General features: G+C 37.1%; 4 protein-coding genes and 1 non-coding gene across 6 annotated transcripts; 3 read left to right on the top strand and 2 right to left on the bottom strand.

Annotated features, from left to right (window-relative positions):
- The first annotated feature begins 17,352 nt into the window (after positions 1-17,352).
- Positions 17,353-66,770, top strand: LOC121732783 (lethal(2) giant larvae protein homolog 1). 2 transcript variants are annotated; one of them, XM_042122758.1, is made up of 26 exons: positions 17,356-17,622; positions 17,688-17,780; positions 42,730-42,907; positions 44,108-44,354; positions 45,505-45,692; positions 46,165-46,344; positions 47,905-47,993; positions 48,323-48,442; positions 49,916-50,078; positions 50,343-50,532; positions 51,940-52,057; positions 52,217-52,318; positions 52,627-52,731; positions 53,136-53,295; positions 53,562-53,701; positions 53,956-54,112; positions 56,126-56,226; positions 56,438-56,542; positions 57,063-57,203; positions 57,949-58,115; positions 58,325-58,418; positions 61,123-61,218; positions 61,633-61,752; positions 62,222-62,351; positions 63,408-63,451; positions 65,510-66,770. In XM_042122758.1, the coding sequence occupies exons 1-26, from the start codon at positions 17,620-17,622 to the stop codon at positions 65,621-65,623; spliced, it is 3,345 nt and encodes a 1,114-aa protein (XP_041978692.1). In that variant the 5' UTR covers positions 17,356-17,619; the 3' UTR covers positions 65,624-66,770. The 2 variants fall into 2 exon arrangements, 1 of the variants encoding a protein (XP_041978692.1); XR_006036431.1 differs by lacking the exons at positions 63,408-63,451; positions 65,510-66,770 and having other exon boundaries at positions 17,353-17,622; positions 61,123-61,207.
- A 2,845-nt stretch (positions 66,771-69,615) lies between these two features.
- Positions 69,616-74,205, bottom strand: LOC121732732. The gene is made up of 4 exons (XM_042122686.1): positions 73,881-74,205; positions 73,591-73,610; positions 72,875-73,220; positions 69,616-69,707 (listed from the first exon to the last, which is right to left on the bottom strand). Exons 1-4 carry the CDS (start codon positions 74,104-74,106, stop codon positions 69,616-69,618), a joined length of 684 nt encoding a protein of 227 aa, XP_041978620.1. The 5' UTR covers positions 74,107-74,205.
- Positions 74,206-76,844: 2,639 nt separating this feature from the next.
- On the top strand, positions 76,845-84,261 carry LOC121732791 (zinc finger protein 431-like). The gene is made up of 7 exons (XM_042122769.1): positions 76,845-77,052; positions 77,317-77,647; positions 77,846-78,100; positions 78,849-79,053; positions 79,283-79,372; positions 80,242-80,388; positions 84,077-84,261. Exons 1-7 carry the CDS (start codon positions 76,900-76,902, stop codon positions 84,210-84,212), a joined length of 1,317 nt encoding a protein of 438 aa, XP_041978703.1. The 5' UTR covers positions 76,845-76,899; the 3' UTR covers positions 84,213-84,261.
- A 3,267-nt stretch (positions 84,262-87,528) lies between these two features.
- Positions 87,529-103,001, bottom strand: LOC121732784 (structural maintenance of chromosomes protein 6). Its single transcript, XM_042122760.1, has 18 exons — positions 102,726-103,001; positions 102,493-102,651; positions 101,957-102,198; positions 101,590-101,840; positions 101,213-101,410; positions 100,729-100,922; positions 100,182-100,328; positions 99,429-99,556; positions 98,892-99,087; positions 98,223-98,388; positions 96,099-96,318; positions 93,354-93,524; positions 92,805-92,992; positions 92,136-92,304; positions 91,207-91,317; positions 90,310-90,504; positions 87,924-88,057; positions 87,529-87,622 (listed from the first exon to the last, which is right to left on the bottom strand). The coding sequence occupies exons 1-18, from the start codon at positions 102,940-102,942 to the stop codon at positions 87,601-87,603; spliced, it is 3,108 nt and encodes a 1,035-aa protein (XP_041978694.1). The 5' UTR covers positions 102,943-103,001; the 3' UTR covers positions 87,529-87,600.
- Positions 94,395-94,467, top strand: Trnaf-gaa. Its single transcript has one exon. It is a non-coding gene; the product is annotated as a tRNA-Phe (tRNA).
- Positions 103,002-105,022: the final 2,021 nt, after the last annotated feature.

Here is a 105,022-nt window from a genome sequence, read left to right as displayed (position 1 = left end):
CCGGAAGAAATGTACGATTCATATTATGCGAATAATGACCTTATAAAATGAAATCTTGAAATCACTACTGAATAAGACTAATCAATTCTTAAAATGAATGCAATACTTTAGATACTATAGCTGTTGATATTTTTCATTTAAAACATACTAATGTTATGAAGGCGACAGTGCGTCTGTCTGTCTGTCCATTACCTATTCACGCTCAAAGCGCTGAACCGATTTTGATGAAATTTGCCATGTAGATACTTGGTGTCCCGGGGAAGGTCATAACTCATAGGATAGTTTTTGATGAGTAAAATAAAGGGTCCCGTGCGATAAATGAATTTTGTTGCAACGAAGTTGCAAAAATCAACTAAGTAAGTAGTATTTTTATCCTACTAATCCTACTAATATTATAAAGGCGAAAGTTTGTTTGGATGTATGGATGTATGGATGTATGGATGTTTGTTAGTCTTTCACGCAAAAACTACTGAACGGATTTTAATGAAACTTTACAATAATATATCTTATACATCAGAATAACACATAGGCTACAATTATAACCGACTTTCAAAATGGGGGAGGTGTTATGTTCGTTTTCTTATATTCAACGATTTCTCCACCGTTTCTTAACCGATTTTCAAAATTTTTCTTTTGGTATCATCCCAATTTGGTATTATATTCACAAAAGTTGTGATCTGATAAGAGATCCATAAGTAATCGAGGGAACTCCTTAAAATTTATAGGGAAATATGTGGTGAGTTCGGTTTCGTGAGAAGTATTCTAAGCATATGCTACCAAGACCATAGGCTATATTATATTATCACGTTAAGGCTAATACGACTGAAGAAACTCAGGAAAATGTGGGAAAACGGAGGAAATATTAGAAATAACGAACTACTGGAGCAATTTTTATGAAAATATTTGGCACAGATATAGAGTAGACCAAGTGAAGGGACTAGGGACATTAGCTATTTTTTATGGGAAAATGTACGGTTTCCGTAAAATTCCTAATTTACGCGGGCGAAGCCGCGCGGGACATCTAGTATTTTATAAACGTTAAAACGCAACCATTCAATGTAGAATTTCTTAGAGATTATATTATGACTGGCTAAAATAAAATTTAAAGACTTCATTTTCGGACATAAAGACATAAAAAATAAGCAAAAAAAGAAAATTAAAATACATATTTTAACATTAAGTATTTTCTGATAACCAATTTAAAAAAGTTCGGCTACGAAATATTTAGAAAGTAACTCGAACTTTATTGAAAGAGAGCTATAAAAAAGTGGTTAAACGAAATCCATGGCCGCCGGAATTGCCCACACACATATGGGGTTATGTAGCTTGAAAATGGTTTTCACAATGTCGGAAAAACGTTTTTTACACCCATATTCGTCCGATGGGTTTTCAGGATAAATCTTTCTATGAAAATATCAAAGTTTTGAATGGTTGGATTTTATCCACAGAAAAAAACACTGTCGAACATCATAATTGGAAAGAAGAACTTTGGAGAGAAAGAGTATTGCATGTACCAGTATCAAATATCCAATATCTTTTCCCGGAACTCAAAGTATCTTCATACAAAATTTGAATTAAATCGGTTGAGCGGTTAGGGCGTGAAGAGGAAATAGACAGACAGACACACTTTCGCATTTATACTATTATTATAATATGGATACAATTTTATAAAGAATATAAAATATTTTAACAAAGTTAATAGATAGATGAATAGCAAATTGTGAATGAAGAAACATCGTGAATAGCAATCTATCACGGGTGTCCTGCGGGCATAGTCTATCGATTGCGCCGAGAAAAGACGCTTCAAAGTTATCTTTGTCATTATCAGACTTTGCAATTTTCTAATATTATGCATCACTTTATCAAGGTAGTGTTTTCATTTTTTATAATTAAAAGTAGGGTGTAGGTTTGACATAACGCGACCAAACTATGGGCCAGGCCACAACTGCACTGCGTTGCGGCGTCGCATCCTATAAATCTACGACATCGCAGAACGCATCGTGGAAATTTGCGATGACACATCGACATTTCCGATGAAAACAACGCATTGCATTTCTGTGCTATGTTGTTTTTGCGATACGACGCCGCAAGGCAGTATTGTGGCCTGGGCCCCCTATCATGAGCTCTTAAATCCATTCTCTTTACGTCCTTATACTGACTGTATAAAGACGTAAAGTGAATGGATTTAAGAGCTCATGATAGAGGCCCTGGCCCTACGTAGGTGCGCCATCTGCCTAGGAATCAACTTCTCTGATAGTCCGTTTTATTGACATATAATTTTTATAACAGCTTTAAAAATAACTTAGCATATTCGTCAATGCCTTTTTTTTTTACTAATTAAGTATACGTAATTTTATAGTGAGCTTGCTTTATTCCAATCCAGTTACCGAATCCAACGTTGGATTACTACTGGAATAATGTAAATGGAATGCAATGGAATGCACTAAATTGCATAATTGAACGCCTCCGTGGTCTAGTAGTATAGAGCGCGGCTCTTGACTCGGAGGTCATGGGTTCGATTCCCGCGTTGGAAACATGTTTTTTCCAAGTTTGGTTAGGACATGCATTGTCCTAATCTGAAGGCTGATCACCTGATTGTCTGACAAGTAAGATGATCCATGCGTCGACAGGACCGACTTTTTACATGCCCATCGCATGTAAAAAGTCGGTCCTGCGCCTGATCTCTCGCCAGTCGTGTCGGTCTTCCGTCCCACTGGGTTATGAGAGTAAAGGAATAGAGAGTGCTCTTGTGTACTGCGCACACACTTGGGCACTATAAAATTACTCCTGCGTAGCTGGTCTGGTTTCAATGAAATCGGCCACCGTCACCGAAACCGGTGTGGGAGCTATTATTATTATTGGAGCAATGTAAACCGGTCATTATTTAACACAGAAAAATCTTTTACAACAATATAGTTCACTTAAATTTTCTAGTACCTAATATAGAAATTTAAAACGAGATTCTACAATCTCGACCGTACATTTTAAACGAAGACAGCTTCCGCAATAACTTTCACTTTAGATAGCTTTAATATCGCCACAATTTCTGAGACATTGCGCCGTTGCAGGTGCATAAAACGCGAAATATAGCTCCGGCCACGAATAATGACACTTGGCTTTGCTTTCCCCTGCGTAGCTAGCACGGGGTTTCCCAGTCGATTCTTCGGAAGAAAGTAATGGCAGTTTCTTTCCCATGTCTACATATCTTATTCCCGAGCATGGCACCACCCATCGACTTGAGTTTCAGTGGACAAAGACAAGAAACTCTTTCCATAGCAACCATTAAAGCAACGGCAATTATTTTTTTTTTGACATTTAGTTTCTTGGTTCTTTTTTTTAATTATGGCACCTCGGCTATAAAACCATGGCCAGTGTCGAGTAAATGGCGGCAAATTCAAAAAATCGACGTGTAGCATCCTTGTCTATAGCCAGAATTATAGTTTTGATCTACGAAATACGAATAATAAAAACTAAGTAACTTTATTATTCGTAGTTTGTAGATCAAAACTATAATTCCGGCTATAGACAGGGTTGCTATACATTGATTTTTTTAATTTGCCGCCATTTACTCGACACTAGCCATGGTTTTATAGCCAAGTGCCATAATAAAAATAAAAAAAGAATCAAGAAACTAAATGTCAAAAGCGGTTCGTCATGCTTGACTTATAGATTTTCAAAAGCGGAAGATATCGAGATACGAAAGAAACTTTTTCTCCAATGTTTTTCCGGTAAAACTGTCAAAATTTAGTTTCTTTCGTTTGTCTACGTGCTTGTGCTAGCTATGCAGGTGTCGTAATCTGTCAGACTCTACTTGCAGCGTAAAATAAGCTTGACATTCTAAAATAATAAGCTGAATTTCGTGAAGACATTTGAGAGGAACTGCACGCTCACGTAGATTGGTACATGTTACTGAAAACTTATTTTAAATTCGAAATACATATTTTTAAAATTGTATCTGTCTACCTGCATATCTGTTACCCCTTTTTTATGAAATAAGGGGGCAAACGAGCAGACGGTTCACCTGATGGAAAGCAACTTCCGTCGCCCATGGACACTCGCAGCATCTGAAGAGCTGCAGGTGCGTTGCCGGCCTTTTAAGAGGGAATAGGGTAATATAGGAGGGTAGGGAAGGAAATAGGGGAGGGTAGGGAAGGAAAAAGGTTAGGGGGTTGGGCCTTTACGCTAAAACCGATACACAAAAAGGTATGGAGGTGCTTTAAGTCCCAGAAAAAAAGAGGACCATTTTTATCCCAAAAAAATTACGGTTCCAGTGCGATAAACTATTTTCATCGAAGTTTCAAACGTCTATTTGTAAAAAAATAACATTACAAATTACAATTTAAGTGGTATACTTGAGTCTAAAAATTTGGTACATTAAAACTTTAATAACAATATCTTCGATTTTTTTTTCAATACAAAAAAAGCTAGTACGCTCAGCAAACTTGGCTCACAAGTCACAGATGAAGTTTGGCAACTTGTAAGCTTCCGAAAAACTTTCATGCAGAACTTCCACGGACTTTATAAGAGTTCGCTATTATTTAGCTATGTAAAGTAAGCTTGGAAGTGATGTGAAGAAGTTTTAATCAACTAATAACAAGCTCATTTGGACTTTGGAGGGCCAGTTACTGTAACAAAACTTTGATGTAACAGTAAATCTAAAGGTAAGTAGATGCTCTTCTAGAAATTATCAAAGAAATTACCGGACCTTTTTAGCTGTGTAAGTTTTCAAAGTTACGCTTGGCTTAAGGACACTATCACATTTTTTCACAAATATCAGCGATTTTCAGGTACCATTTTAAAGAATTAGGAGTCACACTGCGAGGATATTTTGGTTTCAAATGAAAGATAATATATTCGTCTCCACGTCTATACTATAAAAAAATTATAGCCGCATACAAAATTTTCACATAAATTACGTTTTAACCATCACAATAATCGCAAAATATTAAAAAAATGGGGTTTGATTAGGTACCATTATAGCCAAATACACTGAACTAAGGAAAATAAATATACAAAAAAATTTTTGCTTATTTAGTCCCCTATACGAATAGCTAAATGTTTTATATAAAAATAAATAACATTTCCATTTATAAGAAAAATAAGAAACGCTCTCAAATTTCTTCATACATTTTCGCCCTATCAAGAAAGCGGCGAGCGTCGTAACCGCCACTGTACAAGGCGTGCTGATATTGAACGTTATTTTAATATCATTAAGGTCGATATTCGTACTGACCTGCTAATCGAGAATCGAATCAGCTCGATCTCTAAGGTACCTAATAGGTATACACCTACTAGCGCACGATCGTGCTGCGGCTCAATTTGAAACTAATCATACTCGTAATTCGTAAATCAAAATCGTATTAGTTTCGGGGGTAAACTGCTGTACTAATGTTGGATGAAAATATCAGAATAGGGGTACTGATCTCAGTAGCCTTGGCTTTCTATTGAAATTCTCTGTCCCTTTACTTCGCGGGGGCTATCAATCTATTCGAATGATCTCTTTTATCAGGATCCACGCCGAAGGTTTCTACTTAGATTCATTTGTGGAATTGAATTCTTTAAAACACTGTATTTTTTTAAAGTCGAAACCGGTCGAAACTTATTTAGGACTTTTTTGGGATGGGTAAAAAAAACTGCGTCACACGTGGAAACGTCGTAAAAGGAAGGAAGAGTAGAGAAAGATAATATCCACTTTTCTTTCTACCGCACAGCAAAAATACGTATGCCTACTGCTGCTGATTTGTTTCCATTTTGCCGGTATCTTTACAAACACAACAATTTTCTGTCTTAGTTTAATTTTCCGGCTGAGAATCAAATCAAGATTCGAGGTCCGGGAATCGGACCCCTTTTAAAAATGTATGGACTTAGGGACCCATTAAACAAGCTTGTCCGTTTATCCGTCGATGCTAACGGACCCAACCTATTTCAGTTCTCGCTTTGAATAATTAATTTTACTTACAAATTAATAATATCTATGGACGCTTCACACCACCTCAGTCTGGCCCCGTGCTAAGTACCTGAAGGACTTGTGTTACAGGTACCAGACAACGGAAATATATTTAATACTATTATACCATACATATATTTAAGATTTTTATTATATCATTCACAATATTTTTAATACACATCCATGACCCAGGAACATTGAACATTTTTTGTTCCGTCGTTGGGATTCGAACCCACGACGACCGGCTTGAGCTGCCACACACTCTTAACCATTGAACCACAGAGGTCGCCTATTCACACTAGATGTTGCCCGCGAATCGTTGCGTTCATTTGAATGTGTTAAAAACCATCCTATGTCCTTACCCGGAACTCAAAACTTATCTCAGTGAACATTCAAATCGGTTTAAAGGGTTATCGTTCCAAACACACTGATCGCAGACCGACCTGACCGCCGACCGAACTCGTGCATACACATACACATAGTCCACAGAGCCCGATCTACCCATTTACCCGCTCCGAGCAAAGATCTATTTATACGTGGGAGAGCCTTGCTTCGGCACGAATGGGCCGGCTCGACCGGAGAAATACCACGTTCTCACAGAAAACCGGCGTGAAACAGCGCTTGCGCTGTGTTTCGCCGAGTGAGTGAGTTTACCGGAGGCCCGATCCCCTACCCTATTACCTTTCCTACCCTCCCCTATTCCCTTCCCTTCCCATCCCTACCCTCCCCTATTACCCTATTCCCTCTTCAAAGGCCGGCAACGCACCTGCAGCTCTTCTGATGCTGCGAGTGTCCATGGGCGACGGAAGTTGCTTTCCATCAGGTGACCCGTTTGCTCGTTTGCCCCCTTATTTCATAAAAAAAAAAGATCATTTTCGCCGCTCTTCACATACAGAAAACCACCACTCATATTATGAGCTAGTTTTAAATTAGGAATGGGGGAATATTTAAAATACTTATTGAAATATTTCCACTATCCACCCTAACGTAGGTTGTAAGGTAAAGTTCTCCAATTAAAAGGTGGTGGATGGCTAATAAGTAATAACTAGGTTATAGGAATAAGTAAATTTTGCCGCCTCTCAATTTTTGCCGATCTAGGCAAATGCCCGGCTCCCCCCTTAGATGGGGTCCAGCATACACAAGGTATTCGCACAAAACGAGTCCAGTCCGATCAGTTCGGCCTGCGATCAGTCGGATCGATCAGCCTCTCCGACTAACCCTAAAATGTCGATTTTATAATTCATTTTTATACTTGAAAATAAGCCCAGAATTGTTTCTTTTTATAAAATTAGATACGACATTATATTTCCGAGAATTCGATCTGAGCAAAAACACGATATCTTAAAATTTTCTCGATAGAAAAAAATCACAAAGATGCATCTAATTTTCATTTATTGTCGTAACTGTGCATTGAACTCAAGTTAATATTTTAACACATTGTATAAAATTCTATCATTAAGAGATCGACCTAGCGGATTTTTAAAATGTTGCATATTTATCGAGTTATTGAGAAAAAACTAATTTGGCGATGAATCCGCGTCGTTCTTTTTCACCTGGCATATGAAAGACGGGCGTGAGTGTGAAGAGAGAAGTACGATGTTTGATTTTTGGGGTTAGTCGCCCTCTTAAATGGGGCCATAGCGTAGCCCTTTTTAAGGGGAGGTAGCATGCAGGTTTGTGAGGACGAATATTATCTTTCCCTTTCTACGTGCTATTAACCGAGGAAACGCACTTGAGCTCCTCCGGTGTTGCAAATATCCGTGGCCAACGGTAATCGCTCCTCATCACGCGATGGGGATGATCTTCACTTATTTCCGATCCCTGTAGTCATACACCAATGAGACGGAAATTCTACTAACTATACTGAGTTTCTTACATTTTGGATTTAGGGTCAATTCAGACCGCTACCGTATGTAATGGATGTAGACTTTAATTGCGTGAAACGTCTTGCAAATCTGTCAATTCAATACAAATTTAGGAATGCATAGTCTACGCGTCGCGTTGCGGCTTGAATTGACCCTTAAATGTAAACTTACAATTCTCTCTTAAAAGGCCCGGCAACGCACCTGCAGATGTTCCAATGATGCGAGTGTCCATGGGCGAAGGTAGTTGTTTTCCATCAGTTTGCTCGTTTGCCCTCTTATTTTATACTAGATGTTCCGTGCGGCTTCGCCCGCGTTATTTAGGATTTTCACGGAAACCGTACATTTTTCCGCAAAAAATATCCTATGTCCCTTCACGTCATCTATTCTTCATGTGTGCCAAATAACATAAAAATTGCTCCAGTAGTTCTGAAGATAATAAGCAATTTCAAATAATTTCCCCCGTTTTTTTCCGCGTTTTCCTCTATTTCTTTGCTCCTATTAGTCTTAGCGTGATAAAATATAACCTATAGCCTTTCTCGATAAATGGGCTATCTAACACTGTAAGAATTTTTCAAATCAGACCAGTCGTTCCTGAGATTAGCGCGTTCAAATAAACAAACAAACACATCCGCTTTATAATATTATAACTAGTGTAGATAAAAAGATAAAAAGTAAGCCATAGTTGGATTTATGTTTATATTTAGGACTAAATTAATTGAAATGGAGTTTAACTACTAATGTACCTAATAAGCTAGACCGTACGCAAACACAAACAGGCTAACTATATTTATTAGTGTATGGAGTGTTTGTACAGAGGTTTAATAAAGTGCCACGGTGCAGGATGCGTCCGCCGCGAATCGATGTTACCATGGCAACCGGCCAGCCTCTACGAGCGTTTTACACCAACACGACACGACTACGACTTCAATTCATAGAATTATAACGTCATCGTTGCTTCAATGCATATATATTATATACCTATGGGCTATGGCCCGTTTTCAGCTGAATTTAGCGCTGGGTAATCGCCACATGCATTCCACTGCCCGTTTACATTAATCCAGTATCCAGCGCTCACGCGCGGATCACTGGATTGAATAATATAAACCTGCTATTGACCTAACGCCCTCCCCACCAAATATTTTTTTTACAAATATAAAATAATACTTGCTCGTATTGCTAACAATAATATTATTTCACTTTAACTGCCAAATTTCGTTTATCGTACATCTTTCTGATACAAGAACTATCCTAAATGTCTTTCTATTTAACTCAACATTTTTGAATTTAGTTTGTTATTATTTTTAGCAATATTCCGCGAAAACAACTTCCACCTTTAAGTAAATGAGTGAGTGTACGCATAGGCATGCGTACAGCACCTCCCTCCTCCCACACTGCCTATGCGTACACTCGCATGCAAGAACTTGCAAACACCACCACCACACAAGCAATAATGTTGGCAAATCCGTGCAAGGCCCCTCACCACCATGCAGGTTGAAAACCTCGACGCGCGTTTCGCCCCAACACCGGAGCATCCTCAGGATGTGGACTCTACGAACAACGTTCGTAGAGTCCACATCCTATAGAGGCCTTGCACGGATTTGCCAACATTATTGCTTGTGTGGTGGTGGTGTTTGCAAGTTCTTGCATGCGAGTGTACGCATAGGCAGTGTGGGAGGAGGGAGGTGCTGTACGCATGCCTATGCGTACACTCACTCATTTACTTAAAGGTGGAAGTTGTTTTCGCGGAATATTGCTAAAAATAATAACAAACTAAATTTAAACTATGGATTTCCGCAAAGTAACGCCTGATTCCATTAACTATTCAACATTTTTGATTTCACCAAAGCCATCTAAATCAGTTCAACGGTTAAAGTGTGAAAGGGTGCAGACACACAGGTAAGCAAACTTTTAGCTTTTATTGAACACGAGCTTTTGCCCGCGGCTTCACTCGCGTTATTAAGTCTTATTATATACAAACTTTCATACCCCATTTTAACCCCCAAGGGGTTGGAATTTATCAAAATCCTTTCTTAGCGGATGCCTACTTCATATCATCTACCTGCATGAAAAATTTCAGCCCGATCCGTCCAGTGGTTTGGGCTGTGCGTTGATATATCACCATGTCAATCAGTCACCTTTTGAATTTTATATATATAGACTATAATATTATCACAGCATATTAGTTTAGATCACTGACCTCAGAGGTTAGTGGTTTAGATTAATATCGTATCGGAGTCGTCACGCCGGGTCTAACGAATTCAAATGAACCGCCCGCAGATGTGACGAAGCCTTCGATTTCTCCAGGCTAATGGAGTTTGTGGCAGCCATTCAACAGACTACAAACTGCTGTGATGTATCCTACATTGTCTTATCTAGTCATAAGTAATAGTACCTGGATGACCGAGCTTTGCTCGGTATAGCAAACACTCACTGACTACGTGTTACTTAATAACGCCATCTGCTGGTCGTTAAAACAATTAGTTGCTCACATAATAGTATTATTATTCGCCAATAGATGTCAGGAAGAGTCATATTTTTCAGTTTATCGATTATCGATAAAACACGAATAAAATTACATTTTCTGAGAATGATTCCTAGCTAGATCGATTTATCGCCCCCGAAACCCCCTATATACTAAATTTCATGAAAATCGTTAGAGCCGAGCCTAGCTGTTGCCCGCGACTTCGTCCGCGTCAGCAAAATGTGATGACAAACATAATTAAAAAGAGAAAAAATCCCCTTTTTAGGGTTCATTTATAAAAAAAGTGAAATAATATATCCTTCTCCTTATCGGAAGTCGGTTAAAAAGTAGACTAAGTTACTCCTTACTACATCAGCTATGTGCCAAAAAAAGTCCCGTCAAAATCGCTCCAGCCATTTCAGAGATTAGCCGGAACAAACAGACAGACAGACAGACAGACAGACATACAGACAAAAATTGTAAAAAATGTTGTTTTTGTGTCTGTACCCTACAAACATTCATAGATCAAGATTTTTTTTATAAAAAAATAGTTATTGTGCCTCACTCAATAATTCATATTTAAAAGATCTATAATTACTTAGAACATTTTATGGTTCTATCTTTTATAGTTTAGGCAGCGTACGCGAAAAAAGTAACATTTCTGGTTGATTTTTTACACTTTGCGTCCGAAAATCCCAAATATCTTACGGAACCCTATTTTTTTTTTCCAAAATAAAATTTAGCCTATGTTCAGCAGAATTAATGTAGGATTCCAATGGTAAAAGAATCTTTCAAATCGGTCCAGTAGTTTCGGAGCCTATTCAAGACAAACAAACAATCAAATCTTTCCTCTTTATAATAGTAGTGTAATATATATACAAGGTGTAACAAAAATAAGTGATAATACTTAAGAGGAGTCCACACCGCCCTTTTTTCCATACAAACGTTGTCCCCTGTTTCCTCCCTGGATAATGCTAGTAGAGTTATAATTTTTTTCTTGAATATCTACTGCCACTAATACAATGTCCCTATGTTTTCTTTTTTTTTCATAATTTAATTATTAAATAAGATATGAACGTTCAAAAACCCAAAAAAATGGCCAGATTTTCCGCTGTGTTCAAACGTCCAGAAAACTGATTTGGCTAGATTATACAAAAAAAGCAAAACATTGGAACACAGCTCAATCCTTTTTTTAATCTTTAATGAAAAAACTACTTAAATCGGTTAAGTTTTGGAGAAGGAATCAGGGGACAACGAATCGTTGATTTTCTGGATTTTCTGCAGTTGTCTCTATCGCGTTCTGCGGTATAGGCTTGAGGTAAGGGAGACAGCTATAGATATTACACGTACTTTAAGAATTGCTCGTTTAAAGATATAAGATAAAGTGGAATTTAATATTGATATTTTGCAATAAAACCCGGCCCACTGCGAGTAAAACACGGGTTCCCCTAAATGTTTATTTCAGGCATGAACCTTTTCCGACTTCAAACAATATTAATTCCTTAACATGACACCACCTAAAATGTCCTCTTACCACCAGAAAAACAAACATTAAAATCGGTTTACAAAAACTGTAAGTATTGGAGTAATGTGGAGTATTTCCAGACAAATATGGAGTATTTCCAGACAAATTAAGTCAGACATACATGGGAGAGCCATGCTTCGGCACGAATGGGCCGGCTCGACCGGAGCAATACCACGTTCTCACAGAAAACCGGCGTGAAACAGCGCTTGCGCTGTGTTTCGCCGAGTGAGTGAGTTTACCGGAAGCCCAGTCCCCTACCGTATTCCCTACCCTCCCCTATTCCCTTCCCTTCCCTACCCTCCACTATTACTCTATTCCCTCTTAAAAGGCCAGCAACGCCCTTGCAGCTCTTCTGATGCTGCGAGTGTCCATGGGCAACGGAAGTTGCTTTCCATCAGGTGACCCGTTTGCTCGTTTGCCCCCTTATTTCATAAAAAAAAGAATCCAGACATGATCCAGACAAATTCCGTAACAAAACTTAATAATATTCGAATACCTACCCTTCTCTGTTTACGTACCTATTCGAATTTCGAACATTAATAATATATTTTGTAACATATTTGTAACATGCATAAACTTATAATATGCATTATAAGTTTATGGTAACATGAATAGTAGCGCCATCTAATACACATTATAGCAAATTTTAACCAAGTTTGACACTTCTAATATCTATGGATAGTGATGTCTTTAATCTTTAAGCCTCCCACAGACAGGCGCAAGGCGCGATAATATTATCGGTCGATAATAACGCAGGCGATATTGCGATAATGCGACTCGATTCCTTACACACAGCTGCGATTTTATCATGCGTTAGCTACGAATAATAAAAACTATTTATTATTTGTGCACTACAAATAATAAATAGTTTTTATTATTTAGCATTCTAATATAGTTTGTGATTTTATCATCCGATATTTCTTACGAGAGAGCGCCACGCTGCGACCAACTCTTCAAAAAATTTCCTCCTAAAGCTAAAACCCACTAAATTTCAAAGAAAGCTCCCCAAAAATATAAATATTTATCATTCGGGGTACGTTCCACAAATTTGTGAATGACGTCATTATTTTTGCTCAATTTGCAACTCTCAAAATGACCCGATCTTAAAAGGTGGATCGAAGTGGAGTTTTTACATATTATGCTGTTATTCAAAATAATTAGTTAATATTTTGAATTTGAACAGTAATAATAATAATAATAAAACTTTATTTTCTCTAATAAATAGAATAAAATATGATAATATAACAATAAAAATGATAAAAATAGTACTAAAAACGAAATATATACGGTATAAATTATAATCTGTCAAGAAAGTGTAGAAATTAAAAAGTGGCAACATCGTAGTGTCATCCCTTTCAAATCAATCTAAGAAAAGAGGAATGACACTACGATGTTGCCACTTTTTACTTTCTTCATTTTCGTGACGGACTATATATATTATTTAAGCTGCAAAAATTTGACTCCCAAAAATTTTTACCCCCTAAAAACCCACAATATTTATTTTTCCCACTAAATTAAAAAGAAGTACGCTTTTAACATATTTTTTTTTTCAATTAAAGAAAATATAACAATTTAAATTTTAAACACACACTTAAAAAAATTTGCCTTACAACTATTCATGTTATTTAATTATCGTACATCTGGAAACACTGCGTTAATATTATTTATTGTGATTTAAACTCCATTGCGGTGTTATAAGCGGGCGCCAGACATGTGATCAAATACGCAAATTCACCAAGTGTGGCACTGACATTTGCCTATTTGTGCAAATTAATTGCTGGCATTTTCCTATTTGCGCAAAGTTTGCTCAAACTTTGAAGCCCGGCTTTATCGCAGCAGTGTGTTACAAAGTTACATGACCGCGCCGACCGTTCTAAGGCGGGCGCCAGACATGTGATCAAATACGCAAATTCGCCAAGTGTGGCACTGACATTTGCCTATTTGTGCAAATTAATTGCTGGCATTTTCCTATTTGTGCAAAGTTTGTTCAAACTTTGAAGCCCATGTCTGGCGCCGGCTTAATACAAAATGTAGGTACTGAAAACAGATATCGCAATATCGCTCCCCAGCGACCTGTCTGCGGGACCATTGACTTTTATAAGTGGACTCGGCATAATGGTCTCTACCAAATCAAAATACTGTGGCCGGTCCGCCATTTTATGTTCCGGTTCTCCAAGGTACATAAAGTGTCAAAGTGTCGTATTATAGGGATGTCGAAATTGAAACAGAATATCGACAAATCGATACATCGATATTTGATAAAATATCAATATCGGTCTCGATATATCGCGAAAAAAATAGGCACTTGAAATGTTCACAAAATACTCAGTTGTATATATACTTTAATAATAATAATAATTTAAGGTAAAATTAAAATAAACTGTAAACACTTCGTGCGCGAGTACAACGAGTATTTGTCCGATTTTTTGGTAATTTTTGCCCGATATCAATAATGGCAACTTAAATAATAATTAATAAACTTAAAATAAATTAAATAGTTTTATCAAAATTAAGGAGGCTCCAATATAAAAATGTATGTAATACAAAATGTAATACATAGAGACAAAATAGGCAAAAATGTTTTTTTTTATATAATATAAAAAAAAAACATTTTTGATATCAATATATCGACGGGTGCAAAGTAAAAAGAGTCATCTACAAAACAGCAACTTTTCAGGAGAGCGCATAATAGGAAAAAATGCTCCCATTTTGTCAATTTCCGATCAAATTTATTGAAATTTTCATCATTGTTTCATTATTTATTAATGAATCCACATGTATATTTAATTTCTTCTAATTATGTTTAATTTACGAGATATTGTAGTTGTCTGCATCTACATTGCGCTTGAAAATATGACAACTGAGTTAACTACCACTTGGTCGTTTCTACGTGGGAATTAAAAATTATATTTATTAAAGTATTTTTACCGATTACTAGTACGATTATCAGTAACTACGTAAAGTGTAACACTTTATATTATTAAAATTATTATTAAAAGTAAGTTATATTATTAAAATATGAAGTTAAACGTTTTACATCTTAAACACACCAAGTTCAGAACATAATTGCGTAGATATCTTTTTCTACGTTGTTGATTCGGTGCAAGGTACACGATTTAGAAGGAAGTTAAAATATGAAATACTAGCTTTTGCTCGCGGCTTCGCTCGCGTGGAATTTGAAATCGCGTAAATTGCAAATATTCCCGTAAGCTCCCTTAGAAACATGATGTTTTTCCAAGACCAAAAGTAGCCTATGTTACTTTTCATCCTTTCAATTAAGTTTATGCCAAAAAACAATACGATTTGTTTCTTCGTTAGAGCGTGAAGGAAGGACAAACAAACAAATAAATAAATAAACATATTTTCCCATTTATAATATTAGTATGGATATACTTAGGAATCATTCATTTACTTTCGTAAAAATCGTATTTTCTCACAACAAAAATGAAATTCTGTGTCAATACTTTAATTATTTTAAACTAATTTAAAAATTATTCAGTATCATTATCAGTACAGGAACTATGTTGTAAATTATTAGGCAGAGGCTTATTAAGTCTTTGTACTTGGCACTTGTAAGCATGATGGGTTCATTATAACATCATAAGCATCGCCGGACGTTTTACACCATCGGAGGGGTGCATACGATTTTTCAGAACACAAAATGAAATTTTATTTCAACGATTTCTCAATTGCTTCTCGTGATCACAGAGATCCCAAAACCGGTCAAAGATAAGTTAATAGAAAAACTTCGCGAGAACTTGCAAATGCCGGGATATGATGTTACGCAGGTTGCAATTTACCATTTCTGGACTGATGTAATTGTTTACCTAAATTTTGTCGTAATTTACGTCTCGTATCAATACACGTGTCTTTATTTCTCAATCGCCTTTTCTTTAGATCAATATTTAACTGACGTCTTTTTCTACCGTTTAACGAGGAAGGCGTAGAACATTCACTTGATGCCTCCACTGCCGAAGAAGCATCAATGGTGTTGTCTATAGAAGATTTAAAGTTTGAGAGGGACAATATACTCGATGGCCTGCTTGAGTTAATAAACACAAGCAGGTCATAGATTATATGAGATCAAAGTATCTGTTTAATAAAAAAGAATATATAATATTTTGATCTAATACTGATAATGGACGCGGCGGACTTGAAGTGATGAACTGTATTCTGAGGGTGTTGGCGTATTTGTTAATTTGCTGAGATCGACAAATTTTCAAAATCATTTTATATTTCAGACTGAGAGTGAACTGGTGTGACTGGCCTAGAGTATTCAGATCATGGGGACTTATCTTACAAAGTTAACTTATATTCATTTGTCTTCATCGGTGACACATCAAGGTTTTCTATAAGATGTTCAATAATTTCATCGGGCAACACAGTATTTTGCTCGATAAATCTATCACTTATGTTCTGGAAACTTTCAACTTCTTTAAAAAGTCGTTTTGGACTTTCTGAACATGAAAAAACAGTAAAAAATAACAGTAACAAATTAGAAGTCAATTAATATAGCTAACAATAAGAATTAACATAAATAGGTACTCATAAACATAATAAAAAATACTAATTTGCAAAAGTAAATTGAGACATCTAAATCACAATCGCAACGTAGAAAAAGCTATATGGCAGATAGCCGCTTATGCCGCATAACATGACCCCCGCGCGTCCCGCGTATAGACGACCAGCGGTAGTTATCCGCATCTACATCGTGCAATTTCACAAAACAAGAGTAGATGTCTTCTTTTACGTGACAAAAGTACCAAAAATAAGGTGATATTTGAATTTTTGTTTTTGGTATGTTGTAGAACATGATATTTTAAGCTAGTTTCTACAAAAAAACGAAAAACTCAAAATTGCAGATGACTTTTTTTACTTTGCACCCGTCGATATAGTATTAGTATGTAATAGGTAAGTACGGTATAAGTAGGTTTATTATAATAAAATGTATTAAAATAAAAGTTATCAGACATAATTAATGTTTATAAAACTATTTATCACATCATATTTTAACTAAGTAATATTGTTTTAGAATGCGCCTATTCAACATTCTCATCATCACCCTAAGGTTGGCTGGTAGAGAATGCCACTAGGCATTAAGCCCGCCTATGTAAATATTTTCATGAAGAGTTTAAATAAATAAATAAATAAATAATATATAATATAACAGGACGCTCACTTATAACATCTTAGTTTATCGATATCCTCGACAAATATCAACCGAGTGACCCATCGCTATAGACCGCCGTGTTTAGTTCTTGGCAATATGGCGCCGGCCACACTTTTTTGTGGTTATGTCGCTTCCATCTGTTTCCTTATTCATTGTGCGGGACTTAAGTGTTTTTGACTTTTGTATCTGTACAAAAACATAGATTTTAGTTTATAGTCTATGATTTTAATGTGTATTTGACGCCGTTCGAAGTTGCTGTCATTCTTCTAATTTTGGATTTTATCACACAAACTTTTCAAACTGTCGTGTTTAGGTATGTAAGGAGTGAAATTTAGAATATTTTATTGTTCCTCGTGTGAAAACATCCATCAACGGAGTGCAGTTGCCGTCGTAACCTGTCCAGCAGGCGCTGTCTCTTTCGGGATAGTATCAGTGATTTTCGGAGCGTTTAGTGTAAAGTCACAGATTTGCTCATGTTTAGCTGCTTTATCACGCATCGTAAGCTATAATCAATTGCATTCACGAGCGAAAACCGACCTAATATTATCAGGGTGCGGGCATCGTGACAACGCCGCGGTGAACATCCGACATCGTAGTGTGAAGTCAGTTCGCTTTTCGATACCGGTCGGGTGACTTGTGTAGTATGCTAACATGGTAGGCTGAAGTTTTATATGTCGCATAGTGTTTGTGAAGTGAGCTAAGGAGTTCTCTTGTTGCAGGCCGGCAGAATGCTAAAGTTTATACGTGGGAAGGGGCAGCAGCCCTCGGCTGAGCGGCAAAAACTTCAAAATGAGCTGTTCGCGTTTAGAAAGGTAAGTCTAAGTTATAAGATTTCGTTCATGTTATCATTTAAGTAGTTATTTATTAGTGAACGAGAGAAGTTCTGAGAGCAGGGTACCTAGTATTAGCTGTACTTTAGGCTTTGCTAGTAAACAATAAAAAACAACTAAACTATAAAATATTTGTGTTGCAAAAAAATCATATGAGTATAGCATGAGATTCCTTTATTCTTTTTTGTAAGAAATTAAGGAAATAAGATTTTGTTATTAACACATTTAAACTTTATACCAACTTAATTAACAGCATTCATTAACTCTATTAAATAACATTACTAAATAGCTCAACCAATCAAGAGCATAATGATTTCTTATGTTTATATCTAAGTATCTGAAATACAAACAATAAAGAGCATTTCACTATACTATATTTATCAAAATGAATATAAATATAGTAAAAGAAACAATCACCCTTTACTTGATAGTACAATAAAGATATCATCAGGGTACCTGTACATTTGATTGTGTCTTATCAGCCAAGCCCTGCAACATATTTGCTTTCAGATTAGATTTTATGGTTTCTTTTAGTCATAATCATAATAAAAATTTAGTTCATGGACATGCATAACATGCCTAATTGATTGTGATAAGAAAAGGTACTTGGAACATAATCAGCCCAAGGCTTATGAATGTTGACGGAGGCCTAGTGTTGAAAATTTCGGAAATTTTCCGAAACTTTGGAAAGTTTCAGGAAGTTTAACGGAAAATTTCCGTGAAAACTTCCAAAGTTTCCGAAATTTTGGAAACTTTCAGGAACATTTCCGAATTTTTTTTAATGGTTTTTCTTCTATAAAATAGTCATTTTTACCGACGAAAGAGGTACTCAATTCAATACGTAATTTTTTTTTTATGTAAGTATGAGTAAGATCAAATCAGCTGATTGACTTTAGAATGAAGTTTAGCCGTTAATTCGACCCTTAAAGTAGACAAATCTGCTTTCATATCACATATTTTATACCTATATTATGTTCAATTTAATCAAAACTATAAAAAGTACCTAATTTTAATGTTATTTGCATTTAAAAATAAACGTCACAACTGTCTTTATAAGATAAATGACAGTTTTCAAAACTTCCAAATTTGGAAGTTTTCAGAAAATATTCCTTAGAAATGGGAACTTTCCGGGGAATATTCATCTCTAAGACGGACCCTACTTACAAATGTACATTTCCATTTTATTTTGAAAGTGACAATGTGAAAACATCATGTACAGCCCGGATATATTTTTGTTCAAGTAGATATAATATGAAATGGGTAATAATTATAATAATTTATAATTATAGCGTGCTGTCAAAATAACTATTACAGTTTTGGCCAGTGGAATTAGGCAATAAGATTCTATAGACCCCTATGGAATCTTATTGTCTAATTCCTCCAGACTCCAGATCTGTTTCAAACTGTAAATAGGTTTGTTTTGTTTTAATTTATATTACAAAATAATGCTAGTATGTATTTCTATCCTTTTAAAACATTATAATGTTAATAGTCCAGAAAAAGTCTTAATAGTTGTGTACTGATTATCCAAATATGTTTGGACTTCACATGTCACCATATAATTGCTATCAAGGATACATGATTGTGACAAATATACCACAATTACTGAATCTAAGCACCTCCGAATGAGATCATTCATAATTTGTGGTGTATTATGTGTTATTTCTGTATTCAGTTACAGTGTATGATTACAAACAATGCTTAAAGCATTTGTATGAAATTAGCACTAAATACAAAACCTAACTTTAAGATTTATATAATAGACCATAATATTATGATGTCTTGAAGTCCATCCTCCTTTATGATGCTAAATTTATAATATTATCCTAAATAATAAATGTCCTTAGCTCAGCAGTAGTCTATAAGCAAGTTGGTATAAGTACATGAAATTAACTGTAATTTTGCCAAACAATATTTGTGCTATCGGACGGTGGGTGATAAGGTGTGATAGCGATAACATTAAATCGATATTTTCCTGAAATTTACCATGAATCATTACGAGCATAGTACATAATACACATATTTAACAATTTCTGATATTTGTATTATTAATGTATTTTTATGCTTACAATTTATGTATTGCTGCAATTACTATTATTATTAACATATCTCAACCTTGAATGCCCGTTTATTACTATTGGCCTGATAAAGTGATTACTGATTAGAATAGTTTTATAGGAAACTAGCTGTTCCGGCAAACATTGTTTTGCCATAAAATTATTTTCCCAGTTTTGCTGCTTTTCTCTTGAAGTTTTTTCTGAATTTTTTTCTATATAATGCAAAACCGTGGAAATCGGTTTGTGCGTTCTGGAGTTATAGCGTCAGGAAGAAAACCCGGCTTATTTTTATATATTAGATAGTAGGTAGAAAATGAATGAAAAGTGAAAATTCACCATTTTAACACTTTAGGTAATAAATACTTAATAATAGCTCACTACAAATACTTAGTTATTTAGTTAGAAACCTAGAAGTAAAGAAAACTAACCCAAAGCATCTTTATAGTTATCGAATAAAATCAGAGAAGATTGTACCTTATCTGAACCTAAAAAATCTACAATATAACTGATACTGGCTGTCCCGGCAAACATTGTTTTGCCGTATAAAGTACTATAAAGTATTTCGATTTTCGCCCATATTACTTTATTGTAATATGTATAACTAAAATTGTGTTTTTTGTATGGGAGCCCCCTTGATTATTACAGTTATTTAAATATTATTATATATTAAAGTATACATATAAAACTGAGTATTTTGTGAAAATTTCAAGTGCCTATGACTGTATTGCCGTTATGATATCGAGCAAAAAAATCACGTTTGTTGTATGGGAGCCCCCCTTAAGGGGGCGACTAACACTAAATTGTCGATTTCATAATTCATTTTTAGACTTAAAAATAAGCCCCAAATTGTTTCATTTCATAAAATTAGATACTACATTACATTTCCGAGAATTCGATCTGAGCAAAAACACGATATCTTAAAATATTCTCGATAGAAAAAAATCACAAAGATGCATCTAATTTTCACGAATCTTTCATTTATTGCCATAGCCACTAAGTTAATATTTTAACACATTGTATAAAATTCTATCATTAAGAGATCGACCTACCGAATTTTTAAAATGTTGAATATTTATCGAGTTATTGAGAAAAAACTAATTTGGCGATAGATCCGCGTCGTTCTTTTTCACCTGGCAAATGAAAGACGGGCGTGAGTGTGAAGAAAGAAGGACGATGTTTGATTTTTGGGGTTAGTCGCCCTCTTAAATAAAAGTAGCAACAGATATACACAATCTGTGAAAATTTCAGAAGTCTAGCTATAGCGGTTCTTGAGTTACAGCCTGGAGACACACAGACAGACGGACAGACATCGAAGTCTTAAGTAATAGGGTCCCGTTTTTACCCTTTGGGTACAAAACTATAAAGCATATTGGCACATAAGAAAATTGAAAACTGCGCCGCCGGCCTCGTCTAATAGAAACCTATTAGACATGGCTAGTTTTATTATCTTTTCAATTTGTTCAATTTATGAAACATTGGTGTTTCTTGGGAACCGACTAAAACTTCTCAGACGTTAATTAATGATGGCCATAAGATCCTAAAATAAACATTTTATTTCAGGATATTTTGGCTAAAATGTGAGCTACTAAGCAAAGACGTTTAGGCTTAAAATATCATGCATTGTATGGGCAAGCCGTAAGTTTGTGTTTAGCATAGACTAGACTATAGAGGTTGTTTGCATCGAAATTCGAATAGGCTCCGAAAGTACTGGGCCGACTTTGATGAAATTTGAAATGTACATGGAGTAAACCACGAAGAAGGATACAAGATACTTTTTATCATAGGAAAACATACAATAGGGATGACGACAAGGTCAAAGATTAGCTGATTTTTTAAATAAAATAAAGACATAGCGATAAAATATATAATAAGTATTTCCAAAATTTCAGCTTCATAACTTATGTATTTTTTTTGTTATGAGCCTTCAAAGTTGGATAGTCAAGTCGATTTTTTTATAAAATGCCTTAATTTTTGTATACCATTCGATAAGTTATGCAATTTATAATTTTTTTTCTTATCAAACTACTTTCATATAAGCGCAATATTTAACATCTAAGCTATCGAACAAACTACCTAAGCGTAACGTCACAGTTAGGTAACATTTTGCATGGATATCTTGGAGAGTTTTTAAGCTATCAAAGTCATTTTTTCACTGATATTCCTATTTTTGAATGGTCCTTCACTTACCAACAAGAAAAAAAATTTTCGTCATGCCTGTTACCGCGGGATACTGTTTTTACGCGGGTGGAGCTGCGTTTTTTTTAGTGGTCAATAAACGCAAATGGTATTATCAAATTCATGCAACCCACACACACAGCAATAACTAAAAGTTAAAACTCAATAGCCTCAACAATAACAAGTCTTCCTGTCTATTCCTGGCATGATATCATTGCTAAAAGTTGGGCTATAACTGTACAGTCTAAGACTGTACAGTTATAGCCCAACTTTTAGCAACCTTATGCCTATGTTAATAAGAGCGAATGGTAGAGCTGGTATGTCGGCGACCGTACGAGGAAGACGTGGGCTGACGATAGTTGATGAAACAGACCGCGTTGTTTCAATCTACACTTTCGAGAGCATACAAAACAGACTGACGACGATGTAATACTCTAGATACAGAAGGTTTTATTAATATTTCAATTACACATTAATGTACAAAAAACTTACAGAATGCTAAAAAAATATATATTATCTAACTTTCAGAAGAATATATTCAAAGAAAAGTAAGCTAAATTATTAATAGATACTTTTGGCGGGCTGTGCCTTTGAGTTGGCCCACCTGACAAACTAGTAGACATGCACACGTTTACTGTATTACAATAGGCTTCATGACTATTTTTTTTTCTTATTGGTAATTGAAAGACCCTTAAAAAATAGATACATCGCTGAAAGAATGACTCTGATAGCTTAAAAATTCGCCAAGATATGACAATTCAAACATCTCATAAAATAGACCTGCCCGAAACGCTCCATACAAAGTGCTACGAAAGACTGACGTCACTCTTTCGTAGTTTGTACGCATCGGGAGAGAACTTTGTTCGACAGGTATATTAAATATTGCGTTTATAAAAGTGGTTTCATAACAAAAGTTGCTTTTAATTGCATAAGTTATCGAATGGTATACATATATTAAGAAATTTAATTGAAAAAAAAATCGACTTGATTATCCAAGTTTGAAGGCGCATAACACAAAAAATAAAAATGCTATCGAGCTGAAATTTTGGGAACACTTATTTTTCACCGTGATTTCTTTATTTCATTAAAAAAATTAGCTAATCTTTGACCTTGTCATCATCCCTATTTAAACGCTGGAGACATGTTTCGAATTAAAGCAAATTATATTTTATCTTCTTGTATATATGAAAATGGATTTTCAATTGTGTTAGTAACGCTAAAACTCGAAAACGGCTGAACGGATTGGGCTAATTTTAGTCTTAAAATATTCGTAGAAGTCCAGGGAAGGTTTTAAAGTGACACGAAGTTCACCGGGACAGCTATCTAGTATAATATAATAACTAATCAGTTTATTTGATTCATCACTGAAACGGGCGTTTGTCTCGTATAAGATCTCTACTGCCGCTCAAATCGATTAAATAGGCGGCCATATTGATAACTCTATCGACGCGAACGTGATTTATCTAGATTTAACTATCGACGATGTGAAATGTTTCATGAATTGGTGGCAATAAAGCGTGGTTACGCTAGCGCTGGTTTAATTCACCGACGCACTTGAAATTAATATCGACTTTTACCATTAGACGATGGTATGTAATATGATGTGGAAATAAAAATAGAAAAGTTTTTATGATAGAGCGCTTTCCAACAAAAAGTATAGGAACTAGGAATGTTCCGATATAATAGAGTAACTCAGCGACGTCGATCAAACTCGGGGAGTCGGGCAACACAGTGAGAAGTTTTACGAAAGTGCGACGTGATCGTGCGTGGTCGTGCGCATTGCTTTTAGTATTACTAGTTATCTGAAATCACGCTGTAGTTTAACCGACTATAAAAAATATGGTTAACATTGAAACGCCTTTCTATCATAAGAGGTCGCACAATCATCAACTAGCACGTTCGTTGTGTCACACAATAGTCACAAGTCATCCAATCAGACGGCGCGAGGCGGGCCAAACTTCTTAACCCCTATTACCAAAGCTTCCTACTCTGTTTGTCACAATAAAGACATTTTGGACTGTGTTTTTATAGGTGTTGTTGATAATTTTGACGCTTCAATGGTGTGGGGTTTCTATATCTCCTATCTCTCTCCTATATCCTACTGGCATCACTTACCCCTTACGTTTTGGAGATTTAAATTTACATTATTAGATTAGGGCTTCCTTCTGAACCTGTCACTGATAGAAAGCCGATTGGTCCTAAATCCTAATCACCACAAAGTTTTAAAACCGTCTTTATTTATCACTTGCGTAATGTTTCCTTTAAGAGGGCGACTAACCCTAAAAAATCAAACATCGTCCTTCTCTCTTCACACTCACGCCCGTCTTTCATATGCCAGGTGAAAAAGGACGACGCGGATTCATCGCCAAATTAGTTTTTTCTCAACAACTCGATAAATATACAACATTTTGAAAATCCGCTAGGTCGGTTTCTATATTATATTATATAAATATTATATATTATATGTGTTAAAATATTAACTTAGTTCAATGCACGGTTATGTTAATAAATGAAAAATTCGTGAAAATTAGATGCATCCTACGAGTAATAAAAACCAGATGCATCTTTGTGATTTTTTTCTACCGAGAAAATTTTAAGATATCGTGTTTTTGCTCAGATCGAATTCTTGGAAATATAATGTTGTATCTAATTGTAGAAAATGAAACAATTCGGGGCTTTTTTTCAAGTATAAAAATGAATTGTAAAATCGAAAATGTTGGGTTAGTCGCATCAAATATCCGAGAAAAGTTGAGCGTATTAAAAACTAATATTAATGATGATGAAGACATTTCGATCCGGTCGGTTCCCTAATGTGTGCACGAGTCCGGTGTCGGCCTGCAAATCAGTCCAAACTCCCCCTATGGGAGGGACTCTACCAAACTTTACGTAAGATAATCCTGTCTGGTGAACGGCTGATTGTCCAATGTCCTGGGGTCAACGCCCGATAAGAGTGTATCAGCTAGTCTATAATCGAGTTTACTTATATTAAATCTATTTTATGCAAATATGATCTCATTTTAGGTCAACATTATTTTGTCGACGGATGTAATGATAATTAAGAAACCGTTATTTTTACGTAGCTGTACTCACTAAAATTGTTGTTGTTGGATTGCTTCTTGTAATACTCCTTTCTTAATGTCGGTTAAAAATGAATATAAAGTTGGTCATACACGGGATAATTATCGTAGCGATTTATCTCCTCGATGTTAAAATCGAACGACAAATTGTACGTGTGTAGCAATATCGCAAACGATTTTACGTTCAAAAGATCGATTGGACGATTTTCTTGACGATCGATCGAAACGATAAATTGTCCCGTGTATGGGCACCTTAGTGTAGCGGTAAACTAAGAAACTAACTTACAAAGCACATCTATCTATTTTTGCAGATTACGATTTGTTAGATCGATTTTCGATACATGATCGTAACTCCGTTGCGCCAAAATTCGTTTATCGCGCGGGAACCGTACATTCTTCGAGGATATAAAGTATCCTATGTCCATTACCGGGACTCGAAGTATCTTCATAGCTAGTTACACCAAAATCGGCTAAGCGGTTTGGGCGTGAAGAGGTAAAAGTCACACTTTCGCATTTATAATATTAGCATAGAGGATAGCTTTCCAGGCTAAATATAACATATTGTAACAATCCTAAAATCGATCGAGTTTTCTTTTGAACTACTTATAACGTAATTAGGTTTGAAACGTGTAGCTTTTTACGCGGCTTTTTGTCGTATGATTAATATGTATCGTATATTCGATAGATAGCCTCCTTTGTGCTCGGCCAGTCACCTGCGAAGGTTATTCGATGTGAGTAGAATATTTGTGGGCATATCGAACCTCCTCACTGATTTTTTTGCCTTTGGCGTTGGACAATTTATTGGCTATAAGTAGTTTGCACGAAGCTATCTATTTCGTTTCGTAAATAGATGTTGCGATTTTTACAGATAGTCACATTGTTACCTAGTATTGTTATCGTTTCTTAAAATATCATAGCTTCTCTTTCGTTAATGTAAACAATAAAGTTTATTAAGTGGTTTAACTGTCAATTCAGCTTCGAGGAAGCCATGCAGAGCGCCCCATATCCAGAACTTTTAGAAGCCCTACCTGTGATCCTAATTATAATATCGTATACAGGTGATGGATAAAACGATTAACTAAAGGAGTAAACATACGACAAACAGGTTAAGAAATGCTGACGGATTATCTACTTAACTCATGAAGATTTTGACAAAGTATTGATTAAAGTTAAGTAATAAACAATTTAATGTATCTGAGTGCGGGCGTTAGATGTGTTGATAATCTTTGTATTTCTATAAAACTCTACCTGTTTGTGTTGCTTTAGAGATTTCTTGAGTATTTTCAAATAACATAATTTATTATGCGCTCTAACTTATTTTGCGATTATTAACGTTTTCTTGACGCCAAGAGACCGTACCCGCTATACCGCTAAACCTCTATTTAAATATAGGGTGTACCGTGTAACAAAACTAATTGATAATCCTTTCAAGTGTGTCATGTGTCCCATAAATAGAGTTCACTGTGAAAGTAGCAGCCCTGTAAGATCAAAATTTTGTTTGTGATTTGTATGGGCAAGCGCTCCAGTGTCATGAGTTTGCCCATACAACAATGAAAGAGCAACTTTTTTGTTTGTAGTTTGTATGGGCAAGCGCCCCTTAGTCGGGGATTTTCCCATACAAAAAGTTAAAAAAATTGTCACTTTTTTAGTCCCGCTACTTTCACAGTAAACTCCATGCAGAGGACTCATACACACCCTAAAGTATTATCGCTCAGTTTCGCTACAACCTGTAGAAGGTCCTGCAATTCTAGACTCTAGCTTTTTTATTCTGCACAGTCAGAGCTTCGAAATTTTTGCAACATTTGGTCATTTTTGACCCAACGAAAGCGGAACAACAAACTGGTTCTGTGTGGGAGATTGACAGGGTGCATAAATACAATACTTAAAATATAATGACTGTACAGTTAACAGTAACTAAACAATTGTCACGCAAATATTGTTATATTGCTATCCCGTTTATGTTTCCGGTTCCTATTTGCTTTTTTTAAATTTTATTTAACAATGAATTAATTTTGTGTTCGGTAGCTTAGATACGCGTGGGGTAACTTGAAATAACATTGTCTCTACAAACAAATCGTTGCAATTTATACATTATACAGCATTATACAATGGTTTAGTAAACCTTTTTTGCGCAGACGTGTAAATATTAAATGTTGTTAGTTGTTACTCTAAAAAATCCATACTTACTAATATGTATTATAAATGCGAAATTATGTATGTCTATTGTCTGTATGTTATCTCTTCACGCCCAAATCGCTGTACCGATTTTGATGAAATTTGCTATGGAGATACTTTGAGTTCTGGTTGTTAAACTATTATGTATTATGTGGTTCTGGTAAAGGACATAGGATATATTTTATCCCGGAAAAATGTACTGTTGTATTCATTTATGAATTTCTACGCAACGGAGTTGCGGGCGTCATCTATTTTTTTTTAATGAAATTGGGCAAACGAGCAAACGGGTCACCTGATGGAAAGCAGCTTCCGTCGCCCATGGACACTCGCAGCATCAGAAGAGCTGCAGGTGCGTTGCCGGCCTTTTAAGAGGGAATAGGGGAGGGTAGGAAAGGAAATATGGGAGGGTAGGGAAGAGAAGCGCAAGTGCTGTTTCACGCCGGTTTTCTGTTTTCTTTTTTTATTGTACGGCTCTTAATAAGAGATCCAGTTAGTGTACTAGTAACATATTTATGTATGTTTGTATGTTATGAAACAAGACCTGCGTTACAGTCAGCAGCTGTGTAATCATTGGAGCAATATTTGTTTCCTTTGATGATGACAGAATATACATAGACCTCTATGTACCTGATGAAATAAGAATATTAATATAACTATATATATATAATATTAATATATCTGGCTTTGACTCGTTTGTGGGTTCGATTACCGCATTGGAATAACAAAAATGTTACTAAGTTTAGCTACGACAACGTTTAGTAACGACAGAATATGTAATATGAAATATCTTGATACAACTTGTAACATCAATGCTACGTGACAGACAGATCAACTTGCTATGGAATGCTCTAAGTCGAATCTATGTTATGTTACATTACACGTGAATGCTCGTCAGTCAGGGAGGTAGTATTGTAATGTAATGCTCTAAGTCGAATGACGAATCTATAATGTTACATTACACGCGAATGCTCCCGGTGAGGGAGCACCTATACTGTATACCTACATCTTTGAAATTTCCAAAGTGACTTGCACCGACTAGGATTAAAAAAAGTCTCAAAATCCTATACTCTACCTACTTCTGATTCCTGAATGACATCGAGTACTAATCTATGTAAGTATCAATAACATTTCCTAGAGATATACGCTTTATTTATTTTCCGTATATTTTACGATTTACCAACATAAACCAATGAAATATCGCCAATATTGAACGAATTTTGAACCTTATTAGCTTAGTAATAAAGCTGTAATGTAGATTTATGCTAAAGTGTACCATATAACCTCCGGCTATCTATATTCTGTACTTTATCAGCTGATAGCGTTATCGCTAGCGGCCCTCGAAATGTTTACCCAATACCTTTCAAAATTCGTTTTGCTTATCAACAAGTACTAGGAATTCATAAATGAAATGAACCAGGTAGCGGAACCAGGGAGTAACCGTGTTGAGATAAGTTCAGGTTGGCCCATTCTTGCCGATGCACGTCTCCTACATTTGAACAAGGTTTAAAATAAACATAAATATTCATATTTGTTATTTATTTGTTGAATAAAACCTGACCGTGTTAAGTGTCCAATGCCGCTAAGTTAGGCCTTACGACGAATCTAGTGATACCCCTCAAGGTATGTCGAAAACTCAAGACAAAACATATCTACAGTACAAAACATAAACCTCCTTTTGGCGGTCGGATAAAAACATTTCTGTAACTATGCGGTTGCCTGTATAAATAGAATCTGATGTTGGTCGTAACTCCCGTAAACCCACGTAATTTTAACTATCCCGTAAACAAACGCCGCACGTAAACCCGACGTGAACGTACATATTTATACGGGCCGTGACGTAAATCATACACCGTAATTGCCCTGACAGTTATATGAGGCCGTAAATTATATTTACAGTAGAAACGCGATTATCCGGCCCTCAGTTATTCGCGATTTTCCAGACCACAATCTCTGAACAATTTCTTAAGATAAACATTGATTTCAATGTCGTTTTGAACAAACGCATAATTTTATGTATTGTGCATATGTATCGAACCCGCTTTTTTCATGAATTCGATTATCCGAATGCCTAATTTTAACAACAATTAGTTCAGTCAATCGAGTTGCTAGTTGCTACTGTATATTCGTCCATGTTGGACGAATGAACGCATGTTTAGGATGGATTCATAAACTATATTTTGTGTTTAACATGTAAACAAAGCTTTAGTTTTATGGTGTTTGGAGTGTTTAAGAGATTTTTATGAATATATTTATTAATATGCTGATGTTCTGGCCCCGTAGATGGGAATCGTTCGATCAATAATATTTAAAAACAATAGGTTACTCAGTCACAAGTTTGTATTATATTTTCTTTAGGCTCTATGTTACAAATATTCAAATAAAACGTCATCACAATTCTTAAATTGTTGCCAAACTAACTGTAGTCTATATTATAGTCTATTTACCATAAAACTATCATTAGGACGATGACAATCATAGTATTTATAGTGCATACACAATAGGTTGGCGTTGAGTTGTGACCGGAAAATGCCATGCCATCAGGAAGTCGTCCGTCACTGCGCGTGTAGGCTCTAGCTAGAGTAGTTAGAAGCGTCCATTTTGTTGCTGCTTTAGTTGCCGATGCTGCGCTAAAGAGCTAGTAAGAGATAACAGTTTTGTTGCTCCTATAGTCCTCATTGCTGCGTAATGCTAAGTACTCACATACGGTTTTGCTCGATAGTTTTACTCCAAATTTAATAATAATTACCTACTGCGTGGACCGCAACACTCACAGCTCGACGGCTCGCATCGAGCCGGCTCGATGGAATCAAATATGAGCAATGCTGAATGTGTTGCCTGTGGACGAAATCCCGAGCCGCGGGTCTTGCTCGACGTTATTGCTCGATCGAGCAAAACCGTATGTGAGTTCTTAGCATAAGATTTAGTTACAAATGTCAGCTTTGTTGCTTTTTTAGCTGTCAATACCTGCGCAAGCGCAGGTTAAGCCGATCGAGTTGAACTTTATAAAATTGCTGTCACTTTAATAATATGGCTGTGGTATTGGTTTCTTCTTTTGTATCATAAAATTATTAGGGCGTTCATAAAGATATATTTTGTTTTAGTAAAATGGTTGGTTTTTAATCTTACAATCAGGCACGCAGCATTTCTAACCTTTTTGAGGCTTGCGTGGTCTATATTGCTATGCTCCAAATAGCTATGTCCACAGCTAATAGTGTGGACTCCACACTATGCACTTTCATTTTTCGTCATCTTCTTTCATTCAACTTTCATTTTGGCGCATTCAATAATTGAATGCTTCAACGAACGCAACGCCAACTGTCATTTTTAATAACAAAGCGAAAGTTTGGATACGGTCAGAGGGCATGCCTCACGTTCGCTGTTGACTGCGCTATAACGCATGCCCTTGACGAACAGAAAAAGGCACAGTGTGGACAAAGCTAATCGTCGATATCAAATTTTCTTCATATCATACGTATGTAAGAGACCTTTATACGACGCCGGCGCTAATTAGCATTTACCATGGCCGCTAATAGATGTAATAGAATGATTCAACGCCACAGCTCTATGCCTTATATGTGATAATTGTATAACTCGCACTGTTGCCATACAAAGCTGAGGACTCAATCAAACCTGGTATGAACTGGGTATGATTGGCAAATAACATGTATAGTCCGGTCGCAGGACAGGAAGAAATTTGGTCATCGACCTCAAAATAAATAAAATAAAAATGTTTTATTTCTGAGTAAATTTGAATAATTTTTTTTCATAATGTCTACCTGATGCCTATCACCGGTTCGGGAACTACCCCGGCGAGAAGAACCGGCGTAAGAAACTCGCACGGGTCCCACTTTTTACCAAAAGAGTGAGATAAAAATTGTTCTTTTAAAATAAAGTTTACAATTAAACTGTCTCAAGATTACTGTCTCTACATATATAATATGTATACGTGTGTTTGAAAGAGAGCTATGAATGGCTGAATCTTTCTATATTGCAGTAGGTAAATAGCGACTTTACTTGAGAATTCTTCTTTGCAAAGGATGTCATTCATCTTTGAAAATGTAAGAAGCAGTCACTTAAAAAAGTATAGAGTCCAAAGTAGAGCCAAATATTATGAAACCGTTTCCTTAATGAGGATTAATCGAGAATTTTGCAAAAAAAGTCAGAGGTAATTAAATTATCTAATTTGGGCTCTAATTTTTTAAAAGATCTTAAGTTTATTATTACACTTAGATAATGTGCCATTGACTTATCTAATTTCGCCTCTACATCTTTGTAAAATATCTTTATTTTCTCAAAATAGAAATTACATCATAACGTGAGACCTCCCCATTAAGTTAGTAACTTGTGGTGGGGTTGTCTCGCTCATTCCTCCAATGAATACATATATTTGAGAAACTTAATGCTAACAAAAAATGCAGTTGCAAAATAAAAAGAAAAGAAATAAATAATTATATTATAAAGCTACAACTACAAATCATTTTTAAAATTTTAAGTCTTAAGTATCATTAAATTTGATGGGGTGATATTGATATTATTTTATTAGCTTTAATAGGTATGTTGTTGTAACATGTTGTTAAATAATATAAAATATTCTAAGAAAATATTTGGATGTATCATTCAGAAAACTGCGTATCGTTTAGTATCGCGGTTTGTCACAGTACCATAGAAACGATGATTCTGTTGATAAGCGTGACTGATAAGTGATAACAGGCTACAAGTATGAGGCTCTATACGTGTTTATGTACATCCTTATTAATATAAACGTGAAAGTTTGTCTGTCTGTTACCTCTTGAACGGCTGAGCCCATTTTAATAAGTTTGGTACGGATATATTTCGAGATTCGGGATTATGGACATAGTTGTTGTTGCGGGAATTTCGATTTTCGGCGCAACACAACAGGCGTCATCGAGAAAAAATCATATTAAATAGCAAAAAATATTATATAAGATATGAATCATCTATCAAAAATAAATATTAATCATACGCAATTACTATTTTAATTGCTAGTTTGAAACCGGTTTGAGGTTATACAATGTTTTGCTATGACAAATCCGTGTCTCGGTGTTTATGAATGAAGCTGTGAGTCGTCCGTACGAGATCGTCAATGTAGCACGTATCGATATCGCGTCACAACTACGAGGTGACTCACGCGGCACGCCTCAAGGTTGGCTCCTATTGTGTCTAACATCAGGAATATCTGATTTGAAAAAGGAATTCGCTAGAGGTACCAAAGAATAGGATAGATACATCTTATTTTCTCGCTCGCACAACGCTATCATACTTGAAGGTTGTCTGTGATTAGGAATATTTGATTTGAAAAAGGAATTTGCTAGAGGTTCCAAAGAATAGGATAGATACATTTCATTGTCTCATTCACACAATACGCTTTCATAAGTTTTGAAGGTTTTCTGTGATTTGGAATATGTATTTGATTCGAAAAAAGCATTTGGTAGAGCTACCAAAGAATAGGATATTATATCCTATTCTTTGGTACCTCTCTATAAACATCAAATATTTTTCTCACCCACATAAGACGTTTATAACACGTGTCAAATTTTGAAGGTTGTACATTTAAAAAAGGAATTCGCTAACCAGAAGGTTCCAAAGAATAGGACAGGTTCATCTCACTTTCTCCCTCACACTCGCCATCAATTTGTAGGCTGTGTTGGTAACTGGCGCCGAACAAACGACTTTCTAATGGGCAAAGTAATTACTAATAACAATAAGCGTGCACGGAAAATTCTTTCGATAGTAACAAATAGAGTGAATTTATCTGCCAAACCAGAGGTGTCAAGGGACACCCGAATGGAACGAAGTTATTTCTTATGTTCAAAAAACCTGTATACATATATACTCAAAAAAATATTAAAAAAATGCCATCTATTAACGCCCAGGAATACGAATGACGCGTCGCTGTTTATTCTCAAAAAATGCCATCTAGTTGACGCATAGGAACACTATCAACGCCCTTTGCTCCTACCATGCAGGTACTATTAAAAAGTGTCGAGGTCAAATATCGTTCTGTCTAGCCTCCTTGACGCCGAACTCGCGATAAGGAACTTCGTTCCAAAAACTAATCCTATGTCTGGTTTCTAAGGAAGTACACCAACAATCTATACTAATATTATAATTCTGCAGAGTTTGTTTGTTTGTTTGAACGCGCTAATCTCAGGAACTACTGGTCCGATTTGAAAAATTCTTTCAGTGTTAGATAGCCTATTTATCGAGAAAGGCTATATTTTACTACGCTAAGATAGAAGCTAAGAATAGAGGAAAATGTGGAAAAAACGGGGGAAATTATATGAAATTGCTTATTATCTTAAGAACTATTGGAGCAATTTTTATGTTATTTGGCAAACATGAAGAATAGACCACGTGAAGGGACATAGGCTATTTTTTGCGGAAAATGTACATTGCGTGAAATGCCTAAATAACGCAAACGAAGCCGCGCGGAACAACTTTTTTTTTTAAAAAGCCTATGCAGTCCCACTGCTGGGCAAAGGCCTCCCCCAAGTCCTTCCATTCATCCCGATCCATCGCCACCGTCGGCCAACCTGGCTTGTATGTGTCAAGTTCATCGCGCCATCTTTTGCGAGGTCGACCGCGGCGGCGTCGTCCAGGTACCCAGTCTGTGGCGATCTTTGCCCAGCGGTCAGGATGTATACGGCTAATATGACCCGCCCAACCCCATTTCAGTTTGGCAGCCTTTATGCCTATGTCTGTTATACCAGTTTTGGAGCGCAGCGTGGTATTTCTTATTCTATCTGTTAATCTTACTCCCAATATGCTGCGCTCCATCGCTCTTTGGCACGCCCCGAGATGGAACCGTTGCGACTCAGTCAATGACCAGGCCTGTGCGCCGTAGGTTAGGACGGGTAGAATACACATGTCGACGAGTCTGCGTTTCAGGGAGATTGGTAGATCTCCCTTCATCAGCGTCTTCATGGACCAGTAGCTCTTCCAGGCGTTTTCTATTCGTCGATCGACTTCCTTACCCTGTTTATTATCAAAAGAGACTAGCTGGCCCAAGTAGATATACTCGTCGACATATTGTATTTCTTTACCGTCTACCTCAACCCTACGTTTTTTGCAATTGGTCATTATTTTCATCTTGGACTGATTCATCGCTAATCCCACCTCGAACATCTATATAATAATAAAATCGTAGGAAAGTCAATACTGTACATTGAATATGTTTGTACAATAAATAATACTTGGGATGTGATCCACTTGCTAACGCGGACGACGTCGCGGGCAACAGCTAGTTATTAATATACGTTATTATAATAGCTATATGCCTAGTGATACTTACTAGGAGTAAGGCCGGATCAAGTTACAAAGGTTGCTCCTAGAGTTTCCACTTCCTAGGATATTGATCGCCTGCATACTCCAGATTCTAGAATTTTAATTCTATAGGATGCGTCTATGTTACGAGATCTTGCCAATATTACGGCAACTGTACTTTTTACCCACTGCTATTTAGCTAACAGTAAATTTGTAGTAAAATAGAATGCTCTGAAGAATTGTTCGGAATCATACCACCTGCAACTTTTCGCCATCAAGGCCGGCAACGCACCTGCAGCTCTTCTGATGTTGCGAGTGTCCATGGGCGACGGTAGTTGCTTACCATCAGGTGACCCGTTTGCTCGTTTGTCCCCTTACTTTATTTTAAAAAATGCAGTAAAATAGATTGCTGGTAGCAAAAAGAAATATACTTACCACGAGCATTTCATAAGTTCTTAATTAAACCAGCGTCACATTTGAGTCACCTTTAGCAAGCGTTCCATAGCATAGTCTAATCCTTTCGATCCTGGCGACACACGAGATACAGTGGTGGGAATGTGTGGTGCACCAAAGCCCTTTAAAAAAAATAGCATGGTCAGATTCTAGTTTCTACGCTTAAAAGAGCAATATATAACGAAATTTTGCCAAACTTCGCCATCTTTAAATTGACCTCTTAAAAGTTCAAAATAGCATCCTGTTCTTGTTTCCTTGTTCGACATTATGCGGTGAAAGTGTAAATCGATCCGCGATTACGTGGCCACAAGAAGCTCTCGTGTGGCGGAACCGTTGTGATAAAAAGATTATGTATTATCTGTCATGTGTCATTTTAGTTATTACGCCGGATGTATGAGCTACTATTGGCTAAACATGGCACAATAATACAGAGCTGCAAGGATCGTAAAATGCATTGTCGGTGCAAGGTGCAAGGGTCGTGGATGCGAAGCGGCTGACACTCAAAATGACACCAGCAGCCATAACTGCCATTACACTATAGCATTGAGGAAAGTAGTATGAAACAGAAGGAGAGGAGAGAAGGAAAGTAACTGTTTATTAACTGACTGTAATGCGGCAATAGTTCTGCTAAAAGAGCCTTGTAGATCTGAATCAATATGCCCTTACTAAAACACGGTATATGAGAACCCTATCATAACTCCGTGCCCTTGAAACAGCTCATAGATTAAAACTACATTTACGGCATAATTGCATGGTTCTCATTCACAAACAAAGAATTGGCTCTTAAGCCTCTATGCTTGGGAATCTAATGTTTTCAAGATTTCAAGACAAAATATTTAACTTTGGCGAATGAAATCTTCAATGTAAGGGAGTCGTTCCTCCTTAGTAATGACGAGTGTTCTGGTTCGAGGTTTCCATAGTTTTGGAACATATTCCACGTTTAACTCCAGGCTTTCTGCGTCCTTCTCAGTTCAACCCTTAATGCTGTCCAGGTTTAACCTCCAGCACCCTTAACATGGCTTATTAGAAAGGGTTTCCTTTCTACGAAATAGACAAAGTAGCAGGTTGAACGAATCTGTAATTTTGTCCCTATAACATTCCAGTACTTCTACTCCTTTGCATCAAAGCTGTATAAAAATTCGTATTGCAATAGCTAAATAGAGGTACAGGTAACACAGTGTTACAGTTTTCGCTACCACTACCAGGTATACAGCGAAATGATGTCAGCCGCGACGGCCGAGCGACCAGCTGGCATAATAGCAGTGACATCATACTCGTAGGTGTGGGTGTGTGCACTCAGATGCGATTGACCCTTCCCATACATTATACTGTTATGAGGCTATCATTACACCTTTAGCTCACTATTAATATTATCATACCAACTCGATAGAGTCTATGAATTCTCTTTTTTTTTTTAATTGAACTAATTGACAGCACATGAAAGAGTTGTATGCTACGTGGTATAGAATTGTTTTGGTACTTCAAGCTATTAGAAATCACATAAATTGTGCACCCAATTCAGACGTTCTAATGGTAATTGTAATGTCTGTTGATAAACAGATTGTCTACTGTTGTTCATTGTAGGCAATGCTTTAAGCATTATACTCTAGCAGATAGCAATACTAGCATACTCTCCGATTCATATGCGCCAATCCAAGTTAAACATAAAACTATCATGCATTATCCTTTTTAAATACGGGTAATATCTTTATTTACCCCTATACCCAAACTTATATATAATAAAAACATATTCCTATCACTATAATATATAAATTGGGTATGTCATAACATTAAGCTGACGCTTGAGGTTGAAATTCCATCGCGTTCATGAATAATTAATTCGGTATATCCCTATAATTATGTTATTATATTGACGACAAACTAAGCACATGACACACATAAAGGGTAAATAGGAGAGATAAGAGAAGAAATACGTCTATGTTAGGACTCAGGAGTATCTGAAGTCTGAACTGAGTATCGGTACGGAGTACTATTATAATATAAGATAGATTCTGTGGTATCGGGATTCGAGAATCCAACAATATTATGTAACAAGCTCATAATCCCACTAGCAAGTAATGTAAAGGGCGTCGCATGTATTGGTTTCATTATTAACTTGTACAATGGATTCTATCGTGAACTTTCTAATAACTAATAAGCTTTCACTGCACCAAGGTATTGCAGCTAGCTCTACCTTTAGTACCTTAAACTTGACTTCAGTTATTATTACACATAGTTTTAGATATCCATAATAATCAATCCACTAATGCGCCGTTTCTAAATTTTCTTTTTGTCTATTCACTAGTTCGAGTTAACCAACGACCGAAAACCTCCAGGGACCGAGCATAAGAGAGGGGTTTTCAAAATTATATCCCATAAATTTGGAATTTGATCCCCTATTCTACCCCCAAAGGGGTGGAATTTTGAAAAACCCTCACTTATGCCTTTGATTATCCCTCTTTTATGTTTGTATAACGCTTAACGCTTGCTTAGTCTCAGTATAAAAATGTACAAATGCAAAAACGCGGCAGGAATGTGGTGGCCATGTTTTTCGAAGGTCAGTCACTCGTGGGTGGAATGTGACCATTAAGAGCTTATCTTTAAAAACCTGCATGTCTAGAAATCTAGAGTTGTAGACTAACGATTTTCCTAACGTGTATTTTTGGTAGTTTGAAATGTTTATTATTTATTGTTATTTGCATCGCAATAGCGAATGCAAGACATTTATGTGCGTCTTTCAATTTTGGGTTTTCCAACAATGACGCTCCTAGTTTAGAGTTTTATACAGATTTTAAGGAGTAAATTTTTATTTATGCAAATCTTATATCTTTAAACGAGCAATGGGGATTGTCCATTTTTTTTTAATTTTGCTCATTACAAAAACATTTCGAGGAATAAGGTCAGTGATCGTTTTTCTGTATATAAACGAAAAAAATACCCATTAGTTACTTATATTTTTGAACAAATACGTTTAACCTTTGTTTGACCTTCAATGGCGTTAAATTAGCAATAAATTCGACCAACATTACGTTTCGAACTTTTAGTAAGCTTCTCGTATCAGCTTTCACATAATGAGAACTTGCATTTGACAAACTAGCCATTATAAATAAGATTGAAAGGAAATTTAAAACATATGCAGAGGTCAATTGGCGGCCGATGATGACGTCAGAGCGAAACTTTAAAAATTTATTCAGAAAAAACTAGCCAATGAATTTCAAAATTATTTAATTTATATTCTTAAAATACCCTATTTTAACGAAAAAAAATATAAAAAGTACATGTGATTTTTTTTGGACAATGCCCATTCTTGTATATTATACATAATTGGAATTTTGGAATCGGCTCCAACGATTTTCATGAAATTTAGTATATAGGGGGTTTCGGGGGCGATAAATCGATCTAGCTACCATTTTTAGAAAATGACATTTTATTCGTGTTTTATCAAATACCGAGCAAAGCTTGGTCAAATAGCTAGTGTCTCACAGTTAACACCAATCTAACGACACGTCTCTCACGCTGTTCAGATAATACATGCGTCATGCTCTCTAAAAACATAACCCTCCTGGCGCAATGGGGTAAAAATAACCTTAATTGTTAGTAATGTTACCGGTTGAAAACCTATTAGAGGAAGTGGATCGCGACCAGTTTGCGCAATATTCTAAATACCACGACTCCGCGCCTAACGGTACAACCGGTACGAGGTTTCGGCTGTGATCCCCCGCCTCCTAATCCCGAGTATGCAGAGAGAGGTCAAAGTTGTGTGGTTCATCCGATGTTGCTCGCGGGCTCGTGGCTGATCCCCCGCATCCTAATACCGCCTATGCAAAGGGAGGTCAAAGTTATGTGGTTCATCCGATGTTGCTCGCGGGCTTGTGACTGATCCCCGTCCTCCTAATGCCGCCTATGCAGTGAGAGGTCAAAGTTATCTGGTTTATCCACACCAAGAATACCAAACGCAAAATTTAGTTTGTCTCGCAAGGTATGGTGGAACCAAAAACTTTATGGTAGTCAAGTTGCGTTTGATATCGACAGCGAAGTTAGAAAATGTGTGACCAAATGGGAAGTTTTTTAAAACTCAAGCGCCATGACCTTAGCGTCTACACGTCTAGCAATGCTTTACTTGAAAATTTCAACCGACTTTCATAAAGGAGGAGGTTATAATATGTTCGTCTTCTATCTTCGCTGTCGAAACTGTCCAACGCAACTTGACTGAGTCTCTGACTAATCAGTTAATTTTAAAAAAATGCAAGCGACAAGACTAGTAGAGTACCCACTATACAAACTTTGATATATATATGATGAGATGATAAATTATATCACTTAAAACTATCCTTAAAACGTATATTTCATGTATATTTATAGACAGGTATTAATAAATATTGATTTGTAATAAAATATTTACTTTATAAACCCGTTATAGTGTGCATAAATAGTAAATGAAATTAACTGAGCTAAAAGAGTTGCGAGTGGTCGTGTACTAAAATAACTGATAGGGCTGCCAGATAACGTTGAAATACTTTGATGTGATTTATTACACATAAAAACTTTAATGTAAAGGGCATTATAAAATGCTAATTTAATTTTAAGTAATTAAATTACGTGGAGTCAAAAATCATTATGTTAATAAAGTATATTGTATTAAAAAAAAAACAGATTTATTGAAATTTCTTGCAAATTGCAATGTTTTGTGATTCGAAATGTTTTTATCTTACATCAATTTATTTTTCAGCATTAACAATATTTTTCCTCTATCATGACAACTTTCTGAATAACTACATAATGTACGTAATCAGAAGCTTTCATTTTTTATATCAGTTTTCTAGTTTTTTCGATAGAGAGGCAGCCCTACCGCTGACAGCATAGATTATGTTAACTCCTCTGGATGTTTAAAATAAGCCCGGCCTTAGTTGATAAAATATTTACCGAGATCTTGGGCTAAAGATAAAAACATATACGTTACAGATCAAAACGTAAACATACAAACTTTCGCAACCAAATCACAGAATACATATTATTAGTACAAACCAAATGCAAAACAAATGACATTGATGATTTGATCGTAGGTCACCTAAAGGAAGTGCTAACGGATAGACTGTCCACAACTTATTTGACAAATGACAGATTGTCCATACTTTATCTGTCAAGTTAAGTGGTGGATTAGACAGCCTATCCACCACTTAACTTGACAGAATAAATAGAGTATGGAGAATCTGTCAAAAAAGTTGTGGATAGCCTATCTGGCTCTTTATCAGGAAGTGGTAAAACAGACCCTTAGGGCCTGTTTCACCACTTCCTGATAAGTGACGAATAGGCTATCCAACAATTAACTTGACAGATCAAGTATGGAGAGTCTGTCAAAAAAGTTATGAATAGTCTATTCGGCACTTTATCAGAAAGTGGTGAAACAGGCCCTTAGTGTTTTGTTGAGTCTAGTGTCTATCTATTTAGCTCGATACCATTATTACTTACTTAGAGATTAATTTATTCAAGATTGTAACAGAAAATGTCCGTTGTTGTGTGAAAATGCGCAAAATTAAGTCAACAGTACATTTTGCCTCAATAAAGCTTTTATTCTTTCCCGTCGACTACCGGACCTGTGCTTTCATAAAAATCGGTCCAGTACTTTCGGAGCCAGTTAATACAAAAAACTTTACCACATACACAATTGTACCTGTAGTGTCTATAGACGGGTTATAGCTCATATCTTCGAAATGTGACACTTTACGTGGTTTTGTCCAAGATTATTTTTTGTTTGTATTGATGTTAGCTATCCATTTTTGAAAAAAATATTAGTGAACGCGGAAAAACACAATGGCGGACAGTAGGTCGGCCAGGCTCCATATAAAAATCTTCATACCCCTTTATATGGATTTGACATTCGCAAGACGTCTCACGCAATTGAAATCTGTCAATCCATACAAATTTATGCCTCGCCTCGCCTCGTCTCGTTGCGGTCTGAATTAACCCAAAGTAGGTTTCGCAGCACGCATGTCTCGCACTCTCGACCCGAGAGTCTCGGGTGATACATAATACTGTTTTACGCAATACGTTATTGTATGTTGCCTGTACGCGTTCACACGGTTCGCCTTACGATGAATCACACAAACAAGAGAGTGACAGTTCACTCTCTTGTTTGTGTGATTCATCGTCACACGTCGTCATCTACAGCTGTAATCAGCTGTTGCTAAATAAATATTATGCAGTAATCCATATTAATATACTTATATAATTATACTTATAATAAAATAAATGCGAAAGTGTGTCTGTTACTTCTTCACGGCCAAACCACTGAAGCGATTCTGCTTAAATTTGGTTTGGAGATACTTTGAGTCCCGGGAAAGGACATAGGATACTTTTTTTCCGGAAAATGTACGGTTCCCGTGCGATCATCGAATTTTGGCGCAACAGAGTTGCAGGCGTTATCTAGTAAAAACTAAAGTAGATCCATCATTAGACAACGTTTCAAAACACGGTAACATTATCTACGAATTCTATGATAGTATCACTGTGTTTGAAGGCAGTTGGCCTGGCTTAATAGTCGCTGTGTATTAACCCACAAAAAAGTTTTTGTTGATTTATGAATGCAGTCTTGTTCTAAATGATCTTCATATATTCATAACTTTATACGTAATTTTTTTGTGCTTGATTTTAAGCTTGGCCTAACATAACCCTACCTATTTACGTGTCGATCAGCCAATCAGCATAATAATTTATCTAACAGTATAATATAGGATATTCGTAGTACGTATACTGTCAACTGTGTAGTATAGACAGAATCTCATGTTTCATGAAAATTGAAAATATATTATTGGCCCCAATCCAACGTGACGATAAAAAGTTTTTCTTTGATTTATACAATTTATTTTTGCGAATCACACATATAAGTGTAAAAATAACTTTAATTGAGATGCATATCGCATGTTGATATTAAAGTATACATAGGGAAGATACGTAATACAGTATCTCTCATATATGTTAACACTGAACAGTGAGGACTTCAAACTGTTACTAATGTTATAAATGCGAAAATGTGTCTATTTTGCCTAAGCCGCCTATCCGATTTAAATGAAATTTGGTATGGAAATACTTTGAACCCCGGCCCCCCGCAGAAGGGCCTAGGGTGGTTTTTATAGCAGAAAAATGTACAGTTCTAGCAGGATAAAGGAATTTCTGCGCGTAGGAAGTAACGGAAAACTGTTTATAATTGTTATTCTAGTGTCGTAGGAGGATGGCGCACTGAGTCACTTGTACTTTCGCTCTGCATGAGGAAGCCGTATTGTTTCGTATATTGCCAGTGTGGGTTTTTCTTATCATAAAATATTTAGTATTTTGTGACGTAGTCGTAAAAAACCATTTAAAATTTAGACATGTTGCGGAAAGTTCACGAAACTGTTAGTAACTGACTCTCAGATAAAAAAAGAGCAAATAAATAAGTGGGCTACTACTAACATACTACTAAAGTTTGTAAATAATATAAAATTATGAGTCGCCCAATTCTGACAGGTTTATTTGATAAATACGATTGATCTTATGTAGATAAATTTGTACCGTCTCTCTCAGTACCCCACTTATTTCTCATGTCCAAAAGACTTCGAGTACACCCGGAATCGACGCCTCTGTTTGGGCTTTTGTCCCGTGCTAAGTTCTCGAGAAACCTAAGTTTTTAACTTCAGTCATTATTAATTTGGAGTATTTCCCTCTTGTTCACAGACAGTCCAACACGGGTTCCCGCACCGCGCGTCCGCTCTCGCCTGGGACCCGCTGCTGCGGCTGGCGGCGGTGGGCACCGCGACGGGCGCGCTCAAGGTGTACGGCCGCCCCGGCGTCGAGCTGTACGGCCAGCACACCACGATAGAGGCCGCCGTCACACAGATACACTTCATACCCGGTGAGTGTACACAGTACACAAACAGACTCATAGATGTGTGAGTTCGATCGTACGAGTAGATAATATATTATCAGAAAGATCTTGCGCATCGAACCATAGACAAAAACTCATAGATGCGTATTGAGTATGTTTGGTCAATGGTCATGTACATATCAGAAAGATCTTGCACATCTGACCATAGACATACATGCATATAAGTGGATGAACCTTTAGTTGTTAGGTAAAGGGCAATTCTCACTTACCTGAAAACTGAGTAGTCGGAGGTTGAGGACTAATAAAATATGACCAATGTAGAAAGGCCGTGTTCTATACCCTTGGTTGAGCCTGCAAACTATTTGTTATACTAAAGCAGGGGTAATATGCAGTCCAAAAACGGGCCTATAATGATAAATTGCGCCAACCTTATCCGTCCTTATCGACAAAGAACTTTCTTTGATTCCAAAGCTAAAATGCCAAAATGTTTAGACATCTCATTTTGCCATTTAATTATATTGACGTTAATTAATTAAGATGTAGTTTTGAGTAAAACAAGTTGGATATAATATGAATGAATCATGCTATATAAATATAATATAAATAGCGTTCTTTTAAGTTTCCCTGTATATTTCTCGGTAGAATATTTAAATCACTGTTAATGTACTACGCGACCTTGTAAACGAATCGATTTCTATGAATTTCTATGGCCTTGTGTGGTCCATTTGTGATAAAAAAAACTATTTTATTAATTTTTATTAAATGTGTTAATTAAAACTAATAATGTTTATAATGTTTTATGTGGCACTTTGTCATGATTAGAATAAAATATAATGAAAATAAAAATACTTATATTTAACTATTTTTAATCAACATTCAATACATTCATTTATAATATCTATGGACGCTTCACACCATGTCAGTCTGGTCCCGTGCTAAGCACCTCATTAACACTAATGTTAATAAACAAATGCATAAAATCTAAAAATAATAAAATGCACTTATCAAGAATCCAATTATATGTTAGTAATATTATTTACGATTGTTGATTGATAAGCTTACTAAATAATAATAGTTTAGTAGTCTTTCTTTTCACTTAATATAATATAAAAAGAAATGACTGGCTCAATTTTGATAAAGAGCTTCAAAAAATAGAGTCGACTTAATTATAATAGAGGTCTTAAAGGGCTCAAAGAAAACACCTATAATGTATGTATTTCATTCCAGGTACTGGCCGATTGATATCGCTATGCGACGACAACTGTCTACATCTATGGGAGTTGAACGAGAAGTCCCTCATAGAGCTCAAGTCACACGCGTTCGAGGGCAAGAACAAGAGGATATCGTCGATATGCGTGGAGGCTTCGGGCAAGAACATCCTGCTGGGTACTGAAGGAGGGAATATATACACCATAGACGCCAATACGCTCACCGTCAGCGAGGACGTCATATACCAGGATGTGGTTATGCAGAAGTGAGTTAAGATTAATTAGACTTTTTTATATAAAATAAGGGAGCAAACGAACGGGTCACCTGATGGAAAGCAACTACCGGCGCCCATGGACACTCGCAACATTAGAAGAGCTGGGGGTGCATTGCCGGCCTTTTAAGAGGGAATACGCTCTCTTCTTGAAGCTAGGCTGCGTTATTGTTTACTCTCTTTCAGAAAGCTGAATTTAAGAGACAGCATGATTATTGACTAAATAATCGTTTGTCAAACTATCGTCTCTTATAAATACGAAATACGAATACGAAATTTCATCTGATGATTATCTTTTTATGACTGTGCTAGGCTAGGTTATTGCTTACTCTCTTTCATAAACCTGAAGATTGAAAGATACAGCATGATTATTGACTAAATAATCGTTTGTCAAACTATCGTCTCTTATGAATTAATAATATACTTTCATGTCACTCGACGACGAAGCTATAATCAATGTTACAACATACTAAATATTTGTGTAATACGAAAGATCATTGACGTTCAGACAGCGCAATGCAACTAAGCACCCACTTTGCTTCCGTTGGCGTTTGCCGTTTGCCTACTATATTGAATTGCCAACTAAGGTTGGGTTGCACCAACTAACTTTAACTATAACTGTAACATTAACTACAATGCAAAATGTCAAATCTTTGGTTAAAGTTAAAAATGGACGCCATCAAGACGCCATATTTAACCATAACCATAGAGCTCGACAAGGTTCTAAATGCACGTGGCGAAAAAAGGAACTAACGCTGTCATCATACAAAAACGCCATTTTTGATAGTTCTCTTTTATCAGTAGCGCCCCCGCCCACGTTCATTTATAACCTTGTTGGACCAGCTGTCATCTGTCAATTTCTCCAGTCAAAGTAAAAGTTAAAACTAAATTTAGCCTTAACTATAACCATAAATTTAACCTTAACTTTAACTTTAACCACGGCTCTGGTGCAACCCAACCTAAGTAATTTACTCATAGATGGCTTCAATTGAATTTTTAGTTTTGCAGATGTGGTCCAAATGTAACACATTTTGTTATTTGATAGTTGGTTACTCAGCTGTCAATCAGTAAAAAAAGTTTTTTGATCGGTTGCGCTATTATCATTTGGGCATACTTTTACTAACAAAATAATATGTCATTCCAGCTGTCCAGAAGACTTCAAGGTGAACCCTGGCGCGGTGGAAGCGGTGTGCGAGCACCCCAAAGCCCCGCACCGTCTGTTAGTCGGATACAACCGCGGTTTGGTAGTGTTGTGGGACAGAACGGCTGCAGCGCCCACACACACCTTCGTCTCCAACCAGCAGTTGGAGAGTTTGTGCTGGAATGATGATGGTATGTCAATTATTATCAGTATTGATTATGCTTACAAGCAAATTAGTAAGTGCATGCATACATAGGTGGTCAAAATTATCATGTTAGAATTTTTGTGGAAGCATTGTACAAGGTTTCTCACCGCCATGTTTTAACGCGCGTTCCGCCCCAACACCGGAACATCCTTGGTTTATAATTACTCGGCTTGACCATAGAGATTTCACTTTTATTAATTTTCGTTCAGCTCGGATTTTAATATCCTGCTATTAGCTTTGGGTATCATTTTCGTACACTGTCTCATTTTCATGGAAAAAAATTAATTAAGGCCCAATTTCACCAACGTCTGTTAGTGTTAACAGCTTGTTAAAACATCATGTCTTCTCTTTCATTCATATGAAAAAGGAAAGGGGTAACGTGGTACTAATTCGAGCATTAACTTTAACAGTCGTTGGTGAAATTGGCCCTAAACACTTCGATCTTAATTATGTTTCAGGGGAGCACTTCACGTCGTCCCACAACGACGGGTCGTACGTAACGTGGGAGGTGGCGGGCGCGGCGAGCGAGCGGCCCCTCAAGGAGCCCATCACGCCGTACGGTCCCTACCCGTGCAAGGCCATCACCAAGCTCCTCACACGGACCAGCGTGGACGGGGAGGAGATCACGATATATGCTGGTGAGTTGTTGGACATACTACAAGGTGTAACAAAACTTAGTGATAACACTTTAAGGTGAGTATGTTTCCCCTGTGGTCTGCATTCAGTTCACTTTCAAAGTAGCAGCGCTGGAAAGGGCAATTTTTTTAACGTGGGAGAGCCATGCGTCGGCGCGAATGGGCCAGCTTGACCGGAGAAATACCACGTTCTCACAGAAAACCGGCGTGAAACAGCGCTTGCGCTGTGTTTCGCCGAGTGAGTGAGTTTACCGGAGGCCCAATTCCCTTCCCTTCCCTCCCCTATTTCCTTCCCTTCCCTTCCCTACCTTCCCCTATTACCCTATTCCCTCTTAAAAGGCCGCAACGCACCTGCAGCTCTTCTGATGCTGCGAGTGTCCATGGGCGACGGAAGTTGGTTTCCATCAGGTGACCCGTTTGCTCGTTTGCCCCCTTATTTCATAAAAAAATGGGCAAGGGCCCCAGCGTCTTGAATTTGCTCATACAAAACTTTTAAAAAAGTTACTTTTTCAGCGTTGCTACTTTCACGGCGAACTCTATGTAAGGGACACATACACATCCTAAAGTTTCATCACTTAGTTTTGTGACATCCTGTATATCACACACATATAGAAACGTGATAGAAATTTGTGCGCGACTTAAGGCGAGGTGAAACCCCATTTTGTTATTTCTTGACACCCGATTTACCTAGTTCCAATATAATAACGAAATGTAAAAAAATATGGGATTAAGGCTGCGTCCCCATCAGACACAGCGCGGCGCCGGCAACGTGTTACGGCACGACGCCGTACCGTATCACAGTGCCGGCGCCGCGCCGTGTCTGATGGGGACGCAGCCCAACTGCCGCACTCGGAGTGAAACATTAATTAGTTAAATGTAATTAATTCAAAATTTTGACATAAGCCCCATACATTATCTGTCAAACTCTCCATTAAATTGAAGGTTAATCGTAATTAAATGTCTGAGTACGGCGGATAGAGCACAATATTTAAAAGGATTTAAGCCATAAACATTTTAATAAAAAATACTTTCGCTGTAATTAATTTACAAACTCACCTCCTATACAACTCTTTCTCATCGAAATATAAGTATTAACAAGAATAACTTACATTTTATTTTAATAAATTATTAATGAAATCTATTTTACAAAGGTCTGAACCGAATAATCTTTTTTCTTAATATTTATTTCGAAAGATATTTAAAAAACACATGAAAAATAGAGAAGATCGAAACTACAATTTTATGCTAAGCAGCCTAAGCTAAAATAAAATCTTATTGCGATGCGTACACGCTTGGTCTTTGGTTGTATGCAAGGTTATCGTTTTGGATTGAGATAAGACCTCGCCTTAAGGTGTTAATACAAATGCGTAGCATAATTACCTAAAGTTAACGATAGTTTACATTTTTAACATATTATTACGTGCAGTGTAATGTGTGCGTGAGATTATTTTAATGTGTAACGCACATGTACGCGTTGTTTTGTGTTGTATGTAATGTCCACAAACTTAGAATACATAAATGTCTGAAAGCATGTCTGTTCATATTTATATTTTTTTATTACAGGTGGTATGCCAAGAGCCTCATATTCGGACAAATACACAGTGACAGTGCAGCAGGGCGACAGACATGTGGCTTTCGATTTCACCAGCCGGGTACGAATTATAACCTAATAGTAATCCTAGCTGGTAGTTACAACTTGTAGCAAAACACTGCAGATGGGATACTAATGAATACATTTTAATTTAATGGACATTTTGACCCATTCTCTATATTTTCTGTGAAACTCTTTGTAAATTAAATGCTTCAAAACTAATCTTGCTTCATAAAGGAGCAGAAGATATGCTTTTTTTGTTTGTTTGCTTACGATTCGTCGCTTATGAACCTATTTTGATGGTTCTTTTTTTCGTTGGAAAGAGGATATTTCAGAGGTGGTCCCATGAAAAGGAAAAACTGTTTCAAGTCTCATTTTTATCGTACACAGGTGATAGACATGTTCACGACGACGCCGGTGCCGCCGGACGGCACGCCGCTGCAGGAGGAGCGGCCCGTCACGCCGGCGCAGATACAGCTGCAGACCGTCAACCAGGTCGCCGCCGCACTGGTGAGTAACCAGAGTCCAGACAGACTGCCATTTAAGGCGACGCCTTGATAATTTGGCTGTAGCGATATCGATTTTACTCAGCAATGACTAAAGCTAGAAATTAAAGTTCATTGTCAGTATTCATCATGTCTTTGTCTTTGAATTACCCTTAGCATAACACGATTGGTCAACTTTTATAACACAGAATAATCAATCAAAAATATCTCTGTAAAAAAAGGGATTCCTATTTTGCCAACACAGAAGAGTGATTTAAGCTTCCAAAATTTGCACTATCAGAGAAGTTGATTCCTATGCAAATCGGGGACCTAAGTAAGCTGACAGATCACAATTAAGCGGGGAATTGACTACCGGGCCGCCCGTCACGGGCAGGTCTGTCGCATGTCTGCTCGTCAATTCCTAGGTACGGGCACAGACATGCCCGCCGGCCTGTGCCCGCAGCCTGCCCGCGAGATCGAATTTTTCCCGCGCGGGCACGGGCAAGTCTGTACATGAATGGTCGCGACGGGCGGCCCGTCGTCATTTGCGCCTTGGAGTGCGACTAGAGTGCACTTAAAATATTATTTTAAAACATATTATTGTAAACAATACAAACACTTTACTTAAGAAAAACCAACAAAAACAATTTTGACATTCGTTTATTTCCATTTACCGGTCGCATCCTTGTTTGTGGAAAGTTGAAAGCAAGGATTACATGAACACCGATCTACGTACAGCGAATTTATTGAAAAATCCAAAGAAATCAATGCCGATGCTGATCTATCATCTGTTAAAAAATGTCGAGTCCATGAGTCCACGACCGAGCTGCAGCTCTCTATCTATTCGACTGACTTGCCTGTTCTGTGTGTGTTCAATAGGGGCAAGCGGCAGACTTGTGCCAGATCGGGCAGCCCGGTAGTCAATTCTCCGCTTTAACATTGAATTGACATATTCGACCAAATGACGTTGGTCTTTCAATTGCATAGGAATCAACTTCCTCGATGGTGCATAGATTGGTTCAAGCATACACTTTAATTTGCCTATAGCTTATATGAAATGTATTTATGGTTTTTAAATAACGCGACAAAAAGCATTTTGTCGTTTACGCTCTTTCCATTTTTCGCTGTTCCATTGCTTGTTTTTTATGAGAGGCCATGCCGGCAAAGCAATCTAAAACATACTCAACACGGTTTTTTACTTTAACGTGGCGTCACCTTAATACCAACAATTGCAGTTTGCATTTGCAGTGTTTAGTAACAAATACATTTTATGTGATCTTAGAGGGCGACACCCCGTAACACAGCAGAGTGTGTAGCTCTAAATATAATCGCTTCGTTGCAAATATTGGTCAAAGTTATACTTAGACTACACATATACCTTCATATTTCTTGTTCTTTGTATTTATGAAAGAGATAACATTGCGCCTCTGGGTGTAACTTTAACTCTGATATGCGTAAGCTGTCCTAACTCCTAAGTAAGTCACGTTAATGTTTTCAGGTGGTGCTCGCTGAGGAGGAGCTAGTCGCGATCGATCTCTGCGACGCCAACTGGCGGCCGCTGCGGCTACCGTACTTACTGCCCGTACACGCGTCCGCCGTCACTACCGCCCACCTCGCCGGCCCCGTCGCCGACAGCGTGCTGGACTCCATAGTAGCGGCCGGTAAGAGCGAGACAGCGATATCTCTTGTTTCAACTAATGTGGGCCAATCAGAAACCTTCAAGAAGATAACATATTCCCTCTTAAATTTGATGTTGCGAGTGTCCATGGGCGACTACAGTTGCTTTCCATCAGGTGACCCGTTTGCTCTTTTGCCCTTTTATTTTATATATAAAAAAGAAGGGCCTGACACAGCTGTTAATAAGCATTATAAATGGTTTCCGTAAGAAACATCAACTGCTAAGAGTCTCATCTTTTCGTTTTCAGGCAAGCAACAGACAGAAAACATTTACTCGGAGGGCCAGTGGCCAATCTCTGGTGGTATTGTGGAGTCCACCGAGGCCGAGCCTAAACAGATTCTACTGACGGGCCACGAAGATGGCTCCGTACGATTCTGGGATGTAACGGGCGTTGTCATGACACCGCTATACAAATATACAACAGCACATCTCTTTAGGTATGTATCTGTTGTTATATAGTGTCCGCTTGGTCTATATTTCTATAATGTATAATGTATAGCTTCATATACATCTCCTTTCTTCATGGGTCGGTTGAAAATATGTTCTTCGGGTTCTGTAGAGTTCTATTTTGATAAATAATGTATGCACAGCTGGCAACAAAGTGGATTTTTTATTGGCACAAAAATATAAATTTGTCTTTTATACTAAATCTCGATTGGTGTTCTCAAATACTAAACTTACTAGTACTTACAAATTATATTTACGTAGCGGATAACTTTTTTTATTTTACCTTTTTTTTATTTATTTTCGAAAACGTAACTATGACAACGTAATAAACACAACATATAACAACAATGTATATAAATTAAACTATGCCGTGTGAGATCGTTTTTTCGCGGTTGTCGGTGTTCAAAGAGCGGCCACTCAATTGTGATGGATCGTTTCGATCTGTGGCGGTACCCACAATTATTAGCCTCACAATCCTGCATCGCGCTAAGTTTCGGAGAAAGTGCTCCTAAAGTGATAATGCGCATAGAAATTTTTCGGCAACGGTCGTATTTCTGTCTGTCTGTCATGTATCACACGTCTCTTTTTACCACGCTGTGTTACTGATAGTGACATCTCTCTTGCTTAGGCCTTTGTTTCTCTATTCCGCTAGGTATATTAACTTTACGGTTATAGCACTTATTGACGGACCGGACTTATTGAGCCAAAGGCTATATGATATTTACTTCTATTTCCTATGAACAAGGTGCAAAATGCAAGTGCATGGTTTAGGGCTCTTACGTTTCACAGATTCGGGTGTTTTCGTGATTACGACAATTAGCGAAGATTTGCATGCGCAATAAATTTGGGAGTACTGTGCAACGTCTAAAACGACGTCAGTGGGCTTCGGACTGACCGAGCTTGCTATCTCGCTCGGTCGGAAGATCTTCCTTTTCGGCCGCCATTCACGTCGTTAAAGATCCATCCATCAATGAGTGACCGCTCAAAATCGTCAATGTATTGCTGCTATCGTGTTGCATGTATTATGTTGCTACTAGCTATATAATGTAGTACCTAACCCTACGCACTAGCTAATCGATATCATCTTTTGCTTATTGCTCCCTATGTTGCGCAGTGGCCTGAAACGATCGACGCCGAGGTAACCATTACACATACTATAGACTCCATTACATTCTAGATACATACGCTAGGACCATAAGTTGATGATAGATTAGTTTAGTTAAGATAACATAGTATAAAAGAAATTATTGTTGCTTAAACACTTGTATCTAACGACGTAAAAAACTAAAGGCGAAATTTTATCCATTACTAAGAATGTGGATCGTTGCATCAAAAAGTAGTTTCCCTAAAAAATTAATGTTTCTAATAATGTATTTAAACTGTTTTTCGATTTACAGTGGAGAAGAAATAGGAGAAAACAACGACAGTCAGAACGAAGAAGAAGAATGGCCTCCTTTCAGACGAGTGGGATCATTTGATCCATATAGCGATGATCCAAGACTGGCTGTCAAAAGAGTTAGTAAACTTTTCTAACCAGTAATATTTTGTGTTCATTTTAGCGTGAGGTTTTTTTTTTAATTGTGAACAGGCAAATTAGAATTTCAAAAAATACTTTCTGATAATTATTTAGATTCATGGTATTGATAAACAGTCTAAAAAGCGCTGCATTTTCAGGTATTGCTGTGTCCTCTCTCTGGTATGCTGACTATCGGTGGCGCAGCCGGACACATTGTGGTAGCAAGTCTCAAGAATTCGCCGAGCACTGCTGAAGTCAAGGTATGCAGAAAAGTTTCTGTACAATGTACACAATTAAAGCAAACAGTAATTGCAGATATAATTCAGTTATAGTCAAGAAGCAGGTAAAAATTCGGCCATTGACCCGCTTGATCGAATGATCGCTATTTGTCTCTCATTCGCGCATGTAAATTTTTCGTACCTTTAAAAACGAGATAGCAATAGTATTTACACGAATAATATTCCTAAGTAGTGATGGGTAAATGTTTTAATTATTCTTACCTGCTCGCGCTACTACTTTCTTTTGCAATCATTTTAATGTTATTCTAATAGTAATTGTTTCCTTACAGTCGATATCGGTGAACATCGTGTCGGACCGCGACGGGTTCGTGTGGAAGGGCCACGACCAACTCACGCTGCGCTCCGGTCCGCTCACCTTCCCTGCTGGTTTCCAGGTACTTACTATTTTTATTATTGTTGTGTATGACGTATGTGAGACGATTCAGTTTGAGCGCCGCGCATGTCTTATAAAAAGAATATTTGTACGTGACTTATAACTTCTGACGTGTACGGCGCGGCGTAAGGCTAATGTGGTCTAGTCTTTATGCAATAGAACAAAAGGCATTGAATTTTGCTTTAACTGGCGCAGTAGCGAGGCAGTTATATTCACATAGGCAGAGCCATTTTAATCACAATAATTATGGCATTGCCTGCGTGCGACTTCACTGCTGTTACCTCGAAATTCGAACGGCATGATAGTTTACATATAGACACGATAATGTGTATTGTATAGTTCGTTACATTTTTATTGGTTATAAACGAGAACTTTCGGCAATAAAATCATGTATCAAATTTTCAGGCGAGCACAGTGGCGCAGCTGTCGCCCCCAGCTGCGGTGACGGCGCTGGCGGCGCACTGGGAGTGGGGCGTGCTGTGCGCCGGCACCGCCCACGGCCTGGCGCTGCTGGACGCCGTGCGCAGCGCGCCGCTTCTGCACAAGTGCACGCTCAACCCGCACGGTGAGTGACGGCGGTGACGACGAAGATGACATCAGCAAGAAAAAGAAATATAAAGTACAGCGAAAACTATGTGGTGTCAGATTACTATTCGATTATTAAAAATAACGTTAGTCGAGGGTTCAAAAAATGTTTTATTTGTGTTTGTTATAATGCCAGCCTAGTGTCATTAATGTAACGTAATGAGTAATGACACTACGCTCACGGTAGATCGCTTGCAAAAAGATTTACATAGACACTTTTTTTATTTATTGTTACTTGTTTTTTAGATCATTCTGGTGCTGGCGACACGCCGATCTCAAGGAGAAAATCATTCAAGAAATCACTGCGAGAATCGTTCAGGCGGTTACGGAAGGGGCGATCACAGCGGAGACAGACTACCGCAGCCAGCCCCACTTCACCCACACAGGTAATTCACTGCCAAAGCCTCCAATTACACTTGTTTATATGACACTTTCATGCATATCAAACGTTAAGTAACTTCGTATAGTATAAGTCATTGTTAAACGCTCAATCTTTTCTTGACACACTCTACAACTTTATTTTGCAAAATTTCCACATTAGAAGTTGGCAATTGTTTAACAACGCTATTGAACCCGTGATACTTAAAATTATCTTTCAAGTGAATTATATCGTAAAAGTAAATTATATTTTATCTATCAGCCAGCCAAGAAGACCCCGGCGCCGGCGGCGGATAAGCTGAACGAGACGGACCCGGACGTGAAGCCGGTGGAGCGTGCGGTGGAGGCGCGATCCACAGACGACGCGTTCGGCTCCATGGTGCGCTGTCTGTACTTCGCGAGGACATTCCTTATTAACTGTAAGTTTTGTACTTACATGCTTGTATGTCACTGTGTTTGTGTTATTACTCTAAACTTGTGGACTGTATTAGAAGTTAGATGTAAAATATAAGATAAATAAAAAATATTACGTTGAAGAAAAGAAATTGTTGCGTCCTAGGCCTAAGACGAGGAGCCGAGAAAAGCAGGAAGTCCGGTGTTGCTAGTGTTCCTGTGTTGCCAGATGACACGACCGGAAGACGTCTTTACATAGGCTGGATTGCTTGTGTTTTTTTTCAAGAGTAATTCAAATTCAAATCATTTATTTCGGGCATCAGTGGCCCATATAACAAATACCTTAAAACTAACATACATATCAATTATATGATAAATACCTTAAAAATAACAAACATATTTTATATATATTCTTAAAAACTAACACTGTCACGTTTTGCCGGCGATGTGATTCGCTTCGTTCCGGAGTCTCCCCCGGAACCTCCGATAGACTACATCCATCGGCCAGAACTCCGGCGCCTCGAAAGACGACAGAAGATGCGTCGGTACTCTCACCACAAAGGAGCTAAAGTTAACCTTGTGGCGAGACTGCAGACGCTCGAAACTCAGGCGCAGTGTCGTCTTCTTCTGGATGTAGTCCACGACGTCTTCGACCTCCATGGACCAGTGCAGGCGGGATATGTACAGTGGCGTCGCGGGGTCCTCGCTCCGCAGACGCAGCTCAGGTATATATGGTTTGGTGCCGCGATGGTTGCGGGCGGCGGGCTTCTTCTTCCTCCTCTCCACCAGTATGAAGCCCTCCTCATCGCACCTCCTGCTCTCGTCCTTGCCAGGCCGAGAAGACTCCACCTCGCGGCTCTTCGTAGCCTTGCGGCTCTCCTTAGTCTCGCGACTCTTCGGAGCCTTGCGGCTCTCATTATCCCCATTAGTTTTCGCCCGCGGAGGAGTTGCGGGGCAGTCAGCAATAGTCGCAAAGTTTTGCTGAGTCGCCTGTGGACTCGGCGTCGGCGCAACCGGGAGGGGAACGCGGGCGGGGGCGGCAGCATCGGTGTTCGTTGACCCGTCCGATGATAATGCTGACGGGCTAAACGTGCTCGCTTGCGCGCCTCGACGTATAGTGACGTAAGCGGCATCAGGTGACCTACATATTGAATTACCACTTTTTAATTGCGATAATTCAATACATAAGTCACTGATCGTAGACTCTGATGCCTGCAATCTATATCGAACTCCGGCCAGCTCCTCCTTCAAGAACTTGATGTCCTTCAATAGGCTGACGACGTCGACGTGGTCCAGCGTGACGGGCGGCAGCTTGTGCAGCTCCTTTGCCACAAAAGCCGGCACCTTGTAAGGATCCGTCTGCTTCAGCAGGGAGATGATGTCCTGCACGCTCCTTTCCGTACCGTCTCTTCGGCGCGATGGCATGTTCGCGCTCTATCCGAGCGTCTCGTACAGCAGCTGCTTGCCCTTGCAAATCTCCTCGCTGGAGAAGGACTTGCAGATCTGCATGATGCTGACCTCGTCCATAGTGTCGATGGCGTGCTGGATAAACGCCAGCAACTCGTTGGCCACGAGCTCCATGGTCACGTGCAGCGGCAATGTGCCGCGCGATTCGCAAAAATATTACTTTTGCTGCGTGTGTAACGCGGAGCACGACCGGTCGCTAGCTCGACACATTACACTCTCGACCGTAACTCGTAATAACCGTGCATGGTTATTCTAAATCGCGGAATCGCGTACACACTGATTAACAGGTTGCGTTTCTACCGGAGCTGAGCTTAGTTGCGTTTCGAAGAATGCGTTATTGGGAACCAGTAGAATCATCCCATCTGGCTGACCTTGGCAAACGCAGCAATTCTATTGGATCTTAAAACACATTCCTCGCAACGCAGTTTTTGACAGGAGTTTTATCTATTTAACTGTATTGTTGGTTGGTTGATGTTTTGCTGTTAGCTAAGAAAGAGCTAGTAAATAAATAAACTCATGTCAATTATATATCTTTAGCCGTATTTTAAAAATGATTACTCGATAATTTCCAGCACAAAACTCGACGCCAACGCTGTGGGCGGGGACGAACAACGGCACCGTGTACGCGTTCACGCTCAACGTACCCAACACTAACAAACGGAAAGAGGACCCCGTATGTATTACAATATATTTTTTATACTCACGAAACAACAACAATAAGCAAACATATTGCTTATTGTTCATTATAGAGAATCCTCAATGAAATAACATTCCTTTTTACACACATTTTTTATACGGATACCACTTAAGACATCGTATTTACGCTATTGTATACAAACTTTAGATGGAATATCCTTGTATAAATTTAAGGTATTTGTTTGCAGGTAACATGTCAGTTAGCGAAGGAAATCCAACTGAAGCACAGAGCGCCCGTCATCGGCATCACGGTGCTGGACGGCGCGTCCGTGCCGCTACCCGATCCCCTAGAGGTCAGTTGTTTTGTTATCACGTCCTACAGTTCATAAATAATTGTTAAAGAAGTCCAAACTGCCAATACAAGGGACAATCTACACTAGCACACGATCGTGCTGTGGCTCAATGTGTTAGCTGGGAAAACGAAGTTTTGACGTCGACACTTTGATGTCGATCTTAATTATAGTTTATTCAAGATACTGATGATTATCGAAACCGAATCAAAATCGACTTTGGTTTAAATTTAAATCGAATTAGTTACTGGGGTAAAGAATTAAAGATCTTGTTAGTCAATCGTGGAAAAACGAGACACAATATCTATTGTTATCGCGGCCGGATGTGGTCGCTTGGGGCTTCATGAATTAAGGGCTCCCACACATAACTGTAAATTTGCATCGCATCGCAAATATCTGCGACAAAATTCATAATAAAAATGACATTACGATGCGATGCGAATTCGTAGTTAGTTAGCAAGGTGTAGGAAAACGCTCAAATAACGCTCTAGTAGTGTATCTGTAACTTGTATCGTATTCCCAGGTGGAGAGGGGCGTGTCCCCGCTGCCGGAGGGCGGGGCGCACCGCGTGCTGATCGCGTCGGAGGAGCAGTTCAAGGTGTTCACGCTGCCCGCGCTCAAGCCCCACCACAAATACAAGCTCACCGCGCACGAGGGCGCACGTGTAACTAAAACTTTGATTATTAATATACGAAAGGCTAAAACAAACAGGGGCAAATCAATACCAATTTTGTAAAGCGTATATTGAATTTACTTTATCCCGCAAAAGTGCACGGCTCCCGTGATATTTTGCGAGAAACATCTCGTTATTAAACTTCAGACATGTAGTGTAAATTTTACATTCATAGAACTATATTTATTTATTTATTTAGGCACATCAACAATATAAACACATACATTTTAAACAACATTAAATAAATAACAGCTAGTGTTTACATCACTTATAGATATGCACAACATTTTAGATAAATTCAATTAAGCAGTAAAAATTAAGTTAATAACAAATAATTTTGGTACATAAAATTAAAAATTAAAAGGGACATGCAATTATTTTAAAAGTACTTAATTATAATAATTTTATTTGGAAAATGTAAAAATGATTATAAATTTTAATAAAATATAATTGTTTAAAAAATTAAATTGATGAATAATATTGAATATAATAATATGTATATATATTATATTGATAAATATATTTGATTATGCTCCGAAACTATCGAACCAATAGGATTTTTCAAAAACATAGAATAACTTATAGTGACAAAAAGTGTTACCGTGGGTGTAACGGAACACTCAACTATGCACTGCGTACAAATCAAATGTACACATTGCGTATGACGATACGTGCGTATACGCAAAATGCGTGTGTGCAAATAACTTTAATGTGTAACTGTGTGATCAACTATCAGGTGCGCAGAACATCGTTCGCATGGTTTGAGACGGCCGGTGCAAATGCGGGAGAGAGACACCGCGAGTGGTGCCTTCTCTGTCTGACCAACCTCGGTGACTGCCTCGTGCTGTCGCCCGACCTGCGCCGACAGCTCAACGCGGCTGCTGTTCGCAAGGAGGACATCAAGTGAGTAAATATCCGCTATAGTTTATTCGTGTTGATAAGAGAGTGAACCGTCAACGTCGAATGACCAACGAATACTAAATAAATTGGTATGCAATGTGTAGTACAATATTATAGAAAATCTACTTAACTAAAGGCGCTGGTCGCGGCTAGAAACTAAAATTATAGATGAGCAAGCAGCATGATATTCAATATATAATTTCTGTTCACAGTGGCATTGCCAGCTTATGTTTCTCGAAACGTGGCGAAGCTCTCTACTTGCACTCGTCGTCGGAACTGCAAAGGATCACACTTTCAGCGACAAAGGTAAATTAAATTAAGACAGTTTTAACACTTATCTTAAAGCTGTAGTTTTATTACTACTCTGTAGACTGCGATGACATTCAGATTTCCAATGTTTCAAAATCCACAAATCAATGGCAACAAATTGAAGAACATTTTGTGAAGCTATATGAAATAAACAAATCTAATAGATATAAATTGAAAATGTTAGTGGATAAAGCACGTAACAGTAAAATAATGAAGTAGGTAAGATACAAAGGTAAGAAGGTTTGTTCAATTTATAAAGAAAAAAATGAGTTATTGTCCTGATGTTATAAAATGTTACTTCTCTGGTTCATCCAATCACGTATTTATTTATTACAAAGCCTTTCTTATTAGTAAATCTTGATTCTATGTATTGTGTCGTGTTTCTCTTTTTATGTTAAATGTAGTCTAGCTAGGTAATGTTCAAATTTTTGTTGAATAAACGTTTTTTTTTCTTTTTTTAAGATTTAAATAACAGCGTTTTACCAAAACGCTGTTATTAACTCACTGTACCGTAATTCAAAGCCAAATAATGAGAGCTGTTTGATATCGCCTGGTGGAATAAAGATAAGATTCACAAAAAAAAATATATCGATTCAATAAAACTTACATGGATGATGGGATAGAAAAGATTTTGTAGTATGAAAAGAAATACCAATTAACTTATGGTAAACGAAAATACATTTATTTTCACATTATAAGATTTAGTAAAAATTACTGTCAATATGTATTTTATGCTTCATTTATCAAGCATAATCAAACGAGACGAGACGAGAGAAAAGATATTTTTACAACAGAATAAAACATAATTTAGGCTACCAATTTATACATTTTTTTTAATTTTTATTTTTTATTTGGTAGTTAACTATTACTTAAGTTTTTAATTATTATAGCATATAAGCGCATTAATGGAATTAAAATTAAATAACCATAATATATTGCGATGTAACCAAAAAATCCGAAATTACTTTGACTTAAATTGTTATATTATATTATGTTATATTTGTTGTGATATGAATCAATTGTGATTTCTTTAAATGTTTTATCTACTTAATACAAAAGAAATTCTTTAAATAAAGATTATTAAATAAATCTCGTTAAATTAAGTAAACAATCAACTTGCTATGAAAGAAAACATAGCAGATACCACATTTGTTTGGTTTTGTTTTGTCTTAATTTCACGACAATAATACTTTTTGAATGTTCCTTATGACATTTAATTGCCTCTAGCTAGTATTTCATCTAAAGGACAGTTTGGCACTTTGATGCGACTGCGGGTCTGACATTGCCATCACTTGCCTCGATTCCGGCCTCATGCAGCAGTCGTCGCACCCATCCACCGATCACAGCGCGTGACCCCGGTTTCGGTTCGCCACGGGCAGTGATGAATAAGCTATTCGCTATTGCACTGGGCTCTCCTTTCAGCCGATAATTTAATAACTTGTCTTACCCAATAGACTGGATCGATGTTTCTATGTTGAATATTTTTACTCGGAGTCGGATTGTCTTACGTCGGACTTGTCAGTTTATAGTCATCTGAAATATTACAATAACTATTAGCTACTGTTAGTATTTTTTAAGTCTTGAACTTGACGTCCAGAACATAGTAGCACAAGAGTTGCTGGGATCGTAGAAGACTGGTAAATTATTATGGTTCGTATCATTACCAAATGTCGCTTTCAAGAAATTGCTCAATAGCAATAAAGCCGCCTTTGCGTTCTTGTATCTTTGCTGAATGTAATTTATTTATGTTTGTACAATATCTTGAACGCAATAATGTATATTCTATTCTACCGAGAAGCCAAGCACTCATCCCTAATGGGTGGTTTACTGGTCTGTTTCGTTTATTAAAGGTAGATAAAAAACTTTACGAGAATAATATGACAACTTAATCTTTCAAAAAGAACCCGATTACTAAGCGTAGATGCTGCTGTTGATAATATACTAAAATTGCGTTGTAAGACATGTTTTTGTAATAATTTTCACAAAAAATGAGCTAATTGATAGCAAGTGGGACTACTAGGCGTACTTTGATTTGTTAGTTTTACACACATTTTCATAAGTTTTAATAGAGGAAGGTCGCCAACCTGATTTTAATCAATGCTTTTGTCCTCCCGTCCAATATTTTACTCTTTATCTCAATATCGGATGTCCGGCGACGCTTACGTTGGGCTCTGCTCCTCGACGTTTCGGCCTTTCTTTTGTTTCGCGCAGGAGAATCTGATTCGGAACTCGAGGAAGAACTCGAACTAATATTTTTATCCGAACCCATTATTTCTAATTTCTAATTATAATATTATAAAAATTAAGAAGTCGTTCGGTAAACCGAAAAGGAAAATTAATGTGCCACGTGCACAAATTTAAACAAAAGATATGAATTACGCGTAATCTAATATACGTCCGCACAGCACGAAAAATAACCGCCAATGGTTCCAAATCCGTTACGCTGTTAAAAGCTCAACTCTGCCACCTGGTGGAAAAACTTAGAACTAAACGTCACCAATAGGGATGCAAAAAGCGGGTGACGTAGGAGGATATAGAAGTCGTTTAGGTACTGTTTCCGCCACACATACGAAAAATAGTGTTGCCACTCTCATTATTTGGCTTTGAATTACGGTACAGTGAGTTAATATACAATTCTGAAATAAACAATTTGAATTAAATCTATCACCACAGAATTTTGAAGAGTAATGTATTGTAACAGGTGACGGTTGCGGCGTGCCACATCCTGCTCTCGCCGTGGGCGGCGGCGCTGCGCTCGCAGCCCGAGGAGCAACCACTAACTAATGGTGAACACAAAGTATGACTTGTTTCATTTTCGTTGTTTGATCGCACAGACAACGTGAGTTTGAACCGCTTCTGTTTGTTGTAAATGTTTCATAGCGAAAATATTAGTTTTCGTCATCTAATGTAATGATTTTCTTCGTCTATTTCACTGTTTAAATTAGTTACTTTTTAGATTTCATAGGGTTTTTAGATACTTTTTTTTTACTATAACTTTTTATTATTTTACTTTTTATTACCTATAAAAAGTGTACATGGTTAAGTATTTGATTATTATTGTAGTATAACATTACTTTGCCCTAAGTCATTTTCTAGACCGACGACGACGAAATTATATTACATGCAAAATCCAAGAAAATAATTCTTAACAGTGACAACGCTAGATTAATAAACATATTGTCACGGATTGTTAACTAATGACGTGACATAGGAGGAGACGGCGGAGACGGTGCATGACGTGACGGCGGCGTCCGGGGACATCACTGTGGACTCCGTGCGGGACCACTCCGCCCCGCCCCCATCAGAACCCGAACTCAACATCAACCTACAGGTAAATGAAGCTACCGGATCTATACCTTCTGGAATATTTATTTTTACTTGTATGTGTGCATACGCTCAATTCAACAGCGCTGTTATGCGTCCAGTGGCTAATTCACCATGAGAAGAAAAGAAAAAATAATATTGTGAATACATATTGACATAGTAATTCAAATGCTTCTAGTAAAGTAACTACACAAATATTCATTATGTTTCCTTGAGATTCGATTACACTCTTTTATCGATTTTGGATTATTGTCGAAGAGATATTATAACAAATCCGGGGGTTCAAGTATTAATACGTGTACGCGAAATGCGTAAAACGTTACATACGCACGATACGTACAACTCGGGCGTACATACATATACGCACGATGCGTACAACTCGGAAGTACGTTAACGCACGTGTCGTATAACTTACGTATACATCCACTCAATGCGTACAAGTCACACATATGAGCTAACAATGTCCGTGGGCACAGAACACGCAGGTGAACACCAGCTCGATGGTGGTGAAAACGACCACGAGGACGATGGTCAACGAGAATAACGTCGACGGTGCGACCACCGCCACCACAACCACCACTACCACCACCAACGCCTCCGAAAACAGTGAGTACTTGCAATCTAGTTAGGGCCAGTGCCAGTTAATAGACTAAAAAATGTCATCTCTTTCCTCACAAGTACTAGTGGTATTTATGTAACATAAGACATGATGTTACATATCATAACAAACTATTAGCAATAGCCTAGACTTGCCCAAGTCTTCCTAAAGTATTGACTAACACTGTGCCGTGAAGCATAGTTCTACAAAATATCGTAACTAGATAAAAGAAGTAAATAGTAAACTTGATTCAATTTTTTTTTGGTGAAACAAAAGTTTACCAAAGACTTTAATAAAACATTAAAATGCGTACCAACCAGCAATCAAGTAATTATATAGCACTAATTACGATTATACAGCAGGCATGAAACGCGTAGTGTATAGAAATTATATTCACTTATCTCAAAATGCATATTATTGAGCATAATATTTATTTAGAAACATGTTAACAAAATACTGTGCCAACAACAAAAAACTCGTTAGGCCAGTATTTTTGTTATTGTATGTAATGTTTGAATTTGCCACATAATATAGTGCATACAAGCTATCATAAGGCCATACGCATGAAGCTAGGCTATTATTATTTGTTCATAACATCTTATTAGGTTATATTTTACATGTAAGGTTGCTATTAGTTTTTGCTATTTTTACATTTTACATGAAATATTCGATAATATTTTATTCCATTAGAGAATATAATTTAAAATGTGACTAATTTGTATTTTATAATTTTATATATTATATTTAATGTTCTAAAATGTTTGAAATTTGTTCGAAATTAAGCAGGGGTTCCCAACCTTTTCTCACAAACTTTCGTGTCCATTTTGATGCTAAAATGTCGGGAGCTCCTTTATGCTTTATTTATGTTTCATTTGACTATACTCCAATTCAATGCATTTTGATCTGAATGTAAACATAAAAAAAACCCGGCCAAATTAAGATGGCATTGTATTTCACTGATATTGGTAACGTTATAGCCGGCCATATAATGGTTTACATTTAGATGTAAATGAGTAGAATCGGAGTGTATGTCTGTATGTTGACGGGCGCTTGTGTTGTTGTAGTCCTAGAGCACAGTCGCGAGGAGGGCGTCATCACGCGCATCGAGGTATCCCCACTTGCTTATTATATTACCTGACCAGAAATATAAGTAAACACATTACCCTCTTTTGTTTCGCGTTGTCGAGTAAAAAAATTGTCAAGTTACGGAAAATAACCACTCGAACCCTCTTACTAAATCATCCACACTTTGTAATGTGTATATACAGAACACATTACAAATAATACGTGGGAGAGTCATGCTTCGGCACGAATGGGCCGGCTCGACCGGAGAAATACCACGTTCTCACAGAAAACCGGCGTGAAACAGCGCTTGCACTGTGTTTCGCCGAGTGAATGAGTTTACCAGAGGCCCAATCCCCTACCCTATTCCCTTCCCTTCCCTCCCCTATTACCCTATTCCCTCTTAAAAGGCCGGCAACGCACTTGCAGCTCTTCTGACGCTGCGAGTGTCCACGGGCGACGGAAGTTGCTTTCCATCAGGGCACCCGTTTGCTCGTTTGCCCCCTTATTTCATAAAAAATAATAAAAAGGTTGCGTTTTGTCCTTGTCTGATACAGAAGCAAATCTCTTGACAGACAAGAACAAAACACATAATTCTTTAACCCTCTATATAACGGTGTGATTTTTTGATAGTAAATAGATAACTTGAACAGAAGAATAATTCTGATGTTTGATAATAATTTTAATAGTCTACAAATACAAAACCTTCATAATGTGGGTTTTTATATTGCTGGTCAGACTCCAAGGCATGATAATGCTATGTAGCTTATAGTGACTTTATTATAATAACTTTATAATTAAATAGTATTTTTATTGATTTTACTTCAAAATATAATATTTATTTCTTAGCTTTATTATATTATGTGCTTTCTTCAATATATGTTATGTATTGATTTGGTCGCTTTTAACATTATTTTTTTATTTACTTTTAATATTTCTTTATTTAATTTATTGAACCTTACTTCTATTTGACTCTTACATACCTTCTTTACATTATTCAACTCTTAGAACGTAATAAAAATTTTACAAACGAAAGTTATTATAGTAAAGTTGAATATCTACTCCTTTAAAAACTAATAAATATTCACGCTGTGTATACAGACATTGTAACAAAATGTTTTATCCTCGTCGAAACTTTACAGAAAAGTTGTTTGACACAGAAGGAGAAAACATTGTACGAGTATTACCACAATAGACATAACGAACCAGTAGGCCGACTTCAAACGTATAATATGAGATCACTTCTAAGTCGGCCTGCTGGTTCGTTCCGTCTATTGTGGAATTACTGTGGTCTGTATACACATTTTGTGAATTTTTAATTAGTAAGGGGCTATTGAAAATAACACATATACTTGTAACTAACAATATGTATTCTCCGACAATATTGTGGCGTCCGCTAGTGTCCCTGTGATCCATACTCCGGTACAAATGTAGCTAACCTCATCACACATGCTCGTAGTACAAGCCGATACACATAGTAAATGCTGGGTGTTCTTTCTTATCAAGAATATTTTATATTATGTTTATCAAACCTTGACCTTGAAACCAAAAGGCCTTGGTGAATGCTATAAAAGATTATCTGTAAAATGTTGTTTGCTTGACTGAGATAAAAAAAATTGGAAATGTTAAAAAACAAAAATATTCTTGTATAGAAAATACACAAACCTGGCGAAACGAGACAGAACATATTGTTGTTAGCTTGTTACGTTTTCTATCGATCTAAAATCTCTATTTTTTATGTTTAATCTTTTTACTATTTTGCATAAAATATGATCTGTCCCTTGACCCTTCGTAAATAAATGTATCAGCTTGTACGACCTTGTAAGCGTTCGAATCATTATGATAAGACCGAAAATTATCACTTACTTAAAGAGAGCTACATATTAACCTCAAAATAAATTTGACCTTGAAACTTTGAGGTTACATTTGACATTTAAAACTTGAGGGTAGTAATAAAGTATGAAGCTTTGAGGTTACATTTGACATTCAAAACTTGAGGGTAGTCAGTAATAAAGTATGGTCACCAGAGCCCAAACGCTTGCGGACGCCACGCGTATCGGAGAAGAACGTGCGATGGTACTGATGAGGCCCCACCCCCTAACAGACGGGCACGGTGACGGTGCCGGCCGGGACAGACCCCAAGCTCATCCTGGAGATGTTTGACCGCCAGCGATCGCCCCTAGCCGTCCCCACGCCCGCCGCAGCCGCCGACTCGTAAATAAAAAAAACAACACGTCAAACGTCATGTGTAAAGGTGAGGTTATACGGGCGTTTTTAAAGTGGTGGATCGATTGCAAATTTTTATTGCCCTTGCAAGATCACCTTTATATTCTAAAGGTGAGAGTGCCTCTTAGGCAATATTTTAAACACAGTATCAATCTGGAGTAAAGTTGTTTGACCAAAAGTAAGTAAGTAAGTTTTTTTTGTCCATATAAGCCCACCTTTACCTGTAAAAATGTGTCAATATAATTTGTATGTAAAACAACGCAAAGCGCGGTGGATACTTAGTATCCATGCAGTGCTTTGTGACGACACCAATCGCGCATAACCCACCTTAAAATGAGTTTACATCCAAATTATAGAAGCACTGACGTTAGGGCATGAAATAACTTATTTAAAAATGGAATATGACGATGTACGCACGTAGTCACAAAATTTAAACAAACTTTTGGAATTTTACGGCAGTTAAAAGTAGCTCAAATGAACTATGTATTTAATGTTATAATCATAGACACGATGGTTAGGATTTAGGATTGTACTTAGTGTGAAAACGGACATACTTGAAAGTATAGTTTTAAACTTTTGTTTATGTTCTTACGGTACGAGGTAAAATATATCTGAACGGTACGTGCGTACATTGTTAATGCCTATGCATAATAATCGTCCCGTAGATGAAGAGTGGTTATCATCGACATAGTTTGACCAGAAAATAAAGCCATGATGCTGAAAAAAAACTAAATTGGAATGGCAATTCAAATCTTAGAGATTTGACCAATAACCCTGCTTTTTATAGTGCTGCTGCATTAAAAAATGATTCAGCTATTTTTTTTCCGGTCATGCTATATCCGTATACTGTAGTATCTCGTCGGTGCTAACCACGGTACTAAAATATTTCGATGTATCTTTTTAAATATGACTGCATTTTTATGGCTAAGATGTTTTATACATGCCGCCTCCTACGAGGTCAGAATAGAATAACGAATCACTTTTTTAAAGGTTTTATACTACACGTTACACATTCATTATAAGTGATAAGGTTTTTAATGTTATTGCTATTTCATTTAACTTATTGTAATGGGTCAATTCACTTCCTTTTTAATACCTCGATCGTGGGAATCGCAGACACAATAGATATTCAATTTTTATGCGGCACCCGAGTACCGCTTGGGAGTTGATAGGTTAATTTTTTATAAGACGTATAATATTGCGCTAAAAATGCACAATTTTAATAATGTGAAAGTCCAAATTATTGTATTTTCTGCTATCAATTCGCTATTTTATTGCAGTTTAATATACTTGACCCAAATATTGCATTTTATAAGTAAAATTGTTATTTGCAGTGGCAATATTTATTGTAGTGTTATTTGTGAAATATATTTTACAAACCGTAGTAATTTGGAACAATATAGTGGAGTACTACAACTGTGTATGCAATACAAAAGTACTTAATCGTACATAGAGATTATGTAGCTTTTTGTCAATAACAAAGTTAGTACAAAAACGGCCATAAGTTTTTTTTTTTATATACTGGCAATTTTGCAATATGTAGGTTGATAAAGAAAATTACCAATAAATTAATCGAAGTATTCTAAGTTGTGTTTCTAAACATTCAGAACGAATGTTATGTGCCTATTTATTTTTTTAATGAAGAAGTTTATTTAATTAGTATTGACAATTATTGACTAAGTTATATTTAATATAGCTAATAATTTCGCACGTTGATTTTGTTTTGCAGTGTGGTTACAGCATGGTATATTCCCAGAATAAATTATAATACAAAATATTTTTTTGTCACTTTCGGTTACAGTTTTAGTTTGACCACTTAGCACCATAATTTTGTAGATGGCAGCTTTGAACTGTGCGAAATTTCGTTGACAGATGTATATAATATAATATTTTAAACAGTATTCGATTGTAACATCACATTTACACGGTGATACGAGGGATTTTAGATATATTTTATTTTAGCTTTAAGTTGAATGTGCCTGCCAATTTTAAAGAGCATCCTAGGCTCCTTATTCTGCGAATTATGTAGTTCATGATGCTTCAGTTATTATTGTACAATTTTCATTAATTAAATTTGTTACGAAGAAATATCGTTTGTATCCATTATTCTTACATAAAATAAATTTTAAGATTTTATATTGTAGTGTTTTCTTTACTTCTTAAAAGATTAATAATTCCTCATTAATTCATATTGTACAATTCATCATAATCCTATGATGAATTGGAAGTAGCTATCAAGCAATCTGATGGAAGCAAAACTCATCGTAATATTATTTTATGGCTTTAACTTTTAAAGGGTCAATTTATACTGGCGCAGAGTCGAAGCGTATCGAAGCGAATTATCAAATTCAACCTTAACTCCAAAGATATTACTAGTAGGGTTATAATTTTTTTCCTGAATATCTACGGCCACTAAAAGGACCCATTCACGGCAGGACTGCACGGCAGTCCTGCATTGAATGGGCCTCACTGATTGATTTACACTCGGTGTTGTCGGCCGGAAACACCGAGTGTGAACCAATCAGTGAGGCCCATTCACTGCAGGACTGCCGTGCAGTCCTGCCGTGAATGGACCCTTTTATACAATGTCCCTATGTTTTATAAATTGCGGGCGTATGGATGCGCGCATTCTCGCGCATCCATACGCCCCCAAAAGAGACCTACGCGTCATCACTGTAGGCATTCTGTCGAGTTCGCGCGCATTAGAACGAATGCGCGACTTGTTGCGATTTTGACGCTTCAATACGCTTCGACTCTATCTGCCGATCCACACTCGCGCGCGAAGCGCGCCGCGGACCGCGGCGCGGATCGCGCATACTGCCAAATCCTCGCAAAGTTCGCGACATGTCCGCAGTGTAGTTCGCGCTCTTGAGCCGTATCTATCTTACTTTATATTTAAATTAAGTTTTCTTGTTGGAGATAATATGGAAAGTGAAACCACCACAGTAGCTGCTTTATTATATTGCGCTTCAGCCATTTACTACTACGCCATCAAGAAAAAACGAATAATTGAAAAGAAGCACAGAAAACGGAGATGGTGGATTACCACCATTCACAGAAATAGAACCAAGTGAGTACCATCCCAACTTAGGTACGCTCTTTTAGAGGTCAGAATAATATTATAATAATACTAAGTAGGTATACCTTTTATTACAGTTTTATTAACATTTCAAATGAAATAATTGGCCAAGTGCGAGTCGGACGAAGGGTTCCGTACCGGTATAGAGCGAAATTAGACAACAAATTGTGTTTTTTGTATGAGAGCCCCCTTAAATATTTACTTTTATTTAATTTTATTATTAATTATTAAAGTAACAATACAATTAAGTTTTTTGTGAAAATTTCAAGTGCCTAGCTGTTACCATTATTGATTACAAGCTAAAAAGGCCAAAAAACACGTTTCTTGTATGGAAGCCCCCCTTAAATATTAACTTTATTTTATTTTTAGTATTTATTGTTATAGCGGCAGCAGATATACATAATCTGTGAAAATTTTAGAAGTCTAGCTATAGCCGTTCTTGAGTTACAGACGGACAGACAACGAAGTCTTAGTAATAGGGTTCCGTTTTTACCCTTTGGGTACGGAACCCTAAAAACTAAAACGAGATAACTTTTGTTTCAGTGCTACTATGGAAAATCTGTTGAATGATCTAGTTTCGGAACCTTCAGATGAATTTAAAAAGTTCTCTCGGATGTCATTACGTGATTTTGAATACTTGCTTAGCCAAATTTCAACACGAATCTCAAAACAAGACACCCAATTACTGCCCGGATACGTCTTGTTATAACACTGAGATACTTAGCAAGAGGAGACGACTATGAAAGCCTTCATTTTTTGCTCAAAGTTTCACCACAAGTAATAGCAAAAATTATACCAGAAGTTTGCCAGGCCCTATGTAAAGTGATGAAGGATGAAATTAAAGTAAGGACATAAATCAAATCAATTTAATATTAATTATAATTTTGAACAATGTAATTAATGTTTCACTCTTGTTGTTCTGTATCATCTTGGGTTTGATCATGATAATCATGAGAAGTGTTTGAACTTTGGTTCTCCAGATAATGGACAGGATAATCTGATAAACGAAAAAGCTGGTTGGCTTTAATTACAATTTTGGAAGGCAGGGGCGGATCTACTATATGGCTTTTTGGGCTGCAGCCCAGGGCCCCGCGAATACAGAGGGCCCCCAACCGAACTGAAACCAATAGACGATATTGTCAATAATAAAAATTATATAGAAGAAATAGAGGAAAATGTGAAAAAAACGAGGAGAAATTATTTGACAGGGCTTATTTAAACGCGCTAATCTCAGGAAGAACTGGTCCGATTTGAAATATCCTTTCAGTGTTGGATAGACCATTTATCTAGGGAGGCTATGAGCTATATTTTATTACGCTAAGACTAACAGGAGCTAAGAAATAGAGGAAATTATGGAAAAACGGGGGAAAATATTTGAGATAACTCACTAACTACTGCCTGCCTAGCATACGCCAACGAGATATCTCACTCTCGAGATAATTAAAAACAACTCGTCTCATAATGTCAAAATCTCGACATTATCTCGACAAAACTCTATAAAAATGGGTTATTTCGATGATAGATCTACGCGAGAAAAAATGTTTGTCATGCTAGGATCAATAGAGATGAAGAGACAAACCATCAAATATCGAGAAAACATGTAGAGTAAGATATCTCGTTGGCGTATGCTAGGCAGACTGGAGCATCGATTTTTCTGTTATTTGGCACAGATAAGAAAAAGACCACGTAAAGGATCATAGGCTATTTTTTGTGGACTAATTTGTCTGTAAAATATCTAATTTACGTGGGCGAAGCCGCGCGGAACGTTTTTTTCAACATTTTCCTCTCTTTCTTCGCTTCTATTAGTTTTAGCGCAATAAAATATAGCCTATAGCCTTCCTCGATAAATGGGCTATCTAACACTGAAAGAATTTTTCAAATCGGACCAGTAGTTCCTGAGATTAGCGCGTTCAAAAAAACTAACAAACTCTTCCCAATTATAATATTACTAGCTGTCCCGGTGAACTTCGTGTCACTTTAAAACCTTCCCTGGATTTCTACGAATATTTTAAGACTAAAATTAGCTCAATCCGTTCAGCCGTTTTCGAGTTTTAGCGTTACTAACACAATTGAAAATCCATCCATGAGCTTTGAATCGATAATTTTATATGAAAATCTACTATTTTTAGAAGGTTTTACACCTAATAAAATGTAAAATTGTATGTAAAATTGTTTTTAATAAAACAGAATCGTTTCGAGGGCACATCTTTAACCATCTCCCCTAGCATTGAGATACTTGGCGTCAACATATCGAGCGAAGTCCAGTTCCGATATCATCTTGAGGGTAAGGCCAAATTAGCCTCGAAGAAGCTTGGCGTTCTTAACAGAGCGATACAGTACTTCAGTCCGGACCAACGCCTACAACTCTACAAGGCGCAGGTTCGGCCTCATATGGAATATTGTTCTCATCTCTGGGCAGGGGCGCCAAAATACCAACTGCTCCCTCTGGATCGTATCCAACGAAGGGCTGCTCGAATTGTTGACTGCCATAGTGTTTCAAACAGCTTGGACCCCCTGGAATTACGCCGAGATGTAGCTTCACTCTGCATCCTCTATCGGTTGTATCACGGGGAGTGCTCTGAGGAATTGTTCGGAATCATACCACCTGCAACTTTTCGCTATCGTCCCACGCGAAAAACATACCATCCTCATCACCTTGATGAGTGGCAGTCTTCCACATTGCGTTTTTCGCGTAACTTTCTGCCGCGCACTGTAAAACTCTGGAATGGGCTGTCACCAGCAGTATTTCCGGACCGATACGACCTGCAAACCTTCAAGAAAAGAGCGTATACCTTCTTAAAAGGCCGGCAACGCACCTGCAGCTCTTCTGATGTTGCGAGTGTCCATGGGCGACGGTAGTTGCTTACCATCAGGTGACCCGTTTGCTCGTTTGCCCCCTTATTTAATAAAAAAAAAAAAAAAGAAGATTACGAACGTATTCCTACACTGATTTCAATGATTCTAAGTACTCGATAGCAGGACTTTTTTGTACAAATGTCCGGCCAAGCTGGCTCCTTTGTCCGGCTTTTTGGCTAAGCGACCTGGCAGCGTATTGCCAAACTGTATACTGACCCAGACGCCCATAGTCTGTACTGAACTACGTCGCGCTCATTGAAAATTGGAGCAAAGTATATACGAGCTCGGACCAATCTGAGTAGGTATGCACTTTGCTCGCTTGTATGTAAAGCAAACTGTGACATGCGAATATCTGTAACTACCTATACAATGTGTTTAATAATTTCCCGTATATTTTTGTTATGTTGTTGTGTGTGGTTGTTATACCTATCCGTGAAACTGAACAACTTTCCCTTAAACATACCTATTGTGAATTATTTTGGGTTATACTTAACGAAAGAAAACCCGTTGTACGAGTAAGTATTTTGAAAAATTTGAACTGTAAAAATTTGAACTGTAACAATTATAGGTACAGGCTGTTAAAAAAAATGTAAGTGTTTCCAATAACAGTATTTATTAATTTTTCATAAGAAAGATGTACTGACTGACACAATAAATTGTACCTATTTGTAATCGATGTTCACTGAAAATAATAAAGGGTTCCTTCAATCAACAACAAATAAATTAATGAATCAAGAACAGAAAAATGTCATAATTACTATTTTTGTTTTTTGCCTGTATTGTAACATCGAATTTAGGCTTTTACTACATTTCTTACTAAAGGGGTCACAGAAAGGGGTCGATATTGAAAAATAAAGTGTATTTAATACATAAATTTGTGTAATCATGTATAATCATAATTAAAGTAAATGTAAATCAATCGCCGAAAAGTATGGACGTCTGGACTCGTATGTATTTTGCTCAAGTATTTTAAAGCAAAATGTATTTCGATTCAGACACGCTCTGAATAGGTATACAGTTTGCTCTTCAACTATAAAGGCAAACTGCGATCGAACTCAGAGCAACCCCGGTCTGGGTCAGTATACAGTTTGGCAATACGCGACCTGGCAACCCTAATATAGTATAGATCATTACAATATTATTAGTATAGATTAGTATAGAATATAGATATACCTACATCACTATAGAAAACAGTTTCTTGTCAAAATGACAATTAGTTGAGCAATTAGGTAGGGCCCCTAAGCAGTATTAGCCCAGGGCCCCACAAATTCAAGATCCGCCCCTGTTGGAAGGTGGGGCTGATAATACTTGTTTTTTCTTTAACTGGGTATTTTGATTCTGAATGATAATGCAATGGAGACTTTGAAGGTGATGAAGTGCCTGGTCTTGGTTCATGAAATTGAGGCGGTGAATGAGTCGTCCTATCTTCGAATTTATACCGTAAATACACTCCATCAATGTCATGCATCAACTGCAATTTTTTATTTTCGGATAATTTTCGCAGTTTCTTCGCCAGTAATTTTCCGTATAAATCGCAATCATCTTCTTGAACAGGCTGTTGGGTCTTTTGTAAAGTTGATTTAAAGGTGGCGAGAGCATCTATTTTACAATATCTCCTGCTTCTGCAACTTCTGATGGGGTTTTGCGTCGGCGGCTGCTATCTTCTATGGTCTCAATATTTGCTTCTGGACTTTCCTACAAAAACACGCACAATTAGTATTATTAGGCTAACCACATACTTTTTTATCGTAAAGGTTCTATAATATAATATATACTTTAATAATATTAGATGATGTCCACAACTCGGTTGCGCCAAAATTCGTTTATCGCGCGGGAACCGTACATTTTGCCGGAATAAAAAGTATCTTATGTTCATTCCCGGAACTCAAGATATTTCCATACAAAATTTTAGCAAAATCGGTTTAGCGGTTTGGGTGTGACGAGGTATCAAACAGACAGATAGACACGCTTTTGCATTTACAATGCAAAAGTAAATAAATCGACGTTATTTTTGTTGCAGATACCATCTTGTCCAGAGGAGTGGCTGCGTATTGCAAGAGGATTTGCGAAAAATTTTCCTCGAGCCGTTGGATCTATTGATGGCAAACATATTGTTCTTAACTGTCCATTCAATTCCGGTTCTCAATACTCAATACTTTTATAATATAATTATAAAAGGACCTATAGTATAGTATCACTGGCATTAGTTGATAGTGAATACAATTTTATATTTGCTGACATTGGTTGCCAAGGTAGAATAAGTGATGGTGGAGTTTTCACAAACAGTATTTTATGGAATAAGATATGCTCAAACTATATATAGTATTGATAGTTTTTTTAGCTGTCAGGCTATCTCCCAAAAAATCATTCATTGCATCGTATGCAAACCAAATAGGCTGATAAATATCATCGACACCAGCTCCCGACTGAGCAGATTTCTTAACTTTCCCCTTGTAGCTTCTATAACTAGACATCAGTGAATCTTTTTTCTTTTTTAATTCATTTATTGGAATTTCCATAATAGTGCTAATTCGTATCATATCGTGCTGTTCAGTTTTATTTTTATAATCTTTCGAACTTATGTCCCACAACACGGGCTCAGCACGAAAATATTCAATGAATAAAAGTTCTAAGTTATTATTCCAATCAACATTCATTTTTATAGTAAAACTGTGGCACCAAAAACATATAATACAACCATCCGTGGCTACTGCTAATAATAATTCGAGATGAAAAATATGTGCAAGCTGATAATATTTAAAATATAATAAGCGTTCTTTTTGAAAAATTTCCCGCGCGTCTCCTTTTTTTTCATAATATGGCGCTCGGCTTTTTAACCATGGCCAGTGTCAAGTAAAATATGGCGGTAAAAATATTTTTTCGTGAAAAGTTTACAAAATTTAAAGTTGTTTTTCCAGATGATCGTCAAGTCAAAAGTCTAAAAAGTAGTCAGTAAAGTCAACGAGTCAAGTCAATTGTTTTAGTAAAGTAGTAGGTACCCCTTACTAAAACTTTCGATGGAGTTTTGGAGGGCAGGGGCGGATCTTGAATTTGTGGGGCCCTGGGCTAATACTGCTTAGGGGCCCTAAACGTCGTTCAAGATGGACGTGTTAGCATTAACTATTGCGTCAATGTAAAACGTCAATTTTTAATAATTTATGACTTCACCAGATGACCCGGTGAACTTCGTATCACCTCCCTCCTAATATGAACCTTCTTTTGAATTCTAGGAATAATTATTTCGAGACTGAAATTAAAATAATGGTTTATGGTAGTGATATATATATGAGTATAATGTAAAAGCTATAATTATTATTGTAAAGTTTCATTAATATCCGTTCAGTAGTTTTTGAGTAAAAGAGTAACAAACATCCATACATCCATACAAACTTTCCAGGGGCGGATCTACCTAATGGCTTTTTGGACTGCAGCCCAGAGCCCCGTGATTACAGAGGGCCCCCCAACCGAACTGAAACCAATTTCAATTTAGTAACTAGATGGCGTATGGCCTATGGGTAGACAACTATCGGTAATACCATCATTAATTGCTAAAAAACTGGGCAAAATAATGTTATTGCGGCTCTACACGATGGGCCAGCGTAGTGGGCCATCACGATGGGCCAGCGTGAGGAGGACGTAGTGGTGTAAAATGGCCGATGGCGCCAGCGATTGCCGTGGAATGGCGGCGGTGTCGGTTTTTCGGCCGCACGTCAAAGGATGATGGCCCAGCGATGGCGGTACGCCTCTACACGTTGGCGATACGACAGTCGACGCCCCACCGCGGTCGAGTGAGGACGTCGTAATTCGTATTACAATTTACGAATTTCATTCAAAATGACGAGTACGTGATCTCATAATGAATGAAGCTATAATAATATGATAAAGGCGAAAGTAATGGAGGGAACTCAAAATGGCACGTTTCTTGAAGTTGTATCACTTTCCCACACTTGTGCACGACATCGAATTTTTAATGGTTAATATTTTACCAACATTACACATTAAAAACCGAAATAACACAATTTTAGGAAAATAATACAAAAACACAACGTCACTCTTTCGTATTCCCAGCAAAACTCCGCGCGTCTACTCTTTCTTGACAGACTGTATATATTGTATTAAGAGGAGTCCACACCGCCCTTTTTTCCATACAAACGTTGTCCCCTGTTTCCTCCCTGGATAATGCAAGTAGAGTTATAATTTTTTTCCTGAATATCTACGGCCACTAATACAATGTCCCTATGTTTTCTTTTTTTTCATAATTTAATTATTAAATAAGATATGAACGTTCAAAAACCCAAAAAAAATGGCCAGATTTTCCGCTGTGTTCAAACGTCCAGAAAACAGATTTGGCTAGATTATACAAAAAAAGCAAAACATAGGAACACAGCTCAATCCTTTTTTTAATCTTTAATGAAAAAACTACTTAAATCGGTTAAGTTTTGGAGAAGGAATCAGGGGACAACGAATCGTTGATTTTCTGGATTTTCTGCAGTTGTCTCTATCGCGTTCTGCGGTATAGGCTTGAGGTAAGGGAGACAGCTATAGATATTACACGTACTTTTTTTTCATTTCTCTAGCCCCTGGTGTATCCTCTTAACTGTTCACTAAACAATGCTGGCATGTCTTGTATGGCAAAAGCGCTTATTAAAATAAAGATTTTAAAAAAATCTCTTTGTCGCGGGACAGAAAACCGACAACAATCGGGGAACGGGCCGCGAAGTGCGAAAGTGGTGCGAAACATATTCGAATCCATTTCGAATCGGATCTCTCACTCATGCTTCGCAGGAATTTCGCGGCGCCGCGGCGTCGCGCACGGTTCGCGCGCGAGTGGGGATGCGGTCGGCGAACCAGCCGCGAAGTGCGAAAAATATGTGAACCGGATCCACACTCACGTTTCGCGGAAATTCCGCGGCGTCGCGAGTGGGGATGGGGCCTTAAGACTCTTCTGTCTATCTGTATCTCAGGAACTGCTACAGCTAGACTTCTGAAATTTTCATAGATTTGTAAATTAATGTTGCCGATAAAACAGCAAATACGCATACAACAAACGTAACAATACAAAAAACACAATTTTTGGCCTATTTATGCTCTATAAAGTGCTGTTTCTTATGTCATTTGTCAATGATAAAGTGTGAATCCCAGTCACACTTGGCTGATTTTTTGTCTTTTACCATTTTATTTAAAAAAAGCTTTGACACCGACAGTCACACGTCAGATGACGGACACGTCAAAACTGTCAATATTGCTCATATTTTAGCTTTTGCTTGTGTTTTGTGTTTACACGTCTTGTTACTTGCAATAAAACATGATTGTATTCAAATTTCATTATTTAGATGCATAGGAAATATACTAAAAATAAGATGAGCTCCTGTAGAACATGTCTATCGGTACTAAGTGACCAAGCAATGGACTTCAGTCAATTACCCAAAGATCTAAATGAGTTGAAATCATATTCTGATATAATTTTCTTTTGCTTGAGTATAGAGGTAATAAATAATAGGAGCTATTTTAAATTACCTTATGATGACATTATAATTGCATCCTGCATACAAAATTAAATATGATTCTGAACTACAGAAAGAAAAACAACTCACACACTAACTAAATTTGATATCAATAAATATATTATTAACAGTCATCTACCTACTTGCCATTTACTACCACTTAAATGTATTTTATACTTATTATTTTCAATTACTTATGTATTAATGAACGCTCCCTGAATTTAAAAAAAACTTGCAACCTTACAGATTCCGTCAAATTGTGATAATTATGCAAAAGTATGTGAGATATGTTATGGGAAGATCATAGATTTCTACAAGTTTAAGTCGCTTGCACTAGACAGTGACAAATATTGGAGATCGCTTGATGAAGATAAGAATAAAATATTAGTCAGTACCGACATAAAGTTTGAGAACATATCAGATTTTGATAATGATGAATTGGAGATATCTCATTTAAAACAGGAGTTTTTAGTTAAGAATGAGAGTGATTCTGACAATGAGCTCCTTAGTGTAATAAAGAAAATTAAATATGAATATAATGAGGATGCCAAAGAGAAAGAAAATGAAGCAAAAAAAGGTAATTTATTAATATTGTAGAGGGATAGGTTTAGACCAACAAGAATATTAAAATACATTTTTTCATATTATTATTATAAATTAAGTTAGTGAAAGCTCATAAAATTTCATATACTTATATACTATAAAGTTCTTCCTGTGCAATTAAAGCATATTTTATATAACATAAGTCATATTCAAAAGTGCCTCATTTTTCTAGTAAAAGCTAAAAGAAAAAATGGTAAACACAAAGATAAAACTTATGAATGTGTCAAAAAGTCTGTGATCTGTGAAATATGCGGCAAGGTTGTAAGGAATATGAGAGATCACATGATCTCGCATACATCTTTTGAGGAGCGGAAGAAAATCCCATGCAAGGTGTGTGAGAAAACATTTAACACTATCGGTGGCAGGAACGCACACTACAGGCACAGGCATTTAGGAATTAAGCAACACTGTGATATTTGTAATAAAGGTAAGCTTAAATATTATTTTACGTAAACAGTTTAGGCTTATTTTATGATCTTGCTTACAGAGATGTTCTGTTTCTAAATATTCTACCAGTCGCAAGATCATAATTTACTTGAATGTTTAACGGCCATTCCCAATATTTGATCTATCTCTGGTTTTGCCCTACTAGAGATAGTAATAGCTCACAATTGACATAAAATATATGTCTCTAATGTCTAATGTGAGCTATTACTATCTCTAGTAGGGCAAAACCAGAGATAGATCAAATATTGGGAATGGCCGTTAAACATTCAAGTAAATTATTGCTCACAATTGACATAAAATATATGTCTCTAATGTCTAATGTGAGCTATTTCTATCTCTAGTAGGGCCAAACCAGAGATAGATCAAATATTGGGAACCGCCGTAAATGGCATTACAGAAAACATAGATAAACCAAATAATATATTATTTGAAATTAAATTAATAAAATGATGATTATAAATCTCTGTGCAATCTTAAGTAAAAACACCCTTAGCCCGGGCGCGCACTACCGGCCAGGTCGCGGCGGCCATCGAATGTATGGTGTGGCCGCTGGTCGCATTGCGGCCAGGTGAGCGTCGTCTATGGCGGTTTCATACTAAGTTATCTATCTCGATGGCCGCCGCGGCTTGGCCGCTAGTGCGCGCCCGGGCTTATTCTTAAAGTATGTATCATAACATTCAAAATTTGTGAAGCACGCAGTTACCTATACATAAAATAAATATTTACAGATGTAGTGAGTCTAAAGAGCCATCTGCAGCTCACACACAAGACAGTGCCAAAGCCGTACAAGTGTGTGCTGTGTGAGAGCAGCTTCGTGTGCCGGTCCCAGCTCGACGTGCACTTGATGAAGCACGCGAAACACAAACCCTTTAGGTGTGACCAGCCTGACTGTGATAAAGCATTCTACACCAAAAAGAACCTGCAATTTCATATGTAAGTTTTTTCCTTGATGTTTGAGGACTATCATGACTTTGTGCCAGTTTGTAAGTATACCATCATTGTGTTGTTTATGTTATTTGATTTATTATATTAAAAAGAAAGACAGCACAATAGTATAAAAATAACATCTATTCATATACTTTGGAACATGGAAAATATTATTATTATTATTATTATTACTTATCATATGAATAATTATTTATGTCATTTCTATTTCTTACAGAAGAGGAGTTCATGAGAAAGAAAAATCACATCTATGTCAGTTTTGCTCAAAGGGATTCTTCAAGAAAAGCCACTTGCTTGTCCATCTTCGGTATGTGTTTAGCTCAATTTGGCATACATTACATTGTCTTAACATTAAAAATGTTTACTTTTCTAATAAGTGAGGCTGGCATTATCAGTTCTGCTGAACTGGCTTTAATAACTTATCAGTCAAAGAAAGCAACACTAGTTAGGGTAAATTTGTTGTAAATATCTCAACTATAGTCTGTCATAAAAATGAAGAAATCAAAAAGTGGCAACATCGTAGTGTCATCCCTTTCAAATAAATCTAAGAAAAAAGGGATGTTGCCACTTTTTAATTTCTTCACTTTTATGGGGGATATTAGATTATCATATATATTGTATCCGAGATCATTGAGTCAATGATATTGGATAATGTAATATAGACATATGATTCATTTCTTCCTTGATCATAGATTTTTGACATTTGCTGAGAGATTGGATCCAATACGGTCATAGAAATAGGTGTTGCCAGTTATTTAATATAAAAAAGAGTTTTTAATTTCTTGTTTGATAATATGTTTCAAATAATGTAATGTAATTATTTTTCTAATTATATTCTTGGATAATCTTGCTGAAATAACAAAAACAAGCCATATTAAAAATGACGATGTCTTTTGACAAATCGAATTCTCTGAGATCTAGTAACCCTGACGTCAATACCTGTCAGCGTTAGCGCTCTCCATTGGCTATTGAAACCACATATGACGTAAAATAGGATCAATGATATATGATAATGTAGTATGCAGATATGATCAAATGATCATATATATTGGATCCTATATGTATATGATCATAGAAATGATCCAATATAAATGATAATGTAATACCCCCATGCCAGACGATATAAAGCCAAATGGAGTTGCTAGTAATAAAAATAATACCTGTTACTATTTGCAGAACACATTCCCCTGAGAAGAACTTCAAGTGCGACGAGTGCGGCAACTTCTACAAGACGCAACAGACTCTGCGGTACCACAAGGAGACGCACGTCGCCACACGCGCCTACCCCTGCCAGCTGTGTGATAACACCTTCGCACATCCCAAGTGAGCCAGCCTTTGCCCTTAGAACCGCACTGAGCGACACACGATACTACACCGCAGTTGGGAGACTGCAGTCACTGGACCATTATACTCTTTGTATAAAATAGTATGAACTAAGCCACATCCATACTTAAACTTAATATTATTATAAATGCGAAAGTGTGTCTGTCTGTCTGTTACCTCTTCACGTCCTAACCGCTGAATCGATTTTACTGAAATTTGGTATGTTGGTGATGGTTTGGTATACTTTGAGTCCTGGGAAAGGACACAAAAATGTGCGGTTCCTGCGCGATAAACGAATCATGGCGCAACGGAGTTGCGGGCGTCATCTAGTTATGCATTTATTTTGTGTCCCTTTTATGTTCCTTATCTAGAAAAAAAATATCGTAAAGGCCATAGACATAATATATACTGTCGTAAAGACCACCTGACAACTCGAAAATGCGTGACCATTTTTGATCTGTCAATGTGTGCGTGTGCTAGAGTTGTATATTTTACTATCGATAGTATAGTATTTTGCTATCGATAGTTTAGTCCGTTCGAGTTATTTTACCTGAGTTTCTATAAGAAATAAATAATATGCAACTTTGATAGATTTGTATTTCAAATTAGGTATCATAAATTTTAATTGGCAAAAAAAGGTGACGATTGAAAAGTAGATACACATTTTCTTTTGGAATGATTTTTCAATCGTCGGATATGTTATGACATGAGGTTCTTATAGGGGTAAATAATTTACACTTAACACATTATAAAGTTACTTATTTATTACTCAGGTAAAATCTATCTGGTAAATCAGTCCTTATATTGAAAGTAAACGTTGAAAGTAAACAACACACATAGTATATTATATTTTATTCTTAAATTAAATACATATTATAAAATATCATAATATTTTATTACAATTATTTTGAACCGACTTCCAAACAGGAGGAGTCTAGACGTTCGCCTGTGGATATATTTTTATGTATGTTCAACGATTACTCCGCCGTTTATGAACCGATTTTCAATTTTTTTCTTTTGCTGTACATTGTATTGTTCCGAGTAGGTATCATGTTCACAAAAGTGGTGGTCTGGTGATGGAAACAATGAGAAATCGAAGTGACTCCTTGATATTCAAATGGGAACATATGGTCCCAGAAAACGTTCAAAATCTTTCGATTAATAAATTTAAAAAAGTAGTCAAATAACGTTTTGTGCCAAAGCCAAAATGATTTCATAATTGATGGCACATCTTGGGAGTAGAATGCTGAATGACTGCTTGCAAGGCTACTTCTACATGACTTATTATTATGTATCTATCTATGTTTACATTGTATAATTTTTAGTTACAGCATTGTAAATTTTGTTTTAAAAGATAATTTTTTTTCTCACTTTTTTTGGTAAAAAGTGGGCGTGCGAGTTTCTTACGCCGGTTCTTCTCGTCGGCTTAGTTACCGAACCGGTGGTAGGCACCATGTATTTTGAAAATATATTTTATTTTAGATTTGTTCAGAAATAAAGTATTTACACCAACTGTAAGTATAGAAAACGTTAAGGACAGCTTAAATGAGTAAAATTATTATTTTTAAACAAAAAATTAAAACCGACTTCCAAGGCAATGACAATAGTAATATTATACTTAAATGAACTAAAAAGTATTAAATAATTCTTATTCTGTACTCAGTATAATTCTGTTCTCAATCTTCATTATTTTGCAATCGGTACCAGCTAACCTAATCGCCAGTTCTCTGACAGAATAGGTATAACAGCAACTTATATACTTAGGACTGGTACCGACTTCAAAATTATGAAGATTGAGTACAGAATAAAGATTATTTAATACTTTTTAGTTCATATAAGTATAATCTTAAATGAACTAAAAAGCATTAATTGCTTATAATTGCTTATTTTTAATAATTGCTTCAGTAACAAGTGCAACAGTATGTCAAACTTACTGGCACAAATAAAGTTTGGATAGCTCCTTTAACCAAAATAGTATTTATTCTAATTTTTCTTTAAAAATTTTCAATGAAATGTTTGCTATATTGTTGAATTTTTCTTGGGATTCCAACCAACACGCCCAATTAATTTCAGCCATTTTCCTCTTATTAGAGGATCTTGAGGGAATCTGTAAAACAAATGATTATGATATATAAATATAAACCTTCCTCTAGTTTTAGAGTCACTCTATATTATAGTAGTTATATTATATGAGCTATATTATAATATACTATTAGTTAAAATAAGATAATATGTCCTTTTAGTCCGGCCGCACACTATCCGAATTTGTGATCACTAAAATTCGGACGCCCCGCCCCGCTCATACATTTTGACACGTCAGAAATTCTTTTAGTATGATGGGTCTACAACAAAATGTATGAACAGAGTGCGTTCCGCCGGGCGTCCGAATTTTTCTGATCAGAAATTTCGGATAATGTGCGGCCGGGTTTAAGGTGATAAATATAAAGGTAAATGATTTTTATTTTAGATTTATGTTATTGTAAAATATCGATAAGCATATCGATAAATTTGATTCAAGCACTAGCGTATATGTAAGAAATTTTGATGAAAAATTTTTCTTCAAAATTTGTGTAATATAGGAACAATAGTACCTTTAGTTACGCAAAATATGAAAGTAAAAGGGAGGATTCACAATATTTTATTTGAAATAGAGAACTAAAGACCATAATATATCAAAAATAAACACATCATAGCAATTAGGACATGAAGATTAATTACGTGTGAAATGTATATTTTTCAGGATTATTCCTATGATTTACACTGCAATCACTCACAGCACAAGTTATTATTGTTATATATAATAGTATTTGTTAAAAATAACATACGATTTAAATAATAAATTGCAAATACCGAAAGGGCATAAAAACGATTGACGACTTTTGACGACCTGTCAAATAAAAGTTGTTACAATTTTCATTAGACTGCCTCTCTCTTTTCATCTTGTTATAATTCCATAAAGGATTTTCTTCTCTCTCGCACTCTTTGTTGGTCTTTAGGAATATATTATGTCTATGGTAAAGGCTAATAAATAATAATTAATGTCATTAAGATATTTCTCATAGAAACGTAAAAGTATAGTCTGTCAAAAAAGTGAAAAAATTAAAAAGTGGCAACATCGTAGCGTCATCCCTTTCAAATCAATCTAAGAAAAAAAAGGGATGACACTACGATGTTGCCACTTTTTAGGGTTCCGTAGCCAAATGGCAAAAAACGGAACCCTAATAGATTCGTCATGTCTGTCTGCCTGTCCGTCCATATTAATTTCTTCACTTTTTTGACAGACTATAAGTAACTCTTTATGCACTGCTATTTTTATAGTGAATACTTTACAAGGTGTAACAAAACAAAGTGATAATACTTCAGGGTGTGTATGTGTCCCTTATATGGAGTCCACTCTGAAAAAGCAAATTTTTTTGTAATTTGTATGGGTAAGCGTCATTAATTTTTCCATACAAAGGTAAAAAAAAAGTTTCTCTTTCAGCGCTGCTACTTTTACAGCGAACTCTATATAGGCCACAGGGGACCTATACATACCCCAAAAATATTATCACTTGACACTTAGTTTTGTTATACCTTGTATAAGGGACACATACACATGCTATTTACTTTGATATGCCAAGTATATAATAATAGCTGATGTGGCATATCGATTATGATCGAAACCGAGTAATTTGTTTTCTACTTTCAGATACCTGAAAGTCCACATGGTGAGTCACACGCGCGAGCGGCGGTACCCGTGCAAGTACTGCGGCGTGCGGTTTATGCGCTCCGACCACAGACTGCGGCACCAGAAGACCGCGCACGAAAAACACATGGATGTGTAGCCTAAGCATTCAAGTGTTACGGTCAATTGAGACCACACCGCGACGCGTAGACAGAGCCAGTCCACATGGCGCGTTGCGTCAGCGTTGCGTCGACGCAGCGCTGCCGTTGCCCCCGGGCCCTGAGACGAAGCGGGAGGGGGGGTTGACGTTAAGACTGCTTCGTTATAACGCTGCGATGACGCACACCCGTGTGGTCGGCTATGCGTCAAACGGCAGCGCTGCGTCGACGCAACGCTGACGCTACGCGCCGTGTGGACTGGCTCTACATTTGTATGGATTTGACAGATTTCAATTGTGTGATACGTCTTGCGAATCTGTCAAATCCATTCAAATTTAGAAATACATCTACACGTCGCGTTGCGGTGTGATTTAACCCTTACGTAACGCAAGAGGGGGATATATAAATGTTGCGATGCGTTACTAGGGAGTAGGGAGGGGATAAGGGAAGTGTTATGTTAAGTTTTAAAGAAGGGGGTGGGGGGACATAGTTACGTTGTGTTACACAGGGAAACGCAATTGTACTATCAGAGAAGTTGATTCATAGGCAAATGGCGGACCTACGTAAGGGGTATGAAGATTTTTATAAGGAGCCTGGCCGACCTACTGTCCGCCATTGTGTTTTTCCGCGTTCACGAATATTTTTTTTTAAATGGATAGCTAGCATCAATACAAACAAAAAAATAATCTTGGACAAAACCGCATAGTGTCACATTTCGAAGATTCGAGCTGCCAAAGTTGCAATATCTTAAATTGGTAAAACTTTGGCAGCTCTGAATATCTTCGAAAAAACACAATAGGTGACAGTAGGTCGACCAAAATCTACGTACCCCTTTGGTATGTTTATGTCAAACCCAGCCGAAAAATCACGCCTTACATTCACATATTAAGCCGACCAAATGACATAGGTCCGTCCACTGTCTAGGAATCAATTTCTTCGGTGGTACAAAAACAAAAATTGTTTTACTTAAGGGCCGCGCTTTACCGGAATGGCAGCGGCGAGGCGAGCACTTTCAGTGTCATATGATTTTAAACTTTATCTTCATTATTGTAATACATAATAGTATCGCTTGAGAAATCGCGGCCGCCGGCGGCCACGAGCGGCCACGGGCGGCCGTAGATTTTTCAAGCGACCGATTTTTTATTTTATTTTATTGTATTACAATAATGAAGATAAAGTTTATAAAATCATATGAAACTGAAAGTGCTCGCCTCGCCGCTGCCATTCCGGTGTAGCTCGGCCCTAATACCTAAATTGCCTTGCTTTCATTGCCATCAAGCACGTCTATTCTGTATTTTGGGTATAAGCTTGATGAGTATTGCACATAAGACTGCGTTACGATTCAATATCATAATAGTTTTATTTAAAGCAAATATCGCGGAATAATTTAATACATTGCCAAATTAATATTATTGACTTTAAATTATTTACGTTTAGATCACTTTGACCCGGGAAGCAGGATAATTGTTTTTTTTTTTTATGAAATAAGGGGGCAAACGAGAAGCAACTTCCGTCGCCCATGGACACTCGCAGCATCAGAAGAGCTGCAGGTGCGTTGCCGGCCTTTTAAGAGGGAATAGGGTAATAAGGGAGGGTAGCGAAGGGAAGGGAATAGGGGAGAGTAGGGAAGGGAAAAGGGTAGGGGATTGGGCCTCCGGTAAACTCACTCACTCGGCGAAACACAGCGCAAGCGCTGTTTCACGCCGGTTTTCTATGAGTAAGTGGTATTTCTCCGGTCGAGCCGGCCCATTCGTGCCGAAGTATGGCTCTCCCACGTATATATGTATTTAATAGGCAAAATTTAAAAAGTTCAAATGTCCCATTTTTATAAATTTGTCTTTTTGGGCCAAAATTTACTACTCTAACTCTTTATTATAAAGGTTGTAGTATACTTCAAGGTTTGGTATTTGTTTGTTATTGGCTTTTAAAAGTTGGTGTTTGGTGTCAAACTGGGAATATAATGAATAATTATTAATGAATGTTAAGTATGTATTAAAGAAATGTTACTACTTTTATAACTATTACAAAGATTTTTATTTGTTTTAAGAAATTATTTTGTTATATTTTAATAAAAATGTTCTATCTATTGTATTCATTTGTATTCTATTGTATTCATTTATATACTAAAATTATTTTCTATTGAAACTATGTCCTGTACATAGAGTACCTACAAAAGGTTTCATAATCTTTCTTTATTCTTACGAGTACTTTATCTGCCTACCGAGTACTTTTGAATCAACCGAATCAACCCACTTCTGGAGCTTTTAATTAAAAGTTGAACACATGACATTTAACCACAGAAATAAATCAAGATAGAACGGCTAAGCGGGTGAAGTACGCGTGTATCAATTTTGCTCTGCGTGCTAGATTCGTTGAACGTTCATTCAGTCAGCGCGCACGTCTTGACTTGATTATACCGGAGCGGTTGTGCAAAAATGCCTCATTGTGCAGTGTCTAATTGTAAAAACATAGAACGAATATACGAAAGTGAATCGGTCAAAAGGAGGTATTTCTTGCCACGTGTAAGTTATTTGTTTTAACTAAAAGCAAATCAAAAATTGACGAGCGATTCCTTAGCAACTCACGCGTGTCGCCGTTCTATATTGATTTATTTCTGTGCATTTAACTTTTTATAAATAATAATAATAATACCTCCCGCACCGGTTTCGGTGACGTTGGCCGGTTTTATTGAAACCAGGCCAGTTACGCAGGAGTAATTTTAAGTGCCCAAGTGTGTGCGCAGTACGCAAGATCACTCTCTATTCCTTTTACTCTCATAACCCAGTGGGACGGACGACCGACACGACTGGCGAGAGATCAGGCGCAGGACCGACTTTTTACATGCCCATCCGACGCATGGATCATCTTACTTGTCAGTCAATCAGGTGATCAGCCTGCATTGTCCTAACCAAACTTGGAAATAACATAATCTAACACGGGAATCGAACCCACGACCTCCGAGAGTCGAGAGTCACGCTCTAAACCCCTGGACCTCGGAGGCGTCAGTATAAAGCGTCTCACAGACAGACGCGGCCTGCGGAGGCGGTGGCGGTGGCGGTCAGTTGGATGGCTTGGCCGCGTGGATGCGTGTGTCTGTCGTTCCTAGAACTCTCAAGTCATCCAACTGACCGCCACCGCAGGCCGCGTCTGTCTGGGAGACGCTTTAAGGTACAATTGAAATTAGTACAACAAACATTTTAAGGGCACAGGGCAAGCATTTGTAGAATATATTTTCAACTAGTGGACTGAACAAAGGAATAAACCAAAACGGTAATTTAAAACTCAATCAGAAGATTCTTTTTATTTATAAAAATAAAACTTGAATACGTACAGTTTTTAATACTTAAAAGTAAATGTTAAAAATATAATCTCTCGATATGTGCACAGCCGCTACGGACGAGGATCAGCCATCCTGAAAGCGAAATAATATATTTTTAAAACTCAATAATTAGAACAAAAGAATTCCATATTTTAAAAAATATCCACAGCCGAATATATAACCTCCTCGTTTTTTGGAAGTCGGTTAAAAAATTAATAACTATCTGAATTTAAACAAAATCGTTCCTATAATATTGAGTACTTGTATATTCCATACATTGCGTGCAACGTGCGTGCATGTAATTAATGCGTGTATGCTTGCGTGTGTGCATTTCTGTATTCGTGTGTGCATGTATGAATGAGTGTGTACTTGTTTGCGTGCGTGGATAACTCACAGGTGTATGCTGAGCTGTCGACTGGCTGTGAGCGCGGAGGCGTCTTGCGGCGTGAGGAACACGAACTGGCGCGCGCGGTTTTTCAGCGCGTGGTCTATCAGCAGCTGCAGAACTATCTTGCGGTTCACGTTGTCCTAAAACAAACATAGGATAACCGACTTTTTATTATGACTGACTCAAGACTCAGTTTACGTCAGTAATCATATTAATTATCTTGATATTGATGAGCAAACAAGCATAACTGAACGTATAAGAATATGACTGACTCAAGACTCAGTTTACGTCAGTAATCATATTAATTATCTTGATATTGATGAGCAAACAAGCATAACTGAACGTATAAGAAATCTATTTAAAAATATTTAAAACGCACACAAATAATTTCTCAAACTGACAGTTTTACATGGATATGACTTAATTAAACATTTTTATTATTCGTAGATTAACACCCAAACTTTCTATTGACTACAAAACAAAGCGAAGCTTTGGCCAAACAACTAGCTGAAGCTTCGTTTCGTAAATATGACGTACTAGATGACGCCCGCAACTCCGTTGCGTCAAAATTCGTTTATCGCGCGGGAACCGTACATTCATCCGGGATAAAAGTATCCTTTCTCGGAACTTAATGTATCTCCATACGAAATTTCAGCAAAATCGTTTAGGCGTAAAGAGGTAACAGACAGACACACTATCGCATTTATAATATTTAAATAGTATGGATTAAGTAAAGGTCAACCAGAATCTGATGGCAAAAGTGAGAAAATAAATTGACTCTAGCAATACCGGGGTAATTGAAATAAAACATTTTGATCCTTTTTTTAACCGACTTCCAAAAAACGAGGAGGTTATATGTTCGGCTGTGGATATATTTTTTTCTAATAGCGGTTGATTCTGTGTTTTAAACATGCAAATATAAAAATTTATCCAATGATCAAGGATTAGTGACCGACCGAACTTTCGGTTTCGGTTTCGCCCAAAAAATCTAGTTTCGGCCAAAATATAGCCGAAACTTTCGGCCCCGCCGAAACTCATGCGTCGTTCGGTAAACTTCGCAGTTAACTCATGCTTGCTTGCCAGCGAGGCCCCGGCTCAGTTCGCCACATCTATTTAATCCTGATTTTAGATTATGTTTTCGAGGTTAGTCCTAAATCAAAAATTAGCACTTCGTTTTATTTTTATTAAATTGTCTAAACTTATTGTTATCGAAATTATATTATTAAATTCTATTTCTACGATAAGCGCAGGCTTATTAATTAATATACATAACTATTGGCAAGTTACGTGCTATTTTAACAATGTTTCCCAAACATGAAACAAACGATTTAGTAAATGCTATGATAAATTGATTAATTAATATTGTGTATGAACTTTATTTACTTAAGAATTTTGTTTGACTGTGAGATTGTAGGATATACTTATTAGGATATATCTTGCGAGATTTAGTGAGTTTGCTTAGTCATTTCATTTTGAACTTCGACCGCGGTCGTGTCCATGTTTCCCATAAAAATAATATACTGCAATTGATTTTGTTTTCAGTAGTACGTCGTTAATGTCTAAAGGAGGATTTCACCAATCACACAACTTTGTTTTATAATACTTAGTTCTCATTATACGCGTACCTACGGGGATGTAAATCTCGTTTTGTTTCAAATGGATTTCAAAATCTTAATCACGATTAATAAATCAAAGGTTATGTGACGTCACGCGATGATTTTACATGGTTTTATCATTTTGGAGTCTAGTTACGTTATTTTATCAACAAAAAAGCAAGAAACGATACTTATGCTACCCAAACGCATCTACCAAAACTGTCATCTTGACATTTTTTTCGTCTATGATTTTCGATTCGCCATGACACTACACCTTAATAGCACTTCAACGGCTTTTATGAAGTTTATCTGTACAACATTGGACATTCTGAAGATAAAACTCGGATTTGCTGTGAACGTTGTTGGTGAAATGCAATTTTGTGCTATAAACCCCTTTAAATACGTTTAGAACTGATGTACACTAAACGCGTCCTATTTCTTAGGTGAAATTGCACCTACTTGGAATCATATAAAAACGGAATATAGTACAAAAATTCTAGGGAACATATCAGTCTAAGATTAAGTAGATAATAATATTTATTCTAAGAAATGTCACAAAAATTAGAAAATTCAATGCGGTACTTTTTCTTTAGTTTAAAAAGTTGTATTTTATGTCAAAAATCCATAAATTTCAGTAAATAATCGTAATTTTAAATGTTTTACCAAGTTTCGGTTTCGGTTTCGGCTGAAAAACCAGTTTCGGTCGGACACTAACAAGGATATTTTTTGAAAATCTCAAATATTGCTATCAGATTCTGGTAGACCTATAATTAAGTATATTAGTAAGTATTTCGTACCATAAACACGTCAAACTCGTCCATAAAGTAGAAGGGTAGTTCGACAGCGTCCCACAGCGCCATCATGAAGGCGACGGTGGCGTACGAGCGTTCGCCGCCGGACAGCGCGCTCGTGCCGCGCCCGCCCGCCGCGCCCGCGCGACCGCCGCAGCACAGCTCTAGGACTCCGCGCGCCTGGTCTATGTCCATACGACCCTGTGAAAAATAATTAAAGTAGACTTTATGTACATATTTGAATATAATTTATATGTTTACTTCGAAAGTGAAATTTCTCTGCGTAAAGGTACAAGTTGGAAGCCGGCTACATGAAGTTGCAGCAGACGACGTGTGTTCGCGACACTACCGGTTTGTATGTATTTCTATGAATAAGTGTCGCTAGCTTCGTGTCACTAGCTGCGGAGGGTGTTTCATAGAAATACATACAAACCAGTATTGTCGCTGCGACACGTCGTCTGCGGTTGCTTCATGTCGCCCGCTGCCAACCGGCACCTTAAGGCACATCCTAAAACCAATTATTAAAGCACTATACTCAGAAAAAGGTATCCCACATTCATAAAACGATTTTTAACTACAAACGACATATGGATTGATCAACTTCTTTTTTTACATACGAAGTTAATCAATTCAAAACGAGCGAAAAAACTGAAATAACTTGTAATTGAACAACTAAAAATCTAACACTGCATATTTTGCAGTCGACGAGAGTCGAGTTTTAGTATCACTGTTCAAAATTTGTAAAGCAAAACTTTTGATTCTGGCGCCCACACTTTGCCATGGGAGAAAAAGTCGGATTCTATTATGTCAATGTTCTACTGATCTGTCAGGAGCCCGACCAAATCACATAGGTCCGCCAACTGCTTCTCTGATAGATTTATAAATCTGTGAGTGGATACTGACCGTGTATCCGCGTATGGTGAGTATGGCTTGGAAGCAGTGCTGCACGCGCCGCGCCACGTACGTCTGCACGCGCTGACAGAAACTCAGGTGCTTGTCTGTTGTCCGCTTTATCTACAAACATAAAAATATAAAAACTTGAGAGGTGTCAAGGGACACCCGGATGGAACGAAGTAAAGTACTCCCAGTCCCAAATTAATAATGCGCATGCAAATATTCGCTAATTGTCGTAATCACGAAAACACCCGAATCTATGAAACGTAAGAGCCCCAAACAATGCACTTGCATTTTGCACCTTGTTCAAAGGAAATACAAGTAAATATCATATAGCCATTAGCTGGTGGCTGTCCGCTGTCGCCGATCCGTCAATAAGTGCTGTAACTCACCGGGAAGTCATCGCGACGTGGTCAGTGACGTAATACCATGGTAACGACCAAGCAACGTCAGGCGCCTCTACGTCGCCGCAAAGCGGTGTTTTTCTTAAAGTTAAGTTTAAAAACAGCGCTTGCAGCGACGTCTTCGGACGCTCGGAAAAACGACCGTTGCCGAAAAATTACGAAAATTTTTCAGACTCAACCATAAATAAAAGAGTGTAATTCGTATAGACTCGTCACTCAAAAATCTGTAATTTTTCCTAGTGTGTGTGTTGTAGTGTGTGTAATGTTTTATTTGTTAAAAAAATGTATGAGAAAAGCATAATTTCAAAATAATATTAGCTCGATGCACTCCTTCACCATGTAAACTATAACTGTGCAAATTTTCATTCACCTACGTTTACCCATTTTTCGTCAAAAGGGATACAAAGTTTTGACGTATTAATATATAGATGGTGTAAGTGTACAATTGATTATGACAATTAACGTGTATGGTGCAAGTGTACAATTGATATGACGATTAACCTGTTATGATATAAGTGTAAAATTGATTGATACCTCGTCAATGAGCGCGCTGAGCTTCTTGAGCGTGAGTTCAGTGCGGCGGTAGTTGCGCTCGACCGTCAGCAGTTTCTCGGCGACCTGCGCGCGTGTCATGCGCGTGTTGCTCAGAGAGTTCAGCTTCAACTCCGTCTTCTTCAGCAGACCGATCACTACGGACTTCTCTCTGTAAAAAAGTATGCGATTAGTCCAATTGTATTTTAGTAGACTACATAATATAAAAATGATGAAATTTGACATAGCACATTAAAAAAACTGATATGGTGCTTGCGAAAACAAAGGACAAATCTGATCCGTTTTTTCTATTTACCCAACTACAGTGAAACCAAAACTAAAAGTAAATCTACTGATCTGATTGTAACTAAAATATTTGTAGAGAGGTCCTAGTAACAAAGTTCATAATAATAATTTGCATAGTAGGGTAATACTGAATTAATAAAAAAGTAGATCAATTTATATTCTAAATAAAGAACTTTATAGGGAGGAAAATTTAGTCTCAATTTATTAATATTAACGTTATCTCCTGTGCCAGATTTTAAGTCAATCTACAATAGATTTAACTAGATCAATTCTCGCTCTGCAGAACGAGAGTTGATGAGAACAGTGAATCAGAGAACAGAGCTCTGTTACGAGTATTTATAGGTAACGAAAATATGAAATATCTACCTAGGATTATCCACCCTGGGGCACAGTAGCAATGCCTCTTGTATCTTCTTCTGTACATGGCTCTGTTTGGACTGCAGTATCTCCTGCACCGCGTCGAGTTTCCTCTTGTCTTCCGCAAGCCGCTGCTGGTAAGTCTGTCTGTCCGTCACACCCTGGTCCATCTTCATCTTCTCTTGTTCAATTTCTTCCTATAGAATAACAAAAGCGATCGTTTGTAAATACTGTTATGTTTTTATACTTACCATATTTTCTTAGTAATAAACAGAGGTTTCAGGCAACAACTTCTCTGTTGTAACCACGCTAGGAAATCATTTAATCGTGGGCATAAATCATACATTTTTCTAATTCTCCCTGAATTAGAAAAATGTACGGTTCATGCCCTGCCAAGACTACCTTATTTTTCAAAGACAGAGATTTTCTTTTTTTTTTGGTATCTGTGCATACCAAGTTCCATTTTTGTCAGATCCACTGTTTAGGCATGAAGAGGTAAGACAGACAGACACACTTTCTCGTTTATATAGTATGGTACAGTTAGTATGTATGTCTTACATTGAGGCTCCTACAGGTGGCCACGACCTGCGCGTATTTAGCCTTGAGCTTGCTCGTCCTGGCATCGTACTCCTCTATCTTGCTCTTGTACTCGTTTTCTTGCTCGTTGAACGCATTAACTTGCTCGGTCAGCGTCCTCACTTTATCCTTGCTTACGTTTAGTTCGTCCACCTGAAATAGTAAAATAAAAATAGTACATTATACCATATAGCAGGGCTCGGAACCGGTATTTTTTTAACCAGGTTAAAACGCTCTAACCAGGTTTTTGGATAAGCGTTGGATCGGAGTGAAATAGAGATGCGAGCGGTATTGCTTCTGAAATAAACCTGGTTAATTTCTCGCGGAAAGCAACTAGTGCAGTGATATCTTCTATCCCTTTCTAGTGCACCATCTAATAGCCAATAGGCAATAACTTGTTCATGTGTGGACAATGGGTGATGGTCGTGGTGTGTGTGAGTGGGCGGGGCGAACATAACTGCGAACGGTTCTAACCGGTATTTTGAGCAGTGAGCAATTTTATTTTGCTCTTAGAACAAAACCAAAAATAATTTCGATCCGTTCAGACCGGAATCGAAATGAAAACGCTATTTTGGAAATGTATGGCGTTTCTAACGAACAGGATCGCGAAGATTAACCAGGTTTCCGAGTCCTGCCAAATAGTAAAATAAATAGTATGTTAACAATAATGATTGTCAAAAGTGTGCAATCTGAAGATATATTTAAGTCGATGTAGTGCTATGTTCGTATTGCTTCCATTCAATGTGTTTATGTCGAAACATGCTTTGAATATAAAATGGACTTAAGCACCCCGCGTTTGTAACAAAAATATACAGCCTAATAGAACCTCCTTCTTTTTTGAAGTCGGTTACAACTAAATATATTGTTACAAATTGCAAAACTAAAAAAATATATGACATAATATGCATGTTAATTATTATTTATTAATTCACCGTGATAACTCAAACACCTTATCAGCATAATGAGGAAAAAATGTAAATAAGCTTCAGTGTAGACTTATAACATTCCAAGCGAGTACTCATGGCCGAAATAGCTCAGTTGGGAGAGCGTTAGACTGAAGATCTAAAGGTCCCCGGTTCAATCCCGGGTTTCGGCAATATCGTCTTTTTTATTACTCAGGTTTCTGATCAATATAATATCGACTCTAACATACGTAAAATGAAGTCCACTTTTTAACAAAATTGTTTTATATTCCTGCACGACGACAAAACCCGACTCCTAAAACATCCAAACCAACTGGCTGTTCAGCTAACTGTCCCAGAGTCATTTAGACGCCTAAAACGACGTCAAATACTAAAACTGGAGCTGCCACAGGCGACCAGATTCCTGAAGAGTAGTCTCCGCTGGAAAACTTACTCTCTATAAGCCACACAACACATCTGCTCATAGTTCGAGGACTGATTGCAAGATCAAGCAATGAACAAAAAAAAAATATTTCTGCACGATCAAGTTTTGTGGAAAACGTAGACATAACAATGAGTGTGTCTTCAATAAAGCAAATTGGTAGCTTACTGTTTACATTAATATAAATACAATGTACCTAAATACCAACCTTTAAGTGTACTCGTATATCGAGCCCAGGGTACGAATAATAAAAACTAAAGAAGAGTAACTGTGTCAAATTTGTTCCGATTCTACAAAATGTGACCTGAATACATGCATACTTTATGCAAAAAGAGGCCCGAATACAGGCAAGAATTATGTGTAATTATAGAAGTGACAATAATTGTCAACAGCTATATTTTGTCAATTTGAATGTAGTGTTTCGTAGCTATTGCCATATTATTTTAGTGTGCTAAAAGAACCTTGAGAACCAAATTCGAAACGATTGAAGTATGGGAGTTACGTTTCCTTAGTTTTATTATTCGTAGAGCCCAGGCTACTACTTTTTTTCAAGTGCATACAATTTTGGCACTCTGTAGAGTCTAGAGTCTAGCTTGTCGTTTTTGTTTCTGCACCAGCTTCTGAGGTTTTTCGACATAAGTTGGGCTATTCAACAATATTGTTGATTGTGCTAATGATAAGTGAGCACTTTTCAAAATAGGTTGCGAGAAATACTTGCGAGGTTTTTTTCGTAATACACTGGGCATTTTGTCGTATTATGTGTCTTGTTGTGTAGAGTCATGATTGCGGGTGTTTCAAGCGAATATTGTAATTTTTTGTAAACGGGTAATAACTTTTTTATCCTAGTAAGGGTCAATTTAGGCTGCATAGCGACGCGTAGATGCATTTCTAAATTCGTACTGAATTGACAGATTTGAATTACGTCTCACGCAATTGAAATCTGTTAAATCCATACAAATTTATGCATCTACGCGTCGTGTTGCGGTCTAAATTGACCCTAATGTTTAAGGCGACGCCTTAATAATTTGGCTGTAGCGATATCGATTTTTCTCAGCAATGACTAAAGCTAAGAAATTAAAGTTCATTGTCAGTATTCATCATGTCTGTCTTTGAATTACCCATAGCATAACACAATTGGTCAACTTTTATAACACAGAATAATCAATCAAAAAGACCTCTGTAAAAAAAGGATTCTAATTTGGCCAACAGAGGAGAGTGATTTAAGCTTCCAAAATTTGTACATAGATCTGTTCCATTTCTTGTTTTCTATGAGTGGCCGGGCCTCTCATAAAAAACAAGCAATCTAAAGCATATCCAACACGGTTTTTTACTTTAACGCGGCGTCACCTTAAAGTATATTTTGTGTTAGTGACTATGTATTACCAGCACAGCGTGATGCGGCGCATCGTGGTCGGCGCGCGCGGCCGCAGCGGCACGCAACGCTTCGTCGGCGGCGTGTCGCGCCTGCAACAGCGCCTGCAACGCGCGTGCGCACTGCCGCTCCTGCGTGCGTGCGCGCTCTGCCTCATTCCGCAGCTCGACTGCTTGCGCCTCTAAAGTCTGCAGCTTGGACTCGCCTTCCTCGATCTCGCTTAGCACTTGCCTGTATGAGAGTTAGGAAATTAATAGTAAGAAATGTATAAAAAAACCGTTCGTTCTTGTGATACGATTACTCACAAGTTACAACGGCACTTATGTGTGAGCAGTGTGACGTATCAACTAAGTTCGAAAATTTTAATAAACAAAACTCAGACAACTCGGTATTGTGTCTCAAAAGGGGGGTAATCAACTTTTTCTAAACTTAATATGTGGACATGGTATATCTCGATAGGAGTAACCAATCTTTTACTGAAGTTGAGTTCGGCGCTATATCTCGTCAGTGTAAGCAATAAGCATATTAATTATGTAAGGTAAAAGCACTAATGGCAGACGCTTTAAGGAAACATGGAACATTTGAATGTTGTAAAATATATATTTATTAAAATAAAGGATTGATAACTTCTTCCATGTCTTCAGTAACTCTTACAAAATAAAACTATTATGATTATTCACTGACAAATCAATTAAAAATATATGATTGGTCTTTTTGTAAACTTAGTCATAACAACTAATAGATGACATCACAGAAAACAAACATCACTAATAGTAGACACCAATATGAACTAATAGTTGACATAGAACATTACATTACATTTAACATTTTTCATATTATTAGGTCTTTCTTTGCCGTTTTTTTAAAGATTTCATTTACTTCATCATAGTAACTACATGCATATGAAATATTATCCACGTTGTCTCCAGATTCTATCCATTCTTCTTCCGTGCTAAAACTATCTTTCCTTTTATTTTTCATATATTTTTTCCCATCAAATTTATTTTCAGTCTTTAGTCTCCATGCTTCTCTTGCAAGAGGCATTTTTCTTCTTTCTTTTCTCAGCTCTCCTTTTTCTTCTTTTTACTGCTAAAAAACTAAAGCAATCGATTTTTAGATCAGACAAGGTCTAATATGTCAATTTTTAGGTACAGTAGTTCTAATTTGTTAGCTTGTTAATAGAATTATATTTTCAGAGAATATTGATGATATTTGCAGTAGAATGAACTACAAAATAACTTTAGCATGTATTGCAAAATGATGATATGAGTTCCATGTCATCTATTAGGTTTTTTACATTTTCAAGAACTAATAGTAGACATCCTTTATATTGTTAGAGAAAATGGATAAAAAAACATAAATAAACATTAATTAGTGTATACAACATGACCATTAATCCAATGAAATCAATAGAAATTACAAAAAATCAAATAAATGTATTCAAACCTTACATGCAAAATTTCGCCTTCCTTAACCTATTTTCTAAGAAACTGCCGAGCGCGTGTGACGTGGTCACATTATTTACGAAAACTGATCCCATTTTAAAATTTTGTTCCCAAAGGCGTCCCTAATATATTTTTTCACATCAACAGATAGCTTGAGAAGCTTATAAAATTTATAGTGTTGAGAAAAAATTAGACTACTTCTTATTTAGATGGTATTTTTGTCGTAAGTGTCATCTATTAGTTCCGAGTCTACCATTAGTGCTTTTACCTTATATCGTCACTCGTCAGGGGGTAACCAACATTTTTTGCACTTTATTCCGGTACTATATCTCGTCAGGGGAATCACACTTTTTCTGATCTTGAGTCCAGTGCTTATATCTCCACAGAGGTAACCAACCTTTTTCTGCACTTTAGTCCGGTGCTACATCTCAACGGGGGTAACAACTGTTATTTTTTAACTTATCTTGTTACCTGTACTATACTCGTCAGGGGTAAGCAACCATTAGTTCTGTACTAATTATATCTCGACAGTGGTAACCAACCTTTTTCTGGACTTCAGTCTCGTGTTATATCTCGTCAGTGGTAACCAACCTTTTCCTTGACTTTAAGTCCAGTGCTATATCTCCTCAGGAGTAACCGACCTTTTCTAATCTTTGTTCCCAGTGTTGTATATGACCAGGGGTAACCTACCTTTTTCTGTCCGCGGTGCTGGTGGCGAGGTAGCGGGCGGGTCGCGCGGCGCCGCCATAGCTGCGATAGTGAGGCGCGGGGAGGTACTCGCTGCCGTCCAGCGTCACCACCTTATTGCAGTGCTGCGGCACGTTCTCCACCGAGTCCGAGAGACGGACGGCCTCGTCTGAGTAGAACATATAATTGAAAATTAACAGGTAAGACTGAAGTTCAACTATGAAAATTAAAATCAAAACTGATATAATTAGACTATGAAAATTTACTATCAGAGAAGTTGATTCATGGGCAGATGGCCAACCTAAGTATTTGGTCAGATTACGTCAAACCAAGCCGTCAGGGTCACGGCATATTGAACTGACATAACTCGGGGCCAAGGAGGGGCAGCTGTCCCCCACCCTAGAGATTCTAAAAAAGTTGCCAAATATAATGCAAACAATGACCACTATAATATTATAATCTGGTAATAGATGTAAGGCTCGTAGTAAAAGTGAAAAGCTTCATGTGCTGTCTACTTTACCTACAATTCATACCTACTTTTCTCATATAAAGAGAATGAGAAAAGTATGAATTGTAGTAGGTAATGTAAACTGCCCCCCCCCCCCCCCCTGCGCCTTCGGCTGGCGACGCCCTTGGGTCCGTCTAAGAATCAATTTCTTCGATGGTACGTACCGTGGTCAGCAACAAGCAGTATATTCTCGAGGCTCAGGTTGTCTATGAGGTAGTTGGCGACGACGTGGTCTGTGACGTTGAGCGCGTCGAGCGCACTGCGGTGCGGCGGCGCGCGCACGCTGCTGGCGCGCACGTCGTGCCGCTTCGCCAGGAACTTACTGCACGTCACCCCCGGTTTGGCGCCACTGCCGTACACCTGCATCATAAAAAAAAAATAATTAATAGAATAGCAGAGTTTTTGCTACAGGAATATAGTGCAAGGTCTTATAAATAGTTGAAAAAGAGTACTTACAGCAAACAAAGAATTATGTACTTAAATCTGACTTGTAGTTCCGGAGATATGTGAACACAAACATAAAAACATACATACATACATACACTTTTGAAAATTGGCGTATTTGATCAGACCAGGCGCTTATATAGATTAACATAATATACGAAAACTGGGCAATTCTAGAAATATTACATACATACGGGTCAAAATGATAACCTCCTTTTTTGAAGTAAAAAAAAAAACATTGTATAACATCTCCATACCTGTCCCATGATCTCGAACAGCTTGCGCGAGTCCTCCGGCGTGTTGACGCAGAAGTTCTGTATGGAGCCACCGAGTATGTGCTCCAGCGCCCCGCCCCATTTCTTCTCCTTCACTTTTAGGTATTGACCTAATGAAAAAATAACTTCTTACATCTATCCATATAGGCCATAGGGTAAGTAAATTTATGCAATGTGGTCTCCATCAAAATCCTACAGGGGAGTCACGACCCAAAGACGACGCTATTACGATAATATTATATCCATTCATTTTGAAATCGATATTTTTTTGAGTTGTATTCTTGAAAGTCTCTCTAAAACCGGAGGCCCAATCCCCTACCCTATTCCCTTCCCTACCCTCCCCTATTCCCTTCTCTTCCCTACCCTCCCCTATTCCCTTCCCTTCCCTACCCTCCCCTATTCCCTTCCCTTCCCTACCCTCCTCTATTCCCTTCCCTTCCCTACCCTCCCCTATTCCCTTCCCTTCCCTACCCTCCCCTATTCCCTTCCCTTCCCTACCCTCCCCTATTACCCTATTCCCTCTTAAAGGCCGGCAACGCACCTGCAGCTCTTCTGATGCTGCGAGTGTCCATGGGCGACGGAAGTTGCTTTCCATCAGGTGACCCGTTTGCTCGTTTGCCCCCCTTATTTCATAAAAAAAAAACTTTATCATAAAAGTGTTCATAATGTTCGAAAGTGTGAATAACAGCTGCCCTGTCACTCAATCAACCCTCTCAATGTAACTGAGTTTCTTACCGATGGGTCCGCGCGGCGGCTGCGAGAACTCCTTCCGTTTGACAGCACCCTTCACCCGCTCGCACAGCTCCACCATGCGCTCCCCGAACACCGCCAACGAGTCGTTACCTCGAGACTCTAGCTCGCGGAGTTGCTGCTTCAGTTGTTCTGAAATATGATTTATGATATTAAGAACACAAATATTAAATATTCTTGGAAAGTGGGTTAAATCAACAAGAATATTAACAGTTTGCATACATAGAAATTATATAATATATATGGACATTGCATTGGACACTGTTAGAGTGTATACAATGTCAGATTGTATGTATAAAAATTAAAAAGAGTAGGCGCCAGCGCGCACGGTCGACAGAAATGCCTCAATCAATCAGCATTCTGATGATGACCTCTTTTTAGCACACATAAAATAAAGTCTACTTTTTCATAAAAAATTGTTTATCCAGGCATTGACTTGCTGCACTGACACAAAGACATATTATTTGCGGTTGGACCGTATGTTGTTCGACATACAATGTACTAAGATCATCCACCATACAAAATAGCTTACTTAATTTATCCCGCTGATGTGACGCGGCGCTGGCGGCGGCATCAGCGGGCGCGGCGGCGTGCGTGGCGTTCGCGCGCGCCTGCTCCGCTTCGTGCTGCGCCGTGTCGTATCGCGCACGAGCCGCCTCGGCCTTCGCCCGTGCCGCAGACTCCGCCCGCTCTAGGGCTTCGCGCTGGGACTCCACACCGCCTGATCTAAAGTAATATAAGTCATATTGTATATCTATGAGTTATGACATATATTTTACAATAGTTATATTATTCCCTAATAATTAGGGAATAATAATGTATCAAATACTTTTACAAAAAAATTTTAAAGTAGTTTCTATGCAGACAAGGGTGCTAGCAAATTCACACCTTTAATTTGACCTATGACTATCTTAAAAGTCCAAAGTGCAAACCAAGGCTTCATATAAATGTTAAAAAAAAAAAATTAAATACTGTGCCTCATTATTTTTTGCAGTATAGCAATGGAAATCACTCACTGTATATTATTTATCTCTCTCTCCAAGTCCATGACTTTTCTCTTCTCTCTCTTGAGCAAGTCCTCATGTTTGCTGGCGGTGTGCTGTGCAGTTCTGTAGCTCTCCTTAACGCTACGTGACTCATTCTCAATCTCTTGTAGCTCCTGCTCCAATGATCTTTTCTCATTTGTACCTTCTAGAAGTCTTTGCTTCAAAGATCTGGTATAATGAATAGTTTTTTAATATTTTAACCTTATGCAAATAAATATAAAAACAAATAGCTTGGAAGTATGCTTGAAAACATGTTTCTAAAGTTCTAAATTAGCTAATTAAAATAGTTCTAAATTAGCATCTTGTCATTATGATCAACAAAGTTTCAAATAATCTTTAACACTCACTCAATAGTACTATTATAACTTCCATAGCTCTCCTCCATAGTCCTGAGTCTGTCAGCCAGCTTCTGACACTTAGCACTCTGTTTCTCACACTGCGCCTGTATGGATGCCGCTTCTTTCTCAAACTCTGTAATCTCGCTCCAGTAGTACTCATTTTGTAGTGCTTGCTTTTGAGCTTCTATTTCATCTCTTGATTGCATTTGATCATGCATTGTTTTCCACTTCTTGTACTCTTTTTCCAACTCTTTGCTTGCCTACACAACATTAAATTCAAACAATAATTGATAAACAACTATAGCATACCATGAAAAGAAAGTTTAAAGAAATTACAAATTATGTGAAGCAAAAAATTGTAAAACAAATAACATACCTCATTCTTCCTGTTCCAAATTGCAATAGCTTTATTACAATTTTCTAGGGCTTTAACATAATTGTTCTCTGTTTGATCGAGGTTAGTTGCTTTTCGGAAGAGCGAGTATTTCTTCTTTGCATCTGATGCATGGAAACTTCTAGCATCATCTTGATTCAATACTGATATAGGGTTGTCCACTTGTATATCGTGAGCTAGTATTATGGAATTCACCTCCTCAAATTTTGTTGAGATGATGTCACCTAGAATTTATGAGAAGTCATTTTTTTTATAACTTGTGTATGTAATATAATATGTGGAGCTGGCGAACAAAATTGGATTAGTCCGTGAGAAAAAATTTACACAGTGGTTAAACTACTGAACTAGTCTGGTTTTATTTGAAAATGGACTTATTAAAGCCCGGTTTTGATTGAAATAATTAATGGGAATGGACGCAGATGGGTCAAAAGAAGACGATTCGAAACTCGAACTAAAATATATTTTAGTTCGCCAGCTCCTCATATAATATATAAACTAAATAATTGAGACTAACAAACCTGTGGCTGATTTTACTTTATAACTTGATCCTCCTGAAGCGTTTATAGTTCTGACTATTGTGATAGAATCACCATAAATGTCATGTTTGAATGCTTTTGGGCTGCTATTCTTTATTTTTATCTCAACAGTCGCAGAGTTGGTTCCCTTTTTAATGAAGGCTGAAAATATACCGAGTTGTTACTTTTCCTTGTGTGTATTTAAAAAAGCAAGTAAATAGTAAAAAATGTATTACAATGCAAGTTGTTCCCTCTATTAGTTGCTGATGCTCTGCCCCCAAGTCCAACCACTAGAGCAGATAAAATAGCACTTTTTCCACTTCCATTTCTACCGATGATGAAGTTAACGTTCTTATTAAAGTTTATTTCTAAGTTATCATGACAAAAAAAGTTTTTCACGTGAACGCTAAGTATGAGTCCATCTATGTCTTCATCCATAGAATCTGATTCCATGTTCTTTAATTAAAAATATCTCTTGCACTTCGCAACTTTTTAAATTTTAGCCATTTAAAGCCAATAAATATATTAATTTAATACAAGATTTTAATAAATTAGCCATTCTCGCAATAACCAAACGTCAAATTTGTTTTGACTTTTCAAATTGCGCGTTTGCCGGTAAACTTCCGGTAAATGTGTTTTTTTTTACTTTAAATTTGAGTGCAAAGATGGTGCAAAGCTTCTAGTTACGGAAGCCTTGTTGGTTCAAGGTTAAAGTTTAAAATTTTGGTCTGTGTAGCGCCACTTTCTCATAAGTTTGAGAAAGTGGCGCTACACAGACCAAAATTTCACAAGTTAATTTTTAACTTGTGACTAGCTTGCTACATATATTAATCTGTGCTTATGCACTTGTGAATTACTGGAGATAAGGACAAAACGTCTCCGACCCCGCGAACGAAAAAGTTGCCCAGAGTTGCGTGGCTATGTGCGCGCACTTTCATACTAGCTCCTAGACTTGATCAAGAGATAAATCGCCGAGCAACTAAGTTGCCCGTGCGCGCATACCATAGACATAATATATACTGTCGTAAAGACCACCTGACAACTCGAAAATGCGTGACCATTTTTGATCTGTCAATGTGTGCGTGTGCTAGTGATGTATATTTTACTATCGATAGTATAGTATTTTGCTATCGATAGTTTAGTCCGTTCGAGTTATTTTACCTGAGTTTCTATAAGAAATAAATAATATGCAACTTTGATAGATTTGTATTTCAAATTAGGTATCATAAATTTTAATTGGCAAAAAAAGGTGACGATTGAAAAGTAGATACACATTTTCTTTTGGAATGATTTTTCAATCGTCGGATATGTTATGACATGAGGTTCTTATAGGGTAAATAATTTACACTTAACACATTATAAAGTTACTTATTTATTACTCAGGTAAAATCTATCTGGTAAATCAGTCCTTACATTGAAAGTAAACAACACACATAGTATATTATATTTTATTCTTAAATTAAATACATATTATAAAATATCATAATATTTTATTACAATTATTTTGAACCGACTTCCAAACAGGAGGAGTCTAGACGTTCGCCTGTGGATATATTTTTATGTATGTTCAGCGATTACTCCTCCGTTTATGAACCGATTTTCAATTTTTTTCTTTTGCTGTACATTGTATTGTTCCGAGTAGGTATCATGTTCACAAAAGTGGTGGTCTGGTGATGGAAACAATGAGAAATCGAAGTGACTCCTTGATATTCAAATGGGAACATATGGTCCCAGAAAACGTTCAAAATCTTTCGATTAATAAATTTAAAAAAGTAGTCAAAGAACGTTTTGTGCCAAAGCCAAAATGATTTCATAATTGATGGCACATCTTGGGAGTAGAATGCTGAATGACTGCTTGCAAGGCTACTTCTACATGACTTACAATTATTATGTATCTATCTATGTTTACATTGTATAATTTTTAGTTACAGCATTGTAAATTTTGTTTTACAAGATTATTTTTTTTCTCACTTTTTTTGGTAAAAAGTGGGCGTGCGAGTTTCTTACGCCGGTTCTTCTCGTCGGCTTAGTTACCGAACCGGTGGTAGGCACCATGTATTCTGAAAATATATTTTATTTTAGATTTGTTCAGAAATAAAGCAATTTTGATTTTGATTTTTTAAAACACCAACTGTAAGTATAGAAAACGTTAAGGACAGCTAAAATGAGTAAAATTATTATTTTTAAACAAAAAATTAAAACCGACTTCCAAGGCAATGACAATAGTAATATTATACTTAAATGAACTAAAAGGTATTAAATAATTCTTATTCTGTACTCAGTATTAATTCTGTTCTCAATCTTCATTATTTTGCAATCGGTACCAGCTAACCTAATCGCCAGTTCTCTGACAGAATAGGTATAACAGCAACTTATATACTTAGAACTGGTACCGACTTCAAAATTATGAAGATTGAGTACAGAATAAGGATTATTTAATACTTTTTAGTTCATATAAGTATAATCTTAAATGAACTAAAAAGCATTAATTGCTTATAATTGCTTATTTTTAATAATTGATTCAGTAACAAGT

Source organism: Aricia agestis, chromosome 12 (genome assembly GCF_905147365.1).
Source record: "Aricia agestis chromosome 12, ilAriAges1.1, whole genome shotgun sequence".
Lineage (NCBI taxonomy): Eukaryota > Metazoa > Arthropoda > Insecta > Lepidoptera > Lycaenidae > Aricia > Aricia agestis.
The sequence above is the reverse complement of the archived record's forward strand: the minus strand, read 5'-3'. Positions and strand labels throughout refer to the sequence as shown.

Excerpts from the sequence above, each read along its gene's own strand:
- LOC121732783 (XM_042122758.1), top strand. Across the intron at positions 45,693-46,164 it reads TTTGTGCTGGAATGATGATG|GGGAGCACTTCACGTCGTCC; the intron begins GTATGTCAATTA and ends ATTATGTTTCAG. Across the intron at positions 52,732-53,135 it reads CCTTCCCTGCTGGTTTCCAG|GCGAGCACAGTGGCGCAGCT; the intron begins GTACTTACTATT and ends TCAAATTTTCAG.
- LOC121732732 (XM_042122686.1), bottom strand. The coding sequence starts at position 74,106 with ATGATACGAATTAGCACTATTATGGAAATTCCAATAAATGAATTAAAA. Across the intron at positions 73,611-73,880 it reads AACTATCAATACTATATATA|CCACTCCTCTGGACAAGATG; the intron begins GTTTGAGCATAT and ends TGCAATACGCAG. Across the intron at positions 73,221-73,590 it reads CCACTCCTCTGGACAAGATG|CCGCCGACGCAAAACCCCAT; the intron begins GTATCTGCAACA and ends AGAAGATAGCAG.
- LOC121732791 (XM_042122769.1), top strand. The coding sequence starts at position 76,900 with ATGCATAGGAAATATACTAAAAATAAGATGAGCTCCTGTAGAACATGT. Across the intron at positions 77,053-77,316 it reads TCTTTTGCTTGAGTATAGAG|ATTCCGTCAAATTGTGATAA; the intron begins GTAATAAATAAT and ends GCAACCTTACAG. Across the intron at positions 78,101-78,848 it reads CTGTGATATTTGTAATAAAG|ATGTAGTGAGTCTAAAGAGC; the intron begins GTAAGCTTAAAT and ends AAATATTTACAG.
- LOC121732784 (XM_042122760.1), bottom strand. The coding sequence starts at position 102,942 with ATGGAATCAGATTCTATGGATGAAGACATAGATGGACTCATACTTAGC. Across the intron at positions 101,411-101,589 it reads AGTTATAATAGTACTATTGA|ATCTTTGAAGCAAAGACTTC; the intron begins GTGAGTGTTAAA and ends TCATTATACCAG. Across the intron at positions 92,993-93,353 it reads CCACCTGTAGGAGCCTCAAT|GAAGAAATTGAACAAGAGAA; the intron begins GTAAGACATACA and ends GTTATTCTATAG.